This window comes from Phocoena phocoena, chromosome 1 (assembly GCF_963924675.1).
Source record: "Phocoena phocoena chromosome 1, mPhoPho1.1, whole genome shotgun sequence".
Classification (NCBI taxonomy): domain Eukaryota; kingdom Metazoa; phylum Chordata; class Mammalia; order Artiodactyla; family Phocoenidae; genus Phocoena; species Phocoena phocoena.
This window is the reverse complement of record NC_089219.1, coordinates 47825763-47969941: the sequence shown is the minus strand read 5'-3', so window position 1 is coordinate 47969941 and position 144179 is coordinate 47825763. Positions and strand designations below refer to the sequence as shown.

The 144179-nt window shown below is 39.9% G+C and overlaps 1 protein-coding gene across 1 annotated transcript; it reads left to right on the top strand.

Annotated features, from left to right (window-relative positions):
* The first annotated feature begins 42030 nt into the window (after window positions 1-42030).
* On the top strand, window positions 42031-132756 carry FYB2 (FYN binding protein 2). The gene is given in 20 exon segments (XM_065884147.1): window positions 42031-42778; window positions 46948-47109; window positions 48907-48940; window positions 54717-54725; window positions 75505-75605; window positions 83753-83787; window positions 85771-85938; window positions 86058-86089; window positions 90078-90180; window positions 93198-93357; window positions 102711-102830; window positions 102921-102959; window positions 111790-111850; window positions 112932-113030; window positions 117415-117443; window positions 119213-119273; window positions 127544-127629; window positions 129323-129417; window positions 132457-132613; window positions 132719-132756. Coding segments are annotated over 20 exon segments (2337 nt in total).
* Window positions 132757-144179: the final 11423 nt, after the last annotated feature.

Sequence of the window (144179 nt, the reverse complement as noted above, 5' to 3'; positions counted from 1 at the left end):
AAATCCCAAGAAGTAAATAGGGACCAGAAAGCCCCTGAATGCAGATGTACTTCATTCTGGAGGCCAAGGGAGCCACTGAGGGAACTGCACCTCCCAAATGGGACTAAACGTCCCCTGCAGTCTTCTCATGCTCTGATGTCCTGGAACTACAGGACTTTCTCAAGGTCTTATGTGGCTTATTTTTGAGAGCACTTAGTCTAGAACCTGGGTTCTAAATGCCTGTGAGACCACTTAACAAGCCCTCAAGAACAATTTCAGGGTTGTTTTTCCTGAATCCTCTGATTTTTAAAAAAAATGTATTGAAGTATAGTCAATTTATAATGTGTTAGTTTCTGCTGTACGGCAAAGTGATTCAGTTATACATATATCCACTTTTTTAAAGATTCTTTTCCCATATAGGCCATTACAGAGTATTGAGTAGAGTTCCCTGTGCTATACAGTAGGTCCTTATTAGTTATCTATTTTATATATAGTAATGCATGTATGTCAGTCCCAGTCTCCCAATTTATCCCTCCCCATGCCTTATCCCCTGGTAATCATAAGTTTTGTTTTCTACATCTATAACTCTATTTCTGTTTTGTAGATAAGTTCATTTGTACCCTTTTTTAAGATTCCACATATAAGTGATATCATATGATATTTGTCTTTCTCTGATCTTTAATAAATAGGTCATGAGACAGGGTAACATCTGAAAAAGGGGATGGGCTCGCTGAGAAGGATGTAGCCATAAGAATGTTTTGTTGTTAACGAGCTTGTTCTTGGGAGAGTGGAGTTCACTGGGGATTCAGGTCAGATCGTTGGGGTGAGCCTTCTTGGGAGTTCCAAGAGAATATCTGAGAAGGGGACAAGGAAAGATCACCCAATTATTCCCGATTCCTAAAGACTGGCCACCTCACCACTGTCTTTGCGGAGAAAATGTGCTGCAGGGGCCTCTTGAACTGTGTTGCTTTGTCCTTGACCATGAAACATCAAGTGGCCTGCACAGCTGCAGGGCTGATGTCCGGTCTTAACCAGCAGCTTGCACCCTGGATTTACCCAGTGTTACCTTGACATTGAGTCAAGCTTTCCCTTCCCCCAACTATGCACCTACATTTCTCCACCGGAGAGGTGGTTCTAATAGGCTAATCTGTTCATGTCACACCCCTGCTGAATCTCCTTCAGTTGTCCCCTGTTGCCTGTGCAGGTAGAACCCAAGCCCCTTCACCTGGCTGACAAGGCCAAGGTGCTCCCACCCCAGCCTCCTGGCTCTGCACCCCTGGTGCTCCAGCCTGTCCTACCCCATGCACACTCCTCTCTCCAGAATCCTGATTGTCATTTCATTAATACTCAGCTCGGGTATCACCTCCCTGAGAAGCCTTCCCTAGCCCCTGGGTCACAATTGGTCCTTCTCCACCTTGCAAGACCCCAGCCCTTTGAACAGCCCCAGGTTTGGACTGTGAGATCCAGCACTGTGAGTACAGCACAGCCTGGCACTTAAAAGCACAGACTCGGGCTTCCCTGGTGGCGCAGTGGTTGGGAGTCCGCCTGCCGATGCAGGGGACACGGGTTCGTGCCCCGGTCCGGGAAGATCCCACGTGCCACGGAGCGGCTGGGCCCGTGGGTCATGGCCGCTGAGCCTGCGCGACCCGAGCCTGTGCTCCGCAACGGGAGAGGCCACAACAGTGATAGGCCCGCGTACCGCAAAAAAAAAAAAAAAAAAAAAAAAAAAGCACAGACTCTGGGGCAGCCCAGCTGGTTTCAATTTCTGGCTCCACCATTTACTAGCTGTTCAGCTTTGAGCAAGTTACCTAACCTCTCTGTGCCCAGTTCTCATTTGTAAATGGGATAATAATAGCTACCTCTCAGCAGTCACCTGAGTTTTATATAAAGAGCTTAGGACAGCTCAATGAGCTCAAAGGGCAGGTAATTCTACAAACTAAAATAGCAATACGGTACAGTAATAATAAATGGACCATTATGGGTTGAACTGTGTCCCCTCCCCGCAAATCCATATGTTGAGGTCTTAACCCCCACTGCCTCAGAAGGTGACCTTATTTGGAAATAGGGTCTTTACAGAGGTCACGAAGTTAAAGTGAGGTCATTAGGGCAGGTCTAATCCAATATGACTGGTGTCCTCATAAAGAGGAGGGATGTGGACATGGAGATACACACAGAGGGAGGACAGCATGAAGATAAAAGGAGAACATCTTGTGAACATGAAGACGGCCATCTACAGGCCAGGGAGAAAGGCCTGGAACAGATCCTTCCCTCACAGCCCTCAGAAGGAACCAACCCTGATGACACCTTGATCTTGGACTTCCAACCTCCAGAACCGTTGTTTGAGTCACACAGTCTGGGGTACCTTTTTTATGGCAGGCCTCGCAAACCCTGACGTGGACCTGACCAGGAAATTAAGAGAATTTATGTGAATACCCAATACAGTGCCCCTCCTCCATCAACCTGGGAAGGATTTTGTGCCATGTTGTCATTTTGACTTCTCAAAAAAAGACAGCTGTGCTTAGCTCTTCAGAGAAGAAATCTGAGAAGTATTTATTAGTACCCCGCTTTGGAAATGGAGTGACATGCTCTCAGGGCCAGTGGTCAGTGTTCCTTTCTGATCACTGACTCTTGGGTTTGGTTTTCCTCGTCTGTGAAAGTAAAATAGCAAGCTCTTGGGGTGATTTTTAAAAATTAATACTAATATTTTGTTAGGACATGCTAAATACAGGCAAGTTACAGATAACATGCTTCAGCAATAATGAACAGTTTTGAATCATAATACTGGGAAAAGTTAAAGTTTTACTCCTTACTCTTCACTCTATTACTGTTTTCATCTTACCCATTTTGCAGATAAGGCAGACTCAGGACTCAAACTCAGACATATTTGACTCAGGGTCCCTATTCTTTTATTATTATTATTTTTTTTTTTTAAAAATATTTTTTGCGGTACGCGGACCTCTCACTGTTGTGACCTCTCCCGTTGTGGAGCACAGGCTCCGGACGCGCAGGCTCAGCGGCCATGGCTCACGGGCCCAGCCGCTCCACGGCATGTGGGATCTTCCCGGACTGGGGCACGAACCCGTTTCCCCTGCATTGGCAGGTGGACTCTCAACCACTGCACCACCAGGGAAGCCCCAGGGTCCCTATTCTTGATCCCTGGTTTGGTTCCTTTTTAGAATGATCACAGTGAGTGGTTTATTGGACAGAGGTGTTTAGAAATGTTTCAAACAGAACGCCTGAATTTGAGTCTAGGTCTGCCATCCCAGCCACTTGTTATGTGGCCTTGAACGAACCACTTGTGTCTAATGATACCTACTTGATAGTTTTTCCGTGAGGATTACATAGGATAATGTATCTGAAGGTACTGCTGTAAATAATAAAATTCCATACAAATATTCAGAATTGATATCATTACAATTCCCCAACCAAAATTTGAGCAGAGAAGACAGTAGAATTCAAAGCACTTTCCGAGCCCTGCACTCTCCACTTTCTGTGAGCCAGCCAAGAGCTCATCTCAGAGATCAGTGTGTGATCTCAGGTAAGAAAAAGGAAAGAAAAAGGAAATCGTAAGAAGGAAATCATACTTGGGAAAGGTGTTTAACCATTTGAAGTTGATATACAAAAACAAAGCAGCATCGTCATTTAAATGTTTAAAGGATCAGTACAGAAGTGCCATCTTCCACACCCTTAAAAGTATCACCCCAAAGTCTCCTGTGTTTTGTTTTTCACCCGGTGCTGTTCCCGAGTTCATGCTCTGGAGCTTTTCCCCAAGCTGTGGTACCCAGGAAAGGACACTGAATTGGGAGTCTGAGGACCGCTTTCTGAAGTTAGTCTCTGCCGCTCCTGCCTGTGTGCGCTGAGGCAAATGTTTCACCTCAGGGAGGCCTCAGTTTCCTCACTTACCAACAAGGATTAAAGGAATGAGGTGACATATCGCAAAAAAGCAGCTAGCATCAAATATATCCGTGCACTCTTAGTCTAACCTGCTAGTCCTTTTAAGCTGCGTGGTAAGACCTTAGGAAGAATTTAAGATGTTTCTGCCTCATTCTGATCTCCATGTCATGGGCAAGGGACCCTAATGCCTGGCTCTGTAACTGTCAGAAACAAATGAATTAACAGTCGATGTGCTCTAGCCAGCTCTGTGCTCTTAATTCCCCTTAGCGCCCACCCATGTGCCTTGCTTAGTGACTGTTGTGTTGAACTATATTGCAGGAAGGAAGGAAGACAGTATTGATGGAAGGAAGTCAGTATTGATGGAGGACCCACTCTGTGCCAATCCCTGCACGAAGTGCATTATTTCATTTAAGCTCACAAGTCACCTGAGAGAAATGTTATCCCCATTTTACAGACGAGGAAACAGAAGTTCTTTGGGGTTACGTGGTTTTGCTATTGTCATTATTAACAACAGCAGCTAACAGTGAGCACATCTGTACATCAGTCATGACTCTGAGCGATAGATATGTATTAACTCACAGCTACTCTAAGATAGGCACTGTCATTAGTGAGGTAGGCACTCCCTTTGAGAGACCCGGAGAGGTTGAATAGTTTGCTGAAGTTCACACAACCAGTTGGTGGTGGCACTGGGATTCAAACCCAGAAGCTGCAGTTTTAGAGAACATGTTCTGTAAGAGTTCCTCTCTCCCAGAAACTCTAGGATAGTGGTATCAGGCTGTCAAAAGTACAGAGCTAGCTGAAAAAGGGGAGGTGTCCCAGCACACCAATGCCATGAAACCCAAGGACACAAAGAGCTTCAGTCTCTGCTTGGAAACCCAAAAGCAGTTTTGACCATATACTACCCCCAGGGAAAATGGCATAGTCAAAACATTCTTACCCGTTCCTCAAGCCTCTCTTTCAGAAGACATCTCTTCATAGCGTGCATTCACAATGAAAAACAGTAAGAAATCTCCCAGCAGAAAAACAGAACCTGGTAAACGCCCTTCATCTGAAAAGTTGTTTCCAAATGTATCTGTAACTGTTTTGAGTACTTTCCAATTAACTCCTTCAACAGGCAAGGCATTCATCTTTGCCTCACGGGCTATAAATCTCCCATATCTTTACTAGTGCTGAAGAGAGATTTCTATTGACTTTTAGCTTCACAAGACTGATTTAGGAGAGAATATTCAACTTTCCGACTCACTGTTGGGACGTTTACTGTTTCCTCCTCCAACCCAGGAGTGCAGTGTGGACCTGGGGGCGGTAAGGGATGAGAAGGAATCCCATTATTGCCTTTCCATGCTACCAGCACTGATGGAGAGAGGGCCACGTCCACCCAGATGAGGCAGTGTGGTACAGGTTAGGAGCCTGGGCAGGGTTCCAGAGGCTGAAGGTTAAGCTGTACCCCTTGGGACATTAACTCCATGGACCTCAGTTTTTAAAATCTGAAATGTTGGAATAATATCTGAATCTATCTTATTAAAATGGTGCAAAGATTTACATGGAATGTCTTTCTCTGCTTCAATTCTCCCACCCAAAATGTTAAGAAAAGTGCTGTTTTGAGAAACAGTCTTGGCCTTGGCAGGAAATCTATGTGACTTTGGGCAAGTCTTCAGAATCTTCATCTATAAAACAACAGGTTGACTCAGAGTCTTCAGTTACCACTTTGAGTGCTGACATTCAAAGATTTTATACCTAACATCAAGGGAAAATTTCTGGTTCGTGGGGAGGTTAAGAGGGTTAGTGACAGTTACTTTATTCATTGGTAAACCCACTGTTTTACCAAGTAGAATGTGAAGCAACAACTCACACATTAACGTCTCCACATTTCTTTTTGCTTCTCTGGCTAATGATCTCCAAATGTAGGATCGGAGTCAATACTGAGCATCTAATAGCTTCAAGTCAAACATTTGGTTCAAATTTTAGCTCCATGACTTTCAAGCCATGTGTTGAGAGGGTGACATCACTAGATGGCAGGTCCCTCAGTGAGGATGAGGAGCAGAGTCGCTTCCAACTCATATCAGACATGTGTGTGTGTGTGTGTGTGTGTGTGTGTAGTGTGTCTGTGTGTAGTGTGTGTGTCGTGTGTGTGTGTCTGTGTGTGTAGTGTGTGTGTCTGTGTGTGTAGTGTGTGTGTGTCTGTGTGTGGGGTGTGTGTGTGTCTGTGTCTCTGTGTGTGTATGTGTAGTGTGTGTGTGGTGTGTGTGTAGTGTATGTATGTCTGTGTGTGTGTGTCTGTGTGTGTGTGTGTGTCTGTGTAGTGTGTGTGTCTATATGTCTGTGTGTGTAGTGTGTGTGTGTCTGTAGTGTGTGTGTCTCTCTGTGTGTGTAGTGTGTGTGTCTGTGTGTGGTGTGTGTGTGTATTGTGTGTGTGTCTGTATTGTGTGTGTGTCTGTGTGTATGTGTCTGTGTGTGGTGTGTGTGTGTCTGGGTGTGTGTGGTGTGTGTGTCTGTGTGTGTAGTGTGTGTGTGTCTGTGTGTGTGGTGTGTGTCTGTGTGTAGTGTATGTGTGTCTGTGTGTGTGTAGTGTGTGTGTGTGTAGTGTGTGTCTCTGTGTGTGGTATGTGTGTGTCTCTGTGTGTGTGTGTATGTGAGAGAAAGCGAGAGAGAGCGAGCGAGCCTGACCTTTAGGTTAAACCACTGAGATTGAGCAGTTGCTTGGTTACAGTAAAACCTCCCCTATCCTAACCACTATATGCCCCAAAGTTTTATTTCAGAGCATGTATACTAGTTTCCTATTGCTGCTCTAACAAATTACCATAAACTTGGTGGCTTAAAGTACCGCAAATTCATTCTCTTACCGTTCTGGAAGTCATAGGTTAAAATGGGTCTGCGGGGCTGCGTTTCTTCTGGAGGCTCTCGGGAAGAGTCTGTTTCCATGCCTTTTTCAGCCTAGAAACTACCCACATTTTGGTCTATGGGCCCTTCCTCCAGCTTCAGACTGGCAGCAGAGTATCTTCTCTATGGCCTCAGCTTCCGTCTTCATATCTTCTATGACTTTCCTCCCTTCCTCTTATAAAGGCCCCTATAATTATATTAAGCCCACCTGGATAATCCAGGATAATTTCCCCATCTCAAGATCTTTAACGCAATCACATTTCTAAATCCTCTTTTACCGTGTAAGATGACATATTCACAGGTTCTGAGGATTAGGGCATGGATATCTTTGGGAGGGGACATTATTCAGCCTACCACAGTCCTAGCCTATCCTGACCATATTCACCCCAAAGTTTTTGTGTTTTCTTTTTCAGAGCATGTGTCACAGCTTTTTTTTTTAAAGTGTAAATATCTATTTAATTTCTCCCATTCTAGATTGTAAATTCCATTAGGAAGAAGCAGTGCCTACTTCTTGTTCACTGTTCTCTCTCCCGATGGTTTAAATGATTAAATAACAACAATAATGACAATAGATAACATTTTGGAGTCTAAGCACTGTGTCTAGCTCTTCCTTTGAATAATATTATTTAATCTGCCCAGCGATCTGGCAAGGAGGAGTAACATTACTGTTCCTGTTTTCAGGTGGGGAGACTGAGCCTCAGTGAGTTTAAGTAGCTAGACCCCAAAGCCACACAACTGTTAAGTTGATCCAGGAGTTGAACCCAAATCTGTCCCAGAGATCTTTTATTTAACAGACAAGGTGCTGAGGGACCACAAAATCAAACACAATTTATACCTTCCTCAAATTGCTCAGCGTTTAATAGGGAAGATGTGTAAAAACAACAATTATCGTACAGTGTGACAGTTATAACAATGTGAACAATGACACTATGTTCAAGTAACTGAGGGAGCAGAGAGAAAGAATCTTTTAACTAGACCTGGGTAAGGTAGAAAAGGCTTTCCCAAGGGAGGTAATTTCTGATTTGGGTTTTAAAAGATGAAAAGCGTTCACCAGGCAATGGGGGATGGGAAAGGGAAAGGCATTCCAGGCATAGGGAATAGCATAGACGCAGGAACTGAGGCAGAAAATGACATGGCGTGTTTGGGTACAAAAGGACAGTGGCATGAGGAAAACTTGGGGACTTGTGTGCCTCTGCTGAGGACTGCATCCTCTACACAGCAATGGACAAGTACTAGGGTGAAGAGTGTGTGTGTGGGCTGACAGCAAGGACAGAACAGATTCTGAATTAACTAAGTCCTTTCCCCCTTCCTCAGTTGCTTATGAGCCAGCGGATATGTGGTTAGGGAACTGCTTAGTTTCAAAGTTTTAGATAGAGCTTCATAGAATCATTATATTGAGTCCTGCTTTAAGCCATTCTCCCTCTTTTTACCCCAGCCCCCCATGAGGTTTATTCATCTATTCATTAATTTAGTATGTATTTTTGAGTGTCTACCACGTGGTAGCTGCCTTGTTGAACACTGATATCCCAAACTAATTGCTTCTCCCCTTTGGTAAGCCAATTCCAAGGGTTAACTGCTCTTTCTATCTGAAAAATCCTTTTGTGTCAGATCTATGGCATTTATACATGTTTTAAGATAATGTCTTAAATCTGTGTTGCATTCCGTTTATCTTTCATTTTATTCAAAGTGTCCTCATAATTAATTGTATTTGATATTTATAAGGACTTTGTGAGGTACACAGGAGAAATACACTTATTTACATTTTAAGTATTACAAAAAAAGAATGAGATTTTATATCTTCAACTGGTCAAGTTGAAGAAGTTTTAGCTAACTTCTTCAAGCCATGGTAAGTGCTGTGAGAAATAATTTCTATATGGTTGAATAAGGTTGTGGTTGATAAAGTTCTTGTATGCATGTTTCTTTAGTCAGCATAAATTCATTAACTGTTTACTGTGTGATCAGCATCAAGTTAGACTCAAGGATTTCTAATCCTTACCACGAACTCTCAAAAGCAAGGTATCCTATTCTACAGAGAACAAATTGAGGCTCTGAGAAACTAAATGACTTCTCAAAGATCACAGAGTGACATAGATATTCACCCCTGGGCTGATTCCAATATTATTTCTATATTTAATTTGGCCTCAGTGAGTCAAAAGCTTACACATTCTTCACAAGGACCCAAGGAGATACACCTTAAAAATCAGCTAGATCACTTCTGTCCTAGTTCTCATATTTCTTCTCTCGAAGTTAGGCAGTTTTCAATGTTTTGTTTTTTTTTTTTTTTTTTTTTTTGCGGTACGCGGGCCTCTCACTGCTGTGGCCTCTCCCGTCGTGGAGCACAGGCTCCGGACGCGCAGGCTCAGCGGCCATGGCTCACGGGCCCAGCCGCTCCGCGGTATGTGGGATCCTCCCGGACCGGGGCACTAACCCGTGTCCCCTCCATCGGCAGGCGGACTCTCAACCACTGCGCCACCACGGAAGCCCTCAATGGTTATTTTTTGTTTGCCAGCATCATCTGTTATTAAAGCCTTATTATTTCCTCTGGTCACTTAACACAAAGAAAAATCTCAGTTAATGTACCACTAAGCCATACATTCTCCTCATTTTGCCCTTCAATTATTCTGCCTGTTTACCTCAAGCTAGTATCTCTGAGCTAAGTGACAAAGTCTGATCCAACACCCGTGAGATCTGTACAAGGCCATCTCTATCTAGTTGCCTTGTCATGTTTTTTTCTTGCTTGGGGCCCCTTTGGTATTTCTAGATTTCGCTTCCAATAAACAAGAGAAGCCTTCAGGAGGGAGTGCAAATGTAGATTGAGCCTAAGTAAAGCCAAACCGAACGTTTGAAAGGTGGGTCCCGTATTGCCGTCCATTATTCTGAACTAGCTTTGTTGGCTGGGTTGGGGCACAGGTGGGGAATGGAAAAGGATACAGAGATTTCACAAAATGAGTAGAACCAAGGGGTAAAATCCATGGATACTTCAGGTCAGTGAATGCAGAAGAAGAGGGGGGTCAAAATGGAAGCATTTCTGTTACTGGAAACCAAAGTGCCATCAATTAGAATGGATACAATTTTTCCATCTGAAATCATCAGGCCAATTAATTCTGTACATATTTCCTAAGCATGTGCTCTTTGACACAGATAATCATTTCATCACTGTCAAAATCACCATGATAATCATAATCGTCGACATCATGGTCCTCCTCCTGTCCATAATCATCATTCTTTTTATCTGTATTACAGCTCTTCTCATCAAAATGTCATTACTGGAGGCCTGCTTTGTGCCAGGCCCTGGGCCAGTGTTGATGGCCATGGCGGTTCTATGATGTGAATAGTGGAATCTCCAACTTACTAATCTGGAAATAGGGAACAGAGAACAGAAATAGTTTTTTCAAGGTGACAGAGCCAGAATTCATACAGATAGGGTTTTTTTTTGTTTTGTTTTTTGTTTTTTTTTTTTTTTTGCGGTATGCGGGCCTCTCACTATTGTGGCCTTTCCCGTTTCGGAGCACAGGCTCTGGACACACAGGCTCAGCGACCATGGCTCACGGGCCCAGCCGCTCCGCGGCATGTGGGATCTTCCCAGATGGGGGCACGAACCCGCGTCCCCTGCATCGGCAGGCGGACTCTCAACCACTGCGCCACCAGGGAAGCCCCCAGATAGGGTTTTAACCTAAGACTTTCAACTCCAAACAAAGCCCACATGCTTAATCCTATTGCTGCACTTACAGTAGTAGCTCTTAGTCTAGGAAGGAAGGAGAAATGTAAAAGATTACGATAACTATGTAATCAACGCTGCAGCTGAGAGAAGCACAGGGCTTCCGGGAGCAGAGAGGAGTCAGTACCTCTCGCTGCATCCTTGATGGACGGCTTCCTCAGGGAGTTACAACCGAGCCGAGTCAAGCAGTGCACACATTTCAGACAAGAAAAAAGGAGAAGAACATTCTAGGCAGAGGGTGAAGTGTGTGTGTAAGCATGGAGGCATTCATTCCTTCAGTAAATGTTTACTGTCTTCTCTGCTCCAGGCACTATGTTAGGAAACCCAAGGGTGAGTAAGAAAGATAGAAATATATCCAGTGCAATGGATGCCCTAGAGAAGATAAGTCTGGAAGCTTCAAGAACAATAAGAATTTAGAGGGGGAAATGAGAGGAAAACAAGCTGTTGATAATATCCTGTATTATGGTTTAGCGTTCCTTTTCACATGCCTAGAACACAACCTAGTACATAATAGGCATCTGACTAGTTAGTGAACGACTGAGTGAATTACCTCTCTTGACCTTTAACACAATCCTTTTGCTTATAATTAGTCCCACGAGGACAGAGAACATTTGTTCACCACGATCACCACTTGTATCTGCAGGGGAGCCACTGAGTTGCAGGTCTCCAGAGGACACTGTCTACAGGCTGGTCTATGTGAATGGTCTGTGTGGTCACAGTGTGACAACTGCCCCTGGGGATGTACAGCTTGGAAACTTGGGCTCACATCTGCTCCAGGGGATTCATATTTGTTGATTGAATAAGCTAACGAATGAAGAAGGCAGGAAGGAATGCTCAATAGGGATTAGTGTTATTCAGCCTCTTAGTCATGAAAGAGGCATTAGTTAACGCTCATGCTGTAAACCAGCATGTCTGTTTCACAGATGGGGAAGATATATAAAGGGCCTCCCACAAAACACACATCTAGGGAGAAGAGCCAAAAGAGGAACCCAGGCCTCCTCTAGTCAATGCTTTTCTGCTACAGTGTGCCGTTTCTCTGTAAATCCATCAGTTCATGGTTTCTTCCAAGGGGCCGAGGTTGCCTCTTTCCTAGGAAATGGCTGGGTTGCAGTTTGTCCCTGGTCCCACACAGCTGGCACCCTCCCAAGGTGAAGGAAATTGGGACCTGGTGCCGGGAGCCTGTGTCAGGGATCAGTGTGTAAGTAAAATTGCTGCTGCAAACCTCTCACAAGAGGCTTTGACTTCACTAGTTCCTTGAGTAAAGATCCCGAGGTTCAGTGAGTGGATCAGCGGGATATGTATTCAGAAAGTACAAAGATCGCTGAGCATCAGTTGTGGATGAAGAAATCTTGTCCCAGATAAAGAGCCTGGCAGACACTCTTCTGTTGCATTTCTTGACTGTTTTCAGACAAAAATTGAGGCTGCAGGAGTGTCTTAGAAAGAACTGGGGATGGTGGTCCCAAGGTCTGGGGTCAGCCATTTCTTAGCTCTTTGATCTTAGGCAAGTAACTAGGTCCCTCCAGTTTAGTCTCTTCACCTGTGAAAAGGAAGTGAACCACTTCTCCATGACAGCGTTGAGTAAACAAAACAGTGTATGAAAAGGGTCTCACCCAATGCAGTAGAATGAAAGAGCTTGAGTTTTGGAATCAGACTTGATTTTTAAATTCAAATTTACCTCTTAGTAATGATGCAAACTTCGACAACACCAGTAATAATAATAACAATAATGATAGCTAGAATTTATAGAAAGCATGCTATGCACCAGGCCCCATGCTAAACACTTAACAAGGATTGTCTAAATTAATAGGCAACAGTAGAGTAAACGCTATTATTGTTTCCCTTTTATTCATGAGAACTGAGGTGATAAAGGTAAAGCTGGACATCACCTTGCTGAGAGTGAAAGGACAGGATCCAAACACACGAAGTCCACAACATGTTTTTTTTAAATTGAAGTATAGTTGATTTACAGTATTATGTTAGTTTCAGGTATACAGCATAGTGATTCTTTTTTTTATGCAAATTATATTCCATGATAGGTTATTATAAGATATTGGGTATAATTCCCTGTGCTACACAGTAAATCCTTGTTGCTTGTATATTTTAAGTACAGTAGTTTGTATCTATTAATCCCATACTCCTAACTTATCTGTCACTCCTCTCTCTCCCCTTTGGTAATCATAAGTGTATTTTCTATGTCTGTGAGTTTGTTTATATTTTGAATATGGATTCATTTGTATTATTTTTTAGATCCCACAAATAAGTGATATACTATTTGTTGTTCTCTGTCTGACTTACTTCACTTAGTACGATAATCTCTAGGTCCATCCATGTTGCTGCAAATGGCAATATCTCATTCTTTTCTGTGGCTGAGTAATATTCTATTGTATATACATACCACATCTTCTTAAGCCAATCGTATGTTGATGGACACTTGGGTAGTTTCTATGTCTTGACCATTATAAATAGTGCTGCTATGAACATTGAGGTGCATGTATCTTTTCAAATTGGAGTTTTCATCTATTCCGCATATATGCCCAGGGGTGAGACTGCAGGATCATATGGCAACTCTATTTTTAGTTTCTTAAGGAAACTCCATACTGTTCTCCATAGTGGCTGCACCAATTTACTTTCCCACCAACAGTGTACGAGGGTTCCCTTTTCTTCACACACTCTCCAGCATTTATTTGTAGACTTTTTGATGATGGCCATTCTGACTGGTGTGAGGTGATACCTCACTGTGGTTTTGATTTGCCTCTCTCTAATAATTAGCGATCACAGCATGGTTTTTAATCTCCTAAGCTAAACTGTTCTCTCCAAACCTCAGTTTTCTTATCTTTAAAATGGGGATGATAACACCAGCCCAGCCTGGTTGGTAAGAGTTTATATCTGGAAAGCACCTGTGGCAGGGGTCCCCACAGCTTAGTGTGTGGTATGGTGGTGGGGCCATGGTGGTAGAGGTGGTGGAGGGGATGGTGATACCCATGGGGATTATTGGCACTGCAAATCTTCAAGGTGACTTCTATGGCTATTATTGGAGAGAGAAGATACTGAATAGACAGAAAAGGAGATAGGAGCTGCTTTCTCTTCTTTAGAAAACAAAAACAAAACAAAAACATCAAACACCTGTAAAATCTGTTCCCTGTTGCATTTAGAATGATGTCTTTGATTTACTGTTTCTTCATGCAGCTGGGGCTCTAATATGAAAAGCAAACCTAAGAAATTAAAATGGCCGCATTGGCTAAGGAGTTTATCTCACATGCCGTAGGGTCAAAGCAATAAAGTGGCTCAAAGAAGTTATTCAGCCCTTCTCTTTTCAGTGTTCAGTAAGTTGCGCTTTAAATAAAACTGTCACAAACCCAATGGACGCTGAATGACTGTTCTGTCTGGGGCACGAGAGGACGGTACGGAGAGCAGGAGCATTTTTAAATAAGGACGCTCTGTGGTCGATTTTTCCAACTTGCTGGCAGCCAGTCTAGGGAAATTTCCCTGTTCTAGCCCCAAGTTGCAGTGCCAAACAAGCAGGGAGAATGTAATGAGGAGGCTGATAATGGGGTAGTTTAAGGACTGGCTGCCGTTGGAGATCATAAATTTTGACTTCAGGCCGTTATCCCCAGACTATTAACTCAGTCATACGTGAGCCCCTCTGCTGGGAGCTGCAGATTGAATTAGGCATCTGAGGATGTAAGGCCCAATATTTCCTCTGAGACCTTCACCCCACCACAAAATGCCCGTAAAAAGCAACATTTTGGTATCTTAAAGCGATCTCTAGACCACTGCGGTTTTTCTGGTTTAGGTTGTTTTTTTGTTTTGTTTTGTTTTGGTTTTTTCTGATTTCCTAAAAGGCATCATAAACATCATTTGTTTGAAATGAATAGCTCTCTCCATTTTCTTCATCTTGAGGGTTTCTATATTGCCATGACTTGAATGAGGGTAAGTTGCAAAATATTGATTTCTAATTTACCATTTCCCTGTATAGCCTTGTGAGGGTATTTAGAACCATAAAAATGCAAACATGTGTTGAGAAGTTTGTTTTTAATGGCTTGCAGGGCCTTTCAGGTTGCAGCCTTGGCCCAATTTCTTACCTCTCCCCATCTCACATTTCAGCCACACTCTCCACTTTGGAAACCCACACATACCAGACTTAGGTCTTATAAATGTCTCAGGTCTTACAAATGTCTCTTCTACCTAGAATGTCCCCCACCCTTCTGATGGTCAAGCTCTGGTTTGTCCTTCACATCTGTTTTCTCCAGGAAGGACTTTGCACTCCCCAAACCTGGTTAGGTTTTCTCTCTGCTGCCTGGTCACAGTGACCATTGGGTGCTGTTTACTTGTCCGTCTTTTCCATAAGACTGTAAACACCATGAGGGCAAGGCCTGTGTGTGTTTTAATCGTTTATGTTACCCATAGTAGGAATGCAATACACAATTGCTGAATGAATTTGGGGAAAGACAAATGAAAGCCTGTCACAGAGAAAAGGCGTGCTATAGCATAGAGTTCATTTTAAAACATCACAGGCTTTAACTGTTTACAGTAGCCAGGACATGGACACAACTTAAATGTCTATTGACAGATGAATGGATAAAGAAGATATAGTATATATATACAATGGAATGTTACTCAGCCGTAAAAAAGAATGAAATAATGACATTTGCAGCAACATGGACGGACCCAGAGATTATCATACTTAGTGAAATAGGTCAGACAGAGAAACACAAATATTATATGATATCGCTTATATGTGGAATCTAAAATATGATACAAATGAACGTATCTATGAAACAGAAACAGACTCACAGACATAGAGAACAGACTTGTGGTTGCCAAGGCCAGGATGGGGGGGAGGGATGGAGTAGGAGTTTGGGGTTAGCAGATGCAAACTAGTATATATAGGATGGATAAACAAGGTCCTACTGTATAGCACAGGGAACTATATTCAGTATCCTGTGATAAACCATAATGGAAAAGAATATGAAAAAAATATGTATGTATGTATAACTGAATCACTTTGCTGTACAGCAGAAATTAACACAACATTGTAAATCAACTATACTTCAATAAAATTAAAAATAATAATAATAAAATATCACAGGCTTTAATGTCAGGACTGGGTTCTGCCCTTGGCTAGGCACTCATTAGCTATGTGACCTAAGCAAGGTACAGGAAACTTTGATCCTTAGTTTGTCCTCACCTTCAGGGGTACAGCTCAGAAGGATTAAAGTAACTGAGAGGAAATACATGTTGTGTGCACAGTGCCTGGAAGCCTAATAACATAGTAAGGATTCAATGCACCTTTCATATTCTTTTTTTTTTTTTTTTTTTTTTTTTTTTTGCGGTACACAGGCCTCTCACTGCCGTGGCCTAACCTGTTGCAGAGCACAGGCTCCGGACGTGCAGGCTCAGTGGCCATGGCTCATGGGCCCAGCCGCTCCGCGGCATGTGGGATCTTCCTGGACCGGGGCACAAACCCGTGTCCCCTGCATCGGCAGGCAGACTCTCAACCACTGCGCCACCAGGGAAGCCCTTTCATATTCTTTTATTTGGAATTATTCCTAACTTTCCCTCAGTTTCCTCCATCTATAAATACATCCAAATGCTTTCTGATCAGCTCAGTTCAATTCAAAAGTTCAGTGTGCCCAGGCATAGTGACAGAAGCACAAGTAGAAAAGAATATAGTCTGGTCCATGACCCTGAGGACCTCACAGTGTGAATGGGATGTGAGTAAGCAGACATAAATATAGAAGATTTTAATAAAATTAAACAAACGGGAAGGTAGAGGTAAGCCAAAGGTGCTACAAAATATGGATAGGTACTCCTAGCCCAACCTAAGAGCTGGAAGGTGCTTCTGGAGAGATTGATAACTCGGCTAAATCTCAAAAGATGAATACGTTTAGCCAAGTGAATAGGTATGGGAAAGGCATTCCAGGCAGAGGGAACAGCATGAACAAACGCACTGGGGCAAGTTCAGTTTTGCTGGAGGGGTGAGTTAGAGGCAGGAATTGGGAAACGAAGCTGGTGACAGAGGCAGGAAAATATCAGAGGTTCTTATATGTGTGGCTGAGGAAGGTATGATTTATCATCAGGGTAATGGGGAACCACTGAAGGGTTTTAACAGGGAGTGACATAATCAGAACTGCATTTTAGATGCAGCATTGGCATGAACTTGATTTGTAAGTCTCTAAGAAAGTCTTTTTAAAGAGCATCCTGGGACTTCCCTGGTGGTCCACTGGCTAAGGCTCCATGATCCCGATGCAGGAGACCCAGGTTCAATCCCTGGTCAAGGAACGAGATCCCACATGCCCCAAGTAAAAAGATCCTGCATACCACATGCCACAACTAATACCTGGCCCAGCCAAATAGAAAAAAAAAAAAAAGAGCATCCCCTCTAGGTCATTACCCCAGAAACCCATTTATTTGTTTCATTCAGTATTCATTTGGCAAATACTTATTGAGTACTTACTAGGAGCAAAGCATCATGCTTGAGCCTGTGGGCTCTACAGAGGTACATATTATTTTTCTACCTGCTGCCAAGGAGTTCACAGACTATTGGGGAAGATGAGGCATCTATTTGAGTAATAGTAGTAGGACATGAAAAGTGATAAGAGGCATGAGACCAAAAGAGATATGCAGATAAAATTCTATAGACATGTTTCTCAATCTATTCCTTGGACCAGATGCAGGCTACATAATAAGCCCTCAAGATGATTCATAATACATGGGCTGTCCAGAAATTCTGTTTTAGTGGGGCAGGTTTAGGAGTCCCCAGGACATTCCAGTGCACAGCCAGATTTGAGAACCATTGCCAGAGAGCTCTGAGGAAGGAGAGGTTACATTTTTAAAGGGGTGGGTGATAAAGGGCTTCATGGAGTAGGAAGCATTTGAGCTGTGTCTAGACAGATGAGTAGAATTTGGACAGCTGATGTCTGGCAAGGCCATTCCAGGTGGCAGGTGCATAGGCTATGATGGGATGCAGGAAAAGAAACCACACATTGGGAGAACCCCAAGAGTTGTACATGACTGTAACATAAAGAGGTGTAATGGTGGTTTGGGACCAGATCAAAGAAGCAAAGGAGTTGATACTTTAATTGCTAGATAATTATTAAACATCACTAATTTTTCAAAAAATGGAATGACATAACCAGAACTGTATTTTAGAGCCATTGGGTCACTGAAGAAACGTCTGAATGAGGCTAGATCACCTGTTAGAAAATGATTGAAAAAATCTTAGTGGAAGATGACCAGCTGAACAAGGGATAATTATAGTAACAGCTACCATTTACTATGCTTGGAGTTAAGATAATTGTTTTGCTTTATTCTTCTTCTTTAAGCCTTGAAAGAACCCTAGGAAATGAATAGGAACAAGTCCATGCTTTCTTACCCATAATTCCAAAATCCAATAAGCTCTAAAAACTACAAGTTTTTCATAAAAGGTAGGCTTTTTCAGAAGCCTACCTGAGCCAACATGAGCCATGTTATAGTCTTTATTTTTGCTACATTAGATGAACGTTAATACGTCTTACTACAGAAATAGTACCACATTTGATCACGGCATGCTGCCTTAGACCGCATATATAGAATTTGTAATCTGTAACCTTTCAAAAATTGAAAAATTTCTGAATTCCGAAGTACATCTGGCCCAAGGGTTTTGTAAAGGGATTATAGACGTAAATTAACATTGTTTTGTAAAGGCTGAAACTAAATCTTAGAGAACCCAAGTAATTTTCCAAGGAAAGAGGAAGAAATGGGGCCTGAGCTCCTATGAAGGGGGAGACATGGATGGAAGAGGCTTTACAGAGGTAGCGCTAACAGGATTTCACGTTGAATGCAAGGGAGGTGATTATGTATGTTGGTTTCAAAATACGATTGGGATTCTTGAATGAAAGTTCTAATGACTCTGTAGTTAGAGATGGGTGGGCAGAAAGGCCCTCATGAAGAGAAGGGCGTAGGTACATGTAGATAAGAAAATAGCAAAGTGATAGGATATTAAATCTTCCAAAAGGCTCTCTGCACCAAAACATCTTTTCTCTCTTATTGTCCATCAAAGGCAACTAAAATTTCTTATTACTTCTTTTTTAAAAAATATTTCTTACTACTTAAAAAAAAATCTTATTACTTCTTCTTTTTTTAATATAGTTGTGTAAGTCCAGAAAGTTTCTCTTATATTTTTTTTAAAAAAATTTAATTTATTTATTTATCTTGACTGCATTGGGTCTTTGCTGCTGCTCACGGGTTTTTCTTTAGTTGTGGTGAGCGGGGGCTACTCTTTGTTGAGGTGCCCGGGCTTCTCGTCGCAGTGGCTTCTCTTGTGGAGCACGGGCTCTAGGTGCGCGGGCTTCAGTAGTTGCGGCACGCAGGCTCAGTAGTTGTGGCTCGCGGGCTGTAGAGCACAGGCTCAGTAGTTGTGGTGAAGGGGCTTAGTTGCACCACAACATATGGGATCTTCCCAGACCAGGGCTCGAACCCGTGTCCCCTGCATTGGCCAGCGTATTCTTAACCACTGGTCTACCAGGGAAGTTCTCTTATTACTTCTTTGAGTGAAAGCTTCGAAGGCCCTAAGTGAGAAGGGCTTCAGGGAAGAATAATGCCTTTCTCCTTCCACCTCACTCACTCTGTCTACTCGCCTGAAAATACAGTGGACCCGCATGCCTCCTGCCTTTGCCTATGCTGTTCCTTCAGCCTCGAATTCAGAGCCCCTGCCTCTCTCCAATGAAAACCCACTTATCCTTCAATCTTACCTCCTTTGGGAAAGACTCCTTGAATGCGCCAGGCCAAACTAATTTTTCACCTCACTGTATTTTCATGGATCCCATACACAGACTTTGTTAGGTAATTGTTTACCTAAGTGCCTTCACTAAACAGGGATCAAAAGTTTTGAATTGGTCTGTTTAGCTAGCCTAGCAGTCAACTGAAGTTACAGTGATGGAATGACAACGTCTTTGCCCTGGAAAAAGATCCCACAGGTCAGTAAACCATTACGATAAGCTGGAGTGTGATAAGCACTGAGACAGAAGTCAGCAGAGGGAGGCACTTGGCCTAGAACTGAGAGAGGACAGGAGGTTTGGGAAACAATGCCTTGAATGAGACTTGAGTGTGTAGGGGTTACCTACTGTGTCTCTTTCCTGCTTACAATCTTTGGAGGCTTTCCAGTACCTACAGAATAACATCCTAAATCCTTAACTCAGACTCCAAGTTTCTGCATGCTCCTAACTCTAATAGAAAATTCCAGCTTTTTATATACTGCAAGGTAGGAGCTACCCTGGGTACACTACAGGTACAGATAAAGAGTAGGAAGAGAGTTTAAACAGGGATAGAATTATAGGCACATTTTACGCCTTCATCTAGGCATAAGTAATGTGAAGTGGGAGGGAGGCAAGAGAATTGATATACATGAGAGTGATTTCAGTGCCCATCCATGGGATCTAATCTGGGTATACGGAGAAATGAAGACAGCAGGGGAGACTAGACAGGGAAGAAGTATTGGGGCCTGAGGATTAATGTGATGGGGCCAAAAAATTGCTGGAGTTGAGGTACCAGAATAGGCAGGCTGAAATAGGAGGTGGTGATGCAGGAGTAAGATACTTGAAATTGACGTGTTGGAGATGGTCCAGTTATTGGTAAAGACAAAGTCTAAGGTGTATCCATGGAAACCAGTGGCTGAGGTCGGGGTGAAGACAAGGTCATCAGAAATGAAGCCAGGGTGTTGGAAGGATTATCTATATGGATTCTGAATTTACTTGTTGTTAGGGGTGTCGTAGGGAAGGGAGAGGAATGAGCCCGGTGCTAAAATCGTCATTAAAGAGGAGGATTGGCCAGGGATGTTGTAGATGACTTCCATAGGGAGCAGTGGGTTTAGTTTGGTATCCTGTTAGTAGCAGTTGGTATCTCTAAGGAAGAAGAAGTGATTTGGAAGCAACAGTGAAGAGCTAAGAGAACACTTTACCCACCTCCTGGTCCAGGAGTAGAGGAATGTGGCCGAAAAAAAGCCACACTTGGGAGAGCATCAGGGGAAGCTACGTCTTCAGGGGAGACAGCAGTTTGAGTTACAGTAAAGAGGCAGAGGGCGTGTTCATAAACGAGACTGAAGATCTGAGGAATTTTCCTGACCACTGACTGTGATTTCCAGATTGCTCAGTGGAAGGGTTGGGGAGGTGAGGGAAGGGTGAGAAATGGGATTCAACTGCAGATGTTGTAAAGGCCTGTGGGAGGTAAAGCCCTGTGCTAATGGGCTAGCTTGGCTTTCCAACAATGAACAAGGTAAACAGGGATATGAGGCATGATGGCCTGTTGCTTTAGGGGACGCTGAGTCATTGGCTAACTATTGCCCACTACAGCTTTCATGGTGATGCAGGGGATATTGTCGTGAGGGAGACACGGTAGTCTTATTAGGACCACGTGGGACTCTGTGGGCTGCTTTTAAAGGCAGCGGTGGGCAGTGTCATGGCTGGGGCAGGAGGGGTTTTACAAGTAGCATGGGGAGCTCTAGATGCCTCCTATTTAGCATGCAGCATATGTGGTTGAACCACATGAGGGGCAGTCTTACCAAGAGCACTGGCCTGGGGCTGGACGCTTACCAGGCTTTGTACCCATTTGACTGAAACCTTACAATAACTCCATGTCTCGGGCATTATTAGCCCCATTTTATACATGCAGAGAATTTAGTAGCTTACTCAGGATCACGCATCTGGCAGAGCTGGGCTTCTTGCCCATATCTAACGTGAAGGGTGAAAAGTACTGAATTGACTTGATGGGTAATGGAGAGATGGTATGTGCAGTTATTGGTTCTTGCACGTTTATGATGGAAGCCTTTAACCTTTCTATCCTAGGTCTGTTCAGAGGGCAGGTGGGAGGATTTTAAACAGCACTTCTATGCTCTGTTGTTCCTACCCCTTCCTTGGGGGCTTTGGAATCAATCACTGGTACCAAGAACACAGACCACTTTTCCCTTGTTACAGCTCTTGTAGTATTGAGGATTGAATCAAAGCCCTTTTATTCATAAAGGCTGACTCAGGTGCTAATATTAATCAACTTTTATTTCTTTACATCTTAGATAGGATTTGACAGCTCTTTTCTTGGACTTGTAATTTCTTGACTTCTACTGCCTTCCCCAAGCCTTGGATTTTGAGTCTGCATTCTCCTTAAGGGTCTTGCGTTTGCTTACCAGAAGAGTGTTCAACATTATAAACTGTTACCATTTGATGTTGGTCATTGTTTCTCCCTGTGGAAGGCACTATTCAGTGATTTGCAGAAATTCAGGAATGAGTTCACTTTTCTTTTTAAATCAGCATCAAAACAGTGTCTTCTCCTTTGGGAACTTATTTTATGTATATTTTGATGGCGACTTTCACTTCCCGAGGCACTGCGAATCCACTGAGCACCTGTAGTCCTCGTTCACTGTGCTGGGATATATGTCATTGTAGATATAAACTCAGGGAGCTGTGACGCAGGAACGGGTTTCCAAGCAGCCTGCCACAGCAGGGCAAACTCCAGAGAAGGTGGAGCAGCTCCCTGTACCATATTTTATAAACCAGAAGTCAGGACATGTGATTTGACACAGAATTTATTCTCATTTGCAGGTCTATTTTGAAAGGTTATAACAACACTAACTTGTATTTTGTTATCTGGTTCTGCATTTTTTTATCACCTTTTAAATTATGTTAAACCACTGCCTTGAAAATACAAGATACCTGGTCATGGTGTAATATAGTTAAGTGGTTTTAGTTTTTAAATTTTATTGAAATATAGTTGATTTACAATGTTGTGTTAATTTCTCCTGTACAGCAAAGTGACTCAGATATATATATATATATATATATATATATATATATATATATATATGTATGTGTGTGTGTGTGTGTGTGTGTGTGTGTGTATATACATATATATATATATTTTTCTTTTTCATATTCTTTTCCATTATGGTTGTCACAGGATATTGACTATAGTTCTCTGTGCTATGTATACAGTAGGACCTTATTATTTATCCATACTACATATAATAGTTTGCCTCTGCTAATCCCAATTCCCATTCCTTCCCTCCCCTACCTACCCTTCCCCTTGGCAACCGCAAGTCTGCTCTCTGTATCTGTGAGTCTGTTTTGTTTCATAGATATGTTGATTTGTATTGTATTTTAGATTCCACATATAAGTGATATCATATGGTATTTGTCTTTCTGACTTATTTCTCTTAGTATGATAATCTCTAAGTCCATCCATGTTGCTGCAAATGGCATTATTTCATTATTTTTTATGGCTAATATTCCATTGTATAAATATACCACATCTTTTTTATCCATTCATCTCTTGATGGACATAGGTTGTTTCCATATCTTGGCTATTGTGAATAGTGCTGCTGTCAAAATAGGGGTGCATATATCTTTTTGAATTATAGTTTTGTCTTGGTATAGCCCCAGCAGTGGGATTGCTGGATCATATGTCAGCACTCGATTTTTAGTTTTTTGAGGAACCTCCATATTGTTTTCCATAGTGGCTGTACCAGTTTACATTCCCACCAAAAGTGTATGAGGGTTCCCTTTTCTTCACACCCTCTCCAGTATTTGTTATTTGTAGACTTTTTAATGATGGCCCTTGTGACTGGTGTGAGGTGATACCTCATTGTAGTTTTGATTTGAATTTTTCTGATAATTAGTGATGTTGAGCATCTTTTCATGTGCCTATGGGCCATCTGTATGTCTTCTCTGGAGAAATGTCTATTTAAGTCTTCTGCCTATTTGTTGATTAGGTTGCTTTTTTGTTGTTTAGTTAAGTGTTTAAACAATGCCTGGCCCACAGTGATGTCATGTAAGGCATGTGTATGTCAAATAGGCATGTAATGCCTGTCTTGGTTATTATTATTATCATCATGATCATTCCTTAGATTCCTGAAAAAGAAATACTGAATGAGAGACGTCTGTTTGATGGAGTCTTTTCCCCCTAGTTTGACTATACATATTCATGTAGGTATAATAATACCACATTTAGAGAATGGGAGTTCAGACTTGTAACCTTCTCACACTGGTCTCCCTATTCTTCTAGAATAGCAATGTCTTTGTTTTTCTTGGCTGATTGCTACCTCTTTGGTTAATTTCCATATCAAAGAGATAAATCCCTTCTGTTAAGAGGACACCACTGTCTCTTATCTTAGGTTGTTCCTACGGTATCTGGAATTGTTTTGGTCTTTGCTTCCCTGATGGGGTATCTGAGTCTTGTTCCATCCAGATCAGAAACATGTAGATAACTTGTTTCTATGTGCATCCTAAGCTGTCCGTGGGAAAGAAAAGTTTTAAATTCTGTACAGCTACAGTGCATGCATTATATGAACCAGTTAATTTTTCTAAATGTTCATTCACTCATTAATTCATTCAACAAACATTTGGTGCTCCCCAGGGCTCTAGTACTGGGGGTACCAAAGTAAATGAGACACTATCCTTGTCTCGAAAGGATGTTGAAAGACTTGTAAATCAAGGATTCATTCATTCACCTCATTTTTACTGAGCACCTGCTATGGGCCAAAGATGCTTTTGGGCACTGGTGCTATAGTGGTGAACACATACTGACAAAGTACCTGTCCTCAAGGAGTTTACATTCTGATGGAGGGATATAGATGGTATATTGGGCATTGATAGATGCTATGAAGAAGTGTAAACTAAGATGTACTGGTCAATGGGTTTTGTTGTAGACAACCAAATGTGTAGTTGCCAGTTTGAGCAGAAAGGATTTTTACAGGTTATGTTAGGGACCTCCAGAAAGGCTGGGGATGAGCTTGTATGCTACAACTAACGGAAACGTCCAATGTGGGACCATTCCAGTGGGAACTCATTGATGCTACCGCCCAGTGCACAGCATGGGAACATCTGTCACAGCTGCTCCACAGGGGATCCCCTCTCCCCCTGAGTGGCTACACCCTCATGTGCTCATTTCCCACACCCCACAGACACCTGTGCTTGGCAGAATTCTAGCTGAAAGACTGCCTGGGAACTATAATTCTGAGCTTTCCATGATCTGTGTTAGGGGAAGGCTCACTGGGAAGAAAAACTAATTTAAAACCTTTGGTGGATGTTGAATCCCCTTCTAATTACTCCCCTCTCCTTCCTTTGCCATGCCAGCTTCCTAAAAGAAAAGTTACAGTCATTTTTTTAATCCCTCACCTCCCATTCACTCTGGAAGCCACTGCAGCTTTGTTTCTGCCATGACATTCTTCTGTAGTGTCCATGAAATGGTTTCCATCTTGACAGATTCCACCAGATGCTTTTCCATCTTTATTTTACAGAACTTCTTTGCTGTGCTTGCCACTGTGGGCACTCGTTCCTCATTAATAATTAATACTGCCCACTCCTCTTTCTCTCCTAAACTTATACCTCTCTGCTTCTTCTTAGACTTTCTTCTTGGCCTCTGCTATTGTCCTATAACTCTGATCTCACCGCACATTCCCTTCCATGATCCCATCCAGTCTCAAGGCCTCAACAACCACTTCTAATAATAACAGCAAGCATTAAAATTTAATGAGCACTTATTATGCCTTCTAAATGCTTTATGTGTACTTATTAATTTAATCCTCATAACAGATGTGTTAGTTTCCTAGTGAGGCCTTAACTAATTACCACCAGTTTAGTAGTTTACAATAGCATTAAAAAGTTATTATCTTACAGTTCTGGAGATCAGATGCCTAAAATCAAGGTGTTTGCCAATGGCATTCCTTCTGGAGGCTCTAGAGAAGAATGCCTCTCCTTACCTTTTCTAGCTTCTGGAGGCTACCTGCCTTCCCTGGCTCATGGACCCTTCCTCCATTTTTTTTTTTTTTTTTTTTTTCTTGCGGTACGCGGGCCTCTCACTGCTGTGGCTTCTGCCGTTGCGAAGCACAGGCTCCGGACGCGCAGGCTCAGCGGCCATGGCTCACGGGCCCAGCCGCTCCACGGCATGTGGGATCTTCCCGGACCGGGGCACGAACCCGTGTCCCCTGCATCGGCTCAACCACTGCGCCACCAGGGAAGCCCCCTTCCTCCATTTTTAAGGCCAGCACGTAGCATCTTCAGCCCCTACCTCCCTCATGTCTACTTGCATTGACACATCTCTTTTTCTGACTCTCCTGCTTCCCTCTTATAAGGACCCTTGTGATTACATTAGGCCCCTCCGGATAATAGAGGATACGCTTCCCATCTGAAGATCCTCACCTTAATCACACCTGCAAAGTCCTTTCTCCCGTGCAAGGTAGCATAGTCACAGGTTTCAGGGACTAGGATGTGGACATCTGTGAGGTGGCATTATCTTACTTATGACATCCACCCTTTGAGGAATGCAATTATTATCTCAGATAAGGCAACAAATACAGAATAGTTAAGTAATTTGCTCTGAGTCATAAAGCTAATAAATAGCAGAGCTGGCATTTAAACTTAGTTGGACTTCAGAGTCCATGCTCTTAAGCTCCATGCTAACCAGTAAACTAATACTGTAATGCCAAATCTAAATTTCTAACCCTTATAGGATTCACATGTATAACTACCTGTTAGATGGCTTCCCTAAACATGCAACCCATCACATTCCAAACTGGGCTCATCATCTTTCTCCAATATCTATATCTCCAGTCCTTAATGTTAGTTTCAGGTACTAACATTCATCTCTCACCCAATTTAGAAACCTGGGCATTGTCCTGGAGTCCTTCCTCCCCTTTCCTTCAGAACCAGTAAATCTCCATCCAGGTCCAGTCCATACCACTGTCTGCACATTTCTCTTATCTGTCCCCTTCTTCCATTCCCGCCCGCCAACATTGCCCAAGTCCAGCCTCCCATCATTTTTACTTGATCATTGTAGTGGCCTCTTAATTGGTTTCTGGTCTCTAATCAGCATGAAATAGATATCAAACCATGTCATATCCCCATGGAAAACTCATCAGTATCTCTCCATCCACTCTGAAAATTAAGCTCAGCTACTTTAAGGAGACTTGATCTGTACTTCCTTCTCCAGCCTTACACACTGAACACTGGGGCTCCAATAAGATGGAATTCCTATTCTTCCTATATGTGATCTGTTATTTCACATGCCATGCCTCCTTTGTTGATGCCCTTCTCTCATCTGAGCTGCCTTTCCTGCTGTTCTTTGCTTGACTGCCTGTTTTATCCGAGGAGTTATCTCTAGGAAGCCTTCTTTGTACCCTCCCCCCCATTGGCATCGTGATCTCTTCTGATGTCTATGTTCTCAGAACAGGCTTTGTGCCGTGTACCTAATAACTTTCTGTTTTATGCCAGAATGATCAATTTGCGTCTGCCTCCCTCATTCCACAAGCTTAGAAAGGTCAGGGACTGTTTTTCCTCTTTTTATTTTTTTATTGAAGTACAATTGACATAAAACATTATATTAGTTTTAGGTATATAACATAATGATCTGATAATTGTATACATTGAAAAATGATCACTACAATAAGTCTGCAAACATCCATCACCATATGCATAGTTACAATTGTTTTCTTGGGATGAGAACTTTTAAGATTTGCTCTCCTATAGCAACTTTCAAACATGCAACACAGTGTTATGAACTACAGTCACCATGCTGTACATTACATCCTCATGACTTACTTATTCTACAACTGGATGTTTCTACCTTTTGACCCTCTTTACCCATTTCTTCTACCTCCCACCCCCCACCTCTGGCAACCACCAGTCTGTTCCCTGTATCTATGAGCTTGATGGGGTTTTTGTTTTGTTTTTTTTTTAGATTACAAATATAAGTGAAATCATACAGTATTTTTCTTTCTCTGTCTGCCTTATTTTACTTAGCATAATGTCCTTAAGGTCCCTCCATATTGTCAAAAATGACAAGATTTCCTTCTTTTATGGCTGAATAATATTCCATTGTGTGTATGTGTATCATTTTCTTTTATCCATTCATCTGTCAATGGACATTTAAGTTGTCTCCATATATTGGCTATTGTAAATAATGCTGCAGTGAATATGGGGGTGCTTATGTGTTTTTGAGGTACTGTTTTCCTTTTCTTTAGAAAAATAACCAGAAGTGAAATTGCTGGAGATCATATGGTAGTTCTATTTTTTATTTTTTGAGGAATCTCCTTACTGTTTTCCACCAATTTAAGTGGCTGCACCAATTTACATTCCCACCAACAGTGCACAAGAGTTTCCTTTTCTCTACATCCATGCTACCACTTCTTAGTTCTTGTCTTTCTCATAATAGCTGTTCTAACAGCTGTGAGGTAATATATCATTGTGGTTTTGATTTGCATTTCCCTGCTTATTAATATATTATGTTGAGAAACTTTCATGTACCTGTTGGCCATCTGTATGTCTTCTTTGGAAAAAGATCTATTCAGATCTTCTGCCCATTTTAAAATTGGATTCTTTGTTTTATTACTATTGAGTTGTATGAGTTTTTAAATATACTTTAACCCCTTATCAAATATATGATTTGCAAATTTTTCTCCCATTCAGTACATTGCCTTTGCATGTTGTTGTTGGTTTCCTTTGATGTGCAGAAGCTTTTTAGTTTGATGTAGCCCCACTTGTTTATTTTTACTTTTGTTGCCTTGGCTTTTAGAGTCAGGTCCAAAAAGTCATCACCAAGACTGATGTCAAGGAGCCTACTACCTATGTTTTCTTATAGGAGTTTTATGGTTTCAGGTCTTATGTTCAAGTCTTTAATCCATTTTGAGTTAATTTTTGTGTATGGTGTAAGATAGTGGTCTGATTTCATTCTTTTGCATGTGGCTGTCCAGTCTTCTGAACACCATTAATGAAGAGACTGTTATCCCCATTGTATATTCTTGGCTCCTTTGTTGTAAAATAATTGACCATGTATGTGTGGATTTATTTCTGTGCTCTCTGTTCTATTCTGTTCATCTATGTGTATGTTCTCATACCAATACCATACTGCTTTGATTAATATAGCTTTGTAATAAAGTTTAAAATCAGGACATATGATACTCCAGCTTCGTTGTTATTTCTCAAGATTGCTTTTGCTATTTGAGATCTTTTGTGGTTCCATAAAATTTTCAGAATTGTTTGTTGGAATTTTGGAATTTAGATAGGGATTGCATTGAATTCGTAGATTTCTGTGGAATATCTTTCCATTTATTTGTATCTTCTTCAATTACTTTCATTAATGTCTTTTTTTCTAACTTGATTCTTTTTTAAAAAAACTTTATTGGAGTATAGTTGATTTACAATGTTGTTACTTTCTGCTGTGAATCAGTTATACATACATATATATATACGCTTCTTAAGATTCCTTTCCCATATAGGTCATTACAGAGTATTCAGTAGAGTTCCCTGTGCTATAGAGTAGGTCCTTATTAATTATGTGTATTATATATAGTAGTGTGTATATGTCAATCCCAAACTCCTAATTTATCCCAGCCCTCCCCCTCTTTTCCCTGCTGGCAACCATAAGATTTTTTTCTACACCTGTGACTCTATTTCTGTTTTGTAAATAAGTTCATTTGTACCATTTTTTAGATTCAACATAGAAGTGTTATCATACGATATTTGTCCTTCTCTGTCTGACTTACTTCACTCAGTATGACAATCTCTAGGTCCATCCATGTTGCTGTAAATGGCATTATTTCATTCTTTTTGATGGCTAAGTAATATTCCATTGTATATATGTGCCACATCTTTTTTTTTTTAACATCTTTATTGGAATGTAATTGTTTTACAGTGGTGTGTTAGTTTCTGCATTATAACAAAGTGAATCAGTTATACATACACATATGTTCCCATATCTCTTCCCTCTTTCATCTCCCTCCCTCCCGCCCTCCCTATCCCACCCCTCTAGGTGGTCACAAAGCACTGAGCTGATCTCCCTGTGCTATGCGGCTGCTTCCCACTAGCTATCTATTTTACGTTTGGTAATGTATATATGTCCATGCCACTCTCTCACTTTGTCACAGCTTACCCTTCCCCCTCCCCATATCCTCAAGTCCATTCTCTAGTAGGTCTGTGTCTTTACTCCCGTCTTGCCCCTAGATTCTTCGTAACAATTTTTTTTTTTACATTCCATATATATGTGTTAGCATACAGTATTTGTTTTTCTCTTTCTGAGTTACTTCACTCTGTATGAGAGACTCTAGGTCCATCCACCTCACTACAAATAACTCAATTTCTTTTCTTTTTATGGCTAATATTCCATTGTATATATGTGCCACATCTTCTTTTTCCATTCCTCTGTCAGTGGACATTTATGTTGCTTCCATGTCCTGGCTATTGTAAATAGTGCTGCAGTGAACATTGGGGCGCATGTATCTTTTCAAATTATGCTTTTCTCTAGGTATATGCCCAGGAGTGGGATTGCTGGATCATATGGTAGTTCTATTTTTAGTGTTTTAAGGAACCTCTATACTGTTCTTCATAGTGGCTGTACCAATTTACATTTCCACCAACAGTGTGGAAGGGTTCCCTTTTCTCCACACCCTCTCCAGCATTTATTGTTTGTAGATTTTTTGATGATGGCCATTCTGACCAGTGTGAGGTGATACCTCATTATAGTTTTGATTTGCATTTCTCTAATAATTGGAGAAATGATGTTGAGCATGTTTTCATGTGCTTTTTTGCCATCTGTATGTCTTCTTTGGAGAAATGTCTATTTAGATCTTCTGCCCATTTTTTGATTGGGTTGTTTGTTTTTTATTGAGCTGTATGTATAGTTTGGAGATTAATCCTTTATCCATTGCTTTGTTTGCAAATATTTTCTCCCATTCTGTGTGTTGTCTTTTCATTTTGTTTATACTTTCCTTTGCTGTGCAAAAGTTTTTAAGTTTAATTAGGTTCCATTTATTTACATTTTCTTAATTTAATTACTTTAGGAGATGGATCAAAAAAGATCTTGCTTTGATTTATGTCAGAGAGAGTCCTGCCTATGTTTTCCTCTAAGAGTTTTATAGTATATGGCCTTACATTTAGGTCTTTAATCCATTTTGAGTTTATTTTTGTGTATGGTGTTAGGAAGTGTACTAATTTCGTTAGTTTACATGTAGCTGTCCAGTTTTCCCAGCACCACTTATTGAACAGTATGTCTTTTCTCCATTGTATATTCTTGCCTCCTCTGTCATAGATTGGTTGACCATAGGTGTGTGGGTTTATCTCTGGACTTTCTGTTCCGTTGATCTATATTTCTGTATTTGTGCCAGTACCATACTCTTTTGATTACTGTAGCTTTGTAGTATAGTCTGATGTCAGGGAGCCTGATTCTTCCAGTTCCATTTTTATTTCTTGAGATTGCTTTGGCCATTTGGGGTCTTTTGTGTCTCCATACAAATTTTAAGATTTTTTTTCTAGTTCTGTAAAAACTGCCATTGGTAATTTGATAGGGATTGCATTGAATCTGTAGATTGCTTTGGGTAGTATAGTCATTTTGAAAATATTGATTCTTCCAATTCAAGAACATGGTATATCTCTCCATCTGTTTGTGTCACCTTTGATTTCTTTCATCAGTGTCTTATAGTTTTCTGAGTACAGGTCTTTTGTCTCCTTAGGTAGGTTTATTCCTATGTATTTTATTCTTTTAATGTGACAGTAAATGAGATTGTTTCCTTAATTTCTCTTTCTGATAATTTGTTGTTAGTGCATATGAATGCAAGAGATTTCTGTGTATTAATTTTGTATCCTGCAATTTTACCAGATTCATTGATGAGCTCTAGTAGTTTTCTGGTAGCATTTCTAGTATTTTCTATGTATAGTATCATGTCATCTGCAAACAGTGACAGTTTTACTTCTTCTTCTCCAATTTAGATTCCTTTTATTTCTTTTTGTTCTCTGATTATCATGGCTAGGACTTCCAAAACTATGTTGAATAAAAGTGGCAAGAGTGGACATCCTGATCTTAGAGGAAATGCTTTCAGTTTTCACCATTGAGAATGATGTTTGCTGGGGGCTTCTCATATATGGCCTTTATTATATTGAGATAGGTTCCCTCTATGCCCACTTTCTGGAGATTTTTTTATCATAAATGGGTGTTGAATTTTTTCAAAAGCTTTTTCTGCATCTATTAAGATGATCATATGATCATAACAAATTCTTCAATTTGTTAATATGGTGTATCATATTGATTTGCGTATATTGAAGAATCCTTGCATCCCTGGGATAAATCCCACTTGATCATGGTGTATGATCCTTTTAATGTGATGTTGGATTCAGTTTGCTAGAAATTTGTTGAGGAATTCTGCATTTATGTTCATCAGTGATATTGACCTGTAATTTTTTTCTTTCTTTTCTTTTTTTTTTTTTTTTTGTGGTATCTTTGTCTGGTTTCAGTATCAGGGTGATGGTGGCCTCATAAAATGAGCTTGGGAGTGGTCTTTCCTCTGCAATTTTTTGGAAGAGTTTGAGAAGGATGGGTGTTAGCTCTTCTCTAAATTTTTGATAGAATTTACCTGTGAAGCCATCTGGTCCTACAATTTTGTTTGTTGGAAGTTTTTTAATCACAGTTTCAATTTCATTACTTGTGATTTGTCTGTTCATAGTTTCTATTTCTTCCTGGTTCAGTCTTGGAAGGTACCTTTCTAAGAATTTGTCCATTTCTTCTAGGTTGTCCACTTTATTGGCATATAGTTGCTTGTAGTAGGCTCTTTTGATCCTTTGTGTTTCTGTGGTGTCAGTTGTAACTTCTCTTTTTTCATTTCTAATTTTATTGATTTTAGCCCTCTCCCTTTTTTCTTGATGAGTCCAGCTAATGGTTTATCAATTTTGTTTGTCTTGTCAAGGAACCAGCTTTTTGTTTTATTGATCTTTTCTACTGTTTTCTTCATCTCTATTTCATTTATTTCTGCTCTGATTTTTATAGTTTCTTTCCTTCTGCTGACTTTGGATTTTGTTTGTTCTTCTTTCTCTAGTTGCTTTAGTTGTAAGTTTAGGTCGTTTGTTTGAGATTTTTCTTATTTGCTGAGGTAAGATTGTATTGCTCTAAACTTTCCTCTTCGAACTGCTTTTGCTGCATGCCATAGGGGTTGGGTCATTGTGTTTTCATTGTCATTTGTCTCTAGGTGTTTTTTTATTTCCTCTTTGATTTCCTTGGTGATCTATTGGTTGTTTAGCAATATATTGTTTGGTCTCCACATGTTTGTGCTTTTTACGTGTTTTTTTTTCTTTTAGTTGATTTCTAATCTCATAGTGTTGTGGTTGGAAAAGATGCTTGATATGATTTCAATTTTCTTAAATTTACCAAGGCTTGATTTGTGGCCCAGTATGTGATCTATCCTGGAGAATGTTCCATGTGCACTTGAGAAGAAAGTGTATTCTTCTGCTTTTGGATGGAATGTTCTACAAATATCAGTTATGTCCATCAGTATCTAATGTGTCATTTAAGGCCTGTGTTTCCTAATTGGCTTTCAGTTTGGATGATCTGTCCATTGGTGTAAAGTGGGGTGTTAAAGTCCCCCACTGTTGTTGCGCTACTGTTGATTTCCCCGTTTATGGCTATTAGCATTTGGCTCATATATTGAGGTGCTCCCATGGTGGGTGCATATATGTTTACAATTGTTTTATCTTCTCCTTGGATTGATCCCTTATCATTATGTAGTGTCCTTCCTTGTCTCTTGTAACAGTCTTTATTTTAAAGTCCATTTTGTCTGATATGAGTATTGCAACTTTTGGTTTCTTTTGGTTTCCATTTGCATGGAATATCTTTTTTTCAATCCCCTCACTTTCAGTCTGTATGTGTCCCTAGATCTGAAGTGTGTCTCTTGTAGACAGCATATATATGGATTTTGGTTTTGTATCCATTCAGCCAGTCTGTGTCTTCTAGTTGGAGCATTTAAACCGTTTATATTTAAGGTAATTATATTGCCATTTTCTTAACTGTTCTGGATTTGTTTTCGTAGGTCCTCTTTCTTCCCTTCCTCTTTCATTCTCTTCTCTTGTGATCTGATGACTGTCTTTGGTATTGTGTTTGAGTTGCTTTTTCTTTTTTGTGTTTGTATCTATTGTAGTTTTTTGGCTTGCTGTTCCCATGAAGTTTTGATATAGCAGTCTATGTATGTAAAAGGTTGTTTTAAGTTGCTGCTCTCTTTCCCGCCTAAAGAAGTTCCTTTAGCATTTCTTGTAAGGCTGGTTTGGTGGTGCTGAATTCTCTTAGCTTTTGCTTGTCTGTAAAGCTTTTGATTTCTCCATTGAATCTGAATGAAAGCCTTGCTGGGTAGACTATTCTTGGTTGTAGGTTTTCCCCTTTCATCACTTTAAATATATTGTGCCATTCCGCTCTGGCCTGCAGAGTTTCTGCTAAAAAAGCAGCTGCTAACCTTATGGGGATTCCTTTGTATGTTATTAGTTGCTTTTTCCTTGTTGCTTTTAATATTTTTTCTTTGTCTTTAATTTTCGTCAATTTGATTAATATGTGTCTTGCCGAGTTCCTCCTTGGGTTCATGCTATATGGGACTCTCTGCACTTCCTGGACTTGAGTGTTTCCTTTCTCATATTAGGGAAGTTATCAGCTATAATATCTTCATATATTTTCTCAGGCCCTTTCTCTTTCTCTTCTCCTTCTGGGATCCCTATAATATAAATGTTGGTGCATTTAATGTTGTCCCAGATGTCTCTGAGACTGTCCTCATTTGTTTTCTCTCTTTTTTCTTTATTCTGTTCTTTGGCAGTGATTTCCACCACTCTGTCTTCCAGCTCACTTATTTGTTCTTCTGCTTCCATTATTCTGCTGTTGATTCCTTCTAGTGTATTTTTCATTTCAGTTATTTTATTATTCATCTCTGTTTGTTTGTTCTTTAAATCTTCTAGCTTCTTGTTAAACATTTCTTGTATCTTCTTGATCCGTGCCTCCATTCTCTTCCTGAGTTTTTGGATCATCTTTACTATCACTACTCTGAATTCTTTTTTAGGTAGATTGCCTATCTCCTCTTCATTTAGTTGTTCTGGTCAGTTTTTATCATGTTCCTTTGTTTGCGGCATTTCTTTTTCATCTCATTTTGTCTAACTTTCTGTGTTTGTGGTCTCAATTCCACAGGCTACAGGATTGTAGTTCCCCTTTCTTTTGGTGTCTGCCCCGTCGTGGATAAGGTTGGTCTAGGAGCTTGTGCAGGCTTCCTGGTGGGAGGGACTGGTGCCTGCCCTCTGATGGGTAGAGCTGGGTCTTGTCCCTCTGGTGGGCAGGGCTGTGTCAAGGAGCATGTTTTGAGGTAACTGTGAGCTCATTATGACTTAGGCAGCCTGTCTGCTGATGGGTGGGGCTGTGTTCCTACCTTTCTGGTTGTTTGGCCTGAGGAGTTCCAGCTTTGGAGACTGTAGGATCTTGGGTGGGGCCAGGTCTTGGTTCCCAGTTGGGGACCTCTGGGAGAGCTCACACTGAACAATATTCTCTGGGGCCTCTGCCACCAGTATCCTTGCCCACACAGTGAACTACAGCCAACCCCTGCCTCCCCAGGAGACCCTCCCAGACCCCTAGTTGTCTAACCCCAGTTCCTAAGTAAGTATCACTTTGTGCTGGGTCCCAGCACATGTGAGGTCTTGTGTGCACCCTCCAAGAGTGGAGTCTCTGTTTCTCCCAGCCCTCTGGAGCTCTTACATTAAGGCCCCACTAGCCTTCAAAGCCAAATGCACTGGGGGTTCTTCCTCCTGATGCCTGACCCTCAGACTGTCTTGGACGGCTATTTTTATGTGAGCACGTCCCTGTGTAGTCTGTGTGTGTTTAATATTTTTTGGTGCAAGCGCTGTTTTTAGTATGGATGACTGCCCCCTCTTTCCTCAGTGTATGCTGGCCATTAACCCCTTGATAGGCAGTGTGACTGATGTTGTGGTGAACTGAGCCTGCACTGGATATTCAGCAGGGCCTCCCCTCTGCTCTGTGGTTGTTACTGCACTGTCAGAGGCAGAGTCTGCTCCCTGGTTGCTGGAGTAGAGGCCCCCAGATCTGTTTCTGGGCTGTGTTTCTGATCTGCAGTGTGAGGTAGGTGGGATTGGAGCACTCCCACTGGGAGAGAAGCCACTGAGTTTTCCTTCTCTGGAGCTGTTCACCTGTGAGTGTACTCTTTTGTGTCACTTTTCACCCATTGTGCTGGCTCACAAATTACACTATTGTTGGAAGTGCTCTCAGCCCCACCTTAACTGTGGGTATGCCAGCAATTGGCCCTAGTGTCTCTCAGGAGTTGTTTTCACCAGGCCACCAACACGGATCCACCAAAGTCAGGTCCCAAGACTGTAGTAATCATGTACCTGGATCTCCTGTGGGAGCTATGCAGACAGCTCAGATTCTGGCCTGGTCCAATCCCTGCATGTACGTGCCTACTAAAGCTAGACCAGTCTCAGCTGCGGGATCACTCATCCATTCAGATGTTCCGCAGGTGCTGGGTTTACAAAGCCAGCAGCGGGAGTGTAAGTCCACGGTTCCTGCAGCCGTGAGGAGAGAATTCAGCTCTTCTTTCTTAGCTGCATGGCCCCTGGGGCTCAGCTGTGGTTTCAGCCCCACCTCTGCATGTATTCCTCCCACCGGTGTCTGCTCCCCAGGCTGCCCAAGATCACATGCACCTGCCCAGGCAGGCAGGGATGGAGACAGAGACAGGCGGGACATGCGAGCCCACTGAGGGCTGGCAGAGCTGGAGGAGGCATTGGTGGGAGGGTGAGCAAGACTGCTCAGGCGGGTGACCCTCCTAGTGCCCATGGAGGCAGGGGCTGGCACAAGGAAAAGGGCAGCCCAGCTCCTTGTGTGCCACTCAACAATGGCGCCCGGCTACTATGGTGGCCCAGGCTTCTTCCAAAAACGTTCCCGGTTGTGGAGCTTCTTACACCTGCTCCTTAGGCTGTCTCTTCGCAGCCAACAGCTGTCCTCTCCCTGGGTCTGCTCTCCAAACCCCATGTTGCAGCACCCAGCCCCACTCCGTGCCAGCAGACATGACTCAGGCTGGGCCATGCAGGGCTGCAGCATGGACCATCCATGTAGGTCTTACTCAGTCCTACCTGCCACAGACTGGTTATTGTGCTCTCCTCCAAGCTTCTGAAGCTCCCTCTCTGTCCCAGCTGATCTCCCCACCTGTTAGGGGGCTTCTCTGAGTGCAGAAACCTCTCCTCTCCTGCAGCTGCCCCTGCAGGGGTGCAGGTTCCATCCCGTTTCCTCTTTTCTCTTTTTTTCTTTCTTTTGTCCTACCTGGTTTGGAAAGGATTCTTCTTGTCCTTTTAGCATCCAAGGTCCTCTGCTAGTGTTCAGCAGGTTCTCTGTGAGAATTGTTCCATTTTAAAATGTATTCTTGATGTACTTGTGGGGAGAGGCAAACTCCACGTCTTCCTATTCCTCCGTCTTGACTCCTCATCTCATTAATGTCTTATAGTTTCAGTGTACAAGTCTTTCACCTCCTTGGTTAAATTTATTTCTAGGTATTTTATTCTTTTTGATGCAATTGGGGATGGTTTCTTAATTTCCCTTTCTGATAGTTCCTTATTAGTGCATAGAAATGTGACAGAATTTTGTATATTGATTTTGTACCCTGCAACTTTACTGAATTTGTTTATTAGTTCTGTTGACAATAATTTAATTACTATCAAGCTAAGAAGAAAGAAGGGAATTTTATTTGAGCCAAACTGCAGATTATAACCCAGAAAGCAGATTCTCAGAAAGCTCTGAAAACTGTTCCACCTTTTAGAAGTCAAAGGCTTAGTCATATACATATTTGAGATAAAGGATCATACATCAAAATGACATACTGATATTTTACAGAAAGGTCACCACGGATACATAGTCCAGGTAAGCATGTACAAAGTAAGTAGCAAGTCACCATGACCCCTTACAGAGCTGGCTAAGAACACTGTTCTTTTAAGAAGTTACACTGCTTGCGTCAGAAGAAAGAAAAAATGATCTTTATGGTTAAGCAGACACTCCCATCTTTGAGGAGCTTTGGTTAATGTGTAATGCAGATGCACACTGCATATTAGGGAGGGAGAAGGCCCAAACAAACACACAGAGAGAATTTTATGTTTGATTTTTTTCTTGTTCTGCCTTAAAATATAAATTTTATTTCATCAGTTTTTTGTGAAGTCTTTAGGGTTTTGTATATATAGTATCATGTCATCTGCAAATAGTGATAGTTTTACTTCTTCCTTGCCAATTTGGATCCCTTTTATTTCTTTTTCTTGCCTAATTGCTCTGGCTAGGACTTCTAGTTCTATGGTGTGTAAAAGTGGTGAGAGTGAGCATCCTTATCTTATTCCTGATCTCAGAGGAAAAGCTTTTAGTTTTTCATCATTCAGCTTGATGTTAACTGTGGGCTTATCATATATATGGCCTTTATTATGTTGAGGCATGTCACCTCTATACCTACTTTGTTGAGAGTTTTTTTCTTATCATAAATAGATGATGAATTTTGTCAAATGCTTTTCCTGCATCTATTGAGATAATATGTTTTGTTGTCTTCCTTTTGTTAATGTGGTGTATCACATTGATGGATTTGCCGATGTTTGACCATCCTTGCACCTCTGGAATAAATCCCACTTTGATCATGGTGTATGATACTTTTAATGGACTGTTAAAATTGGTTTGCTAGTATTTTGTTGAGGATTTTTGCATCTATATTCATCAGTATTGACCTGCAATTTTCTTTTCTTGTGCCATCCTTGTATGGTTTTGATATCAGGGTTCAGGAAATGTCTTATTCATCTTTGTAACCCTATTGTCTAGCACATAATAGGGAACCAATGAATATTTTGAGGTGTGACAAGTTGAATTTTGAACAAGTAGGAATTTTCTAATTCAAGAAATTGGGTGAAAGGTGGGCATTCCAGGCAGAGAAAATGGCATATTCAGAGGTATAGAGACATGAAAGAGCAAAATAAGTTTGGGAAAATGTAAGTAATTCAGTGAAGTCAGAAGGGAGAAAGCATGTCAGGGAGGGGGCCAATATGATGTCAGAAAATTAACAGAGTTGGGATTTGGGGGTCCTTAGGTAGTAAGCAAGAGTTTAAGCTATATTGGAAAGCTTTGAAGAAGCCAAATTGAAGGATTTTAAACTGGGATGTACATGATCAGATTCATGTTTTCAGTCAGATTTGTCTAACAGCTGGGTAAATGGTAGATTAGAGGGGCCTAGAGTGGAGGCAGGGGGGCCAGAAAGAAGTCATTTTAAGCAAAAAGTAAGGAAGACTCAAAGGCAGTGGCAATGGCATGAAGAAGGGGCAGGCTCATGGGCTTTTAAGAATTAAGGTAGGGGCTTCCCTGGTGGCGCAGTGGTTGAGAGTCTGCCTGCTGATGCAGGGGACACGGGTTCGTGCCCCGGTCCGGGAAGAGGCACAACAGTGAGAGGCCCGTGTACCACAAAAAAAAGAATTAAGGTAAGCAGGATGTGATGACTGACTAGTTGTGGGCCCAGAAAAGTGGGGCATGCTTTTAACCAGAATGTCCCCTTGGCCACCTCCCAACCCATCCTCATTCAACTTGCTTCATACCCTCAACCCTGACCTCCCACCAATGGATGATGTATGATAGATGACAGTATGTGTAACTTTTATTTCCCATAGCAAGAAAAATAAAATCCAAATGTTAGTGATAGAAGGGGACTTGGAGATCACCCAGGCAATTCCTTGAGTAGATAAATGATTGAACTCAGAAGGGAATGACTTTCCTACGGTACCTCTGAAAATCAGTGATAGGCACCCGGTCACTCTTTATCGAATCATCTATTTAATTCCCCACATAGAACTTATCTCTAATATTTTCAGGTGTATTTGCTTATTTTTTGTCTCTCCCTGACATTAGAATGTGATATATAAAAGCAGAGCCCTTGACTGTTTAAAAGAGTGTTTTGCCCATATAGTAAATACTTAATGAGCATTTGCTGAAAGAGGGATGAGCTAGGTATAATCAGGTTTAGTTCCTCCTGAACCAGCGATCTTTACCCAGGACCTTGGTTTGAAGGTTATCGATCCTTAATTCTGTTTCCTGCTGGGGTTTTTCCTAATCATTCCTATGGAGACTAAAATCTATCACAGTAACATTGTAGTTCACGTGGCTTCATACAGTGAAGAGCTAAAAATTATCATTATTGTATTCCTTCAAAAATATTAACCACTGCTTACCTTGCACCTATTAGGATGGTTACTATAAAAAAAAAACAACAAGAAAATAACAAGTATTGCAAAGATGTGGGAAAATTAGAACTCATGTGCCAATTAGGAATGTAAAATGGTGCAGCTACTGTGGAAAACAGTATGGTGATTCCTCAAAAAATTAAAAATAGCTTTACCATATGATCCAGCAACTTCATTCCTGGGCATATAATCAAAAGAATTGAAAGCAGGGTTTCAAAGAGATATTTGGACACCTATGTTCATAGCAGCATTATTCACAGTAACTCAAAGGCAGAAGCAACCCAAATGTTCATTGACGAATGAATAGATAAACAAAATGTGTTATATACATGCAATAGAATATTATTTGACCTTATAAAGGAAGAAAATGTTGCAGTATGCTATAGCATGTGTGAACCTTAAGGACAATATGCTAAGTGAAATAAGTCAGTCACAACAAGACAAGTACCTATGATTCCATTTACATGAGGTACCTGGGGTAGTCAAGTTCGTAGACACAGAAAGCAGAATGATGGTTGCCAGGGTCTGGAGGGAGGGGGAATGGGTAGCTGTCGTTTAATGAACATAGTGCTTCAGTTTTGCAAGATGAAAGAGTCCTGGACATTCACAGCAATGTGGGTGTACTTAACACTACTATACTGTGCGCTTAAAAATGGCTATGGTGGTGCGTTTAAAGTTAGGTGTATTTTACCACAATTTAAAAAATATTAACCACTGAGGTATGTACATCTGTCATCTCATGTGACCCTTGCAATGACCCTGAACTGTTAGTGTAGCATTGTCCCATTTTATAGTGAGGAACATAAGGCTCAGAGAAGCAAAGGGAACTGTCCAAGACATGTGACTAGAAAATGGCAAAGCTGAGCCTCACACTTAGATCTCCAAGTTCCATGTCCAGTGCTGGCTTCTACCACATCAGGGGAAAGGAAGGTCAATGGAATCAACTTGACTGCTGGTTGAAATGTTAGAAATTAACCCTGGGCAATTTGTGAGGAAAGCTATAAATGTGTGTATGGTGTGTGTGTATGTGTGTGTGTGTGTGTGTGTGTGTGTGTGTGTGTGTATGTGAGAGAGAGAGAGAGAGAGAGGAGGAAAGAGGGAAGAGCATGCACGCAAGCTCCCAGACACCTGCTTCATATTTCCTGTTCAACTTTTCTCCCTTCCTGAATCTTCAGAGGGCAGTGTGAGTCAACTAATCTACAGTGTGAGTCAACTGTAAGCACAGTGAGAAAACGTCACCCAACAGTCATTCCTTCAGCAGGCAAAATCAGAAGTCACTAGCATGGAGGTTGTCTGTATACATGAAATTAAGACCTTTAAGATGATCAAGAGAAGATGGTGGCTCTTACTTTGGAAATGGCTCTATTAGATGTCCTCCCGCGCTCTATCTCCTCCCCCTCCAACCTCCTCTGAAGACAGAAAATGACAACGCACTTACAAAAGTAAATTAAATCTCGTGAGAGAAAGGGGGAAACTGGGAAGAGCACAGAGCAGGAGTCAAGCCTAATCCTACCTATGTAGTAGACCACCAACTCACCGTATAATCCCAGGCATGTCCCTTCCTCTGCCCAAAGGGCTGCGCTTCTATTACTACCCCCATTTTCATATACTGAATTTGAGCTGAATTTAGAAAGTGGAACACAGTCTCCCAAGGGGAGTCAAAAATACAAGAGCATCATCTCGTCTCTTATGAGTAAATTTTATTTACTATGTGTCAGGCACTGTGATGGACACTTTACATATGGCACCCCTCATCCTTCTGCCACTTGCAAGTTATTTCTATGATGAGACTGCACTGATGATACCAAGTTTCCCAAAGTATTTTTCTAGATGATAAAAGAGCAGAGTCTGAATTTGAACACAGACCTGTCTAGTTCCAAAGATTGCTCTTTTTTCCACCCTATGGTGTTAAGTTCAACAGCCAAGTTATGAGGAGCTGTGGAAGCAATGTGGAGTCAGGGAGGAGTTAGCTCTACGTGTCAGCCACAGGGGGAATGTTGATGGAGAAGGTGGGCGTTACTGTTGGAAGAAAGCAGTTGACAAGTATACGGGGGATGCACTTGGGGGAAGCAAGAACACATGAGAGAAGTCAGGGTGGTGGGGAGTATAAAGTTACAGGAAAACTGTAAATTATCCTGTTTGGTTTAAGTGTGATTATGTTGACCTATGGCTGGAGATCATAATTCTGCCCTCTTTAAGATCATAATTCCACAACTTTTGCCAATGTTCTTGAATATCATGAGAGGGGTTTATTTGCATAGGCAGCAGAGAGCCACCAAAAGTTTATATCAAGGGATTTATCAGTAATTGTTGGTACTATCTCTTTTACAAGCGTTCTTTATATGTTGTGAAGAAATTAAACATACCTGAAGTGTTTCAGAGAGCACACAATTGTTTTCACTCTGCCTCACATAGACAATAGCATTACTGGCTGGTATGACTCAATAGATAAGTGATGGCATTACATCAGCACCTACAGCCTCTTAGCAGGCACAGTGAAGTCAGCTAATCATGCTGCTTTCTTCCTAGAGTAACAAGACATTACGGTTTTCTTTTATGCTCTAGGAAGTGTTAAGAAACTTCAAGGAAATTCGAGCCAAATTTCAAAAGCTTGATGCGCCATCTCTTCCAGGACCTGTTAAATTCTCAGAAGGTGTTTCTCAAAAGGGTGACACTGGAAGCAGACAGTCCACAAAGACTTTGGCCAGTGGGAAACACCCCTCTTCCAACCACAATGAGCCCCTACCCAATTGTGCCAGTGGTGACTCCCAGACTCTTAAACCCCAGAAAGTGAAGTTGGCTCAGAAGAGCGAGACTCAGAAATGTTCTAATTCCCTGGAACCTCCTGAGAATTCTTCTGGTTCTTCAGTAAATTCACAGAAGGCTTCTCTGCTGTTAGATGTGAATCAGTCAAATGCTGAGATAACCAGTAAGAAGAAAGTAATGGTGAACAACAGCTTCAGAAACAAACTCTGGAACTGGGAGGTTTTATCTCAGAAAAGTAAGATGTCATCAGTCTTTATCTCTGATGTGGATAGCAGGGCCTTTCATCTGGAAGAGCAGAAAAGCATGGGGCTTACTCCAGAGGAGCCCAGGAAAAAGATGGAAAGAAAAGGAGCCCAGACCCTTCCTTCCCAGAGGCACTTGATGGCCCAAAGAAGATTGTGTGCCACCTCTGAAGATCCCACTGTTGGACTTTCTCAACATAGCAGGAGGAGCCCAGCAAACCCCAGTCCTGAGAAGAGCCTGGCAGGGAGCACCTGCCACCCTGTCTATGATGGTGAGCTCACCAGCCAGGCCCCAGGTGAGAAATCGAATCCCCACAGGCCTGGGGGGAAGGAGCACTGTGTTTCTAATTTAGAGCTTGCTGGCTTGGGATGGTCACATACGTGAGCTAGGCAGTGTTTGCTTCAAACTCCAGCACAGGTATTCTAGGACCATTTGCTAGGTTATAATTTCAGGTTTGGGTAAAGTGATTAATCTCCTGGAATTATACAGAGACACAGTTGGGGCAAACTTGGATTTGAATCTTAGCTCTACTTCTTACAAGATGCATGAAATTGGACAATCTGCTTAACTTCATAAAGCCTGGTCTGCTCTCCTATCAATCGATCCATCACCAATCTTCCTTGTCTTGGTAAATAGCCTGGTTGCTCAGGCCAAAAATCTAGGAGTCATGCTCTATTCCTGTCTCCCCGTCATTCTTTGCAACTAATCCATCAGCAAGCTCTTGGTTCTATCATCAAACTATGTTCTGAATCCCTCTACTTGCTTCCATTTCTGCCTTCTGCCCATGTCTACACCACCATGGACCATCTCTTGCCTGGATCTGCTTTCACACTCTTGCCCTCTTATACTGTACTCTCCTCCTCGCAGGCACAGTGATCCTCTAAAGCATAAATCCAATCATGTCACTCCCCAGCTCATTTCAACCACAGCCATATTACAGTGGCTTATATGATTTGCTCCTTGACTACCTCTCTTACCCTCTCCTCTCTCACCACATTGGCCTTCTTGCTATGCCTTAGATACACCAAACTATTTCTACCCCAGGACCTTTTCACCTGCAGATCCCTCTTCTGGAACATGTTTCCCCTAGGACTTTGATGTCTCACTCCCTCACTTCATCAACGTCTCAGCTCAATGTCACCTGCTCTGAGTGGAACTTGTAGATCGCTCTATCTAAAATAGCCACCCCACCACCAGCATTCTTTATCTTCCTACATTGCTTTGGTTTTCTTCGTATCACTTATCCCTATCTGGTATGTTATTATGTATTTGTTTGTTTATCTGAGTAAAATATAAGTTAAATGAGGATAAAAACTGTCTTCTTTACCACTGTATCCCCAGAACCTAGGAGAACAAGGCCAGTTTCAGTGGCTCCTCAAGAAAGTATTTTCTGAATGATTGAATGCACGGATGGATGGATGGATGGATGGATCTCCTGCTTATAATCTTATATGGTTTCTCTTTGCACTCAGAATAGCATCTAAACTACTTACTGACTTCATAGCTCTGCTTCTTTTGGTCCCTGCTTATGTCTCTGACTTACCTCCTGCTCTCTTCCCTGGTTCACTAGCCCACAGATAGCACCCTGAATTTCTTGCTGTTCCTTAAACAGACTTTGTTATGACTCAAGACCTTTGCAATTGCTGTTCCCTCTTCCTAGACAACTCTTTTCTTTGATCTTTGTATAATTGCCTTTAGATCTAAGTTCAAATGACACTTTCCCAGATAAGCCTTCTCTAGCCAGAGATCTCCATCTAAAGACCACTACCTCACCACCAAGAGTTCACATTCTTTCATATCATCATTATTTCCTTTATAGAACTAATAGATTGCTATGATTTTCTTTTTTGGGTTTTTTTTATTGAAGTAGAGTTGATTTACAATGTTGTATTAGTTCCAGGTGTACAGCAGAATGATTCAGTTATACATATATATGTGTTTCTATTCTTTTTTAGATTCTTTTCCCTTATAGCTTATTACAAAATATTGAGTAGAGTTCCCTGTGCTATACAGTAGGTCCTTGTTGGTTATCTATTTTATGTGGTGTGTATCTATGAATCCCAAACTCCTAATTTGTCCCCCCGCTTCCCACCGCCCGTCTGTGATTTTCTTACCTGTTTATTTGTTTGCATGTTTATCATCAGCCTCCTCCTATTAGAATGAAAATTCCTGAGGGCAGAACTCTATATGTTCTTGCTCTTAACTCTAGCCGCAGCCCCTAGAACAATGCTTGGAATGTAGTAAATAGTTATTGATGAAGGGATGGAAACGAAGAGAGGATGAATGAGAGGAAGGAGAGATGGGAGGAAAGAAAGGGCTAGATAACCTACCTGATGGAGCTGTTGGGAGGATTAAGTGAGAAAACCTATGTTAACTGCTTAACACAGTGCCTGGTAAAAATTAGGAGCTCAGTTAGTAAGTGATCATTCACTTTCACTGTCTTCTCCCTAAGTTGATAAAGACTAAAATCTCTGACATTGCGGCTTATAATTCAAGCCTTAGAAGGATGCAACTCTGGCCCTGACTATGGAACCCCTGCTGGTAGGGCTAGAAGGAAGCCCCGCTCCCGCCTGCAAAAGATAGCAGGGCTTTGAGGAGGTTGCACTGAGGTACTTGTGAAACACTAGGCAACTTCTCTAGTTTTGCCATGTAGTCAACCACTGTATTATGTAAACCAGAAAAATCAAGGTTTGAATAATGAATAATATAAGAATAATATTATTCTTGAATAATATTGAGAATATAAAGAATCTTGAAGAATACAAGATTTGGGGCTATTTTCAGTGTAAGAGGCAGATACAGTGTTTATATATAATGTTGAAATTTCTGTTGGTTGGCTTATCAGTGCAGAAAGACAAAATACGTGAAATTGGGACTGTCCTGGAAAATTCTAGGACACAAAATCCACAGGTGCCCAGGTACCACAAAGCCAGCCTTGAAGCCTGTTCTAGGCATTGAGCCCCGGAAATCATTGACGAATTGTAACTCCGCTTCACGGCTCCCGTGTTAGTTGCCCGTCATCAGTGCTTGAAGAATCCTTTCAGGGAGTAATCATTGTCCATTTCCCCTGATGCTGGCCCTGTGCTTGGTGCTGGGGGGAGGTCACTGGGGCCTAGTCCCTCCCCTCGAGGAGCCTACATTCAGTGGGAAGATAGACCAGCTCTTTTAATATGCCACCACACTGATGGAGAAGTGGTAACAATGTGCTAGGGGATACAGAAAAAAGAGTGGTTGATTCTGAGTTTGTTTTCTGGTAGAAATCAAGAAACACCTCCTAAAGGAGGTGTCATTGGAGAAGGGCCTTAAAGAATGAGTCAGAGTTCGCCAAGGGAGAAGTGAGGGAACAGCATTCCAGAACCAGGAGGAATGGCATGAACAAAATCTTGGATATATGAGAGCTATTTAAGGCTTTTAAAGTTAAATCTGGAATGCTGTTCCAGATATATATATATATATATATATATATATATATATATATATATATATATATATATATATATATGTGTGTGTGTGTGTGTGTATATATATGGCTCATTTTGCTGTACAAACACAACTTTGTAAATCAACTGTACTTCAATTTAAAAAGTAAATTAAAAAAAATAGACACTATAAAAAAAATCAAATCTGGAAAACGGAGAAGCCAGTGGTTGTGAGTGAAAGATGTTAGGGCTTAAGGTTGGGGAAGGAGGGTGGAGAAGCCAGTGGTTGTGAGTGAAAGATGTTAGGGCTTAAGGTTGGGGAAGGAGGGTGGTAAAGTGTGATAAGAAAAGAAATGTAGATTGAGGCTGTGTGGTGTTTAAATGCCAGAGTATGGAGTGAGTGGACGGCAGCTGAGGAAACTGGGCTTCATCCTCTGGGCAGCTGGATGGTGGCAAGATCGGGTTTGAACAGGGAACCCTATCTAAAAAAAAAAAAAAAAAAAGTGACTATATGTGTATGTATAACTGATTCATTTTGCTGTACACTTGAAACTAACACAACATCGATTGTAAATCAACTACAAGAAAAATTGTGTATTTATTTTCTTTATTTTGGGGGCTGTATCAGGTCTTCGTTGCGGTGTGTGGGCTTCTGTCTAGTCGTGGTGCGCAGGGTTTTTCTCTCTCTAGTTGTGGCACGTGGGCTCTGTAGTTGGCGGCACGCTGGCTGTCTCGTTGGGGCGCGCAAGCTCAGTAGTTGTGACGCGTGGGCCTAGCTGCCACGCAGCGTGTGGGATCTTAGTTCCCCGACCAGGGATTGAACCTGCGTCCCCTGCATTGTAAGGCGGACTCTTCACCACTGGACCACCAGGATGTCCCTTCAATAAAAATTTAAAAAACAAAAAACAAAAACAAAAAAAGATCAGGTTTGCATTTTGATCAGGACACTCTGTCTGCTGGGTGGAGAATAGATGGGAGGGGAGTGAGGCTGAGGCCAGCCATGAAATGGAAGTATTAACCTACATTTTGGACTGTTTATGCTCAGAGGACCAGCCAGATGTCAGTCATCCACAACTTCCCAACACCAAGCCACTGCCTTCCGTCAAGTCCCTGGGTCCTCCTCCCGCAAAGCCACCGAGGCCCCCGGTCGTGAACCTCCGGGCCTTCCAGAGGCAGGCAGCTGCTCTTCCCAAGACCCACAGGGAAGGTAAGGAAATGCGCAGGGCCCCGTGCACAGCCAGCCAACAGAAGTCATGGCTCCCGTGGCCAGATCCCCGTCACCTCCCCCTCTGCATCGACTCCCAGGGGACAGTGCCAGACTGCTTTTCTGTGGGGCTGGACATCCATCACTGCTTATTCTCACGTAGAGGCTGTGGCAGCTCGCCTGTGAAATGACAAATCTGTGGGAATTGGCCCCTTATCGCTCCTGGGCCAGCCTGCTTCCCCTGAGAGCACTGCATTTGATCACTGGGACTCTGTCCAAGAGGAAGAAAACAAAAAGTAGCTGAGGAGGGAGGCAGGGAGTCTTTGTTTTCCTACAAAGCCCATGTTGTCAACACAACCAGGTGCAGTAGGAGAGGGGGAAGAAGTGAGGAGAGGAAAGTCAGTGTGAACTTGACCTGGGATCATGCTGAGAGTCCCTTGGGCCTCTGTGATCTGCCTTCAGGAATGAATTGAAGGGCCCCTACCCCTGCCCCCATTAGTCCTTTCCGGGACCTGCAGCATCCTTGGCAGCCATCCTTCTGTGCTCTTGTGTGTTTTCCTCTACTATGTGAAGGGAACCACCCTCTCACCCCTCTTTTCCCCCCACTGCAGCCTGATCCTGTTGACACTGGAAACACCTTCGCTTACATTTGCTCTAGTGAAACACAAGGTGAACATACACTTTGGGGTGATGCGTAGTGCTGTGCTAGCATTTGTCTTACTGTGGCCACGAGTGCCTGTGGATGGTACACTAAAAGAGCTAATTCTTCGTTCATTTATTCTTAGTTTGTTGTCTGTTCATTAGACTGCTTTGGGCAAACTTTGGGTGAAATTTCTTTAACTCAGTGATTCTCAAACTTCAGCATGCATCAGAGTTAGCTAGAGGACTTGTTAAAACACAGCTTACTGGGCCCAACCCCGGAGTTCTGATTCAGTTGGTCTTGGTTTGGGGCCTGAGAATTTACCTTTTGAACAAGTTCACGGCGAGATGCTGATGTTGCTGGTCCAGGGACCACACTTTGAGAACCACTGCTATGAGTCATCTGAAGTCTTATCCTAAAAGAAAATCCTATAGCGAGAAATCAAGCTCTGCTAAGTATACTTTGATAATATGGTCACCTCCATATCAAAGAAGGCTCAGTATGACTTTTATAAACATTAAATAATTCAGGCCTCAAACCGTCTCTCTGAAAGAGAAGGAGGTTGTCAGAGAACAGAGAACATAAGACTAAGATTTTGGGAATAAAATGGGCTTTGTCAATCCCAGCTCTCCCCTCGCTAGCTATATAAGTCTGGGCACAGTACTCACTGAGCCTCACTGTCATTATCTATAAAATGGGGATGATAATAACACTCGATGATTGTGAGGAGAAATGAGATGAGGCCTGGGGAGACTTTGAACAGTGCTTGGCACACCAGTAATGCTCAATGAAGGCACTGTTATCCTTAACTCAAACACACACTGAGCAGCTATACTCTCTTTGCCAGGCTCCATGATAGAAACAAGAGATTAAGAGGTAAACCCCACAGGGGCTTACTGGAGGTAAGCCCCTCCAGGGCTCAATACAGGAGATTGCACTCATAAATAAGCACCATAAAGTGTAGGTGAACACTGCATGCAGGACTGATGGTCCCCGGATGCCAGGGGGAGGGGCGGCTTGGGGCACAGTTAAGCTGCCCTTCTACATTTTGTCTCTGGGTGGGGGGAGGAGGTGGCGGGGTGTGGTCATTGCACCAACAATTCACTTAAACAGGCTGCCACTGAAACCCCTCTTTTTCACCCTGCCTCTTGCTCTTACAGCAGCTGGGGAGGAAGGCGACCTGCCTCCAGAGAGGTGAGTACCTGTTTTTCAATTTTGTAGGAGCGTAGCCCATCAAGGAGGCTGCTTGGCCTGCCCAAAAGCAGGCAGTAAGCACACGCCAGGTGTCTGTATTTCTCAGAAGAGTTGCAGGAAGAGCAGATTTATAAGCACCAAACTGCAACTTTGGATTAAATGAGAGATTAAATAAACTGCATTTAAAAACCAGGCTGGCGTTAAGTTGCAAAGATGGTCATCTGAGGTCCTTTTTCTTATGATACAGTTGGGTTCAGTAAATTGAAACATCAGCCTCTGTAGTAATAAATCAGATTAGAGGCCACAGAGTGCTGTGGGCAGCCAGTGTGATGTTAGGAATCGGTAATGGGACAAAGGACCTTCTGGTTTTGGTGCACTCATTGTAAGACTTTGGCCATGAAGTGTCAGTCCATTAATCACTCAGCCATATACTATCTGTTGAGCCCTCTGATGTGTCACGCATCAAGCTGGCTACTGTATACAGATGTTCTCACTTCCTCTTCTCAAGAACGCTGTGAAGTTGCTGCCCCTGTCCTCATTTTTTTTTTTACAGCTAAAGATAGTTGGCCTCAGAGAGTTTGTCACTTGCAGAGGCATGATTCCAACCCAGGTGTGCCCAAACTATTTTTTTAACTGAGATATAATTGATATATAACACTGTATAAGTTTGAGGTGTACAGTGTATTGGTTCAAGACACTTATATATTACAACATTGTTACTACGGTAGTATTAGCTAACACCTTTATCACCTTGCATAATTATTTCTTTTTTGTGCTGCAAGCAGTTAAAAATCTAGTCTCTCAACAGCTTTGAGTTTATAATATAGCATTATTTTTTTACTATAATCCCTATGTTGTACATTGAATCTCCAGAACCTATTTATCTACAGGTTGCAAGTTTGTACTCTTAAACAACATCTCCAATTTCTCCATTCCCCAGCCCTTGGTAACCACCATTCTATTTTCTGCTTTTACAAGTTCTGTTTTTTTTTTAAGATTCCACATATAAGTGATATCATGTAGTATTTGTCTTTCTCTGTCTGACTTATCTTACTTAGCATAATGCTTTCAGGGTTCATCCATGTCTTTGCAGATGGCAAGGTGGCCTTCTTTTTCAAGGTTGAATAATATTCCATATATAAATGTGTGCATATATTTATATATCTCACATTTATAATATTACATTCATATATCTATAATATCTATTGCATTTACACATTTATATATATAATATATGGATTATATATATATGTATATATCTCATATCTTCTCTACCTATTCATCTGTGGACACTTAGGTGTCCATCCATATCTTGGCTATTGTGACTAATGCCACAATGAACGTGGGAGCTCAGGTATTTCTTTGAGATCCTATTTTTGTTTCCTTCAGGTGTATACCAAGGTATAGGCTTTCTGGACCATATGGCAGTTCAATTTTTAAGTTTTCAAGGAAGCACCATACTGTTTTCCATAGTGGCTGTACTAACTGGTATGCCCAAACTACTTTGACTATACAAACTCCTTCACAAAGATGCTCCTGTTCTCAAGAAGGTCAGTCTTAGAAGGAGAACTAAACATAAAAATAAATAATCATACTACTTATTCATTCATTAAATGTTTATAATAGTAGAATGTGTTACATTTTGTAATAGAGAAAGGTATAAGTTTCAGAGGTTGCAAAGATGCAGAGGGATCATTTTTCCTTGGGAGGGTCAGGCAAGTCTTTATAGAAAACATATGAGTTGTCTATTGCTACAGTAATACTGCATAATACCAACAGAACATCAACAGTATACAAAGTGACTGTGGGTTCGGCTGATCTGGGCTGGGCTCAGCTGGTGTGGCTCACATGTTGAAGACTATCTAGACAGTTTTGCTGATACTGAGTCAGAGTGGAAGGGCATTGAAGCTTTACATGGCAGTGGGCAGGGATCCATGGAGGGGTGAAGAATAGGGGCATTAACTCAATCAACCTAACAGTGAAGAGGAAACATTTGAAATAAGTATTGAGGATAAACATCTGTTGGAAAACGTGGGAAGGTACACTATAGGCAGAGGCAGGAAGTGTGGAGTAACAAGTCTTCTTTTGGAAACTAGAACTACTTGAGTTAGAGTATAGAAAGTATAGTAAGGAATGGAAAGAAATGGGAGGGAGACAGGAACCAAATCATGGAGGATCTTGTACACTAAGGACTTGATACGATGTTCTTGTTCAACAAGGAACAGACCGAACGATGCTAGAAAAGATTCATGTGCTCTAGGAACTCCTGGTTCAGTTGTCTGTTTGAAAGAGTTCAAGGATGGCATGAGGTAGGTCAGTGGAACCGCCTTCTATGTGCATTTATATGAAAGAGGGAAAAAAATTAGGAAGGCTTGGGAGATGATTTGCACTATTTTACTCAATGAACATGGGCTTCAGTATCACAGTTTGAGGGGACAGTGTAATTCTGCTGTGCTCTGAGTCAGTCTTAATTCCCTCTTGCCTCAGATACTGTGAGCACCTCAGTATGGTTATGAGTGTGATTTGGCACGCTCGTAAGCTAGTGTTCAGCTAGGTATGCATTTTCCCTATAGCTTGGCTCTAAACTAAGCTGACTCCTTCTCTGGCACTTTAATCATCCATTTCAACATGGGGGGCAAACTTGCTGTGATAGGCAAGTATTGGGAAACTGTAGTCAGCCTCTAACGTGACACCCTCTTCCTAAGGGATTTACAAGGACAGTTTCACTATTCTGTCCTTTCACACTGACTTTAGAACCCTTACCTCATCTAAAATGAGACTCACTATACTTCGGTTATGATATGGGCCGTACTGCTATAAGAGTGAAAGACAAGAGATGAAGAGGCACCAGAATACTTAGGCGTGGCTTCGTAGAAGGCAAAACACCTTGAGATGTATCCTGTGTGATAGGTCAGGATTAGGTAGGCTTACTTATTTGTTCCCTTTTGTGTGACTGTAAGATAGGTGAGGGCAGGGTTTTGTCCCCAGAAATAACCACATTCTTGACTGGTAGTTGGTAGATGGATGGATGGATGGACAGATGGATGGACTAAAGGACAGAGCAATGGATGGTCAGTATAGAGCTAGAACATGATTGAAAGCAAGGTGGTAGTAATAAAAAAGAGGATATAAACAGACAAAAGAAGTATGCTGATGTGGAAGAGTAAGAGATGACATTAGATCCTGAAATACATTAAGTGCCATGCTAAGGATTTTGAATTTTATCTTGTCAATGATAAGAAATTAGTTTGAACAAGTAAATGCCATGATGCTAAGCAGCCTTAGGTACAACTTCTATGGAAATTGGCGCTGGTTTGGGAAGAACATCTTCCATGTTCATGGTATTAATTTTCAATAAAGATATTAGATTAGAAATAGAATATGTCAGATCTTATTACTGGAAGGAGACATGGCAATTATCTAATGCAGCCAGGCCATTACAGCATAATGTTAACAAAAATCTGGGCTTTTCATCTAAGCCTTACCATTTAACACCTATGTAGTACTGGACAAATGCCTTAACCTCTGCAAACCTCAGTTTCTACTTATGTAAAATGGGATATTGATAGATCCTAACTCATGCAATTGTGGTGTTGGTTAAATGAAGTAATGATTGTAAAGTGTTTAGCACATTACCTAGCATCTAGAGAGTGCTCAATACCGTTTACTTGGCTGTTATACAACCTCCCACCAAAGGCAAGAATTCATGCTCAGAACCTTAGTCTCTTCAAAAATCCTTTGATGGTGAGCTCATTGCCTGGAGAGTTCAGTGTCTTTCTTTGTTGGGCCAGATTTTATCCACTGAACATATATTTATTGAGCATCTGCTATATGCCAAGCCCTCTTATATACATTGAGAATACAGCAGTGTATAAAATATCTTACATGTACCCACACACACATTTGTTTGTTTGTTTATTCAAAAGTCCTTCAAGTGGGGCTGGAAAAAGAAATGACATCCTTACTCTAGATTCCCAACCATCCCTCCAAGATCTATTCATTGGTATAATAGATGTTGTCTTTACTTCTTCTTTACATGACAGTTTTTAAAACATCTAAGGACTACTTTCTTCTCTAATCTCAAACTCATTGTTTTCAACTATTATTCATAAAACGGGAGTCTTTGTGTTTTCACTGTATTTCTATGGATATATTTTGTAATCCTCTTGTTAGGAACTCAGTGCATTTAGAATAGCCATTTTTACTTCTGAGCCTCTCTATATTGTGTATTAAATATAAACAGCATTGTGTAAAGGGGCAAGTACAGGTCTAGAGTCAGGTTAGCATGGGTTCAACCACTCACTCTATTTTACACAAGTCATTCAACAGCTCAGAGTTTTGACATGCGCGTCTGTAAAGTGAACATAGTAATATTTACTTCATTGATAGTCACAAAGACTAAATGAGATAAATTATATAAAGCATGGAGTACACAGAAGATGATCAATGAGTCTTTGTTTCTTCAACTCTTGGCCTCTCCATTTCTTCTTATCTCTGGAATATTAATATTGCATTAATGAATTGACTGTGGAGTTTATCCTTTGTCATCACTCTTTCGTGCAAACCAAGCTGGTTGGCATGCCTCTTGAATAAGCAGCTCCTATTTGTGTTTGTGAGCAAAGCAGGGTAGTCCCAGGGCAGCAAGCAGCCCTGGGTCTATGTCAGTACTTAGCAGAGTTGGCTAATATTTTATTCATTAGCTATCAATATGGGTTTTCTCCTATTAAGAAGAGTCAGAGGGTAGTCCTGAGTCAGGAAATCTCTGACTTAGACACTAAGGCAGGGAGAGGCTATTTATTTCAGGAGTAGAAAAGATGCAGACAGTACACTGTTTCTTGCGCGAGGGTCTGTGTGTGGATCTCAGGATTCCACCATATTCTCTTCTGGACTTTTAATTTTGTATTTTCATTTTGATGATCATCTTTAAAAGATAATATAAGCCTATTTTCAATCTTCTGGATGGCCTCCTTCAACCTAATACTTTGGGACATACTTTTGTGTTTGGTTTTTGATATTTCTTCCCCATGCAGCGTGGGAAACACAAGCATCTTCTAGGGCTGAGCAGATTATGTGACTATGTCGAGAACCTGTATTAGACAACTGGGAAGAATAGAACCTGGGGAATAAATGCCTTTACTAAAGCATTCAAGTAAAATAATGATGATAACAGAGAAATGACATGGTGGCCAAATAAGATGAAGCTGTAGTCCTTATTTGAATAGTGGTAAGTGCTATAAAGAAAAAAATTTTTATACAAGTTTTAAAGGTTACACTCCACTTACAGTTATTACAAAATATTGACTATATTCCCTTTTTTGTACAACACATTCTTGTAGCTTATCTTACACCCGATAGTTTGTACCTCCCACTTCCCCACCCATATGTTGCCCCCCCCCAATGGTAACCACTAGTTTGTTTTCTATCTCTGTGAGTCTGCTTCTATAAAGAAAAATATTTAAAGCATATTAGGATAATAACAGGGGGTTGGGAGTGAAATAAAGGAGGTGTAGGATGATCAAGAAAAGCCTCCCTGAGGTAGTGACTTTTGGGCTGAGACCTGAATGATGAGGACTCAGTTATGGAAGGTCTAGAAGATGTTCCAGGAGAGGGAACAGCTGGGGCGAATTCTCAAGAACCGCCCTCTACACATTTCAAGAACCGGAACGGCAGGGAGCACAGCTAAAACACAGTGCTCTAGGGGAATGGCGGTGGTGGTTCTTGGGAGCCGTGGAATGAGTTTGGATTTTGCTCTAAATGCATTGGGAAGCCAGAGGAGAGTTTTTAAGCCAGGCAGTGACATGAGCTGACATTTATTTTGTAAAGATCAATCTGGATGCTGTCTAAATACTAAATTTAGTGGAGAAGCAGGTGGAAATAGGCAGACAGCCTAGGAAGCCATTGTGACAATGAAACAATGACAATAACATTAAAAATAACAATCAACACTGATATGGCGTCTGTTCTAAGTATATAAATGATTCCATTTGTGACAATCTTTAAGAAGTAGATGAAGCTATTATATATTTTATAGATGAGAAAACTGAGTCACAGAGAGGTTAAATAACTTGACACAGACAAGGGGGTAGAAATGGAGATAAAGAAATGAATGGATTCAAGTTATGTTTTAAAGGAAAGCCAGCAATTGCTGGATCAGCTGTGGGGAGTGAGATGGGAGGGAAAGAGAGGAATCTAGAACCTGTAGGTGATGTGTTGTTTCCATCCCTGTTGATATTTAACAATGTGCTCGGCACATCATCAGTGCCCAGCACAAGATGGAACTTTCCTAAAAGCTATTGGGGATTGGTTTCTATTTAACAAAACAAGCATGTCTTTGTACTGTATGCATGTAACGCTAGAACTTCCGAAGGCTACTTTTTAAATCGTTTGTAACTACAGGGCTGTGTCATGAATGGCTGCATTTTAGGTGGTTAATACCAGTATAGATCTGCTCCCAATGACCAACAGCAAAGTAGGCTCCTCATAATGGTATCTGGAATGTGAAAGTTGGCCCCAAGATCCCAGTGTGTTAAACGGAGTCACTTTGGGGCAAAAATAAAGAGAAGGACTTTTTTTTTTTTTTTTTAAGCCTGTGCCTTTATTAATTTTTAGATCCAGAACACTCAGGTGGCTTCAGCTCAAGCCACTTCAGTAACTTCTTATTATCCCTTTTTAATTGGACTTTAGGGACATACCAAGGCCACTGTTCAGTCTGCCTTTCACAAGGGCAAGGGTGGTGGGAACAGTGGATTTATTTAGGCTCTCTCTCTTCTTTCATGTTTTTAAGTTTTCCTCCTTTAAAAAAAAAATCACCTAAAGATTCTACTTATTCAGCACTTTTTATAGACAAAGCCTTGTGCCCTATGTTTATGTCCCACTTTCATTTTAAAACTCCCAACTGCCACCACCCCACGAAATAAGTGGTTAGTGGACTCTCTAACCATAGAGTCAGGTTAAGTAATCCAGGAAGATGCAACTGGATCAGCAGTGCCGGGGTCTGACCAGGTCAGCCCGACTCCAGAGCACAGCCTCCCAGGCGCCTTACCGGATTCGCATGGGACTCTTACCTGTGACAAAAGGGGGCAAGGTTTAAGAGACTCCTGGCCTCCTTGTTTTTTGTTTGGTAATTGACAGATATTTACAGCATCTCATGTGTGGCATAGCTGTGGATTCACCCCTCACGCTGTCCTCATTGCCTATTGTCCAGTTCTTTCTAATTAAAAATGAGTTTGTGAATAAAATGGAAATAAAGTTATATATAAAAGAAACAGACTTGTGGCCTTAGGATTTCACTTTCTCTTTGCAGAAAGATCTGTGTGAGGGAGGCTGGCTACAGTGGAAAGTGTTTAGAGTCAAGTGGTGCCTTCTCTCTTTGATAGCATTCAGTTGATAAGGAAAAGGTCATGATTTAGGAAGAAATCAGACAATCACGGGTTGTAGACTTGGAGCCTTTTTTTGTACATAGGTATATTCAGAAAACTTGAGTGAAAACTAATCTTTGGTTACTGGGCACGTCCTGGGCATTGCTCAGCCCTTTATGTATACCTGTTAGACTCATTTGAACCCCATAACCATTTTAAGAGGGCAAAACTAACATTCCCATCTTGTAGAGGAGAAACCACGGGCTCAGAGACATTTCATGACTTGACCTAAAGTATAAGATAATACAGAGCTTATCCAGGTTGTGAACTCAGAACTGTGTGTTTATAAATATTTTCAACCACAGTGTCCTGTGTCAAAAGTTTTTCAACATGAGGGATCTGGGGACATTTCTGTTAGACTGTAAACTCAGTGAGGCAATGGATCATGTCTTTTTCACCTTTGTTTCCCCGGGAAGTAGACATGCAAGTAATAATTATGTATAACTAAGTAGGTGATGGACCAATGGAGTGACAGATAAACAGACTGATGGGGAGAAGGATAGACAGATAGAATGAATTACCCTCTATGGACTTTGGTATAACTAAACATTCCAAGACTCTATCTGCATATTTTGCATTGATCGTACATGCAATATCATATCCTAATTTAAACAAAGCCGAATGATGAGGATGATCTGACCTCTTCATTTGCCCTTGTGCATCATGTAAGGGTTCCTGCCGTATGAAGATGTGGATTTACATGAAATCCTCTCTTTTCTCTTCTCCTTTTTAGTCTAGCATCCAGCAAGTGACACTCCGCCAACAAGCTTGTCCTTATTATTTTAGCCCTCTTTCCTCTCTTCCCTCTCTTCTGCGGACCCATTACACTCTGAATTAACTATTTTTTTTTTAAACATCTTTATTGGGGTATAATTGCTTTACAATGGTGTGTTAGTTTCTGCTTTATAACAAAGTGAATCAGCTATACATATACATATGTTCCCATATGTCTTCCCTCTTGCGTCTCCCTCCCTCCCACTCTCCCCATCCCACCCTTCCAGGCTGTCACAAAGCACCGAGCTAATATCCCTGTGCCTTGCGGCGGCTCCCCCCCAGCTATATACCTTACTACGTTTGTTAGTGTGTATATGTCCATGACTCTCTCTCGCCCTGTCAAAACTCACCCTTCCCCTCCCCATATCCTCAAGTCCGTTCTCCAGTAGGTCTGCGTCTTTATTCCTGTCTTACCCCTAGGTTCTTCATGACATTTTTTCCCCTTAAATTCCATATATATGTGTTAGCATACAGTATTTGTCTTTTTCTTTCTGACTTACTTCACTCTGTATGACAGACTCTAGGTCTATCCATCTCATTACAAATAGCTCAATTTCATTTCTTTTTAAGGCTGAGTAATATTCCATTGTGTATATGTGCCACATCTTCTTTATCCATTCATCCGATGATGGGCGCTTAGGTTGTTTCCATCTCCGGGCTATTGTAAATAGAGCTGCAATGAACATTTTGGTACATGACTCTTTTTGAATTTTGGTTTTCTCAGGGTATATGCCCAGTAGTGGGATTGCTGGGTCATATGGTAATTCTATTTGTAGTTTTTTAAGGAACCTCCATACTGTTCTCCATAGTGGCTGAACCATTTCACATTCCCACCAGCAGTGCAAGAGTGTCCCCTTTTCTCCACATCCTCTCCAGCATTTATTGTTTATAGATTTTTTGATGATGGCCATTCTGACTGGTGTGAGATGATATCTCATTGTAGTTTTGATTTGCATTTCTCTAATGATTAATGATGTTGAGCATTCTTTCATGTGTTTGTTGGCATTCTGTATATCTTCTTTGGAGAAATGTCTATTTAGGTCTTCTGCCCATTTTTGGATGGGGTTGTTTGTTTTTTTGTTATTGAGCTGCATGAGCTGCTTGTAAATTTTGGAGATAATCCTTTGTCAGTTGCTTCATTTGCAAATGTTTTCTCCCATTCTGAGGGTTGTCTTTTGGTCTTGGTTATGGTTTCCTTTGCTGTGCAAAAGCTTTGAAGTTTCATTAGGTCCCATTTGTTTATTTTTGTTTTTATTTCCATTACTCTAGGAGGTGGGTCAGAAAGGATCTTGCTGTGATTTATGTCATAGAGTGTTCTTCCTATGTTTTCTTCTAAGTGTTTGATAGTTTCTGGCCTTACATTTAGGTCTTTAATCCATTTTGAGCTTATTTTTGTGTATGGTGTTAGGGAGTGATCTAATCTCATACTTTTACATGTACCTGTCCAGTTTTCCCAGCACCATTTATTGAAGAGGCTGTCCTTTCTCCACTGTACATTCCTGCCTCCTTTATCAAAGATAAGGTGTCCATATGTGCGTGGGTTTATCTCTGGGCTTTCTATCCTGTTCCACTGATCTATCTTTCTGTTCTTGTGCCAGTACCATACTGTCTTGATTACTGTTGCTTTGTAATATAGTCCGAAGTCAGGGAGCCTGATTCCTCCAGCTCCTTTTTTCGTTCTCAAGATTGCTTTGGCTATTCGGGGTCTTTTGTGTTTCCATACAAATTGCGAAATTTTTTGTTCTAGTTCTGTGAAAAATGCCAGTGGTAGTTTGATAGGGATTGCATTGAATCTGTAGATTGCTTTGGGTAGTAGAGTCATTTTCACACTGTTGATTCTTCCCATCCAAGAACATGGTATATCTCTCCATCTATTTGTATCATCTTTAATTTCTTTCATCAGTGTCTTATAATTTTCTGCATACAGGTCTTTCGTCTCCTTAGGTAGGTTTATTCCTAGATATTTTATTCTTTTTGTTGCAATGGTAAATGGAAGTGTTTTCTTGATTTCACTTTCAGATTTTTCATCATTAGTATATAGGAATGCCAGAGATTTCTGTGCATTAATTTTGTATCCTGCTACTTTACCAAATTCATTGATTAGCTCTAGTAGTTTTCTGGTAGCATCTTTAGGATTCTCTATGTATAGTATCATGTCATCTGCAAACAGTGACAGCTTTACTTCTTCTTTTCCGATGTGGATTCCTTTTATTTCCTTTTCTTCTCTGATTGCTGTGGCTAAAACTTCCAAAACTATGTTGAATAAGAGTGGTGAGAGTGGGCAACCTTGTCTTGTTCCTGATCTTAGTGGAAATGCTTTCAGTTTTTCACCATTGAGGATGATGTTTGCTGTGGGCTTGTCATATATGGCCTTTATTATGTTGAGGACAGTTCCCTCTATGCCTACTTTCTGCAGGGTTTTTATCATAAATGGGTGTTGAATTTTGTCGAAAGCTTTCTCTGCATCTATTGAGATGATCATATGGTTTTTCTCCTTCAATTTGTTAATATGGTTTATCACATTGATAGATTTGCATATATTGAAGAATCCTTGCATTCCTGGAATAAACCCCACTTGATCATGGTGTATGATCCTTTTAATGTGCTGTTGGATTCTGTTTGCTAGTATTTTGTTGAGGATTTTTGCATCTATGTTCATCAGTGATATTGGCCTGTAGTTTTCTTTCTTTGTGACATCCTTGTCTGGTTTTGGTATCAAGGTGATGGTGGCCTCGTAGAAGGAATTTGGGAGTGTTCCTCCCTCTGCTATATTTTGGAAGAGTTCGAGAAGGATAGGTGTTAGCTCTTCTCTAAACGTTTGATAGAATTCACCTGTGAAGCCATCTGGTCCTGGGCTTTTGTTTGTTGGAAGGTTTTTAATCACAGTTTCAATTTCAGTGCTTGTGATTGGCCTGTTCATATTTTCCTATTTCTTCCTGATTCAGTCTTGGCAGGTTGTGCATTTCTAAGAATTTGTCCATTTCTTCCAGATTGTCCATTTTATTGGCATAGAGTTGCTTGTAGTAATCTCTCATGATTTTTTTTATTTCTGCAGTGTCAGTTGTTACTTCTCCTTTTTCATTTCTAATTCTATTGATTTGAGTCTTCTCCCTTTTTTTCTTGATGAGTCTGGCTAACAGTTTATCTATTTTGTTTATCTTCTCAAAGAACCAGCTTTTAGTTTTATTGATCTTTGCTATCATCTCCTTCATTTCTTTTTCATTTATTTCTGATCTGATTTTTATGATTTCTTTCCTTCTGCTAGCTTTGGGGTTTTTTTGTTCTTCTTTCTCTAATTGCTTGAGGTGCAAGGTTAGGTTGTTTATTCGAGATGTTTCCTGCTTCTTAAGGTGGGCTTGTATTGCTATAAACTTCCCCCTTAGAACTGCTTTTGCTGCATCCCATAGGTTTTGGGTCGTTGTGTCTCTATTGTCATTTGTTTCTAGGTATTCTTTTATTTCCTCTTTGATTTCTTCAGTGATCACTTCATTATTAAGTAGTGTATTGTTTAACCTCCATGTGTTTGTATTTTTTACAGATCTTTTCCTATAATTGATATCTAGTCTCATGGCGTTGTGGTCAGAAAAGATACTTGATACAATTTCAGTTTTCTTAAATTTACCAAGGCTTGATTTGTGACCCAAGATATGATCTATCCTGGAGAATGTTCCATGAGCACTTGAGAAAAATGTGTATTCTGTTGTTTTTGGATGGAGTGTCCTATAAATATCAATTAAGTCCATCTTGTTTAATGTATCATTTAAAGCTTGTGTTTCCTTATTTATTTTCATTTTGGATAATCTGTCCATGGGTGAAAGTGGGGTGTTAAAGTCCCCTACTATGAATGTGTTACTGTTGATCTCCCCTTTTATGGTTGTTAGTATTTGCCTTATGTATTGAGGTGCTCCTATGTTGGGTGCATAAATATTTACAATTGTTATATCTTCTTCTTGGATCGATCCCTTGATTATTATGTAGTGTCCTTCTTTGTCCCTTTTAATAGTCCTTATTTTAAAGTCTATTTTGTCTGATATGAGAATTGCTACTCCAGCTTTCTTTTGGTTTCCATTTGCATGGAATATCTTTTTCCATCCCCTTACTTTCAGTCTGTATGTGTCTCTAGGTCTGAAGTGGGTCTCTTGTAGACAGCATATATAAAGGTCTTGTTTTTGTATCCATTCAGCCAATCTGTGTCTTTTGGTGGGAGCATTTAGTCCATTTACATTTAAGGTAATTATCGATATGTATGTTCCTATTTCCATTTTCTATATTGTTTTGGGTTCGCTACTATAGGTCGTTTCCTTCTCTTGTGTTTCGTGTCTAGAGAAGTTCCTTTAGCATTTGTTGTAAAGCTGGTTTGGTGGTGCTGAACTCTCTCAGCTTTTGCTTGTCTGTAAAGGTTTTAATTTCTCCATCAAATGTGAATGAGATCCTTGCTGGGTAGAGTAGTCTTGGTTGCAGGCTTTTCTCCTTCATCATTTTCAGTATGTCCTGCCACTCCCTTCTGGCTTGTAGGGTTTCTGCTGAGAGATCAGCTGTTAACCTTATTGGGATTCCCTTGTGTGTTATTTGTTGAATTAACTATTGATATTTATTTAATCAAACTAATCATTTAGAACGTCACCTCCATTTTACATTTAGAATAAAATTTAAAAATCCCAAACTCTTTACAAGGGCCAAGAAGGTCCCGTCATTCTGGCTGCTCTTTACTCCTCTCCTAACCTCCTCTTTCCCTTGTTCACTGTCTTCAGCCCACTGGCCTTTTGGCTTCTCTGCAGATACAACAAGCATGTTCTTCCCAGGCAGAAATACTTGCTTCTTCCTTTGTATAGAGTGGTTTTTTCCTAGATCTTCACCTGATGACTCCTTCTGATCATGCAGGATTTGTTCGATTGTTCATTCATTCAATTAATCTTTTTTGCACCCCAAGTATGTACCAGACATCAGTTAGATGCTGGTAATCCAACAGAAAACAAAAAAAGTCTCTGCCCTCATGACACATACATTTTGGCTGGGGAGAAAAATAAATATGCAAATGATGGTATAACGTAAGGTAATGATAAATGCTGAAATGTCAGCCTCCCTGACTATAGCTCATGTTTCCTCCCCCAAGATACTATCTATTCCATATATAAGGCTGCTTTATTCTTCTGTTAGTATTTATTAATGCTTCCAATGATAATGTTTATTCTAGTTATTTATTTTCTGTGTTATTTGAGACCATGAGAGTCTTGAGTTCAAGGACCTTGTCTCTCATTTGCCTTTATATTCTAAAACAGTGCCTGGCACAGAGGAGCTCAATGAAAAAATTAATGATATGACATCATCTACCTGTCCATCTAGTAGGAGTTTTCAGTATTTCTGTGAGCATCAGAGGAGGACCCAGATCACTGGAGCCTGTAGTGTTAGTCACTGGGGACCCAGCAGTGAGTGATACAGTATAAGACCCCAGAGTAAAAGAGACAGAATTAAACTCATAAAAGTAATGAAATAATTTACAGATTTATGACAACTATTAAGAACGGTATAAACCGAAGAATTATGGTAGACGGAAACAGGTGGGGAAGAGGGCTCTCGGGAAAAGGTAGCAGGATAAGGACTTTCTTGAAGGTGATGTCTGTCGACTGAAAAAAAAAAAAAAGCACAACCTAAAAGCTGAGAATTGTGTTTTATTTGGTGGACTTGTTGAGGACTGAAGCCAGGGTGACAGCCTCTCAGATAGCTCTGAGAGACTGTTCCAAAGAGGTAATGGAAGAGCCAGGGTATAGAAGAGTTTTGCAAACATCAGGTAGTTGAACATCAAAATATTTCTACTAATTAAAGGAAAAACAAAAATCTCAAGTGAATGAATTTAGCACTTTTCTGTATGGGAAGGTGCAAGAGCCTGGGTTCATTGAAATTGTTCCTTTGATATGCACCTTAACTTACCTAAGCCCAGAATCCTGTTTTCTCCATCTTTAATCCCCTCAGGGTGCACAGTCAGGAAGTGGTGGGGGGGGAGGCGGGGTGCAGTGGCCTGATGGCCGCAACATCCTTTTTTTACTGATACGGCAGGTGACTTTCTTCGTCCACACATCTAAGGTGAGACCACATGGTTGAGAGGCAGCTGGCCATACAGGAGCATTCCAGGAAAGGAACAGTATTTGCAAAGTCCTTGAGGTAGGAGAGAGGATAGTGTCCTTGCAAAACAGAAAGGAGGCCAGTGTGCTTAGAGTGTAATGAGGGAGGGAGAGGGTGGCAGGACAGGGGTTTGGAGAGGTTACTAAGAATGAGATCGTAAAGGTGAAGCGTTTGATGGTTTTGTTGTTGTTGTTTTTGTTACATGGGCCACTCATTGTTGTGGCCTCTCCCGTTGCGGAGCACAGGCTCTGGACACGCAGGCTCAGCGGCCATGGCTCACGGGCCCAGCCGCTCCGCGGCATGTGGGATCCTCCCGGACCGGGGCATGAACCCTTGTCCCCTGCATCGGCAGGCAGACTCTCAACCACTGCGCCACCAGGGAAGCCCTGTTGTTGTTTTTAATTAAGAGTCGCAAGCAGAATTGTGACAAGGTCTGTTATCTTTTAAAAAAAATTTTTTTAAACATCTTTATTGGAGTATAATTGCTTTACAATGGTGTGTTAGTTTCTGCTTTATAAGAAAGTGAATCAGCCATACGTATACATACATCCCCATATCCCCTCTTGTGTCTCCCTCCCACCCTCCCTATCCCACCCCTCTAGGTGGTCACAAAGCACCAAGCTGCTCTCCCTGTGCTATGTGGCTGCTTTCCACTAGCTATCTATTTTACACTTGGTAATGTATATATGTCCATGCCACTCTCTCACTTTGTCCCAGCTTACCCTTCCCCCTCCCAGTATTCTCAAGTCCATTTTCTACATCTGCATCTTTATTCCTGTCCTGCCCCTAGGTTCATCAGAACCATTTATTTTTTTTAGATTCCATATATATGTGTTAGCATATGGTATTTATTTTTCTCTTTCTGACTTACTTCACTCTGTATGACAGACTCTAGGTCCATCCACTACAAGTAACTCAATTTCGTTCCTTTTTATGGCTGTGTAATATTCCATTGTATATATTTGCCACATCTTCTTTATCCATTCATGTGTCGATGTAAGTTATCTTTTTAAAAGATCATCCTGGCTGCTGTGTGGAGAATAGACTGTAGAAAGACCAGAGAAAATAACACTCAGTGCTTTAAAGAACAAGTGGGAGTTTGTGAAAAGGACATTGGAGGTTAGGACATTACAAGCAGGGGAACCACACATACAAAAGCACAGAGGCAGGAAACCTCCTGGTGTGTCCAGGAATCACAGGTAATTTGACATAATTGGAATGTATAGTGGTAGCGTGTATACAAGGCAGTGTAGCATGTAATAACAGTTCAACAAATGCTGGCTGAATCATAGAATGGACTTAGATGGTTCTTAGCTTGCGACTCTATTATATTCAGTCTGTTTTTTGTTAGTTTCCGATCTTTGGGTGTAGTTCACCTCCCTGTCTAAATTATAAATTCTTTGAAAGCAGAGGGAGAATCGAATACTTCTTTCTTACCAACTACATAAAATTTGTTTAAATCGAATGACATAGCAATACTTGAAAACGAGAAGATCCAGGGAGTGTGTTATAAGGGGTTAAGAGCATAGAATTTGGTGTCAAGTCAGATAGCCTTGGGTTTATATTTTGAGCACCATAGTCTCTGTGTGATCTTAGGAGAGTTATTTAATATCTCTGGGCCTCCTATTTCTTCACATGGGAAAATGGAGAAATCAATAAATCCTACCTTTTAGGGTTGCTGTGAGGATTGAGATAAATATCTATAATTCTACAAAGTACCCAGCAATGTTGTAAACACTTGATAAATGGTAGCGATTTGTCGTGTGTTTCAAGTAGCAGGGTTTGTCTGTAACAAGGTGTAGGGCTACAAGAAGCAGCTGGGAGTCAGGAGGCTGGTCTGACTTTCCTAGGAAAGTCTGCCAGCGGCTCAGAGGGTGACCTTGCCTTCTCCTTCTTAAAACAAATGCTCTCAGATATGATGGCACACTTCAAAGCAGACACCCTGAAATTTGAAATTCAGATATTTTAAAGCTTGAGCTTAACAATGAAAATGAGGGCTTGAGGTCATCTTTTGTTCATGCTGTGGAAGTTGCCGCTGGATTATTGAGAAATTGCTTTCATGGTTGCATTAGTAGAAGTCAGGATGCTTTTAAAGAGTCATTCCTAAGTTCAGCAGTGATTTCATAGATTCTGCCTTAACCTCAAAATACAGGTTAAGTAATACTGTTCTATTATAGATGATAATGTCAGGCATAGGGAAGTATAGTAACTTCCCTCTCACATGTTCCCAATATAAGTGACTATTTTATAGAGGAATTGATCTGTGAAACCATTGGATCAGCCTAATGATATTTTGAAAAATATCATCCCAAACTCACTTGTTAGCTCCTTTCACCATCAACCTGGGCTTCATCATTTTCATTGTAGTTTCTCCTTGGTTCTAGAGTGACTAGTAGTTTAGAGGAAAAGAGCATGGACTAGGAATTAGAAGGCCTGGTTTCTGGACCCACAATGGTGCTACCTTGGGCAAGTACTGAATATCTCCAAGCCTTAGTTTCCACATGTGTAAAATGCCTTATAGTGCTACTGAGAGGATTCAGGGAGAGAACATACATAACGTTAGCATGAATAGAGTTTGGTCAAAGGGGGAATGAGGGCGTGTGAGTTAATGACTGGAAATCTCAGATCTCCTGTACTTTCCCATCTTCAGCACATGTGATTGTTTCTCATCATGGCTTTGCTTCATAGTTTGTTTTGTCGTCTGGGGGCCTCTCTGCTGTGTGTGTGCCAATGACCTCCTCCTGTGATGACTTCCATTGCAGTGGAGCTGCTCCTGCTCTGTTTGTCTTCAGCTGGCACTTCCCTTTTTCCGAGACGGGCTCCAGCAGAGTGGTTAGGACCCCAGATTCTGGACTCAGATATCTGGCTTCTAATCTCTGCTCTGCCGCTTACTACTCTGTGACCGTGGACTGTGCCTCAGTTTTCTCATCTGAACGTGGAAAGAATGACAGTATCTTCATAGGTGCAAATGAGAATCAAACAAATTGATACGTATACTTGAAACAGTGCCTGGCACTAGTAAGTGTGTAATAATTATTAGCTATCATTATTGTTGACATGCCCTTCTTTTGAATGAGTTTGACAAAGTAGCTTCAGAGTTAGTAATACTCCCGAAACTGGGATCACTTTAATAACATTTACTTGGCCATTGTATTAGTCAGGGTTCTCCAGAGAAATAGAACCAGTAGTAGCACATATATTTTATATACTTATATATTACATATTATATTGTATATATTACATATATAATATTTAATCATTAAATATGAGGAATTAGGGACTTCTCTGGTGGCACAGTGGTTAAGAATCTGCATGCCAATGCAGGGGACACGGGTTCGAGCCCTGGTCCAGGAAGATCCCACATGCCACGGAGCAACTAAGCCCGTGCACCACAACTACTGAACCCGCGTGCCACAACTACTGAAGCTGCGTGCCACAACTACTGAAGCCCACACGCCTAGAGCCTGTGCTCCGCAACAAGAGAAGCCACCACAATGAGAAGCCCGCGCACTGTGGCGAAGAGTAGCCCCCGCTCACCGCAACTAGAGAAAGCCCATGTGCAGCAATGAAGACCCAATACAGCCAAGAAATAAATAAATAAGTTAAAAAAAAAAAAAAAAAGAAGGATGAGGAAATGGCTTACACAGTTATTGAGGCTAAGAAGTCCCATGATCTGCCATCTGTAAGCAGGAAAGCCAGTGGTGTAATTCCAAGTCCAACAGCCTGAGAACCAGGGGAGCCAATGGTGTAAATCCTAGTCCAAGGCAGGAGAAGATGAGTTGACATGTCCCAGCTCAATAAGTGAGGCAGGAAAAATTGAGCGAATTCTTTGCTTCTGCCTTTGTTCTATTCAGACCCTCAGTGGACTGCATGATGCCTACTCACATTAGGGAGGGCAATCTGCTCTGCTGAGCCCACTGATGCAAATGCTGACTTCCTCCAGAAACACCCTCCAGACACATCAGAAGTAATATTTATCAGGACACTCTGTGGCCACATAAAATTAACCATCCCAGTCATCATACTTTTATGGCTCTTTATAGAAAGAATTGGGTTATCCGTTCATGAATCGGAAACAACGAAATACATACTTCCCAGGGCTGTATGACATTGGAGGCCTTGTATATGTTGTTTGTTGTTGCTGTTGGTTGTAGACGTCATAGTAGAATCCGTAAGGTTATGAAACATGCAATAGTAGAATTAGGCCTGCATACAAACACGTGTATACATGTGTATATGCATAAGCATATATATGATTCATAAAATATAGGCATGATATACAAAGATGTGTATGCAGAGGTGTGTGTGTGTTCTGTAAAAATGGTAGAAGTGGGAGAACTGGTGGTAGAGGTGGTAGAAGTTGAAGTCCAAGTGGTCGATGTGTGTAGAGGTGGAAGTGGTAGTAAACGTAGTAGTGCAAGTGGAAGTAGTGAACTCTTTGTGCCAAGCACTGCACTAAGCACAGCATAATGTACGTCACCTCATCCTCATAAAAAAGAGGATTAAAGGAAGAAGTGACTTGGGTCCAATTACCAATCCAGGATCACAGCCAAGTAAAGCTGAGATTCAACCCCACACCTCTCTTTCCATAGCCTGTGTCTCCTTATAAGCATTCTGCTCAACGGCTTCGTCTTTTTTTTTTTTTTTTTTTTGCGATACGCGGGCCTCTCACTGCTGTGGCCTCTCGCATTGTGGAGCACAGGCTCCGGACGCGCAGGCTCAGGGGCCATGGCTCACGGGCCCAGCCGCTGCCATGGCATGTGGGATCTTCCCGGACTGGGGCACGAACCCATGTCCCCTGCATCGGCAGGCGGACTCTCAACCACTGCGCCACCAGGGAAGCCCCGGCTTCGTCTTTAACAACTATCTTATATGTAGAAGACAGAGGTTGGAATAGCTTATGAGAAAAAAAAATCCTTTAAAATTTCTCGTGCATTTTTGTGAACCTGACATGAATGCATTTTGAGATCGATTTTAGATAGAATGGATGCCATTTTTTAAAGTCTAATTATCAGTTATTTGATTCAAGAGTTAATTCTTTTTTTTTTTTTTTTTTTTTTTTTTTTTTGTGGTATGTGGGCCTCTCACTGTTGTGGCCTCTCCCGCTGCGGAGCACAGGCTCCGGTCGCGCAGGCTCAGCAGCCATGGCTCACGGGCCTAGTCACTCCGCGGCATGTGGGATCTTCCCAGACCGGGGCACGAACCCGTGTCCTCTGCATCGGCAGGCAGACTCTCAACCACTGCACCACCAGGGAAGCCCAAGAGTTAATTCTTTCATTCAAGAATTTCTTAAGTGAAAAGCCTATGGGGAGAGTAGTCTTACAAGAAGTATTTGTTGGAAACAGGAACTTTCCCAGTTTGGGACTTTGAGTAATTGAGAAATCGGATGGTCTCATCCTTCCTTGTCACCAGGAACCTGTGGAATATCACAGAGAACAGCTGCTGGCTAAGCTACAAGTGTTCTTCCTGTTTCCAGAACATGTGGGCCATTGACATAAGTGGAAGAAGCTGGATTTTTCAACTTAGGTCCACACCCCTAATAAAACAAATGCAAAAGCCTCACTGGTTTTGCTGTTCGAGTCTCAATCGTTCTACTTTAATGCAAGCTCTTTAGATTTTCCAGAACTGTCGCATTGAAACTTTTCAACTCACCCTCATGCAGTATGGCACAGGAGAAGATGAGAAAGGAAACGTACCCGTCAGGCATTTTCACATGTTAACTCAGTTATTCGCCCATCAAACTGCCAATGACCCTATGAAGAAATGAAGACTCAGAGGAGCTAACTGTTCGAGGCCACACGACCAATGAGAGGTGGATGGGATGAATCTAGGTACAGTGCCCAACACGTGGTAAACCCTCAACAAATAGCACCTAATCCTGTCATGAACAATTTCTCTGTTTGACCAAATGAGCAGATGTTTGAATGAGCTGCGTGAGCTGCTTCCCTAGCATGTACAGTCTGATACAGAGGTTGATGAATTATTTTCTCCAAAGGAAGGCGGTAGCCCAGGGGTGGACATGGCAAGTGGAAACAACCACAAGGGGAGGTCACAAGTCTGTGTTTTAGCCAGAGAGACCCCTAGTTTTTCAAAAATCTATTTTGAAGATAGGTTTCCAAGCGTCCAAACACAATTAGAAAATACCCGCTTTTGTAAATCATCTGTAACATTTCCATTGCATTTATGGAGCTCTTGTTTCTCCAGGAACATGGATATTGTTGAAGATATCATTAAGAAACATTCATGTTTTATTATGTAATATTTAAATTACTAGAGGTTTTCTATAAGAAAGTCAGAAAAGATAGAAACTGATGCTATGCCAGTAATAAAAGGAACTTTCCAAAATGCAAACCTCAACACTTCTTTTATAAAATACTGTAATTTTTATAATATAATAAAATTACTAGCCCAATTTTGGTGAGATGCCTATATACAGAGGGCAAATATTTCATTCAATATCTATAATGTACCTTTAAAGTAGATTTTATTATTACTGTTGTATAGAGTAGGAAACTGGGGATTTAAGGTATTTACTCAATACTTTAAAACTAGAAAATGGAAGAGATAGGACTCAAATTCATAAGTCTGACCCCAAGCTCCGAGTTTGTCCGTAATTCTGTGTTACCTCCCAATAACGTCTGAAGTCCTGGAGACATGAATGTTTTAATAAATGTGGAAACAATGAAATTGAAGCATAGATGTATTTAAATTATAGAGTTATTTCTTCCCAGCAATCCAAGTTCATTATATTGACCCATGTTGTATTAAGTCAAGGTAGATCTCAGATCTGTTTTTTTTGTTTTTTTTTTTGCGGTATGCGGGCCTCTCACTGTTGTGGCCTCTCCCATTGCGGAGCACAGGCTCCGGAGGCACAGGCTCAGAGGCCATGGCTCACGGGCCTAGCTGCTCCACAGCATGTGGGATCCTCCCGGACCAGGGCACGAACCCATGTCCCCTGCATCGGCAGGCGGACTCTCAACCACTGCGCCACCAGGGAAGCCCCTCAGATCTCGTTTTAATGGACCAGGAAAAAGATAAAAGACATCCTCAGGTAACAAAAAGGGAAGTTTAAATACACGTACAATATCTTTTTTCCCTTTCAACATTAATCCTGGGACTGCGTCTCTACAAAGACAGTTGATCTAAAAGATGACTTTTTTTTTACATTCTCTTGAAATTCTTTCAGATCATCTGAAGTCAGATATTTATTCATTTCTGACAAAAATAGTCCCAGAAATTGATTACACATCTTCTTTCAATATTTCCGCAAATTGTTTCTTATTAATAAAGTTAATTTACCGTAGACACGTTGAGATTGTTAGGCCATTGGAGCATAAGGTATATGGCATAGTCTATAATTTAAGAACGTTTCTCTGGATTATTTCATGGAGGGGGAGGGGAACAAAATGATGAGGGGAGAAATTACTGGTGCATCAGAGTTCATATTTTTCCTCTTCAGCAAAATGAACTACTCATATACGTCTTTTAAAATATTACAGAGATTGTGAAAAAAAAAACCTGAAATATTCAAAGTGGTCAAACATAGATGGGAAAACAGTTGGTGGAATATGCTTATAAAATAAATAGAGGGAAAAAAGTAAAGCAAACTCCAACCTTTTCATTGTCTATAACAACTATAAGAATATGGGGAAAATCAAGAAGAATACCAAAATGCAAAGAGCTTACTAGTGTGAAGGTGGGAGAATTATGGGTGATTTTTTTTTTCTCTCTCTCTCCTATCCACAGTTGGGGTGAAGAAGTGATTTTTCATTTGCTGTGGATACAGTTGAAGTCCCCTTTGTTTCATTCCCTAGTCCCATTTCTCATTCTTTCTTCCCAGTTGGAGGCAACTCCAACTGTGAATGTTGGAGTGAATCCATTTAGGGTATTTCTTATTCTTCAGCTACAAACTCAGATATCTGTTAAAGATACAGGATTTTATAGTTTTGTATAAACAGCATCTCATTTTATCCTTCTGAAACTTGAATTTTTTCAAAGCTGTTTTCATATTCTATGATGATGCACGTATGTCTAGTTTATTCATTATAATTGCATATTGTATATGTTTCATCATATGAATGTATCACAATTTGTGTATTTTCTTACTGAGGGACATTTAGATTGTTTTATATTTTCACCTTTTCCAATGGTACTGCAATCCTCATGTATTTCCAGGTGAATATAAGCAAGTTTCACTAGGTTATTTACCTAAAGTAGAATTGCTAAACAATAGTAAATAAGGAACTTCAGTTTTACTAGATATTGAAAAATTGTCTCCCAAAATGGCTGTGTCAATTCATACTCTCATACCCGTGTAAAGAGTTTCTGTTTCTCCATGTTCTTGCCAAATGTGATGTTATTTTCCAATTTGGGGATTCTTGCTGAATTGTTGGATATGAACCAAATTCTCATTGTCTTCACTCCATTTCCCTGTTGACTATAAGGTTGCATATTTACTTCTATAAACTATTCCTTTTTTCTCTTCTGCGATGTCTATCATATCCTTTTGTCCAATTTTCTATGGATTTGTTTTTTTTCCTATTTCAGGAGTTCCCAACAGAGTTTACATATCAGCTGAAGTTTATTACACTTTGCCATTAAGTGTGCTATTTGTTAGTATTTAATCTAGTTAAGAGAGTTATCTATGTGAAATGCTTTTTTGCATCTATTAAAATAATCTGGGTTTTTCTCCTCTCTTACTGTTTCAATGTGATTAATTGCAATAATTTGCATCAGATAGATTTTCTGATGTTGAGCCATCATGGAAGTCTTGGAATAAATTTTAGTCATTCTTGAGTTAATTTTAATACTGACTAATTCATTTATTTAGTATTTAGTGAGTTTGGGCTAAAATTTCTTAAGTAAAATTGAGCTTTATTGTTTGGTCATTTTGTGGTTTTCATATCAAAATTACACTATCCTCTGAAAATGAGCAGGGTAGCTTTTCTGTTTTTCTATCCCCTGAAACTTTGCTAAAAGTTTCCCATAAAACTACTTAGCAGACGAAAAGGAGAGAGGTGACCCGAGTGTGGAGGTGGGTGTGTGTACTATTGATTCAAGCCCTTTGATGGTTTATTGGCCTATCTGTCTTTCTAGTTCTTCTTCAGTCACTGTGGTAATTTTATATTTCCCTATTAATTTGCCAAATTTCCCTAAATTTTCAAATTTATTGGCAGAGAGCTGATCTCAACATTTTCTTAGATTTCTGAAAATCTAAAACTAACTTTAGTTTTGTCCCCTTTTGTATCTGTGATTTACGTATGTGTGTGTGTGCATGCCCGTTTGTGTAACTTCTCTCATTTTCTTGATGAGTCATGCTAAAGTATGGTCTAATATTAATATACCTACTTAAGCTTTCTTTTGGATAGTTTGTTTTGCATCTCTTTCTCCATACATTGATATGGGAGCTTTGGTTTGCCTGGTGGTTTTGAGCTGCGTTAGCAAGATTTTTACAACGTCCTGTCAGATACTCTCCATTTTTATTGGAGTAGACTAATCTATGTACATTTATTGTGATTCTTGATCGATTTGGACTTTTTCCCATTATATTTTATGTTTTAAATTTACTATGCAATTCCCTTACATGCATTTTTTTCCTTTTCTGCCTTCTTATTTAATATTTAAGCTTTCTCATTGAATATTTTCCTTCTACCAGTTGAGAAGTTAAATATTCTATTTCTGTTCCTTTTAGTAATTACAATTAAAGGCATCCATAATTAACCAAGTCTAATGATAATCAAAATCTCTATCCTGCTCCTAAATAATACCTGAGAATAACTCCCATAGCCCTCTTTCACAATCTTCCATATTATTATTTAGTATTTTAAGTCTATTTTATTCTTAAACTTCTACAAATTAGTTTTTTTTTTTTTTTTTTTTTTTTGTGCTGTACGCGGGCCTCTCACTGTTGTGGCCTCTCCCGTTGTGGAGCACAGGCTCCGGACGCACAGGCTCAGCGGCCATGGCTCACGGGCCTAGCCGCTCCGCGGCATGTGGGATCTTCCCAGACCGGGGCACGAACCCGCGTCCCCTGCATCGGCAGGCGGACTCTCAACCACTGCGCCACCAGGGAAGCCCAATTAGTTATTTTTTACAGTCAGTATTTATTTAGATTTACCAATAGCTTTATTAATTTCTTTGATCACCATTGTTTCTTATATGATATTTCATTACTAGTTCAGTTTCATTCGATGTTTTCAGCAAGGATCTGCGAGCAGTAAGTACACGTATCTGTACTCTGAAAATGTCTTTGTTTCTCTCTTGCCCTTGAATGATAGTACATCTGGAGAGGATTTTACATTGACAGCTATCTTAACTCATTGCCTTAAGATATCCACAATCCCCAGCATCTGTTGTTGCTAATGAGAAGTCCATTGCCAGTCTGACTGCCATTCCTTTGTAGATAATCTGTCTTTTCTCTCACACAACTTTTACATTTTTTTTCTTTCACTTGTTCTGATTTATTAAAAACTGTATACCTGTGGATTTATTATTAAAGCTGCTTCAATAGATAGATTTATTTCCCTTTTCAATATTAATATCTTAGCTATTATCGTTTGAATATTGGCTCCCTTTCATCATCTTCTTTCTTTTTTGCTCTTAGAATCCCTTGTATATATAGATCGGACTTTCTCATTCTATCCTCCCTACTGTGAGCTCTCTTTTAATACTTTCCATCTCTTAATCTCTCTGTGCTACATGCTAGGTGACTTCCTCAGGTCTAACTAATTCACCAGTTCTCTCTTCTGCTGTGTCTAGTCTACTTTTCAACTTCTACATTTTTATTTCAAAAACTATATTTAATGAAATATTGCCATTTGCAATAACATGGATGGACTTGGAGGGTATGATGCTAAGTGAAATAAGCTAGGCAGAGAAAGACAAATACTGTATGTAATCACTTAAATGTGGAATCTAAAAAATAAAACTAGTGAATATAACAAAAAAGAAGTAAATTCACAGATATAGAGAACAAAATAGTGGTCACCAGTGGAGAGAGAGAAGTGGAAAGGAGCAAGATAGGGGTAGGGGATTAAGAGATACAAACTACTGTGTATAAAATAAATAAGCTATGAGGATATATAGTACAACACGGAATATAGCCAATATTTTATCATAACTATAAATGGAATATAACCTTTAAAAATTGTGAATCACTGTGCTGTACACCTGAAACTTATGTAATATTGTACATCAGTTATACCTCAATTTAAAAATTAATTTAAAAAAAACTATATTTATGATTTCCATAACTCCTATCCTGCCCCCAAATCTATATTTTTTTCACACTCTATTGTTTTTCCTAATGGCTTTTATTCCTCACGTTATTTCTTTGAAACTTAAAACATGCTTATTTTAATGTCACTTTCATATCATTCTAATATTTAATTCTCCCATTCGTTACATCTACTGAAAAGAACCATCTATGGTGGTTCATCTCCTTGTGTGATTTGCACTTTTTCATTATACACTTGTTTTGAGTGGGAGTTGTTTCCTTTGGAAACCATAGGTGCCATGGGTGTGGGAGCATGTTTACAGAACGATTTCAGACTTCCTTTACAAGGCAGTTTGGGGGTGGATTCCAAGTAGCAGTTTTGGCTTTGTGTCTCAGAAATACACAGATTGTATGCATCTAGAACACCTACTCGGTGCTGGGTTGTAGAGTTTCTGCCTTCTCGTGGGTGACTCTTTGAGCTCCAGTGGCCCTGGTCAGATAGTAAACTTCCCTGTTTGCTCCCCGGGAGAGGGCACAGTTATTTTTTAGAATTAATTTTAGAGATGGGATGGCATTTTGTGACCCTGGACCTTATTCTTTTAGCTCAGTTCCAGCTTCCCTTTCAGATGAGGCCTGTGGCTCACACTGAACTTAAATCCCCAGCCATCAAATCCCCAGCCACCCAATCAGTGAGATCTTTCTTTGATCCCAATTTCCCATGGAGTACCTTGGCTGCAATTCTCACTGATATCTTTAATTGTAAGTTTCCTCTTTATGTCTGGCACCTGGGGAATTTTACCTTATTGATTTCTAGGTTAGTTATGGGTTCTTGTTATAATTCTTTGCATCGTTATACTTCATCCAGAATTCCTCTGTATTTAAAGTGGGGGTGGAATGCCTTCCATGTCTGTTTAGGTCACCATATGGACCAGACTTACTTATATTACTTCTCTAATGAGGAAAAAAATACCCAAAGTTTGAAAATATGTTTTAAAAATGTTTTGCTTTAAGTAACTTTTTTCCTCCACACTTCTCAGTGCTGAATTTGAAGAACCACATAATTCTGAGGCAACAATTTCCTGTCTGAGACACTCCAGCAACTCCATTAACCTGTGCACCACAAAAGAGATGGCTGATTGTAAGTCTGCTAAGCCAATTAATATTGTAACCCTGTATGGAATGAAAATGTGTCCAAAATGGTATTTTCCCCCCAGCTAACTCTAAGTTTAAAAATTCACAGCCATGTTGCTTTACTATCACATTTCCTTTTATTTTTTCCTTGTCTAGTCTCTTAAAAATATAAATAAACCCAGTTGGGCATCAAGGCTATCTCCCAGCCCTAGTGCTGCCTTCTCTCTACCCTCTTCTATTCTCTCCTTCACCAATCTGCTTAGATGCTTTGCCTTTTGTAGATACGTGGGAGGGCAAATCAAGATATGGCGATTCATTTTTTCTTCCTTCTCCTCCCATGGAAACGTCATCTCTTTTCTCGTGGTGTCTGACTTGAAGTCCCCTGGTAACTCAGTGTGTGGAGAGGGAGATAAGAGACTGTGGGAATGAGGTCCTTTTGTTTAGCCTGAATAGAAGCAGAGGATTCGTTAAAAGGATCTGACCACTCGTTCAGAGTTAAGTCTTCCGACAAAGCTCAGAACTTTCAGTGAAAAAAGAGACCCCCTCAGCCAAGATGATGAAGAAGCAGGGACTGACAGCATTTCTACAGGTTTCTATGTCTTTGTTCTGCCTATAGGACCAGCCAATTTTCTACAAAAAGCATAAATATTAGTGCTGGAATAAACACTAGTATTTATGGAGCCTGTACTATGGGCCACAGTTCTGTGTCATGACCTCTGTGTACATCCCTTTTGATCTAGAGGTTGTATTAACCCACTTTTAGAGACAGAAAACTGAAGATCAGAGAGATTGAGTTGCATAAGGTCACACAAGTAATACACGGTAGGGCTGTAATGTGCAACGGTTCAGACTGCCTCTAAGATCCATGCTCTTTCCACAATTTTATGCTGCTTCTCAGTCAAAATGTTGACTTCCCTGAAAGGAGAGTTAGAGAGAGATCCTCTGCTACAACCTCTTTATTGTATAGACAAGAAGCCCAGGGCTCTGGGAGAGGAAGTCATTTGCCTGGGATCACACGCTTAGGAAGTTCACCGGTAACAGTTAGAACCCATTGAAATTTCCCTCCCCTCTCCTGGGAAATAAGGGGTTGAAGAACTCCTGGAAAAATTCTCTCCTAGACTGGGCAAACTCTAGGTTCTCCCATTTGGCTTGTAAAGTACTAGACATAAGAAGCAGGACTCCTGTCCCCATCAACCCAGAAGGCAGTGCTGCTCCATACTTGGGGTGTCCAGGCCCTTGCCTTAAGGGCATGGCTTCTCAAATTATAATGTTTGCATGAATCACCTGGGGATCTTGTTAAAACATCGATTCTGGTTCAGTAGCTCTGGGTTGGGCCTGAGATTCTTCTTTTCTAACAAGTGCCCTAGTGATCCTGATGCTGCTGGTCCACAGACCACACTTTGAATAGAAGGGCTGTGGGCTCTGTTGGGACTACATTCCAAAGCTAAGAGCTCACAGGGCCAAGGGGACTCTCCAGTCAGAGCCTGTACCTTCTCTCTGGATTACAGGAGACCCCCAGAATGCCCTCCCACAAGTGGCTTTCTAAGATCCTGCTTGGGCCTCTTCCCTAGGTCCTTCCTCCTCAGGACACATTGGGCTGCAGAGACATCTGTTCATGGAGGGCAGGAGAGGATGGGGTTGACATATGCAAGGCCCCTCATGTGTAGGGTGAAGCTGAGGATTGAAAAGAAGGAAGGAAGGAAGCTGGACCAGAGGCCTGCATTTGTCCTCTCCAGGCCACAGATGTCCAAGGTGGGCCTGTGGGGGACATCATTTGAGATACCCAAATAAGGAACCACTAACCCAGGCCTCTCTTCAGTCTTCAACTGAGGAATTCTTTGTGTCCCTCCATGCTGCTAAGGAAGCAAGCGTTTATGACTGAAAAGAGAAAGGGCTCAGAAAATAACCCACTGATGCAACTGAGAGGTAACCGAGCAGAGGGCAATAGGAAGGCGGTAGGGTGAGAGAAGGGTGAGGGTGGGGAGAGCTTCCCAGACCAGAATGGCATCTTGTGGGAGTTAGGAAGATGGCTGCCAGGGCTGAAGAAGCTGGGGAACTGCAGCCTGGGATCAAAAAGATTGTTATATCCCCCACTCCTTTCTCTGTCCCTCTCTAAAGAGTCAAGATACAATTACCCTACAGGAGAAAAAGGGAAGGAAGTGGACTATTTGACCCCCACTTGTCCCTGTTCATTTGACTGTTCCCATGTATTTCATCCTCTTTACACTTACTGGTTGAATGATATATGAACCTCAGTTTCTTCATCTACCAAATTGGTATAATGTCTCCTTTGTGTAATTGTTCTGTATGTTTGAGAAGGTAATACATTTAAAGTCAAGCGAACTCTGCTCTGAGATGATGGCGCAGATGTACTTTTCCCTGGTCCCCCTGCTAAGTACAACTAAAACCCCTGGATATTCTATATAAAAGTTTTATATATATATATAGTATATACATATATATACACTATATATACACACTATATATATGTGTGTGTGTGTGTATGTGTATATATATACATATATATACATATATATATGTATATATATATAGTATTTTTTATATTCAAACATAAGAAAACTAGAACACTCTGAAAAGGTAGAAAGAAGAAGGTAGATCAGCTAGGGACCTCTGGACCCAACAAGGATAAGTTGTGAGATCCTTGGGTTTTCTTCTTGCTTCTTATATCCCAGACTTGGAGCTGAAGTAGCTGCCAACCCAGAAACACCAATGGGCACAGACAAAACAGCTCCAACAGAAGCCTGCTCTTTCTGACCAAAGGACCAGGAAAAGGGGAGCCTAGAAAGGCAGAAAGCCTCTAGACAACAACTGTTCTCCCCCAGCTGAATGTAACACAAAACAAAACAAAACTGGCCCCACCACCACCAGCCAATGCTGAGTGGGGAGTCTGGACATCCACCCTCATCAAGCTACAATGATGCACCCCAGCCCCTCCACTGAGGTGTTTTCAGAGAAGGCCAAGTAGAGAGCTGGGACTTTTATCCCTGCCAGGGTAACAAAACTCTACTTACAGTGATAGCCAGTGAAGACCATATGGGGAGCATGGACTCCAGCCCTCCACCCAGAAATAACAAGGCATCCCTTCCCCTCCCTGTTGGGTTGGTGTCAGAGCAGACCTCGTGGAGAGTCAGGACTTTCACAAACACCCAGTAGTAAAGGCAACCATCCTCTCCCTGTGGTATCAGCAAAGGCTGTGTTGGGAGCAATAACAAGACTTAGCAATCCTAAATGTATACACATGAAATTCCAGAGCTGCTAAATATGTGAAGCAAAAACTGAAAAAAGAAATAGACAAATAGATTATTATAGTTTGAGACTTTAATATTCCTCTCTCCACAATTGACAAAACAGCTAGACAAATAATCAGTAAGAATACAGTAGAATTCAACAACACTATCAACCAGTAGGATCTAATTGACATCAATAGAACACACAAGAGCAGAATACACATACTTTTCAAGAGACCATAAACATATTCCAAGATAGACCATATTCTGGGCCATGAAACAAAGCTTAAAAAATTTAAAAGAATTGAAATTATGCAGAGTATGCTTTCAGACCACAATATAATCAAACTAGAAATCAAGAACTGAAAGGTAACAGAAAATTCTCCAAACACTCAGAAACAAAACAACACTTCTAAACGTGGATCAAAAAGTAAGTCTCAAGGGAAATCAAAACATACATTTGAACTAAATGAAAATGAAAATACAACATACCCAAAATCGTGGAACACAGCTAAAGCAATGCTGAGAGGGAAATTTTAGCCCTAAATTCTTATATGAAAAATAGGAAAAGCCTCAAATCTAAAATCCTACCTCAATAACATAGTAAAAGAGGAGCAAAATAAATCCAAAGCAAGTATAAAGGAAGAAGCAATAAAGAAACTAAAATAAACTTGAAAACAGAAAAACAATAGAGAAAATCAATGAAATCAAAAGTGTGTTCTTTGGAAAGAGCAATACAATTAACAAACCTCTAGTAAGACTGACAAAGAAACAAAGAAGACACAAATTAACAATATTAAGAGCAAAACAGAGATATCATTACAAACCCTGCAGATGTCAAAAGGATAAGTGAATATTATGCACAACTGTATACATGTAAATTTTGACAACTTAGATAAATACTGAACAATTCCCCAAAAAACACAACTCACCCAATATAAATCATTTGAATAGCCCTGTAATTATTTTAAAAATTGAATGCATAATTTAAAAACATAAAAAAGTGATCTCAGTCTAGGTAATTTTGGTGGAGAATTCTACCAAATGTTTAAAGAAAAATTAATACCAATTCTACACAATCTCTTCTGAAAAATAGAAGTAGAAGCTAGCATTAACCTGATACCAAACCCAGATATCAGTACAAAAGAAGAAAACTGCAGATCAATATCCTTCATGAGTATAGTCATAAAAATCCTTAACAAAATGTTAGCAAATAGATTTCATCAAGATAGAAAAATAATTATATACCACGACTAAGTGTGGTTTATTCATTGTAAAGTTGGTTCAGTACTCAAAAATCAATCAATTAAATCTGCCATATTGACAAGCTAAAGAAGAAAAAAAATCACACAAACACGTCAATCAATGCAGGAAAAGTGTTTGACAAATTCAACACCAATTCATGATAAAAAAACTCTCAGAAAAATAAGAATAGAGGGGAACTTCCTAAACTAGATAAGAACATTTACAAAATGTCTGCATGATACTTAATGATACAACTCTGAATACTTTACCCCTAAGATTGGGAACCAGGCAAGGATGTCCACTTTCACCACTCCTATTCAATGTAGTGCTGGAAGTTCTAGTGAGTGCAATAAGGCAAGAAAAGGAAATAAAGGAATACAGATCAAAAAGAAAGGAACAGTCATTATTTGCAGATGACATGATTGTCTAAGTAGGGTATCTCAAGGAATTTACAAAAAAAAAAAAGGAAAACCTTCTAGAACTGATAAATGAATTCAGCAAGGTCACAGTATACAAAATAAACATTAAAAAATCAATTGTGTTTCTATACACTACCATTGAACACTAAAAATGAAAAAAATGTAATACCATTTACAATCACTCAAAAAAGATAAATGCTTAGACTAAAACCTAACAAAACATGTATAAGAGTTAAATGTTAAAAACTACAAAATGCTGATGAAATCAAAGAAAATCTAAATAAATGGAGAAACATTTACGCTACATTTATGTATTGGCAGACTGAATATAGTAAAAATATTAATTCTCCCCAAGTTGATATACAGGTCTAATGCAATTTCTAGTAAAATCCCAGCAAGATTCTTTTATAGATATAGACAATATTATCCTAAAATGTGCATGGAAAGACAAAGAAACTAGAATAGCTTAAAACAGTTTTGGAGAAGAAAAAGTGGGGGAGGTATCAGACTACCTAATTTTAAGAATTATAGCTTCTGTAACCAAAACTGTGTGGTATTGGCGGAGAGAAACACATAGAACCATAGAACAAAATTGAGAACCCAGAATTAAGACCTACACAAATATGCCCAACTGATTTTGGTTTTTTACAAAATTGTAAAGCAGTTCAATGGAGGAAAGATAGCCTTTTATCAAATGATGTTGGAGCAATTGGATATCCATAGGTAAAAACATTAAATAAACCTCAATGTAAGTCTCACATCTTATAAAAAAAATTAGCTTAAAATGGGTTTCTTCCTTCCTCTGCCTGCAAATGGTGAGGAATCTAAATACTACCTTTCTGGGACAAAGAGAATGAGGGGGAAAGGAAGGGAAGGAGAAAGAGGCTTTGACATCACTTTTGGGTGAGTCTGTCCCTTAAACAATGCCCAGAAATCAGAAGGCCATCACCTCAGAGGTGCATGGCTCGGCATAGATGCCTTTCTGAAGCTTCACCTTTTCGTACAGAACTTGGTGACGTGTAAGCAGATTTTAGGCTTGTCTGGAAGCTCTGCAGAATTGTCCTCAGAGCTCATCTAGACCAGTGCCTTTCAGACTGTGCTTCCTAGGACCAAAGGCTGTCCTAAGGGGTCCTGGAGACCCTCGGGGATAACTTCCAGAGAAGTTCTGTTTATGCTCCTGTAATATTGCGTTTAAATGAATGATTCCATGGCTAGAAGAAAGTTTGAAAGCCATTTCCTATTGAGCGAAGCTGGGCAAGTTGCTTCCTTTCTCTGGTGTCTATTCCTCATTGGTAAATCAGAATCTTAGTAGTGATTTTTATAAAAATAGTTAGCTATTTTTTATTATTGTCTTTATAATATTAGTAATAATTGTCTCACCTCCTGGTATAAAACAGGTGAAGGGACTTTTCCAAAGTCACACAGAGAGTTAGTAAATGGAAAAAGAGCTGAGGCCTGGAGGACATGAACATGATAGGATACTGCAGTTGGAGGTTTGCTGAGGACCATCTTCTGATATTTGTCCTTTTTCTCCCAGCTGGGACAAAGATATTCAGTGGAAAGAGTTATATAACTCCCTGTGGAAAGTAAGTGAGGGCTCTAACGCTTTGGGTTACATCCTCCTCTTATATTATAATTCCTAGTCCTTTCCTGACCCCCTGGGATGTGATATTTGTACTTTATATTCCTACGTTGGGAGCAGGTTTTGATGGCAATACTTACTATTGGGAGAACGTCCACTTTGCTAAAAAACAGTATCAAATTATGAATGCATTATTAATTGTGTGTGGATTATCTTTGTTTATTAGCCTTAGTAAGTATTGAACAAGTCCTCTCTGAGCCTTGGTTTTCCCATTTCTAGGACAGAATAGTATCTCCCTCCCCACCAGGTAGCAGGTAGAAGCAAAGAGTTCATGATTTGTTAATTCTTTCAAAAACACAGAACAGTAAATAAGTAGGGGGAGGGAGAGAGAAGGAGATTATCATTTTTAAAATTGGAAAATAAATTTATGCTTGAAAAGGATGAGGCAGACTGCATTATAAACAGGTATTCTTAAATGTTTTTAAAGCACGTAATAGCAGAATAAAATGTGTTGATTCAGAAACTGGTGAAAATAAAGAGTGTACAGTTACCGAAGCTGAAGTACATGTTATTAATCCTCCACACAGAATTTTAGGTCCCTGTGTCAACAATTACATGCACATAGTCCCTAAAGAAAAACTGTGATTTCATTTACTTTATTAATGGATTTTATGTGTAGAATAATAATGGCTAAGAAATGCATGTTACTCTTTGGTCAGTTCTGTAAACTAAAGCTTTAGGACTCTAGCAGCAAGAAAGAGAAAAGGAACTAGGGAAGTCCTGTTTATTATGCATGCATATTCATTAACAGTAGGGGGAAAACTTTTATAGATGAGTTATAAGCAAAGAAAAATTAAATTAGCAATTTTATCAAAAAACATGTCACTTTCTATACAACGTCTGGTGTTCTGCCAGTTATACGTGACCTACATCATTTCCTTTAATCTCCCCATGAACTCTGGGAGGCAGGTTCCAGTTGTCCCCATTTCACAGATGAGCAATCTGAGGTTCGAAGAAATGAAGTAATTTGTCTGCACTTCCACAGGTAGGAAGTGGCAGGACTAGTCTGTGAACCCAAGTTCTTGCTACTACTTGTATTTGTTAATGGTTAAATTTGGCTTCGTCATTAAATAAAATCCATGAAACCTTTGAAAAAATCAAAAGGTATTCAAGCCTTAGTTGGTGGTCAGTCTCCTCTTTCCAAGCTGTACTAAGGAAACAAAACGCTCAGGGAGCCAAACACTTTTAGGCGTGCTGTGGAGTTTATCTTGTTGAAGTGGGATTTGGACTTTTGTTGGCCTTTTTCCTTTCCCTTTCCTTTCAAGTTTGCCTTCTGATTGCTACCACTAAATTGTAGTACTTTCTCTTCATCGTAGAGTATGAATCTGCTTAACAAAAAGGAAACTGAAAATTGTTTCAAATGTTTTTGAAACAAATTCACTGTACATTCCATCCTAGAAATCCCCCCAGACATGATACCGTGATCGATGACCTGAGAATTTCCCAAACCACGTGGACAAGTCTCCCATAGGCAGATTGTTCTGAAGGTTGAGAAAACTGAACTCTGCCACCTTCTATAATTGCTTTAATCCTGCATATTGTATAAGAAATGGGTACTATAAGGAACTGCCTTGAAATAATTTTTTCATGTTTATTTTAGCAACTTATGAAGTCAGAATTGAAGAACTCCAAAAGGTATTGTTTCTTCTCTTATCAGCTTCATAACTAAAGCAAGTGTGCAGAGTTGATTCTGAAGTAGTTTCTTTCATGAGGGAGGGATGGTCTTTGTTTTGGGTTTTCCCCTGATTTGGGGGGATTTTCCAGACTCTAGCTGCTAAGATTCTGAAGCCTGAGGCCCTATAAGATCAGAGACAGAAAATGTGTTAGGATGGGAGAAGGTGGTCCTAATCCATTCCTGGCCCCTTATCTAGGGTGGCCAGCACCAACTGGCCTGTAATAACTGTCCCTTCAGAGAGAAGAGCTCCTGTGCTTTCACACGAATGACCAGACTCCTGAAGGCATATTTTCTGGGCTTCTGGTGGGAACAGTGCTAGCAACTTGATTTAGGGCCCAAGCAGAATCATGGGCTTTGATCCCGGCTCCTGTCTGTGTGACCCTGAACCTCCCTTTCCTCATGTGTAAAATAGTGGTCATAGAAGCATCCCCACCAGAAGTTATTGTGAGAATGAAAAGAGGTAAATTCAGGTAAACAGTTTAATAGGAAGTGCTGGAATCTATCCCAGGCATTTTACCTCTCTGAGCTACAGCTGTCTTCTCTAAAACGGTGCGTTCCCCATGAGGGCAGGAAGTATATGCCTTGTAGTTACCTAATCTGCAGTAGTAGAGGCTCAATAAATGAGGGACCAATACTTGTTTCACTGAATTGCTGAGAGAACTAAGCCAGACAAAGTAGATGAGCACCTAGTACAGCACATGGTACACAGTAGGCACTTACCTAATGTTTTAACTGGGACAGTTAAGGTACTACTCCTTGATCACTGGGTACATTTAGTTGCGGTCCTTCATCTTTCTGCTTCATGGTTCTAATGCTTACTGGAAAGGATTGTTCATTTGTGATACACTTTATAGATAGGAAACTATAAATGATTATTATTCCTATTAACGAAAGCAGAAACAGTCCATTAAGATGCTTCACTTAGCTGGCAGTATCAGCAAATAATAAACTTCTCTGCACAAGGGAACTTTCCAAATGACCAAATTTTATCTCATTCAAAATAAAAAGCATGAAAGTATTTTTTTTTTAATCTTTCAGCCTTCAGATATGCATTACGTTCATCTCGGTGTTTTTGAGCTCCGTGGCTGGAATCTGATTTCACCCTTTCTTTATGACTTGGAGTCCCCTGGAACATAAGGGGCTGAAAGGGCACTGTTCATGCTTTTCTTGTGAGATGCTCTTGGGCCCTCAGAGGTGTTCAGAGCCAGTTGCCCTCACACCAAACCACCACGGTCTGTTTGCTGTAGTTGTTTTCTTATCTCTATCAATTATTATTTCCTTCTCCTGTCAGCCTCTTGTGTCCAGCAGTGAGTCTTTCATGTGGTCGAGCACACACCGAGTCCCTGTTTGGGGACAAGCACTTGTGCCTGTGTGTGTGTGTCCCAGTCACCCTGTGAGCTGGTATCCCTGCTTGCATTTTACAGACGAGAACTCAAGGCTCAGAGAGGTTAAATAACCTATAAATAATATAGCAAAGATACAAAGCAAGGTCTGTCTGACTTGTCTTTCTACCAGTGCTGTCATCCAATCTGCTAGGATTATATGGAAAATGAGAGCCAGTCATCCCTGAATGAAAGCTGTGAGGCTCTCCTCAAAGGAGGGTATATGAGCTCTTGGGCCTGGACTTTGTGGCAGCATTTTGGATGCTTTGATATTTTCTGTTCTCTTCAGGTGCTTGGCTAGAATCCAGATAGGGAATGGCATCAGATATGTGACAACTGACTAAATGAGGAGCTATGTTATGGTCATTGGGACATAATTTTAATGGCACCAAGTCTAGATAACGTGAGAGCTGAATTATGATCAGGTGGTACGTGATCAGGAACGGGGAATTCCCAGCATGGCTTGCACACTTGCCTGTACCGATTTTGCCCACTGGAACATTGTGCAAATATCGCACATTCCTGTTTGCTCATAAGATTTAAAAGTTCTTTATTCTACAGATGCATTCCTGGAAAGGTGTGCAGAGAACAGTTTATTTTTCTAAGTCAAATTACACGTTCCCGCTGGCACGCGCCGTAACTACAGAAACGCCTGTTTTCTTTTCGATTGATCTTCAGTTACACTGGCAGTTCATGGAATGTTCTGTTGTCAGTGTCTACCTTTGCTCTGTACTGAGACCTCACTGGCCGGTCAGGTCTCTAATGATCTGTAACCAAACAACAGAGGCCTGGTTGGGGTTTGACTTGGGTAGGTTTCTGAAAATGACCGTTTTCCTCTTTACTTTCAGCCTTGGAAGAGTTTTCTCCATCAAGGACTTAGGTGAGTTTTATCGTCCAAAGGAAAAGCATGAATCAGCTGCTGACACTCTGCACTGCACTGGTTTTCCTTAATGGGCCAGCTGTTTCCAGTGCCTGACCTGGTTCAACACCCCTAGCACCTTTCAAGGTGCCTGGTGCAGAAACGGTGCTCAGAGGTCCTGCCTGGCCTTTCAGGTTCATCTCGTTCCAGCACACTGCGCTCACTCAGCAGAGGCTTGCTGAGTCCCCAACGTGCTGGCCATCTGCTAACCACTAGGGCTGGAGCAGTGACAGAGACCTAGCCACTACCCTCAGGGGTTCCCCGGCGGGAGAGACACAGTCAAACAGGCATATAGCAATCACATGGATCCCAAAGAATTTACAGTTTCCAAAATGCACCATGCTGCTTCAGGCCTCTTTGCCTTTGCTCTTTTAATTCATTCACCCCAACTTAATGATCTGGCAGACTTCTACTAACCATCAGATGTCCCCTCCTGTAAGAAGCCTTCCTAATTCCCCTCCTCAGAGAGAAGTAGTCAGTCCCTGCCCTGCAGTACTGCTGTAAGGCACACACACGTTTGCACTAATGTCACGTATATCGTTTGTTTGCTAAGATTCCAGTTCATCCTCACTCTCCCCTCCCCTTCTTGTCTGTGTGCTCCTTGTGGGCAGGGCCCATTTTTCTCATTCTTGGTCCAGATCAGGGCCTTGGCACATAACAGTGCTTTTACCTGACTCTTCAGAGTCCGCCTCTCTCTCTCTCTCTCTCTCTCTCTCTCTCTCTCTCTCTCTCTCCCTGGAGGTTTTTTTTTTTTTAATTTTGTTTTAGCATCTTTATTGGAGTATAATTACTTTACAATGTTGTGTTAGTTTCTGCTGTATAACAAAGTGAATAAGTTATACATATACATATGTTTCCATATCCCCTCCCTCTTGCGTCTCCCTCCCACTCTCCCTATCCCACCCCTCTAGGTGGTCACAAAGCACCGAGCTGATCTCCCTGTGCTATGCAGCTGCTTCCCACTAGCTATCTGATTTACATTTGGTAGTGTATATATGTCCATGCTACTCTCTCACTTCGTCCCAGCCTCCCCTTCCCCCTCCCTGTGACCTCAAGTCCATTCTCTATGTCTGCATCTTTTTAATGCATTAAAATAAACATGGTCCATGAGCTCTGGTGGAGCAAGTATCAACATTTCCTGGCTGAGGCTAAAAACACACGAGCTGAATCATGGGGGGAAACCCTGCTTCATCTCTCTCCTTGAGTTCTTGCCTGACCCTAAATTCATGACCCCTGCGATTACCTTGTAGCACCTGGCATGGTGCTGGGCTCATAGGAGAAACGTGTCAGATGATTACCTATTTAGTTCAATATTTATTGAGCTTTTTCTCCGTTCAGACACTGCTAGACTCTGAGGTTCAGAAATGAATAGAATATGTCTCTAATGCTTAGTGCAAGATGAGAGTGGAGACCAGAGTGGTTGGGATGAGGGGGTCCGTTGGAGGGAAGATGACCACGTAAGTAGGAAATTACAATATCATATAATCACCGCTAAGGCAGTTGTGAAAACACAGAGGTGAGGCACCAGGCATGCTTCCTTCAAGAGTGACAACTGAGCTGAATCATGAAAACATGTAGGGACTGGCCAGGTGAAAATGGCAGAAGGCATGCCCCAGGTAAAGGACAAGTGGGAACAAAGACATAGTGTTGAACCGTGAGGCCAGTACAGGGATCCACAAAGAGCTGGATGATGCTTGAGCACAAAGTGCGGTGTGGGAACAGCAGGAATGAGGCCGGGGTCATATGCAGAGCTGGATCCAGGAGGGCCTGGGCTCCCTAATTAAATTCAGAGCAACCCTGTCCAATAGAAATGTAATGCAAACCACATATGTCACTTAATTTTTTTCTAGTAGCCATCTTTAAAAAGCAAAAAAAAAAAGTGAAATGAATTTTAATAATGTATTTTATTTTAGATCCCAAACATTATCATTTCAACATGTAATCAACACAAAAGTTACTAATGAAATATTTTAGATCCTTTTTTTCATACCAAGTCTTCAGGATCCAGATATGTTTTATACTTACAGCTCAATTTTTTTTTTAATGAATTTATTTTTGGCTGCTTTGGGTCTTCGTTGCTGTGCACGGGCTTTCTCTAGCTGCGTTGATCGGGGGCTACTCTTTGTTGCAGTGCGTGAGCTTCTCATTGCGGTGGCTTCTCTTGTTGCGGAGCACGGGATCTAGGTGCGCATGCTTCGGTAGTTGTGGCTTGTGGGCTCTAGAGCTCAGGCTCAGTAGTTGTGGCCCACAGGCTGAGTTGCTCTGCAGCATGTGGGATCTTCCCAGAGCAGGGCTCAAACCCGTGTCCCCTGCATTGGCAGGCAGATTCTTAACCACTGCGCTACAGGGAAGTCCCGCTTACAGCTCAGTTTGGACCAGACACATTTCAAGTGTTCAATAGCCACATGTGGACAGTGGCCACTGTCTTGATGGCACAGATTTAGACCTTATCCTATAGGTCGGTGGAAACCACGAAAGCGTTTTAAAGCAGAAGTAATGTACTCCTCTCCCCTAGCATTCCTAGGAGTCACAATATTAAATGTAATTTGACAGTTTATATATATATATATATATATATATATATATATATATCCATTCTGCAAAAATTTGATTTTTAGAAAAGTTCATCTTAGGCTTTTGGAAAGAGACAGAGTGGGGGCTGGAACCCAGCCCTGCCTACAAAGCCCCTGTTCTAATATATGTTCTAGAACTAGTGGCCTTAATGGTGGATAAGAGTCATCAGTCATTGGATGAATGGATGAGTGAAACTCCTTAAAACTCTTCCCGTTGTCTTTGGGAACAGCACTCTCTCCTGGTGTTTCTCCTTCCTTCACGACCACCTCTTCTGGTTTTCTTTTTTTTTTTTTTTTTTTGCGGTATGCGGGCCTCTCACTGTTGTGGCCTCTCCCGTTGTGGAGCACAGGCTCCGGACGCTCAGGCTCAGCGGCCATGGCTCACGGGCCCAGCCGCTCCGCGGCATGTGGGATCTTCCTGGACCGGGGCACGAACCCGTGTCCCCTGCGTCGGCAGGCGGACTCTCAACCACTGCGCCACCAGGGAAGCCCTCTGGTTTTCTTTGAGGGCTCTTCTGTCTCTGCTTTCCATGTGAATGTGGTTGTAGGACTGTCTACTTCACTCTGATGCCAGAAACAGAAGTTCTCACGTGGAGGCTGATGCTCCTCAGTGTTCTGTCCCAGCTTCCAGCTTTTTCACTAAACTCTCCACCTCGACTCCCTCCTCTGCTCTTCCACTGTGGCTGGTGTCCATATTACTGGTGCATGGCAGTCATGCCTCTTATGAAGGAATACTGGCTGGGGATCACTTTGCTACCACAAGTTACACAGCATTAGTGCTGGGGATACAGATAAATAACAGAGCTCTGATTTTTAGTTAGTTGACAAGGGAAAGTGGAGGAACTGGAAACAGATCCATAGACACTACAGTTTAATACAAGATAGAGGGACAGCGTGTTAGGGGAACAGATTAAAGGGTATGGCTGCTTGGGAGAATCAAGCAAAGCTTCTCAGAGGTAAGCTGATTTAGACAGATTGGAAAGGGTACTGTGTTTCTCAGCAGTGTAAAGTGTGGAAGGCATGACTGACAAGGGAAATAGCAAATACGAAGGGAGAGTTGCTCAAAATGGGGTGGAAGGATTGGGGTATTAGGAGAGTGTAGACTAGAATAAACGTGGATAGAAGGTGCAGACGGAGACGGGGTTGGAAAGAAAGGTGGGGGCTGATATTTTATCCATCAGGCAATGGAAGTTATTAAGAGATTTTAAGCAGGAATTCACTCTGGCATTGATTGGAGCAGGCAGAAACTCAGGGAAATGTTCTATGTTTGACTTGATTCTGGTCCCCTCATCTTTAAAAAAAAAAAGGGTTAGGGGCACGCTATCATCAAAATACTCTCGCCTTCACTTTTACCCTGGTATCTCTTCACATTTCAGCCTGAAACATGAAGACGAAGATAAAAAAATGAAGGAAAAAGAACCATGCAAATTGGAACCACGAAAAACAGAAAAGGATCTATGTTCAGACTATGTTTCCAAGGTATCTGTGTTCTAGGGTTCCAGACCAAACAGTCCTCATCAGCCATGTAATAGGATCAGTTCATGGGGTGACTTTTTAGAGGCTGAGCCATGTAACTCTCCAGAGAGACAGTCCGAAGATGCAGTGGGTGTTGGGTGTTTTATCAAAGAAATCGACAGGACACTAACACTGAACTCTAGCCTTGGACTTATTAGCCAGGAAGCAGGCCTCATAAGCAGGGCTGAGATGGGTATGAATTCAGCAAGGTACCCAGAGGGCAAAATACAAAGACACAGTCACTCAGGTGCCCGCCCTGCTCTTGCAGAACCTGGAGGGAGGGCTCCTTAAGTTCTGTGCTCTGAGGCCCTGCTGAGAACAGGAAGTTAGTCTCTGGGCTCAGGCGTCTCATGTGTAAAGTGAGAATAAATAATCCACACCTGATTATACCATCCCCACGCCCATCCTGATTCTACCTCATTTGTGATGGGAAAATGAAATGAAATAATGTAGATGAAGGTGTTTTGTAAGCCACAAGCTACCACTAAAATGAAATATATTGTTGTTAATAAATTAATGGATTAATTAACATTGTTAATGGTAAACACTGTATATGTGTGTATCCATATCCAATGGACACTATCCCCTTCAAAACCAGAGGCTTAAACAGCAGATACCACTGGGGCTACTACCAGGGCTCAAAACATTCGAGATGCCTGTTTGAGACGTGCCTATCTCAACCTACCAAATTGTTCCAGTTCCACCCAGGGCTTGGGTAAATCAAGCACCTTGGTGGTGGTGTGGGCCTGAACTGGGGTGTAGGCCCAGAGGCTGGGCTGGACCAGGTTGGGAGTTTACAGAGGGTCACAAAACGGCATAATTCAAAGAAGTAAGTCATTAATCACAAACGACAGGGACCAGAGCCAGTGCGACAGCATGGTGTCTCAAGGACAGAGGGCAGGAGCAAGGCCATAATGGGTGATGAGGCCAGAGGTCAGGAAGGGGGTCATCAGGACCGTGTGAGAAAGGGAGCAGAGGGACATGATTAAAGACACTGGCCATGAGGGACTTCCCTGGCGGTCCAGTGGTTAAGACTTCACCTTCCAATGCAGGGGGTGCGGGTTCGATCCCTGGTTGGGGAGCTAAGATTCCACATGCCTCGCAGCCATAAAACCAAAACATAAAACATAACAGAAGCAATATTGTAACACATTCAATAAAGACTTTAACAATGGTCCACATCCAAAAAAAAAAAAAAAAAGAAAGAAAGAAAAAGGGATACTGACCATGAAAGGGCAAAAGCAGGGATATGCCCTTTTTCAGTGCTGATCAAGTGCTGGCCAAGAGCCAGAGATGGGGTCAGGTTACCACCAAAGGGACATAGTCCTACTTTCATGGAGTGGATTTGAGTTTGGGAAATTGTTAAGTTATTTGGAATGTGTTAGGTAAATGTGGTGGGTGGTCTAGCTGGGCAGTGCTCTTTGGGGTCAAATGTAGATGGTACATCAGTAGGAATACGATCCATTGTGATTCAAACTGACTCTGTAGGAACCATTCCCCAGGACAGCCCTCAGAGAATCCATGCACTGCTGCAGTAGGGGCTCTGCTGAAGGTCGGTGGTCACTATATTTGCGTGAAACACCATATTTGTGTCATTTGTGGAAGGATATCATTACTTTGCTGTCATTTTTCCCCATTTAAAAATTTCATTCTTGGCTGTGTGACTTAAAAGAATGCCCCTCCTCTTCTTTTCCTCTTCGTTTGCCCAGATCCCACCAAGAACTCAGGAAACTCCACGCCTTGTATCTATTCATTATTTTACCTTTTTGCAAATACTTTCAGATGATTGTCACAGTGAACCCTGTGTCCACTTGTAGTCGAAAGGACAGTAATCTCCTCTCCCATCGTCATCTCGTAATTATGAAATACTTGGATGGCCAGAACTGCCCCAATTCACCTCTGCCTCCAGTGTCTCTTCCTGCCAATCTATCCAGATCTTTCTGAAATGCAAATCTGATCAGTTTCTCCCCTGCCTAGCTCCCTAAGACTAGGAGATAAAGCCCACACTTTTTGCCTCATGTGCAAGACCCTTCATAACTCAACTCCATTCTAGCTGACATTTTCAGCCTCACCTCCAGTCTTCCCTCCTCTGTCCCCTTCACTGTTCCTTCATCAATAGCCTCTGTCCCACCCTTATGAGGACACTAACACTTCTGTCCCTTTGCCTGTGTTGATTTATCTACCAGGTATTCCTTATCCCTTCAACCAGTCTCTTACTTAAATTTTAAAATAGTTTCATAAAACCTGCTTCTGAAGTCTTCCCCACCCTGTCTCCTAGCCACAAGAACTGACCTGCCCCTCCTACTTCCACCTCAGTGAGCAATCCTGCTGTAAATGATATTCACCGCAATATACCTTAATTGTTTGCATGTATCGCTCCACGACCAGCGTGGAAGCCACTATGCCCATCGCATCTCTCTCTTTCTCCAGGGCTTAGCATGTTATTTCCTTCAGTAAGTGTGTGACAGATGCTGGAGGGAGGAAGTGTGGAAAGAAGCGGGGGGAAACAGAAGAATGGAGGGTGGGAAGATGAAATGTCAGGTAAAAGGAACACAGCATCCTTTTGTAGGTAAGAGCACAGGGCTTTGGGGTCCAGGCCTGCCTGGGCAGATGACTAGCTATGAGACCAGAAGTCAGTTATTTAACCTTTCTAAATTCTTTATCAAGAAGAATCATGATGTTTCCTCATGCAGAGTAAGTGAGATAAAATATATCAAGAGCCTATGCTGCGGTCAGAGCTCCATTATATCCTGACTGTGTCCTGTGGGCCTGCCTCTGTGCCAGGCATTCACTGGCTGTTCAGAGGGCAACAAAAGACATTATATGTGCTCCTGTGAAACTTAGAGAGATAAGACTCTGTTAAATAAAGGACTAAACAGTGGCTACCTGGGAGGAATGAATGAATACAGAACAGCATGAGTAAGCAAAAACCAACAGATGAACCAAAGCCCCGCCAGACTGTCCCTGTTGCATGTGTTTAGGTGGGTACCTATGAAGACACACCTGGAAAAACCCAGATGGTGAAAGTCCACAGGGGTAGGAGGAGCACACTGGCCAGGAAGCAGGACGCTGAGATTGACGTCATCCAGACAGAGGCCTGCCCCAAGGACCCCAAGCTGGCCAGACACTCCGATGGCCACTGTGAGTTGTGTTTCTTTCTGGTTCTCTTCACCATTATCGAATTATTTTAAAGCTGTGCGTGACCAAAATTTTAATTTCTTTTATAAATATTTACTGAGCATCTATTATATACAAAGTCACTTGCCTGAGTGAGGCAGCTGTGCAAGAGTGAACAATCACTGGATTTAGAAGTAGAAGGCCTACGTTCAAATCTAGGCTCTGATACTTATTAGCTATGTTACATAGTAACTCTATATTCCTTCATATTCCTCAGTTTCCTCATTTATAAAAAGGGATCATAAAAAAAGGGGGATCATAATATAGATCAAACTGGGGTTTGGTGAGGACCAAATCTGACATATGTTACGTAATAGGTACTCAGCAAATGTTGCTGATTTCTTTTTATATGTACCGGCTCCTGTTGTTCTTTGTAGACCCAAGACATTGACACACTGATGACATAGTATGATATTATTCTTTGACTTTATTCAAGTCGCATTTTACTTTCATGTGAGTCCAGACTCTTGATTGCAAGTAATCAAATCATAGTGTGTTAAGCAAAAGAGGGAAAGGAGGCTCACCTAGCAGAAGGTTTGGGCATGGCTGGACCCAGGGACACAAACAGTATCACAAGGACTCAGTATGACTTTTTCTACTCCTGGCTTTTCTCCCCTCCCTCTTGTCTCCATTTTCAAGCAGACTGTACCCTTGTGGAGGCAAGATGGCATCTAGCAGTGACAGGCTTACGCACTACCTGTCCTCTTAGGAGCCCCAGAAGAAAACTAGAAGTGGTTATCCTCTCAACAGCTTCAAGAAAAGGCCCAGATTTGAGTCTTGTTGGCTTGATTGTGTCACATGCCAACCCCTATCCAGTTATCATGAATGTGGGATAGGATGCTCTGATTGACCCCGCCAGTGTCATAAATTCACATCTGGAGCTGAAGGTAGAATTAGTTCTACCCAAACGGTATCATTTCAGATGGAAGGATTTCCCAAGGAAAATTAGAAAGCTGTTATCATGAAAAAACAGTAGACACTGGGTAGGCAAAACAGATGTCTACTCCAGCCCAATAAGCCATGGCAAACATTTCATAATGTGCTATAATCAGAGTGATGAGAATACATTGCAATCATAAGATGGACTCAGGCCCTATAAAGTCTGCCTCCAGGCTAGATGGCTGCATCCCTGCCACCCACCTCCTTCCCAATATACTCTTTATTCTAAGTTAACTGACTGTGTCATGTGCTTTAGTGCCCCTATAACTTCGCTTGACCTCTTTCCTCTGTCTGAGATGGTTTTATGCCCATTCTTTACCTGCTGATGTCCTGGTCATCTTTCAAGATCTATCTTAGAAGTCACTTCTTCCGAGGCCTTCCTTACCTCCATCCTCCTCTTTCCCACTCTCCAGAGACCATAATCGCTCACTCTTAACAGCAACCAAATGACCACTTTTCCATATTAGGTTTTAGAGTCAAGCATTTCTGGGACCCAGAATTACTATGCATTAAACCTACATCCTTGGGAAATTTACTTTTATGTACACATGGGGGTAGTACTATTTATTTCCCAGGGCTCTTTGTCAATGCATATAAAGTACGTGGTTCATTGCTACATAACTGTCAGTTCTCTTTATTTCCTTTTTTTTAAAAAAAAATTACAGTATGCCTTACATTATAATTCATGGTGTACATGTTTGTTTCCCACGGTACACAGTGAGCACCATGGGATCAGAGACCATTTGATATTTTTCTCTGTATCTCTGCAACCTGGCACAGTGGATATACCCAACAAAACTTTGTTAAAGGGAGGAATGAAAGAATAAATCAAACTTCAGTGAGAGAGTATGGTAGATTTGACAATCTGAATGATTCTCCTGACTAAAACAAGTAAAGAATAATTTTTTTTGGAAAATTCATAAAAGTATAACAGAACTGATTTAAAAGGAAGCATCCACATACCTGCAGTAACCAGGAACCCTGGGCAATGAGTGAGTGCCAAAGCTACTCTGGCCCTGAGGGTTTTCACTGAGCTCTAAATCCCTTGAGCTCTGGTTTTGACTGCATGGTGTACAGAGGACAGGAGCTATAACCCAGGGCTTGTCCAAAGTGAGTTTATAACAGGGACCTCAAAGAATTATGTCCACACAGAATGAATAGGACTGTGCCTATTCTTAACAGTACTATACGGTGTACTTATAAATTTATTATAAAAGTGGACCTCAAGTGTTCTTAACACAATAAAATTTAGAAAAAACAAAGAAATGGGACAAATAAAAATAGACATTTCTAATGAGATAAATGACACATGAAAAGCACAGAGGTGGTGTTGAATCTAAAACCACGCCTTAAGATGAGAAGTGGATAGACTAATTTGGAGTGTAGAAAAAAATGGAAGGGGGGAAAACAAGCTGAAGTGAATAAAAGAGTTAAAGGAGAGGCCTAAATATGGGGCTGAAAACCATTTTCAAGCAATTAAGTACTGTCCATGAAGAGTCACTATAGATTTGGGAATTACACTATGGTGAGAACAGTCTGAAGGAGATTCTTCTAAGTAATCTGTCCATACTGTTAAAGTACAAAGGGAGTTTGTGCTAAACCCATTTAACAGTTCTCTGCAATAGTTCCCCACTCTCTTATGATGAGAAGCACAAAATGTTTAGTCAAGGAAAGTGGGTGTGAAAACAGAGAGGAAAGTTTTGAGGAAAAAAAATACAATTGAGTGTCTTTCTATACTCCTTCTATACAAATGGGCCTCTTTTGAAAAAAATTAAAATAATTACTTCCTTCCATTAAAAGAAAAGAAGAATTAATAAGACAAACCCCAGGGAGCAGAAGGAAATTTGCCCATTTTGCCCCTGGTGCTGGGTAAAGGGAAAAAAATCTGTTACCATAGCTGATCCTCATGCACACATTGGGAAAATTCACTGATCTATACTCTTATGATTTGTGCCCTTTCCTGTATGTTATGCTGTAATTATAATTTTAACTTTACTAAGGTAACTGTCAAAAGATAGACACAGCATGCAAACTTTCCAAATAAATAAAAAAGAAAAACAGAATGAAGAAAAGAGAAGAAACCTCAGTCAATCAAGCACAAGGAAAATGAGGGAAAAATAGAACAAATAAAAAGTAGGTAATAAAATACTAGATATAAATTTCAAAATATCAGCAAACCTTATAAACATGAAACTCTCTAATTAGAGGACATATGCATTCAAATCATTCAATATTAAACAATATTTGCGTAGCTTTTACGTCCCCAGCATTGTTCTAGGTGCTGGGGATATAGCAGTAAATAAACCAGACAAAAATTCCTGTCCTCATGGAGATTACATTCTGATCTGAGGAGACGGATGATAAATATATACACAATAAAATATTCACTATGTGGAGCGGTAGTAAATACTATAGAAAAAAATAATAAAGCAAAGAAAGAGAATTAGGGGTCTTCCCTGGTGGTGCAGTGGTTAAGAATCCACCTGCCAATGCAGGGAACACAGGTTCAAGCCCTGGTCCTGGAAGATCCCACATGCTGCAGAGAAACCAAGCCCATGCGCCACAACTACTGAGCCTGTGCTCTAGAACCTGCGAGCCACAACTACTGAGCCTGAGTGCCGCAACTACTGAAGCCTAGAGCCCATGCTCTGCAACAAGAGAAACCACCACAGTGAGAAGCCCCCGCTCGCCAGAACTAGAGAAAGCCTGCATGCAGCAACGAAGACCCAATGCAGCCAAAAACAAAATAAATACATTTTTAAAAAAAAAAAAAAATAAAGAGAATTAGGGAGGCAGGTGGAGGAAGTGGAAGTTGCAATTTTAAAGTGCGCATAGATGACCTCAAAGATGTAAAGTAGGTGAGGAATAGAGCCATGGCTATCCAGAATGTTCTAGGGAGAGAGGAAAAGGAGTGCAAATATCCCAGGGCAGGAGTCTACTAGATGTGTTGGTAGAATAGCAAGGAGGCCAGTGTAGCTGGAGCAGGACTGAAGGAGACTGTAGGAGGAGATAAGGTCAGAGAGATAACAAGGGGCCAGATAATATAGGGGCTTCTGTAGACCATTGCAAGAACTTTGGCATTTATTATGAGATATATATATATTTTTAATAACATTGAAAGGTTTTGAGCACAAGAATAGAATGATCTGACTTGTATTTTAAATAATCATATCTTGGCTGCTGTCTTGAAAGAAGAATGTAGAAGAACCTGGGACCTGTTAGGAGTTTGTTGCAGGAATTTAACTGAGAGACGATGGTAGCTTGGAGGAGGGTACTGCAGTCGAGTTGTTGAGATATGCTTGGATTCAGGATTTAGATCGAAAATCAAGCTGACAGATGGCTGTGGATTGGAGGTGGGATGTGAGAGAGAAAGGAGTCAAGGATGTCTTCAAGGTTTGGACCTGAGCAACTGAAAGGTTGGGGTTGCTACTCTTTGTTGATGTGGGGCAGACTTCAGGAAGAGCACATTCACAGAGAGAAAGCAAGAGGTTGGTTTGGAATGTAATGTGTTGAGACAACCAAATGGAATTGGTGTGAAGGTTGAACTCACGAGAGATGTCTAAGTTAGGGATGTAACTTGGGAGTTGTCTGTGTTTTTAAAATGAAGACATAAACATTTTTCAATACATCTGCCTCAAAAAGGAAGGAGTAAGAAAGAAAAAAAGTGTCCTGAAGTAAGAATTAAACAACTGTGTGTTCAGCATCTTTTCTCTGTGCTGGAGAAACATACCGATAACTCCGTAGGAAAAAGTAGGGCCTTTATGCCTCTGGGAGCTGACATTCATTGAGACGGTTTGGGGCCTATATGCTAACTGACTTCTTGTCAGAGGATAAAATCTTGTTGCTTGGTGCCTTTAATTAATAGACAAAAGTCAGGGATTCCCTGGTGGTGCAGTGGTTGAGAGTCCACCTGCTGATGTAGGGGACACGGGTTTGTGTCCCGGTCTGGGAAGAACCCACATGCCGTGGAGTGGCTAGGCCCATGAGCCATGGCCGCTGAGCCTGCGCATCCAGAGCCTGTGCTCCATACCGGGAGAGGCCACAACAGTGAGAGGCCCGCGTACTGCAAAAAGAAAAAAATAGACAAAAGTCAGAGAGTCCCATACAGGATAAATCCAAGGAGAAACATGCCAAGACACATATTAATCAAACTATCAAAAATTAAATACAAAGAAAAAATATTAAAAGCAGTGAGGGAAAAACAACAAATAACATAACCTTATGTTAACATAACATAAGGTTAACAGCTGATCTTTCAGCAGAAACTCTGAAAGCCAGAAGGGAGTGACAGGACATATTTAAGGTGATGAAAGGGAAAAACCTACAACCAAGATTACTCTACCCAGCAAGGATCTCATTCAGTTTCAACGGAGAAATTAAAATCTTTACAGACAGGCAAAAGCTAAAAGAATTCAGCACTACCAAACCAGCATTACAACAAATGTTAAAGGAACTTCTCTAGGCAGAAAACACAAGAAAAGGAAAAGACTTAACAATAACAAACCAAAAACAATTAAGAAAATGGTAATAGGAACATACATGTTGATAATTACCTTAAATGTAAATGGATTAAATGCTCCAACCAAAAGACATAGACTGGCTGAATGGATACAAAAACAAGACCCGTATATATGCTGTATACAAGAGACACACTTCAGGCCTAGGGACACATACAGACTGAAAGTTAGGGGATGGAAAAAGATATTCCATGCAAGTGGAAATCAAAAGAAAGCTGGAGTAGCAATTTTCATAACAGACAAAATAGACTTTAAAATAAAGACAATTACAAGAGACGAAGAAGGACACTACATAATGATCAATTATGAAGGGATCAATCCAAGAAGAAGATATAACAATTATAAATACTTATGTACCCAACACAGGAGCACCTCAATACATAAGGCAAATGCTAACAGCCATAAAAGGAGAAGGCAACAGAAACACAGTCATAGTAGGGGACTTGAACATCCCACTTTCACCAATGGACAGATCATCCAAAGTGAAAACAAATAAGGAAGCACAAGCGTTAAATGATACATTAAACAACATGGACTTAATTGATATTTATAGGACATTCCATCCAAAAACAGCAGATTACAATTTCTTCTCAAGTGCTCTTGGAACATTCTCCAGGATAGATCATGTCTTGGGTCACAAATCAAGCCTTGGTAAATTTAAGAAAATTGAAATCATATCCAATATCTTTTCCAACCACAACACTATAAGACTAGAAATCAATTACAGGGAATAATCTGTAAAAAATACAAACACATGGATGCTGAACAATAGACTACTAAATAACCAAGAGATCACTGAAGAAATCAAAGAGGAAATCAAAAAATACCTAGAGACAAATGACAATGAAAACACGACAACCCAAAACCTATGGGATGCAGCAAAAACAGTTTAAGAGGAAAGTTTATAGCAATAAAATCCTACCTCAAGAAACAAGAAACATCTCAAATAAAAAACCTAACCTTACACCTAAAGCAATTAGAGAAAGAAGAACAAAAAACCCCCAAAGTTAGTAGAAGGCAAGAAAGCATAAAGATCAGATCAGAAATAAATGAAAAAGAAATGAAGGAAACAACAGCAAAGATCAATAAAACTGAAAGTTCTTTGAGAAGATAAACAAAATTGATAAACCATTAGCCAGACTCATCAAGAAAAAAAGGGAGAAGACTCAAATCAATAGAATTAGAAATGAAAAAGGAGAAGTAACAACTGACACTGCAGAAATACAAAGGATCATGAGAGATTACTACAGGAAACTATATGCCAATAAAATGGATAGCCTGGAAGAAATGGACAAATTCTTAGAAAAGCACAACCTTCCGAGACTGAACCAGTAAACAATAGAAAATATAAACAGACCAATCACAAGCACTTAAATTGAAACTGTGATCAAGACAGTATGGTACTGGCACAAAAACAGAAATATAGACCAATGGAACAGGATAGAAAGCCCAGAGATAAACCCACGCACCTATGGTAGTTGATTAGTTAATCTATGAATAAGGAAGCAAGGATATACAATGGAGAAAAACAATCTCTTCAATAAGTTGTGCTGGGAAAACTGGACAGCTACATGTAAAAGAATGAAATTAGAACACTCCCTAACACCATACACAAAAATAAACTCAAAATGGATTAAAGACCTAAATATAAGGCCAGACACTATAAAACTCTTAGAGGAAAACATAGGCAGAACACTCTGACATAAATCACAGTAAGGTCCTTTTTGATCCACCTCCTAGAGAAATGGAAATAAAAACAAAAATAAACAAATACGACCTAATGAAACTTTAAAACCTTTGCACAGCAAAGGAAACCATAAACGAGACAAAAAGACAACCCTCAGAATGGGAGAAAATATTTGCAAATGAAGCAACTGACAAAGGATTAATCTGCAAAATATACAAGCAGCTCATGCAGCTCAATATCAAAAAAACAACCCATACAAAAATGGGCAGAAGACCTAAATTGACATTTCTCCAAAGAAGATATACAGATTGCTAATAAACACATGAAAGGATGCTCAGTATAACTAATCATTAGAGAAATGCAAATCAAAAGTACAATGAGGTATCATCCAAAAATCTACAAACAGGGCTTCCCTGGTGGCGCAGTGGTTGAGAATCCGCCTGCCGATGCAGGGGACATGGGTTCGTGTCCTGGTCTGGAAAGATCCCACATGCTGCGGAGCGCCTGGGCCCGTGAGCCATGGCCGCTGAGCCTGCGCGTCCGGAGCCTGTGCTCCACAACGGGAGAGGCTACAACAGTGAGAGGCCCGTGTACCGCAAAAAAAAAAAAAAAAAAAAAAAAAAAATCTACAAACAATAAATGCTGGAGAGGGTGTGGAGAAAAGGGAGCCCTCTTGCACTGTTATTGGGAATGTAAATTGATACAAACACTACGGGAACAGTATGGAGGTTCCTCAGAAGTCTAAAATTAGAACTACCATATGACCCAGCAATATAACTACTGGGCATATACCCTGAGAAAACCATAATTCAAAAAGAGTCAGGTATCACAATGTTCATTGCAGCTCTATTTACAATAGCCAGGACACGGAAGCAACCTAAGTGTCCATCGACAGATGAATGGATAAAGATGTGGCACATATGTACAGTGGAATACTACTCAGCCATAAAAAGAAATGAAATTGAGTTATTTGTAGTGAGGTGGATGGGCCTAGAGACTGTCATACAGAGTGAAGTAAGTCAGAAAGAGAAAAACAAATACCATATGCTAACACATATGCGTGGAATCTAAAAAACAAAAATGGTTCTGAAGAACCTAGGGGCAGGACAGGAATAAAGACACAGACGTAGAGAATGGACTTGAGGACACGGGGAGGGGGAAGGTTAAGCTGGGATGGAGTGAGAGAGTGGCATGGACATATATACACTACCAAATGTAAAATAGATAGCTTGTGGGAAGCAGCCACATAGCACAGGGAGATCAGCTCCGTGCTTTGTGACCAGCTAGAGGGGTGGGATAGGGAAGGAGGGAGGGAGACGCAAGAGGGAGGAGATATGGGGATATATATATATATGTATAGCTGATTCACTTTGTTATAAAGCAGACACTAACACACCATTGTAAAGCAATTATACTCCAATAAAGATGTAGAAAAAAAAGATAAAAGTCAATGTGCTTATTGTTATTTCTCAGATATATTTCTTATTTCTGATTAATAGTTCATGTCTGCAAATGGTTCTGAATCACCCATACTGTAAATATTAACCTAGGCCAACTGATAAAAAGGTGACAGTTTTAGGGTTATGACAAGTTTACAGCTCTGTGAAATAAACCAGCTTCTGCATGTAACAGGCTAGCTACTTGTGCAAAGAATCCCTAGCCATTTTTTAACCTGGCACACTATCTGGCTGAATCCATTACTAATGCATAATAAATGTTGGCATGTGCTCAATCAACTTGTCTAAGAAATTTTACTTTAAGAAAAAATGCCACAAAGTGGATAAAGTCATCTAAATGTAGGGATTGAAGCCCCAGGGCTGCACCTTGGTAGACTTCAACATTTGAGGTCAGGGATTAGAGGAAGAAACATCCAAGAAGAGGGAGGAATCACTGGTTTACTGGGTAATTAGCACCCTTCATAAATATGTATTAATCCTTGCCACAATCATCCAAGAGGGGTTACTATCATTATCCCAACTTGAGAGAATCATAACTGAGGCTTAGCAAGGTGAAGTGGTTTGCCAAAGGATCATACATGTCAAGGTTATAATCCAGTGTTACCATATTTAATCTGCCTTTTCCTATTATTGTCTCCATTGCCAGTGACCTGTGTGAATGCATTTATGAGAGCAGTTGATGAGATGTTCTCAGGGTGTTCTCTGTTTTCCTTACAGGGGGGTATGTGAAGGCCTTGGAGATGACTAAAGAAACCCTAGGCCAAGGAGCCTTTAAGCCAAATTCCATTTCCGAGACGTATGATGATGTTGAGTACCCTGGGAGAGAGGGGTAAATACGTGCCAGCCCTTCAGTGAGATGAATGTGATGAGACTTTAAAAGTACAATACAACAGGTCAATGGTCTTTGTATCTTTTCTCCCCACAGAGCAAAGTCAGATTTCTCTAACTCATTTGTCTCAGATAATGGTAAGTTTAAGAAAACATTTGAAACTGTCAATAGGAATTGCTAAGAGTTTCTGTGGCAGATTAGTAGTAAGGTATCTTTTATTTACATATTTTTATTAATGCCATTTGGGTGGGGTGATGATAAGCTAATAGAAGTGGTTCAAGGTATGTGTGAATAAATGCATTTAGAATCATGAAGGTGAAGATGCTGGTAATGGGTCTTTTGTGGCAAGAAAGCAACTTTGATGTGAAATTGCTTTCTTCCTGATCTCTTCACAATCCAAGTCTGAAGATAGGAATGTGTTTTACTTAAAACACTTGTATGGATTCTCAATACTTTTTCAAAATATTGAAGTATAGTTTACTTACACATTAGTTTCAGATGTACAACATAATGATTTTATAGATTATAGTCCACTTAAAGTTATTATAAAATATTGGTCATAGTCCCTGTGCTGTACATCATATCTTTGTATCTTATTTATTTTATAGCTAGTAGTCTGTATCTCTTAATCCCCTTCCACATCTTGCCCATACCCTACCTTGCCCTTTCCTCCACCCTTCTTCCCACTGGTAACAATTGGTTCTCTATATCTGTGAGTCTGTTTTGTTATATTCATTTATATTTCTTTTTCTTTTTTAGATTCCACATGTAAGTGAAAACATACGGTTTTTGTCTTTCTATGTCTGGCTTATTTACCAAGCATAACACTCTCCAAGTTCATCCATGTTGTTGCAAATGGCAAAATTTCATTCTTTTTTATGGCTGAGTAGTATTCCTGTGTGTGTGTGTGTGTGTGTACACTACATCTTCTTTATCCATTCATCTGTTAATGGACACTGAGGTTGCTACCGTATCTTGGCCATTGTAAATAATGCTAATATGAACATTAGGGTGCATCTTTTTTGAATTAGTGTTTGCATTTTTTTCAGATAGACACCAGGAGTGGAATTGCTGGATCATATGGCAGTTCTATTTTTAATTATTTGAGGAACCTCCATACTGTTTCCCATAGTGGTTGCACCAATTTACATTCCCACCAACAGTGTAGGAGGGTTCCCTTTCCTCCAAATCCTCACCAACATCTTTTGTCATATTTTTTTTTACCATCTTTATTGGAGTATAATTGCTTAACAATGGTGTGTTAGTTTGTGCTTTATAACAAAGCGAATCAGCTATACATATACATATATCCCCATATCTCCTCCCTCTTGCATCTCCCTCCCACCCTCCCTATCCCACCCCTCTAGGTGGAAACAAAGCACTGAGCTGATCTCCCTGTGCCATGCAGCTGCTTCCCACTAGCTGTTTGTTTTACATTTGGTAGTGTATATAAGTCTATGCCACTATCTCACTTCGCCCCAGCTTACCCTTCCCACTCCCTGTGTCCTCAAGTCCATTCTCTATGTGTCTTTATTCCTGTCCTGCCCCTAAGTTCTTCAGAACCACTTTTTTTTTTTTTTAGATTCCATATATATGTATTAGCATATGGTATTTGTTTTTCTCTCACTTACTTCACTCTGTATGATACCCTCTAGGTCCATCCATCTCACTACAAATAACTCAATTTCATTTCTTTTTATGGCTGAGTAATATTCCATTCTATATATATGCCACATCTTCCTTATCCATGCATCTGTCAATGGACACTTAGGTTGCTTCCATGTCCTGGCTGTTGTAAATAGAGCTGCAATGAACATTGTAGTACATGACTCTTTTTGAATTATGGTTTTCTCAGGGTATATGCCCAGTAGTGGGATTGCTGGGTCGTATGGTAGTTCTAATTTTAGACTTCTGAGGAACCTCCATACTGTTCTCCATAGTGTTTGTATCAATTTACATTCCCACCAACAGTGTGGGAAGGTTCCCTTTTCTCCACACCCTCTCTGGCGTTTATTGTTTGTAGATTTTTTGATGATGGCTATTCTGACCAGTGTGAGGTGGTACCACACTAGTTTTTGTTTGTTTGTTTGTTTTGCGGTATGCGGGCCTCTCACTGTTGTGGCCTCTCCCGCTGCGGAGCACAGGCTCCAGACACGCAGGCTCAGCGGCCATGGCCCACGGGCCTAGCTGCTCTGCGGCATGTGGGATCTTCCCGGACGGAGCACGAACCCGTGTCCCCTGCATTGGCAGGCAGACTCTCAACCACTGCGCCACCAGGGAAGCCCTACACTGTAGTTTTGATTTTCATTTCTCTAATGATTAGTAATGTTGAGCATTTTTTCATGTGTTTGTTGCCAATCTGTAAATCTTCTTTGGAGAAATGTCTGTTTAGGTCTTCTACCCATTTTTGGATTGGGTTTTTTTTTCTTTGATATTGAGCTGCATGAGCTGCTTGTATATTTTGCAGATTAATCCTTTGTCAGTTGCTTCATTTGAAAATATTTTCTCCCATTCTGAGGGTTGTCTTTTTGTCTTGTTTGTGGTTTCCTTTGCTGTGCAAAAGCTTTTAAATTTCATTAGGTCGTATTTGTTTATTTTTGTTTTTATTTCCATTTCTCTAGTAGGGAGGTCAAAAAGGATCTCACTGTGATTTATGTCATAGAGTGTTCTGCCTATATTTTCCTCTAAGAGTTTTATAGTGTCTGGCCTTACATTTAGGTCTTTAATCCATTTTGAGTTTATTTTTGTGTATGGTGTTAGGGAGTGTTGTAATTTCATTTTTTTAATATGTAGCTGTCCAGTTTTCCCAGCACCACTTATGGAAGAGGCTGTCTTTTCTCCATTGTATATTCTTGCCTCCTTTATCGAAAGTAAGGTGACTATATGAGCATGAGTTTATCTCTGGGCTTTCTATCCTGTTCCATTGATCTATATTTCTGTTTTTGTGCCAGGACCATACTGTCTTGATTACCATAGCTTTGTAGTTTAGTCTGAAGTCAAGGAGCCTGATTCCTCCAGCTCCATTTTTCTTTCTCAAGATTGCTTTGGCTATTTGGGGTCTTTTGTGTTTCCATACAAATTGTGAAATTTTTTGTTCTAGTTCTGTGGAAAATGCCAGTGGTAGTTTGATAGGGATTGCATTGAATCTGTAGTTGCTTTGGGTAGTATAGTCATATTCACAATGTTGATTCTTCCAGTCCAAGGACATGGTATATCTCTCCCTCTGTATCATCTATAATTTCTTTCATCAGTGTCTTATAGTTTTCTGCATACAGGTCTTTTATCTCTTCAGGTAGGTTTATTCCTAGGTATTTTATTCTTTTTGTTGCAATGGTTAATGGTAGTGTTTCCTTAGTTTCTCTTTCAGATTTTTCATCATTAGTGTATAGGAATGCAAGAGATTTCTGTGCATTAATTTTGTATCCTGCTACTTTAACAGATTCATTGATTAGTTCTAGTAGTTTTCTGGTAGCATCTTTAGGATTCTCTATGTATAGTATCATGTCATCTGCAAACAGTGACAGTTTTACTTCTTTTCCGATTTGGATTCATTTTATTTCTTTTTCGTCTCTGATTGCTGTGGCTAAAATTCCAAAACTATGTTGAATAATAGTGTTGAGAGTGGGCAACCTTGTCTTGTTCCTGATCTTAGAGGAAATGGTTTCAGGTTTTCACCATTGAGAATGATGTTTGCTGTGGGTTTGTCATATATGGCCTTTATTATGTTGAGGTAGGTTCCCTCTATGCCTACTTTCTGGAGGGTTTTTATCATAAGTGGGTGTTGAATTTTGTCAAAAGCTTTTTCTGCATCTATTGAGATGATCATATGGTTTTTCTCCTTCAATTTGTTAATATGGCTTGTCACATTTATTTGCGTATTTGAAAAATCCTTTCATTCCTGGAATAAACCCCACTTGATCATGGTGTATGATCCTTTTAATGTGCTGTTGGATTCTGTTTGCTAGTATTTTGTTGAGGATTTTTGCATCTATATTCATCAGTGATATTGGCCTGTAGTTTTCTTTTTTTGTGGCATCTTTGTCTGATTTTGGTATTAGGCTGATGGTGGCCTTGTGGAACGAGTTTGGGAGTGTTCCTCCCTCTGTTATATTTTGGAAGAGTTTGAGAAGGATAGATGTTAGCTCTTCTCCCAGTGTTTGTTAGAATTCGCCTGTGAAGCCATCAGGTTCTGGGCTTTTGTTTGTTGGAAGATTTTTAATCACTGTCTCAATTTCAGTGCTTGTGATTGGTCCATTTATATTTTCTATTGCTTACTGGTTCAGTCTCGGAAGGTTGTGCTTTTCTAAGAATTTGTCCATTTCTTCCAGATTGTCCATTTTATTGGCATATAGTTTCCTGTAGTAATCTCTCATGATCCTTTGTATTTCTGCGGTATCAGTTGTTACTTCTCCTTTTTCATTTCTAATTCTATTGATTTGAGTCTTCTCCCTTTTTTTCTTGATGAGTCTGGCTAATGGTTTATCAATTTTGTTTATCTTCTCAAAGAACCAGCTTTTAGTTTTATTGATCTTTACTATCGTTTCCTTCATTTCTTTCTCATTTATTTCTGATGTGATCATTATGATTTCTTCTGCTAACTTGGGTTTTTTTTTTTCCTTCTTTCTCTAATTGCTTTGGGTGTAAAGTTAGGTTGTTTATGTTTCTTGTTTCTTGAGGTAGGATTTTATTGCTATAAACTTCCCTCTTAGAACTGCTTTTGCTGCATCTCATTTGTTTTGGGTCATCCAGTTTTCATTCTCATTTGTCTCTAGGTATTTTTTGATTTCCTCTTTGACTTCTTCAATGATCTCTTGGTTGTTTAGTACCATATTGTTTAGCCTCCATGTGTTTGTATTTTTTACAGATTTTTTTCCTGTAATTGATATCTAGTCTAATAGCATTGTGGTCAGAAAAGATACTTGATACAATTTCAATTTTCTTAAATTTACCAAAGCTTGATTTGTGTCCCACAATATGTTCTATCCTGGAGAATGCTCCGTGAGCACTTGAGAAGAAAGTGTCATCTGCTGTTTGGATGGAATGTCCAATAAATATCAATTAAGTTCGTCTTGTTCAGTGTATCATTTAAAGTTTGTGTTTCCTTATTTATTTTCATTTTGGATGATCTGTCCATTGGTGAAAGTGGGGTGTTAAAACCCCGTATTATGATTGTGTTACTGTCGATTTCCCCTTTTATGGCTGTTAGCATTTGCCTTATGTACTGAGGTGCTCCTATGTTGGGTGCATAAATATTTATAATTGTTGTATCCTCTTATTGGATTGATCCCTTGATCATTATGTAGTGTCCTTTTTTGTCTCTTGTAGTAGTCTATATTTTAAAGTCTATTTTGTCTGATATGAGAATTGCTATTGCAGCTTTCTTTTGATTTCTGTTTGCATGGAATATCTTTTTCCATCCCCTCACTTTCAGTCTGTATGTGACCCTAGGCCTGAAGTGGGTCTCTTGTAGATAGCATATATATGGGTCTTGTTTTTTATCCATTCAGCCAGTCTATGTATTTTGGTTGGAGCATTTAATCCATTTACATTTAAGGTAATTATCAATATGTGTGTTCCTATTAACATTTTCTTAATTGTTTTGGGTTTGTTATTGTAAGTCTTTTCCTTCTCTTGTGTTTCCTGCCTAGAGAAGTTCCTTTAGCATTTGTTGTAGAGTTTGTTTGGTGGTGCTGAATTCTCTTAGCTTTTGCTTGTCTGTAAAGGTTTTAATTTCTCCACTGAATCTGAATGAGATCCTTGCTTGGTAGAGTAATCTTGGTTGTAGGTTTTTCCCTTTCATCACCTTAAATATGTTCTGCCACTCCCTTCTGGCTTGCAGAGCTTCTGCTGAAAGATCAGTTGTTAAGGTTATGGGGATTCCCTTGTTTGTTAATTCTTGCTTCCCTTGCTGCTTTTAATATTTTTTCTTTGTATTTAATTTTTGATAATTTGATTAATATGTGTCTTGGCGTGTTTCTCCTTGGATTTATCCTGTGTAGAACTCTCTGTGCTTCCTGGGCTTGATTGACTATTTCCATTCTCATGTTAGGGAAATTTTCAGCTAAAATCTCTTCAAATATTTTCTCAGCCTCTTTTTTTTGCCTCTTCTTCCTCTGGGACCCCTGTAATTTGAATGTTGTTGTGTTTAATGTTGTCCCAGAGGTCTCTGAGATTGTCCTCAATTCTTTTATTTCTTTTTTCTTTATTCTGCTCTGTGGTAGTTATTTCCACTATTTTATCTTCCACATCATTTATCCATTCTTCTGTCCCAGTTATTCAGCTATTGATTCCTTCTAGAGAATTTTTTATTTCATTTATTGTGTTGCTCATTATTGTTTGTTTGCTCTTTAGTTCTCTAGGTCCTTGTTAACGGTCCATTCTATTTCCAAAATTTTGGATCATCTTTACTATCATTACTCTGAATTCTTTTTCTGATAGACTGCCTATTTCCTCTTCATTTGTTTGGCCAAGTGGGTTTTTACCTTGCTCCTTCATCTGCTGTGTGTTTCTCTGTCTTCTCATTTTGCTTAACTTACTGTGTTTGGCGTCTCCTTTTCACAGGCTGCAGGTTCATTTTTGGTGTCTATTCCTAGTGGGTAAGGTTGGTTCAGTGGGTTGTGTAAGCTTCCTGGGGGAGGGGAATGATGCCTGTGTTGTGCTGGATGAGGCTGGATCTTGTCTTTCTGGTGGGCAGGACCACGTCCCGTGGTGTGTTTTGGGGTGCCTGTGAATTTGTTTTGATTTTAGGCAGACTCTGTGCTAATGGGTCGAGTTGTATTCCTGTCTTGCTTGTTGTTTGGCATAGTGTGTCCAGCACTGTAGATTGCTGGTCGTTGAGTGGAGCTGGGTCTTAGCATTGAGATGGAGATCTCTGGGAGAGCTTTCACCATTTGATATTACATGGGGCTGGGAAGTCTCTGGTGGACCAATGTCCTGAACTTGGCTCTCCCACCTCAGAGGCTCAGGCCTGACACCCAGATAGAGCACCAAGACCCTGTCAGCCACACGGCCCAGTATGTGGGAAGTTTCTTGCCTTTTGGGAAGTCTGAGGTCTTCTGCCAACATTCAGTAGGTGTTCTGTAGGAGTTGTTCCACATGTAGATGTAGTTTTGATCTATTTGTGGGGAGGAACGTGATCTACACATTTTACTCCTCCACCAACTTGAAGGTGCCCCTTTTGTCCTCTTTTTGATGATAGCCATTCTGACTGATGTGAAGTGATATCTCATTGTGCTTTTGATTTGCATTTCCCTGATGATTAGTGTTGCTGAACATCTTTTCTTGTGCCTGTTTGCCATCTGCAGGTCTTTTTTGAAAAGATGTCTATTCAGACCTTTGCCCATTTTTAAAATCAGGTTGCTTGTTTTTTTGATATTGAGTTGTATGAGCTTGTTATATGTTTGAATATTAACCCCTTTTCAGACATATCATTTGCAAATATCTTCTCCCATTCAGTAGGTTGTCTTTTTGTTTTGTTAATTTTTTCCTTTGCTGTGCAAGAGCTTCTAAGTTTGATTAGGTCCCATTTGTTTATTTTTGCTTTTGTTTCCTTGCCTGAGGAGACAGATCCAAAAACAAATATTGCTAAAACTTATGTCAAAGCATGTTCTGCCTATGTTTTCTTCTAGGAGTTTTCCCAGCACCACTTATAGAAGAGACTGTCTTTTCTCCATGTATATTCTTGCCTCCTTTGTCATAGATTAACCATAAGTGTGTGTGTTTGTTTCTGGGCTTTTTTTCTGTTCCATTGATTTATGTCTGTTTTTGTGCCAGTACCATACTGTTTTGACTACTATAACTTTGTAGTATATTCCCAATACTTTTAAGATTGACGTTAACATGGTATAGAGGACTTGAATGCCCTTACCTACCCCTCCATCCTCTTTTCATACATACTCAGTCTTCATCTTTGAGATCCAGTCATGCTGACCTGTTAGCTTCTCTGACTTTCTAGGCTCCCACTGCAGGGTGTTTGCATATTCTACTCCCTCTTCCTGGCATGTTCTTTCCTCCCCTGTGCCCCTTTGTCTAAGTGACTCGTAATCTTTCTTCTGATCTCAGCTCAATCCTTATTCCCCAGGGAATATTCTCTTAGGTATACAGTCTTATAGTACCATGACCCTCTTTTTCATAGCACTTGCCACAGTTGTAATCCTATATTTATGTGGTTCTTTGATTAATAATTCTCTTCCCTCCTAGATGATTTCCTTCTCTATGCTCACCATTTTCCCTAGCCCCTATCATAATGCCAGGCACATGTTACATATTCAAAAAATATTTGTTGAATGAATGAAAAGTTAATGGAGGAGGGATAATCAAATGCTACTCTGGTTGTTTTTGTCCTTCTTAGAATATTAGAATTTTAGATGGAGAAACAATCTTAGAGATCATTAAACATGGTACCCTCATTTTAAAAAAAGGAAACTGAGGCACAGAGAAGTTAAGTGACTGTCCTAAACTCATTGTGAATCAAGTTCTGAACTTGAAAATCCTCCATTGCCAGGGTAGATTCAAAGTATAACTGTGTATTTTAAGCTTATGTGTTGGACTAGGTGAAAGCCATGCTATGATGGGGGAAGATTTTTCAAGATGTGTCTGGTTGTCTCCATTATTTCCCCAGCATTCAGCACAATGTCTGCTGTTTAGTAGACTGATTGTTGTATGTAAAATATGCCAAGGGGGAGGGTTGAAGGCGGGAATCTGTTAATAAATTAACTTTCTTTGACTAAATCAGACAGACTTGAAAACAGGGTAGAAGCAAAAATTAATTTTTGTTTGTATGTACTTTTATAGAGGTTACTTATTTTTACCACGTGCTTGTAAAAACGTGCATATGTTTCAATAAAATCTACTTCACAAACAAAAGATTAGAGTACCTAGCACGTGGTAGGTATCCAATAATTTTGTGTCAAATATGAATCTGAATTATTGCCATTATAATGAATAATTTTTTTTTAATTTCAAAAGAAAATAGTGAAGAAATGTATGAAGAGGTCTACAGAACAAAGAGCAACTACCCAAAGATAGAGTGAGTTTCTCTTTTTCTTGGCTTCATAGCTAAGGGTATTTCCTGTTAGTCTAGGAAAACCAAAGTTTAACAAATGACCTCCATCCCTACCCACCCCATCTTTAGGGAAGATATGCATAGAGAATGGAGATAAGCTGTTGTAATACAACATTGTGATCAATAGGGTGCTTGTAATTGTGTACAATCATATCTAATCATTTTGATCACATTGCTTCCTCTTTTGAGAAAATGTCCATCTCCCAGAGTAGAGGACTTTGATACTGTGTTAGGGAATAAGTGAGAAAAGAGAAGTAAATATCAATAAAATGCTTCAATTCTGTAGTTGCTTTTCCAGGAAGAAATCAATGGTTATGATTTACCTGTATCTTTGAAAGTTAATGAGGCTATCTCTGGGATTGGGGCTTAATTTATTATCTAATAATTCAGTGTTATCAAGGACAGTATTTGTTCAAATGGGCATTATTAATCAAATTCAGTTATTAGGCACACATTGTGGAAAGGAAAACAGCAGTAGTCAAAAGCAAGAAGTTTGAGGGTTGAAGGGAAAAGAGGGCATTTGTGCTGGGTGGGATGATATGAGTGTATCATTCCCTCTCCCTACGCTCCCCACCCCCCAATCAAGAGCATATTTGGAAAAATTTTAATCATCAACCAGGCAGTCATTGTACCATCATTGTTATATTATCATTCCATAAATTAAAGATTAGTGATGTGAATTTCAGAAGCTAGGAATTTCTATAATGTATTTCTAGTATAGTTTGTAAACTATGGGTCCCTGAGTCATCGTCTCTAAAAGGAAGACTTTGCTCCATAAAGTCTTTAAAATAGAAACCATTTGGAGTAGATGAAAGTTTGTATTGAAATATAGTAATTCCATCCATAGCTGATATGTGCTACTTCCTATCAGTATCTAAAGAAAGAAGAAGAGCATAGAAGCTGACAAGGCATTTTCCTGCTCTTCCTTGAGTGGGGTGTGTTGAAGAAATGAGACTGAAGTCTCTGATCCTTTTTACTACAGCAGGTTTCCATCCCCAGTACTCTCTCAAACATGGTATTATTTATATCCTCTGATTCCTCTTAGTTTAGATGGAAAAGAAGCACTTAAAAGACTGCAGAGGTTCTTCAAGAAAGAAAAGGATAGATTTAAAATGAAGAAAACCAAGTCGAAAGAAAATATAAGGTAAAAGTTCCCTTTTTATTTCTCTTTCCCAGAGAGTATTAGCAGTGCTGGTCTGGTTAGTTACACAGCTGATGGTCTCTATTCTGTTCTTCTAGTGAAGCGGTACCAGAAACTAAAACCAAAGGCCCTGGTTATCACCTACCACTTCCTTGCCAATATTTGAGTGAACTACACCCACAGATGCTAATGAGAAAGTGACAATGTCCCTTTTGAAAAAATGGATGAGAAAAGGCTGTGAACAAGGGTAGAGGGAAAGTCTTAATCAAACAAAGTCCAGGAAAGAAACTTTCCTCATCATCCTTGGCATAGATTCCTGTTGTTGTTACTGAGCATTATGTTATTAATTACATCCTATTATGCTGTCTCAGCCCTACAAGTTCCAGTGGTTTTATTTGTCTACACTTCCAAATTCTAATTTGCCTCTCTTGAGAGAGGCAGTGTGTGGAAAGGGAAGATGAATTTCTCAAAGTCTTAGACCTGGAAGGGACCCTCCAAGATCACCCTAGCTAATTACCAGTGGGAATTGGGAAGGTTAGAAATTCATGAGTAGGAGAAACAAACAAGAGGCCTAGGTTCTGGATTCTAGTTTCAGCTTCTCTGTTTATTCAGTGTGCAACCATGGGCAAATCACTTCCATTTTGCATTCATAGGGATCAAGTTTCTTCTTGCGTATAATAGGAGGGAGGAGGGAGACTGGGTGGTCTCTGGAGGCACTTCTCTCATATATGTGTGTGTGTGTGTGTGTGTGTATGAGAGACACACACACAAAAAAAAACATAGACATAGATCTGTATTTTATGAGGGCAGAGGATGGTAAAATAATTTGACCCAGGTTATTACATATATTGACACGGAATTATGTTATTCTACCTTGAAGTTCTTTTCAATTATAAAACCTCAGAGTAACATGACTTTAAGTCTAATTTTCTGTTGGATGTAGATCTACCAAGAGATTTATATAGAATATGGGGTTTACAAATTGTAGTCCTGACCATGGAAGAAGAGGGAGTCTAGCTCCAGTGGCCAATGAGACCTAAAGGCAGACCCCGACCTTAGCAGGTTAGATGTTTCTGACAAAAATTATTAGTGTGATACCTGCAGTCCCTTAAACATTTGATCCAGGTGAGAATGCTGATGCGTGTTATTTTTTTAAATAATATTTATTTATTTATTTTGGCTGCACAGGGTTTTAGTTGCAGCACGCAGGATCTTAGTTGCGGTAGGCGTGAGGGATCTAGTTCCCCCGACCAGGGATTGAACCCGGGCCCACTGCATTGGGAGCGTGGAGTCTTACCCACTGGACCACCAGGGAAGTCCCAATGCTGATGTTTTTAAAATTCAAATGTTATTTCCTTTTTCTTAGAGTTATTCTTAGAATTGTAAGTGACTGCTTATGACTTTTAGAACAAATATCCAATCCCTTTTCATTGCAAGTCAATACTTTTATGGCAGCCCCTTCCTACTTGTCCAGCTCCATCTCTCGCTCAGATTTACTCTCATCACCAGCCCATTAACACATTCCCTCTTTGTATATGAGGGCCCTGGCGTTTCATGCCTCCTTGCTTTTGACCACGGCATTCCGTTGGTATGGAATGTACCTGCCCTTCTCCAACTTCCTTTGATTATCAAAGTTCTAGCCTTCCCTTAAAGTTTGGTCAAATATTATCCTTTCTGGGACGCATTCCATGAACCTTTCTACCCAAACCTGTATTACCGGTTTCTCTTCTATGTTTCTGTAACATCCCGTGCACATCTTGTAACATCTATTAATACTACTGAGAAACCCTTTTTCTTAGAGTCAGAGAATCAGGGTAAGAAGAGAAATCCATATACCTAATCCAACCCACTACACAAGCTTCTCTGCAGATTTCCTAAGAAGCCAAATCTCTATGCCTGCACACCTCTATAAAGAGAAATTCACTATGTGCAGGGGGAAATCTGCCATTTGTAGGAAGGTCTAAAAAGCCTTTTTTTCCCCTTAAATTTTGCCAAAATCTGCCTCTCTACCTTAATTTTTCAATTAATAGCATGAAGACATACCAAGGTAGCAACAGAATTTTATTTATTTGTTTCTTTGTTTACCTTTTGTTGAGCCTTTTGATTGAGGGCTCCTCTCTGGAACATCAACTCTTAGTTTGTTGCGTTTTCTTCAGAAGGAGGTTGCAACCATGAAAATGTGACCTTTAAAAAGAGTTGGGGGCTTCCTTGGTGGCGCAGTGGTTGAGAGTCCGCCTGCCAATGCAGGGCACACGGGTTCGTGCCCCGGTCCGGGAAGATCCCACATGCCGTGAAGCAGCTAGGCCCGTGAGCCATGGCCGCGGAGCCTGCGCGTCCGGAGCCTGTGCTCTGCAACGGGAGAGGCCACAACAGTGAGAGGCACGCGTACCGCAAAAAAAAAAAAAAAGAATTGGGGCTTTCAATCTTCTCTCTCTCTCACACATACACACACGCACAAACACACGCACACACTGCCTGTTAGGATTGTCATTATTAAATGGCTTGATTTAGGCATAAATAAACCAAGAATTAAATGCCACGGGTCTTAGCTATGCTATGAGTTTTACATGGGAATTAAATGTTAAGCCTCTTCTCACTCCCTCTGTTCCAAATGTTCTGACTTCTTCTTTCAACAGGCCAAGCACTCCTCAGCCTGAGGGTCTCTTTGCTGTTTCCTCCCCTAGGAATGCTCTTACCCCAGATATCTAGCTGGCCTATTCTCTCACTATCTTCAGGCCTCTGCTTCAAAATCACCTTATCAGTGAAGCCTTCCCTGAGCGTCCTCTGAAAAATGGCAAACCAGCGTTCACCTCCAGTCCCCCTCCCCCCTTACCCTGCTCTATTTTTCTTAATTGCACTTATCTCCATAAATTTCCTTACATGATAGATCATAAATTTCCTTGTTTGTTTTCTGTCTGTCTCACTCTACTAGACTCCATGAGGGCAGGGATTTTGACTGTTTTGTCCACTGCAGTATCTCCAACATAAAGTACAGTACCTGGAAGGAAAAAAAAAAAAAAAAAAAAAACAGTGCCTGGGATATAATAGGCACTCAATAAATATCTGTTGAATGAATAAATGACCTAAAGGAAGGAAATATCATTATAGATTTTTTTTTTTGTGTGGCCTTGGTTTCTGTGTTTAAATAGGAGCTACCAGCACCCTGACCTAATTAAAATGGAGGAAGGGAATGGGTGTTAAGAAAGGCTCCCTTAAGCAAGGGACCGCTTGCTTAAGCCAAGGCCCCAAGGATATGTGCTCACTAGATGTTGAGGGCAGGAGGTGCACTAAGGCTTGACATGTGTTCTCTCTAATCCTCACAATAACCCATGAGTTAGAAACTTGTTCCTCCATTTTACAGATGAAAAACTAAGGCTTTGAAAAGTTAAGTGACTTTCCCAGGGTAAGTGGCTAAGTGGCGGAAGTGAGAGTTGTATCAGCTCTGACTCTAGTGACCATGTATTTCTCCTACTGCACCCTGCACATCACAGTCCTGGTCTCATAGACACCAACGGAAGGGATCACTGAGTATCAGCCCTGTCCCAGGCACATTCACTTAGGACAGCTCATCCCGTACAAAGGGAACTTCTACAAGATAGGTGCTGGTATTCATTTTGGAAATGGAGAACTAAAGCTTCCATAAAGGTTAGTGCTGTTCCTTTGGTCAGCCCTTTATTATGTTCTAATCACAGAGTGTTATATTAACTTAATTTTGGTGCCCCTCACTAAACCGTGAGCTACTGCAGGACAGAAACTGTGTCTAATCATTTTGTATACCCAGCACATGGGCCTGGCCCGTGATGAGTGTCCCCAGCATACCTGTAGGACTGAAATTAAATTAATTGCTTAAAATACATGGATTTTTTTCCTACTACATCATGCTTCCTTTCATGTAATCTTAACTGTGAGATTTGAGGAAAACCAGATGATCTACCTAATCAATGTCCTCTCCTACTTAGCACATTTACCATCTTCCATTTCCACCTAGCCTGGAATTCTCCCCTCAAGTCACCTCTTTGGTTAAACATAAACATAGTCAGGGTCCAGCATCTCCAGATGGTTCTCTCTCACCATACTTAACCCCACATTGAATTGGCATCGTGGAAGGTAGAAGGCAGAAACAGAATCCTGTGGCAGGGCTAAGGGACAGCCTGAGATTGTCTCGTTAGGAAAGGGGGTGTGGGTGGTCACTGGGGATAAATAAGCTCATTTACAAGAGAGGGGAGGTGATCAGAACAGAGCTGCAGGAAAGGTTTGCTTCGTATCTTTCCCCCAAAGCATCTGTATCAAGAAACCTAGTCATCAATATGTTATTTGAGATGTATCAGCTAATATTTCTGAACATGGCTTTTTCCCTTAACCCTTTGTGTCTTTTGTCAATTAACAGTGCATTTTCCATTTCGCTGCCTGATTTAGGTAAGTGACATTCGCTTATTTGCTGGAACAAAATTATTCAGAACTGACATATTCACAGTCTGAGAAAGAGAAGTAGTAATCCTTCCTGCATTCCATGTTTAATGAAAAATTGATACATCAAAATCAAAGACATTTTACACAATAGTAGTACTTACACTGGGGAAGAGGAGTAACATTTCTCAAGTGCCTCCTTTTCACCAGGCCTCTTAAAATCTGAGAAATAGATGCATTATCCCTTTTTAGGAAGGCTCTAGGACTCATATCCATACTTTAGTGACCTAGGATTTGTACTCAAGTCTCTGAATACGAAGCTCGTGCATTTTACATTATACCCCATAACCTTCTGAAGGATTTAACAGCCAGCTCACCGGAATTAAGACATAGTGATTTGAACATGACCACTTTGCAATACACATACTAACTGAATCAAGGATGGGTCATTGGAATACTTTTTGCTTTGCTATAAAAACAACAGTGCACAAATTAATACAGGGCCTGACATCTAGTGTGCTTGCTCTCAATCACGTTCAGTAAGTTGAATCTATCGATGAGAAAGGGCCATGTGTTTTATTGTTTGTCAGGTTTAGTTTATAGGCTGTAGCGATGGTGGCTACTTTGATTTTACTCTGACTTGACAATTCAAATGTATATTATATTCCACAAATATAAGTTTGCTGCACTAAATAACAAATAGTTACATAAACCTGGTATAATAACAGCTCTCCCAGGCTTCCCTGGTGGCGCAGTGCTTAAGAGTCTGCCTGCCAATGCAGGGGACATGGGTTCGAGCCCTGGTCCGGGAAGTTCCCACGTGCTGCGGAGCAACTAAGCCCGTGAGCCACAACTACTGAGCTTGCGTGCCACAACTAACTGAAGCCCGTGTGCCTAGAGCCTGTGCTCTGCAACGAGAAGGCACCGCAATGAGAAATCTGCACACTGCAATGAAGAGTAGCCCCCCCCCGCCGCAACTAGAGAAAGCCTGTGTGCAACAATGAAGTCCCAACGCAGCCAAAAATAAAAATAAATAAAATAAAAAAATAACAGCTTTCCCAAAATATCCTCGGTCTATGTAAAAAAAAAAAAAAAAAGTCAGAATAGGCACACATTATACCCCATCCAAATATATGAATAACTGAATTATGAATTGTGAATAATTATGCCAAAAGGTTTCTAACTAGTTCAAGTGGTGAGTCACTTGAATATTATGGAATTCTATGTAGAGCACCAAGGAATGTGAATATCCTAAACTGAAAACGTCTAATTATGATTATGTACTAAGTCAGATTCAATTTTATGCAAGCTTATTATAAAGAAGCAGTTGTCAGTGTTTTGAAATAAAAATCAGGGAAGAAAAATCAACATTAATGTTCTATTAAGTTGTTTCTTTTCCCCTAGGAATTAAGCCCTCTCACTGCTCTAGCATTATAACATCTTTGTCCAGTTCCAGAATGATGGGAACCTAGTCTAAACATGATCCTTTCAGCAACTCATATTTTCTGGAAATCTACATGAAATCAAATTGATATAAATATTTATGCATGTGTTTGAGATACTAGGACATCTCACTATTTTGTATTCCTCAGTTGAACTTTTTCCCAAATGGATACTTGTTTTGTTCTTTGATCCTTTCTATATCCTATGATCAGATTTTGATTAAAAAGGCATGGGGATGCACCTAGATAATTAAGTAATTGTGTATAATTTGGAAAGCTGGGGATTGTATAAACCATACCTAATAATAGACTATTTTGATCCTATCTTGACCCTAGAACTTAGGTCTCAGGAAGTTATTATCTATGATGATGTGGACATAAAAGAAAAAAAGTCAAAGTAAGTCAATTTACCGCATTGGTCATCCCTACTGATATTTAACCCATTTCCTGATGCTTTGTTAAATACGGTCAGAGGGCCATCCCTTCAGATCCTTGGTTACTGGGTGAAAAGTCAAGTTGTGATATATTGCCCCCACTGGGAAAGGAAAATAATGAGTAATGTAGAAGACCTAACAGTGGTAGGTGGTTCAAAACTCACTGGAGCTTTGTTTCTTTTTTTTTTGTGGTATGTGGGCCTCTCACTGTTGCGCCCTCTCCTGTTGCAGAGCACAGGCTCCGGATGCGCAGGCTCAACGGCCATGGCTCACGGGCCCAGCCGCTCTGCGGCATCTGGGATCTTCCCGGACCGGGGCACGAACCCACGTCCCCTGCATCGGCAGGCGGACTCTCAACCACTGCGCCACCAGGGAAGCCCCTGGAGCTTTGTTTCTTACCTTTGAATCTATAGACTTGAAACTCATTTCAACATAACAAATACTTATTTAAATGCCTCCTGTGGAGGATGGCAAGCACTACCTGACAGAAGCTCTGTTCTCAAGGTCTAAATAACTAAAATCTATCAAAAAAGAGAAACCATCCTGAAACTCAATACCCTTATCTCTAGCTACTTATTATTTGTCCTTTCCCTCTCAACTAAATGGTTGAAAATAAAGGTCTCCTCTGCTCATCTTGGACCCATCTTTCCAAGCTCATTGCAACTGGGGTTCTGTTCCACCCTGACAGTGGACTTGTTTTTGGTAAGGTCACTAATTTCTTTGTTAAATCCAGTGGATACATGTAAGTCCTTATTATACTTGGCTTCTCTGTAATGTCTTAAATTGTTGATCATGCCATCCTTCAAAGGAAAAAAATACTAACTTTCCCCCAGGTTTCTATGTTATTATTTCTTATTCCTCATCTTTGGCTGTTGCCCCTCCTGTTTGATTGGTTCATTTTGGTTTTGTGTGCATGTATGTGTTCTAATTCATTTCTTTAAAAATGATGTGTTTCTCAGATTTCCTGTATCAGTTCTCTTCCCTTCTTCCTTTATATGTTCTTGAATGGTCTCATCTACATCTAGGGCTTTAATTACAATCACTATAGTAAAGATACCAAAATTTACAATTTTGAGGTCAGATTTCTCTCTTCCACTTTAATAAGCCTGCTAGATAACTCTGTTTGAAACTCAGAATTCCATAATAACTCATAATCTCAACTGTCCCCATCCAAATATGATCCCTTTCTTCTAATCTCTATGTTTGTGATTGTTTCAATAAACACACAGTTGCTCAAACCAAAACCCTAAGCATTCATTGTCCTTGACTCATTCTCCTCTTGTGCCCTGCACCCTCTTCTGTTTAAATAACTCTCAAAATGTTCCTGCTTCCCCATCCCCACTGCACAGCCACACGAAGGCACTCATTACTTCTCAGCTGGATTATTGCAATGACTTCCTGAATGGCCACCTCACCTCCACTTCAGTTTATTTTCCAAACCTTCTAAAGTACAAATAGGATCATGTCACAAAACCACCATTCACCAGCTTAAAAATGGTTAGTGGTTGTCCATTGCTCTCAAAATGAAATCCAAACTGCTTAAGAAGGCATAAAATTCATTATTGATCCAGCTCCTGGCAAACTCTCAGCCTCAACTGTACTTCTCACTCACTCACCATTCCTATGTTCCAACCATACTGTACATTTGGGTGTTCCTTAAACTCTTCAAGCTTTCCAGCATTTCTAAACCTTCACATTTGTTTCCAACTTCTTCAATTCATTCAACAAATATTTACTGAGCATGTACTATATGCCAGACACTATGCTAAGTGTTGGTATAAAGCAGTGAGTGAAATAGATGTAATTCCTATTCCTTTCTGATTGGAGAGGCAGATAAATAAATTAATTTTAAAAATCTATAGGGCTTCCCTGGTGGTGCAGTGGTTGAGAGTCCGCCTGCCGATGCAGGGGACACGGGTTCGTGCCCCGGTCCGGGAAGATCCCATATGCCGTGGGGCGGCTGGGCCCGTGAGCCATGGCCGCTGAGCCTGCGCGTCCAGAGCCTGCGCTCCGCAATGGAAGAGACCACAACAGTGAGAGGCCCGCGTACCGAAAAAAAAAAAAATCTATAATTAAACATAGGGATTTGATTGCTTTGGATATTTTGAAAGAGAGTGGACATATGGTGTGTGTGTTGGAAGGAGATTGATAGTCATTTTAAAGTAGATATCTGGGGAAGGCCTTTCCAAGGAGGTGAGAATTTAAGAACAAAAGAATTGTTCTGTCTGTAATACACTTTGCCATGCTTTTTGCTTGGTTGACTATTTTATCCTTCATTATTTAAAACTGAATTCATATTTTGCTTTCCCCAGGAAGTCCTCTCTGAGTTTATCTATTTGGGTTAGGTCCCCCTTTTTATCAGAACATTCTTTTCATAGTTGTATTGTCTTATTTCTTGCCTGTCTCCTCCTCTAGATGGGAACTCCCTGAGGTAGGGGCTGTGGCTTTCTGATCTCTATCATGTGGCATCATACCATAACATAGTTTGTTAAATCAGATAACAAAGAAGGACCTGCCTCCAAAAAATGTGCAAAATAATTTGGAAACTCAGAATAGGTAGACATTTCCATTATTTAGGGGATCAGAAAAGTCTCTGTGCCAAGTTAAAGAAGCAAGGATAGGAAACATTTTGACAGTTGGAGATTGGGGTTGAGAGAGAGAGAGAGAGAGAGAGAGAAGTGGGGAAGGTTTGCTGGAGGGAGAGGGGTGGACAGCTGTGTAAATGGAAAACAAGTGTGTTTGGGAAGTTTCATTGGACCATAAGGCATGTGATCAAGAAAGTGGGTGTTACGAGCAGGAAATGCAATTTGGCAGGAGATGGAGAGGAGAGCCCTGGAATATAAAATTAGAGTTAAGAATGAATTCTTTCTTAAAAATAAATTATATATTTGTAAAAATGAAAATAAGAAACATGTAAGTTTAAAGCAAGATAAAACAAATTTCCCTCAACCCATACATAACTCAACGTCAGAACTAGAACATATCCAGTGCCTTGATTTCTCTACCTTGTGCACATCCCTTGGTCTATCTCATTGCCTTCCCCCAAGGTAAACACTCTCCTACATTTCCTGTCTTTCACTTCCTGTTCAAAACCAAAATACTGTTATCAAGCACAGGTGATAAAAATATATTGTTTCATTAGGGATTTTAACATTGTAAAAACGGTATGTTGTATATAGAATTCTGCAACTTCTTTTTTACTCAAAATCCATCCTTTGTTAAGCCACTATTAATTTATTCATTTTTACTGTTCTACAATATTCTATTTTATGTACATACCACAATTTATCCATTTTCTTGTGAGTACTGGGGTAGTTCCATATTTTTTGCACTTTTGAACAATACTGCTACAAATATTCTTATATGTATCCTTAGAAGGGAAAATAATGCAAATTTTACAGGGAATGCAAATTCATAAGAAAATGCCAACTTGTTTTCCAAAGGAAAGTAGGCAGAAGATATGAACAGGTCTTCTATAGAAAGACATGAGGGGTGAATAAACATATTAAAAGAGGTTCAACATTGTTAGTAATGAAGGTAGTGCAAATCAATACCACAATGAGATAGTATCTTATACCCAATAAATTGGCAAAAATTAAGAATTCTTTCTGTGTTGGTGAGAATGTGGATCAGTATTCCCTTTAAATACTGCTGAGAAGAGTGTAAATTGGTACAACCACTTTGGAAAACAAGTTGGCATTTTCTTATGAATTCGCATTCCCTGTAAAATTTGCATTTATTGTATTTTCCCTTCTAAGTATGCACGTGATTTATGATTGTTGCTTTCTATATCTTTAAAGAAATCTTTATCCCAAGATCATATGATATTCTCCCATATTTTCTTCTAAAACTGTTTAACTTTTTGGCTTTTACACATAAGCCTTAGATCTACCTGGAACTGATTTTGGCATTTTTAGTGAAGTAGAGATCCAGTTAAATTTTCCTCCATGTGGGTAAATGTTCTAGCATGATTAATTGCATAGCCCCTATTTTCCCCATTTCTACAATGCCATCTTTGTCATACTAAGTTTCCAAAAATCTGAAGATCTGTTTCCATGCTCTGTGTTCTGTCATTTTTTTTTAAACATCTTTATTGGAGTATAATTGCTTTACAATGTTGTGTTCGTTTCTGCTGTATAACAAAATGAATCAGCTATACGTATACATATATCCCCATATCCCCTCCCTCTTGCATCTCCCTCCCACCCTCCCTATCCCACCCCTCTAGGTGGTCACAAAGCACTGAGCTGATCTCCCTGTGCTATGCAGCTGCTTCCCACTAGCTATCTATTTTACATTTGGTAGTGTATATATGTCAGTGACACTCTCTCACTTCATCCCAGCTCACCCTTCCCCCTCCCCGTGTGTCATTTCTATCTTAATTGAATTGTGATCTGGAAGAGTAGTTGATATAGTATTAGTACACTGAGGAAGTAGCTGGTATCAGTACTTTGACATATTCTGTGACATGATTCATGCCTAGTATATGGTCAATTTTATAAATGTTCCATGTGTACTTTAGAAAAATATGACTTCTCTAATTGTTTGATACAAGGATCAACTTATGTCCTCTAAATCAAATACTTGGCTTGGCCAAAAAGTTCGTTCAGGTTTTTCTATTGTTATGGAAAAACCCAAACGACTTTTTTGGCCAACACAATATGTGTTAATTCTCTTAACAAAATCGTTTATAGATTTATGGATTTTTAGATGCTTGATCCATTAATATATGAAAGAAGTGGGTTGAAATCTCACAGAAAGATGGTAGATTTGTCAGTTTCTTCCAAAAGTCTATCATTGTTTTCTTTATATATTTTTTTCTTTTTTCTGTATTTTATATATATATTTTTTCTTTATATCTTTATATATATTCTAAGGCTCTTTTATTAGTTGCATACAAAATTTTAAATATCTTCTGGTGAATTAAATGTTTCTTTTTAGGTTGTAGCCATCTCCATTCCCCCTAATATCAACACTATTAATAACAAAAATAATACTTATGTAGGTCTTACTGTGAGTTAGTCACTGTTTTTAGATTTAACATGTATTAACTCATTCAATCTTCACAACAATTGTGAAGTAAATACTATTATTATACAAATTTTGTAGAAGAGAGGTTGAGACACAGAGGTGAAGTTATTTGCCCAAGCTCATAGCGCCAGTAAGTGGTAGAACCAGGATTCAAACCCCAGCAACTAGACTCCCAAACCATTCTCTTTACTACAACACTAAGCTAATTTCCTAGTGATGCTTTGTCTTAAAGCCTAATTTGCCCAGTCTTATACCTACCTGACCTTTCTTTTAGTTAGTATTTCCCTAGTATACATTTTTCATCCTTTTTCTGATTTCTATATTCTTGTTCAATATGTCTTATATAAATAGCATAGAGCTGAACTGCCTTTTAAAAATATCTAACATGATGATACGTCTTAACTCCTACCTTGCCCTAATGTAAAGTTTAATCTTCTGAAATATCGTGGTGCTGATAGCATTTTCCTCAGGACAGACTTGTCTTCTGTGCTTGCATACTGCTTACTGCTCTGTCTGGTTTCAGTTTATTTGCTGGGGGCTATTAAGGTATAACGTACAGGACTTAATCTAAGTGTAAAGTGTGGCAATTTGTTAAAACAAACCAAAAAAAACCTTTATCCAGGATCTAGCAGTTTGGTACTGGAAGGGCCCTATCAGAAAATTCTTTTGCCCTACTGCCAAATAAGGAAGTCCAGAACTGTGGGCAAGAGGACAATGTAATCAGAGCCACACTTCAGGAAGAGTAACTAGACCTAGACCCTCTGCAGAGTGCTTTGGAGGGAAGGTCGGAAGTAGAACATTTGTTAGAATATTGTTAAAGGCGCTCAGATGAAAGATGATCACAATGTGTTTTGGGGTGGTGAAAAAAATGAAGAAGATATTTTAAGATTAAATGATATTTACCAAGTCACTTAACCCTATCAAAATCTGACCAATTTCTTTTTCATGTGATAGAGTAAATCTTCTGTAGTTTGGCCTCAGAGAAATCAATTATTAAAGACATTTGTAGCAGATGGAACACTGATGGAAAATAGCAGAACTGGGGATAGGAAGGGAGATGGAAGATGATATCTGAGTTCTTGTCAGCTTGGCTAGTTTGCATGTCATGTGCTGGTACGTATTGGGTTGAAGAGATGCCTAAACAACTCTGGATTCAATTGTTGCTAGACAATCCGGACCTCTGATTTTCATTTCCTTTTGTTCGTTAGAATTTCCCCTACAGAGTCAGCAAGGGAAGGAAAAAGAGGGGAATCTTGAAAAAGACACTAGAACAGCTTCTACAACCTGGTCCCAGTGGGCCCTATGGCATGTCATGTTACTTCTCTGGATCTTCGTTTCTTAACCTGTGATATGGCAAAAGAAAAACAATCCTCATCCTGCCAAATTAATTAAGCTCTCTAACTAGATCCCTATAAAAGCTAAAATAAGTTGACAAAGAATGGACTGTCATGGTCACATGGTTAGCATGGGTAAAAATTAGTATGCCTTTTCTGAAAATAATATGTTGTTTTATAATCATGAAAGAAAATAAGCTGTTAAGCAGGCATTTGCTTTGCCTGTTCCCTGCCCTCACAGCTATGGCTCCTAAGAAGTCCATGCACCAGTTCTCATTAAACACTTGCTCTGTGCCTAGCGCTGTGCTGAGCTTGTGGTAGGTATATCTGGAATGTGTGTGTCTGGATCCCATCTTTAGGGAACCTAAAGTGAAGAGATAAAATGAGTGAACATCAGACACTTAGAAAAGAAGTAACTGCTGAGCTCCTTGTTATAGACTCCAAAGGCAACAGACATTGAGAAAAGAGAGTGATCGGAGATCCCTAGACGAGTCCTGGAAGTCTTCTTAAAAGCTTTCCCTAAGCTGCATCTTTCTTTTTTATTGAAGTACAGTTGATTTACAATATTGTGTTAGTTTCAGGTGTACAACACACTGATCCAGTTATTTTTTCTGATTACATTCCATTATGTTATTATAATAATGAATATAATTTCTTGTGCTATACAGTAAATCCTTGCTGCTTATCTATTTTATGTATAGTAGTTTGTATCTGTTAAACCCATATTCCTAGGCCTTATCTTTAATGCTGGTCAGATGCTGAGTCCCTGATATTCTGTTGGACCTTGTGACCATAATCTGAAGGGAATTGTGACACAATGTCACTGAAAAAATTTGAAAATCCTCTGACGTAATACTCTTGTGGTTATAATTTACCCAGTGAAAAGCTGTGTTCTGATGTGCAGACACCATAGACATACAGATGGTTGATAGAGGAGGGGCCAGTTTTGCTCACGTCAATGATGAACATATTGGTTACTTTGTCATAGCAGCAAAGTAAAGTTTTAAAGCAGCAGGCGTGATGAAAGACCACAGACTTTGGAGTCAAACACACTTGGATTCAAAGCCACTGGGTTCAAAGCCACTATTTCTGTGACCATAATAAGTTACCTAGATCATCTCTTTCCCCCTTTGTAAAACTTTATGAAAGACTACTTTAAAGGACTGTTGTAATACTTCCTGTAAAAAAACACATTAGTTAACATATGTAAAATGCCTAGCATAAGACTTGACACATAGGGGCTCAAACCATATTGGTTCCTTCTATAATACCCTCTCTCCTCTCTGCATCCTTTTCTGCTAATGCTAAGTACTAGTTGGATTAGTCTTGTCCCACAGTGTAAGTCCATTTTATCATTCACGTTTTAGAGGTGAAGAAACTGAGGCTCGGAAAGGAGAGGAAGTGTGATTATAAGCAGGTTGATTTCTTGCTTCTGGCTTCAAATTTTTTTTTAAATTTAAGTTTTATATTGGAGTATAGTTGATTTACAATGTTGTATTAGTTTCAGGTGTACAGCAAAGTGATTCAGTTATACATATACATACATCCATTCTTTTTCAGATTCTGGCTTCAAATTTGGATTGCCACAGACCAGGCGTTGGCAAGCTATGGCCTGGGGCCCAAATATGGCCGGCCACTTGTTATTGTAAATACAGTCGCAATAGCAGAGTTGAGTAGTTACCATAGAGATGGCATGGCTTGCAAAGGCTAAAATATTTACGCTCTGGCCTTGCCACAGATTATCAAAATATACTTCTAGATGACTTTTTAATTTTTTGGTAAAACACAGTTGCCCAGAAAGTATTGATTGTTCCGTAAGGGTTTTAGTTCAATCTTAATTTACTTGCTCAAAATATTTTTCTTCTCAGTGATGAAGATAAACTAAAGACTTGGAAGCCCAAGTTTTTGATATCAAAGGGAAAAAAAGGGAAAAATGGTGCTAAAGAATCAGAAAGGTAAGCACAAAAGTACACTTAAATTACAGCTTATCTGCTGCGATTTATACCCCTTACTAGCTGTGTGGCCTTGGGCAGGTCATTAAATTTGACTTTCAGGTTCCTCATCTACAGAATGAGAATATTAACACCTACATTATAGTACAACTGAGAGGATTAAAAGAGAAAAAGAATATGAAAGTGTAAAGTGTCACACACATTTATCTTTATCATTCCTGCTTTTGGTGGACAGGGAGCAAGAGAAGAATTCTAGGCACTCCTTATCAAATGATGAAAAATTTCCAGTCTTCCTTTGGGCAGTAGGAACTTCTCCCCGGTAAGACAGAACTTAAATAATACACCGATTAGGACTTAAATGATGCTTTGAGAAGAGAAACTAGGTATCATATAGTAAGACGGATCTCCCTAAAATACAATATAATTCTAGTTATCACTACATTAGTGTTAGAAATAAAAAAGAATGTTTTATTGATTCAAGATCTCACCTTTATTCATGTGATTCAAATTCCCAGTTGGCTTGGTGGGGCGGTGATGTTTTTTATTATCTCTGATGGTCACTTAGTGCTCTGTGCTTCAGTCTTCTCAGTTGCTGGGATATGGGGCAGGAGCTGAGGCACTTTGTTTAACAGGTGTCTTGGGGAAATCCTTGTCTAAATGGTCATTGAGCTGGGAACACTGCATGGTCTGTCTGCTCTGAGAAATCTGTCTAGAAAAGTCCTACACGGGCACCCCAAAAGAAATCAGACATCAGTCTATACCAAATTTAAACTCAGAGGATGGCATAGGATGGCCCTTCCCTTAAGTTTGTTTTAAGTTTAGACTGGATGTAATTTATTTTTCCCAAGTTGGAAAGGTGTATTCATTAGATGAGAAGAACATCCTTCTACCTTAAACTTCACACTTTTACTTTTGCTTAGCATAACGAAACAGAATTCCAAGAGATGAAATAACAGTGAAATTGTTTACCTTCCCCACCCCAAAAAAAGCTTTTTAGTATTTTAATGTCTATACCTAAGTCTTTTTAGGAAACAATCTTCTCGTGCTTTTTTATTTCTTACAACAAACTGATATAATGGTTTACTTTTTTTCTCAACTGAGTAAATTTGAAAATGCAATATTGAGTCTATTATTATTCCTGTAAATTGATGTATGTTTTCTATGTGTTCTTTTTAAATGGTTTCTACCATAACTTACTCTACCAATAAGAATTACTTCCTATATTAGTGCAACCCTTTTATTATCCCTTTATTAATCAAAGATGATGACCAGTTTTTAGAGAAGTCTGGGGAAGGGTATCCCTGGTATAAAGGCATAGAAATTACAGCCCACCTTCCAAGATGTTCCATGTAGACTTTGAATGTATATGGAAAAAGGCAGCTGGAAAGGTAGGTTGGGGCCAGATTATAAAATGCCCTGTGTACCACACTAAGGAATTTGACTTTATCTTATAGGCAGTAGAGACAGATTGAAAGGTTTTAAGCAAGAGAGTAACATGATCAATTAAATTTTAGAAAGATGACTCTGGAGGAAGGTATGCAGATAGATTTGAGGAAGGAGAGGCAACGGGAAGATGGTATAAAATTAAACACATAAAATTATATCTGAATTTATCCTGAAACAGAATGAGTTTATGGCTTTGGAAGCTTAGAGTTTTATTATAATACACTTCACTCTACCTGCATATTTCTGCCCGCTTATCTCCCAGGAATTTCTTCAAAACCAAGAAGCAAAACTTAGAAAAGAACAGAATGGAAAGAGAAGAAAAACGTTTTAGAGAAAGATTCGAGGTACGTTCTCCTCTGAAAGTAAAAATTAACAGTAAGAGGAATTTCTTTTTTTAAAGATTCTATAAGTGTGTTGCACGTCTGCCTTACTCGGGTTGACATGATCTTTCATTAAACATCTGATATGTTAATTTTTTCCTGATACATTTCTGTATTATCATGCCTTCGTACATGCTATTTCCTCTGCCTGGAAAAACTGCTAAGTCATTCTTTAAGGCTCTGTTCAAATGTCACCCACACTTCCCCAACTCAACCAGACAAAGTTACTCCCTCAGCACATTTCATACATCTATTACACAGTATCCGTTATAACACTGATCAGGGATATTACTGTGTGTGTGTGTGTGTGTGTCTGTGTGTGTGTGTGTGTATTCTGAACTAAAGTCTTGGGTCCCTTCTGAAGAAGAGATTTTTGTCTTGTTCAAGTTTTCCCTCCAGCTCCCAACATAAAAATGGTCACACTAAATGATTAAAAACTTCTTTCATTTAGAGTCCATAGAGCATTTTTCTATAATTGCAAGGTTCAAACACTCCTCGCTTTTGATTTCATATACTGTCACAGTGAGAATTTATTAATTTTAAGAAACATACATTGAACACCTTCCATGTACCAGACATTGGATTGAGAGAAAGTATGCATCCCACTCATGGAATCTGTCCAAATTACTACTTAGCCTAAAATCTTTCAAAAGTTCCCCATTGCCAAATAGATAAAGATCAGGTTTTCTTAACATGAGATATAAAGCTCTTCATGTCATGACTCTTGCTTGTCTTTCTGGTTTTATTTCCTGCCATTCTTCACCTTGCGCTTTGTGCCTTGGCCACAAATTGTTCATAGTTCTGTTTCCTGAATGAACGTACACCTTTATCCTTGCCCTGCTATTTCCTTCCTCTAGGCATTTATCTGGTCTGTTCCAACTGTCTGGTGTACCCTTGCTACTCTTCTCCATCTGACTAGCTCCTGTTCAGTTATGATGACCTAATCGAGGCATCTCCTCTAGGAACCCACACTTCCTGATTAAAGAAACTACATACCTATATACCTGAGCAAACCTCTAGCTTATCACAAAACATTAGCATTATTGCAATTACATGTTCATCAATTAAACTATGAGCTCCTGGAGGACAAGGGTATATTATCTATCCTTATATCCATACACAGAGCAGAACAGGAGTACCTAATACTGTGTAAATATCCAAAAACGTTTTTGGACTGAACTAACATAGGAACATAAACAAACCCCTCATAATCATTAATAAATTCTGCTTGGACCAAAACTGATTAGGGTAACTATATCTAGGAATTGTGATATGAAATTATTTACTGCAAACTGTGATGTTATTTGATTAGCTGAAAAACAAGTGTGTAACAATTACTTGTTGAAAGGACCCTACGTTCCATCTAGTGCCCCCTACTGTAGCTGGGACACTCTGTGACACTCTCATATGGGACAGAAATCCCCATTCTCATATGTACGTGAGTCTCTTCTTCCTAATCACCTGTGGTGAGTTTCCTTGATATATCTTTAGAAAAACTATACAGTTTCAATAATTTTTATTCAGCTCAAATCACAAAATATCGGGTGCCCCATTTGTACCAGGCATTGAGGGTACAAGGATGGATAAAACTGTTTTCCATTTTCAACTTATGAGACAATATGTTAATCAGAATCCATAATAGGGGTATATACAAAGTGCAGTTAAAACAGTGAATTATACATGAAAGTCTTCACAAAAGGTACCTAAGAAAGAAGAGTATTTCAGGCAGAGGAAACAGTAGGAGCAATGGCATGGACATATGTAAGGTACACGGCACATTCAGGCTTATCACATAGCTTGATGTGGCTTCAATAAAGGGGACAGAAACGGGGGGACGGGGAATGATGGTAGGCAAAGGACTCTGAATGTCAAACTAAGAAATGTGGATCTTACCCTGAATGAAGAGTTTCTAGGACTTTATAAAAAAAGAAGGTGACCACCTGATCAGATTTACATTTTAAGAAATCACTGTGCATTCACAGTGAACAATGGCCTGGAAAGGGTAAGATCACTCTGTTAGGCAAAAGAAAAATCTTGCGGATTAGATCTCATTTGGTATAGGTTAATCATAATTTATCATCCAAATTCAGGACACTTCTGAGAGTGGAAGGAGGCACACTTAATCACAGTAAGTATTTATAAATAGAGACATTAACTATAAGTAGAGACTATCCCAAGCAAAGGAAGATGTTTGGCCACCCTAATTTGGTGAAGCGGACATCTGTAAATATAAGCTACATATTCTGGAACTATTATTTTCCAGTCAATGGAGTTCAGTACATTAGAAGGTGGTGTACCTGTTGATGTATGGGTTGGCTAGTTTACCACACAGAAAAAAACTCCCCTGAGGTCAGAAATCAAATTCCTCAGTTTTTTTCCACAAATGCTCGTCTTTAACCACCAAGGGAGAGTGGGAATTGCCCCACACATCTTTAAAATGTGTGTGCTACAGCTGTATGTATATAAGAATATATGAGCCCACCAGAGAGGAAGGGTAGAAAGAACAGCTAGAAATGCTGTGTGTAAGAAAGAATTATAAACTCTAAAGCACGACACAAAGAAAGAGGTTTCTCTCTTTCCCTCTTTTTTTTTTCTTTTTTAACTTGTCCTTTCCCAGGTTTGGTGGTGACTTTATTACTGCAACAGTGAACGTACCATTCATGGTACTTAATTTATACCAATGTTAACACCTGCTCACCCACCAGAATTCATTCTAGTACAATTAGATAATGGGTGTGAAAACACTTTGAAAATATGATCGTAACAAACAAATGTAAGAAAGATTGTGATAATAATAAATGTACCATTATTTCCTTAAATAACTTTTCTTTCCCTGAATATCTTCCTATTATTTTCTGTCCCTTAGTCATTAGTTAACTAATTAATATCTAGCATCTTGAGTTTATTTTGAGGTTAGTATAGTATGTCTTCCGTTAATTTTATTACAATGAAAAAGAATGAAAACTATGCAAGCACATTCCGATTAGGAATTTCTCCTTTCAGTATGACAAAGAAATTACTGTCATGAACACAGCAGTGGCATGTTCCAATAATTCAAGAAATGGAATATTCGACTTGCCAATAACCCCTGGAGAAGAACTGGAAGTCATTGATATCACTGAAGAAAATCTAGTGATATGTCGCAATTCTAAAGGCAAATGTAAGTTACTGGCTTATTGCCCATAAGATTTCAATCACTGTTTTTTAAAAAAATCTCAAAGCATTATAACTTTCAGATTAGTAATAGTGATTTTTATTTCTACAGATGGATATGTGCTAATTGAACATCTAGATTTCAAGTAAGTGGTTTGATTTTATACTTTAAATAATAAATTCTAAATACATAATACATTATTATGTCTATAAGTCTCAAGGAAAGACTATTTCATATATTTAAATTCAAGAAAAGTTTTTCAATATGCAATGCCCTATTCTATAAGGATTACTTGGAAGAGACTACTTTTGTGTCTGCCGCTCCTGAGGTTATCAAACTTCTCTACGGAGCATATTTATAAACATTTTAAAGGAGCATAAAAAAATTAAACTGGGGTCTTCCCTGGTGGCGCAGTGGTTGAGAGTCTGCCTGCCGATGAAGGGGATGCGGGTTCATACCCCGGTCTGGGAGGATCCCACATGCCACGGAGCGGCTGGGTCCGTGAGCCATGGCCGCTGGGCCTGCGCATCCGGAGCCTGTGCTTCGCGGCGGGAGAGGCCACAACAGTGAGAGGCCTGCGTACCGAAAAAAATAAAAAATTAAACTGGATAAAAAATTCCCCTGAAATCTCCTACTCACTATTCCATGGACCTGTATTTCAAAATGTTTGTCTATTTTTCTTTTTTCTCAGGCATGAAGTTTAGTCACCTTAGGAAGATCAAGATCAAATGGTACAGTCTGCACAAGTGAGAACTCGTTCTAAGGTCTCAGTCCTGCCTCACATCAGTTTACGTGTCAGCATGAGATGGTGGAATCTGTGGAAACTTTCATCAGGAATTTAGAGGAGAAAAACAAACCCTCCACATTTAGATGTTGATTTTGCTCCTAAGCAGTTATCTTTCAATGTCTATTTCAGTATCTATTTCACTGCTGGCTCAAGAGACTGTGAAACAGTGTGTGTTGGCATTCCAGCACTTGTTTAATGAGCCATGTCCAAAGTTAGAAATCACGCCTTATGGCACCTAGTCAGTTGTGCAGATGGTTAGTTTGCTTCTAATGCTTCTAATGTTATTACACGAGTGTTTATAATTTCTAGACGATGTTGTGCGTTTAAATTGGGTGTAATTTAATTCTGAAAAGTAAATAGTATAACCAACATCTTTTAAATATTCCAATTTAAGGTATAATCTCAAAGCAGAAGGACATTTATATACCAATTTTGTCACAAAACTAAAATCAGACAAATGCGGCCCAAAATTGGTTTCTTTGGGAATAGTATGCTAAAAGGTAGTTTTTTCCTAAATTCACCCAACATTTTGAGAATTGCCTAAATATATTTAATAAAATTTAAATAATATATATGCTGTATCAGTTTAAAATAACCATTTTACTTATTTTAAACAACAGAATATTATTTTGTTTATGCCCAAATTATCTATTAAAATAATTCATAGGTATTTTTACTTACAGAAAGTAAAGAAACATAAGTAATCTGAGCCGTAAATAACATTCTATTTTTCAGATGATGTACACTGCCTGTTAGGGTGATTCTGCCCTTCAAGGGTATGAAACGTGGCTTCATCCTTTATACTGTGAGACTATTTTTTAAGCTTCTATATTCTTTTATCTTCTTTTTCTTGTTTCAAATGGCACGTGCCAATAAAGGCCAAGCTTATTCTAGAAGACAGGGATCAAAAGTATTCATAAAGTTTAGAGAGGAAGATAGGTACAGAGATTATTACAAATAACAATTATAACACACAACATACAGGTGACACTGAAGCTTGGCCTTTAAACATATGTTTGTTAGACAAGACACAGAGATGGAAAAATCCATGCTCTGCCTGGTGACCAGGAAGAAATTCAAGGTAAAAGGACTATAGTGTATCTGATAGGAAATGGCAAGTGCTAGAATGGGGTAAGTCAGGGCTAGAATGTGACAGAGTTCACTTGGACTTTTTTTCCTTTAGAGCGTAGGAACCATTCAAAGGTCTTAAGCAGGAAGACAATGCCAGGTGTCCGGAGAAAAAAGGAAAAAAAAATCATGGCAATATGGGTGAAAGATTATGGATGACAGATTAGAACGAGAGGAGACTAGTTAATTTTGCAATATTTGAGGCGTTAAGACCACTAGACCTTAAGACAGCAGCAACAGCAATATATAGTTTCAGGAGCCCCATTAGAGGTAGAAGTGAGAGAGAAAAGGAATTAGGAAGTGACACTGAGATTTCTTTTCTGGGAGATGACATTAAGGCTGGCACCAAAGAAAGACTTAGAATATATTTCTGCTTGGGCCCCCCCCCCGGATTGAATTTACTTCTCAGTGAGAGGCAGGGCAACCAGGCAACAGCAGCCCTCTCCCACACTGTGGGCACGGGAGAAGAGGAGGACATGGGACAGGTATGGCCCATGGGCAAAGCCAGAGGGAGTACCGGGCTCTGTTGAGCAGACACCATTCCTGCAATAACCCTGTACAAAAGAGGATCAAAACCCACATAGCACACTTGCCACCGCACCAAAACATGAAGTATCTTAAATCCTGAGGTGGCAGGGGGACTACATTTTACCTGACATAGGTTTGTCCCATTCCATCTCATCACATGGCCTCTTATTCTAATTCCATGACTCAGCTCTGAGTCTCCATTTCCTCATCAGTAAAGCAGGGCTAATAACAAACACTCACCTTGTCTACTTCTCAGGGTTGTTGTCAGGCTGTAATGTAATAATATAAATAAAAGTGTCCTAAAATCCTTAATACAAAATACTAAGTGTTGTTATTTTTAGTACCTGGCCTTTTCCGAAGTTGGAAGATGCTGATCACAAAAACAGGTTTTTGAAATTCAAAGGTTAAGACTTGAAAGAATGGCTAGGATGTAATAATTTTACATAGATATACTTAACAGGCTTTTGAAACTGAACACTTTTCTATGTTTTCTGAAGTATAAACCATTTGGTCTAACATAAACTAGTACCTAATTACTATTTATTGATAGGGAATACATTTTTAGGAAGAACATTCCATCCACATCGAAGTAGTTGTTTCTGTTTCACCATCAGCCACATTTCTTTCATTCTTTAAATCACGGCACTGACACTAAACTTCATACACTATTAATCGACAAGGTTCTTTAATGTAAACATTATAACTAAAGAAGTTTCAGTAATGTCTCAAGCAAATGTCATCTGTCTCCTAGAAACCCTCATCTAGCAGAACATTTCAATGGAAAAACGAGTGTCTATTTTACTGTTTAATTTTTGCATAAAAAGAAATCATTAAAGATGAGAACACTCTGTTGGCTAAAAGACAGCTTACAAAGGGACTTGACCCTAACAGAGGCTTCCACTGGGCCTCTCATTCATTTATAGGCCGGGCCACCAGCAACCTGTTAACATGCACCACCAAAGCTGTCCCTTCCTCCTTCTGAGTACCTCTGACACACTTGGTCTTCCAAGTCGACATAGCTTTCTCTTGAGCAGGGCCTCTCCCGTACATGTTCAGAACTTTTAAAACATAGATTCTGAGGGGAAGAAGAGGAAGGGCAAAAAGTCAATATATAATGACAAATTCCTAAGAAGTGGTTGTTTCTGGGTAACAGAGTTTGGATGATTTTTTTCAGCTTCTTCAAACTTCCTGTACTCAGATTGCCTACGATAAGCATGTATTACCCATACAATTTAGGAAATAAAGGAAAAAAAGTATTCACTAATAAAAACAAATCTGTTCTTCTAAGTTTGGATAAAGCAAATTGAAATCTTATATAGCTTGACTTTGATGTGTTTGTTTTTAATGAGAGCTAGCATCTATTTTTCAAAAAGTTGCTTTTAGATAGATATATAAATATGGGAGGTGACCATCATAAGCACATAGGACCACATCTACATTGCTTGTTCTCTATTCTCAGCAGCCTTCAGTGTAAAATTTTGTTGTAAACCTGAGGTCTTCTAGGGTGAGCGGAATTTTGGCCTCCGTGATCTCCATGTCCTGGTTTTAATACCTGTAAATATGTTAATGTGACTTGGAAAAAAGGGACTTTTTATAGATGAAATTGTTTGCTACCCAGCTGGCCTTAAATAGGAAGGTTATCGAAGTGAGCCCTATTTAATAGCACGGGCCCTTACAATCAGAAGAGGCAGGCAGAAGAGTCAGCCAGTTAGAGATGTAGTGAAGAAGAGGCAGGCGACATTTGAAGCATAAGCCCCCTGTCACTGGCTTTGAAGGTGAAGGGAGCCATGGACCAGAGAATGATGCTGGTCTCTAGAAGCTACAAGTGATCCCTAGCCAAAACCCAGAAAGGAAATGGGACTGCAATCCCACAGCAGCACAGAACTAAATTCACCACCAACAACTTGAATGAGCTTTGAAACAGACTCTGCCCCAGAACCATGCCCTACCAATGCTTTGGTTTTTCAGCCTGTGTAACTTGATGCGGAAACACCAGCTAAGCCCACCAAACTTCTGACTTACAGAACTGTAAGACAATAAATTTGTGTTGTTTAAGTCACTAAGTTTGTAGTAACTTCTTATGGCAGCAATAGGAAACTAATACAATGGCTGAAGTTAGAAACTACAGTGTACAACAAGGAAGACAAACGTGGGCAAAGATGGTATGGAATCTCCAAGGAATCACAGGAAGCAAAGTTCTACAATGGCTTTGTCTGTAACTATTAATTGAGTTGCAGAATATTAGCTTAATGACTGAACAGAAACAAAACAGCTTTCAAATTAACCAGAGACTTTAATTTGATTTTTGTGAAAAAAGCTTATAAGTAATCAGATGATAGGCTGCTTTTCTCTTTTGTGTTTGTTACCTATGAGTTTGTACAGTGCAAGTATTAACTAGGGAGAACCTATAACTATGAAATGCTGTGTAATTCAAGAAGACACCTTTACCACAGTTGCTGGAAGACATTCTTCCCACTGATCATTTAACACTCACAAAAAATACATAACAAACAAAACTGAACTTTGAATCGATGGTTATTAAAACACAAAAGCACTAAGAGTCTGGTCTTTTTTTTCTCTTCCTGAAATGAATTATAGAAAATGATCCCAATTTCAACAGTTAAAAAAATTATTTTAATAGATATGTAATCAAGTGCTTCGGTGGGTAAATGCATCAGCCTATGGGATTTTTTTTTTTACAAAGATGGGCTAAGAAAGAATGAATGCAAAGCGTTCTTGAAAATTTTCTGAACAATTAATATCCAATCTTACATTTTCTTATGATTGTCATGGACACAACCTAATGGCTGTCAACTTTCAGTTTTGTTTGTTGCACTCAAAAAGTCACTGTATGATATTTAAGCATACATGGTACAGAACACATTCTTCCTAAAACAACATTAAGATTACTATGCTTAGAGCTCACAGTTCTCTAACAATTTTTTACATTAAACACTCAAAACAGCATACAACCATAGATATTTGTGAATAGTCTGGAGAGAAAGCTGTATTTTGGTACATTAAGGCATCTTCAGCCAACAGTTTAAGAAGTTCTGAATATCTGCTGCAACAAAAGACAAATTTGATATTTGGATGTTCGATACTTTCAAGAAATTTTTAAAGTCCCTTAATATAAGAACACCATAATTTGTGAAACTGTGGTCTTAAACATTTTTACCCCTATATTCTTACCACATAAGACTTACCTAAAATCAAGATACTCATCCTATCAATCAGTATCAAAGATCTATTAAAAAAAAGGAAGGGATTTACATTAAATATGATGATAAACCCTGTATTTTAAGCAAGGGCCTTCAGTTTCTCACACACATCTGTGAGGTAGGTTATTATCCACATTTTGTAGATTAAAAAAACTAAATGAGGTTAAATGACTTGCTGCTGTCGAGCAGCCAAACTGAGAATCAGATTCAAAATGAGACTTTGTTCTTTGCTCCGCATTATTTCTTTCCTTTACAAACTTTTTAAAGGGTTGAAATATAAAGATTGCTATTCACTGCATTCATTTTAAAAACATGAAAAGGCAGCCATACTTTTGCCAAGGTGACTTAAAAAGTGAAGCAACATAAAACAAACAGAAAAACACATTTAGTGAACAATTTCTGACAATGATAGTGAGGTCTGGCCAAAGGAACCTGAAAACAAACAGGCAAAAGCAAACAATGTGACTGTTTGTGGAGGACAGATTTAAGGAAAAATAAGAAGAATTAGGGAAAAAACACAGTTTAAACAAGTTTTTGACTAATTATTAGCCCTACAACTCAAGAGAAAAGGCACAATTAATTAAGGTGTTTTTGTTTTTTTAGTGGATCTGTTTTTTCCATCTTAGGAAAATGTTATCCATATAGAAAAATGGACTTTCTTTGTAACAAAACTTAAAAAGGACTTTTAGCTGTGAAAAATGCATGCTTAAATTAGCAGCAAAAATTAAATACGCAGTTCTCCTTGGCTAGAATGTTCCTATTCCTTCCTTGAAATTTTTTTTTCTTCAGTCTTTTTTTTAATACATCTTTATTGGAGTATAATTGTTTCACAATACTGTGTTAGCTTCTGTTGCCCAACAAAGCGAATCAGCCATTTGCACACACATGTCCCCACACCCCCTCCCTCTTGAACCTCCCTCCCATCCTTCCTTGAAGTTTTAAATCGATACAAAGTAGCAAACCGCGAATTAAAAAATTCCCACTGTATGAACCTTGTCAACATTCTCTGTATGTTCAAAAGAGCTGTCATGCTAGGATATTCTATAAGCACTTCACTTTTTTCCTGGAAAGAGCATTCTGCTCTCGGATTTCCTTAATTGCACTTTTTCAAATGTAACTTGAATTTACTTACCCTGCTTTGTCCAAATAACCATGAGCTACTTCCGTAACATCTGAGCCGCTTGACATATAAACGGTAGTTACCAAAAGTCACATACACAATCACGGCTGCAAACTGGCATTGCTATGCAGGCTGGCAGTAAACATTAACATTGGCTCATGAAATTAATACAGCCCCGCAGTCTAACTTCTAGACCCAGCCTGCTTCTTATCAGGTTATGACTGAAAAAGTTTAATTAAAACTCAACATAGTCTAGACTGTGGGTCCTGTTCTTCATGTTATTACTGTTCAGTGGCATCAAGTGCATTATAATTATATAGGGAAAGGCTGGTAAGGATGCCAGCAACTTGCTTAAATAAGATCCACTTTTAAAAGCTCAAACATAAATTACATTTCAAATTTTTAGAAGGTTTAAAAGACTCCATATCAAGCCAATAATAATTAGGTAGTCTGTGAATAGAAATATACTCTACGAAAATAGCATCTTATCATCTAATATGCATATAAAATGAAAAATTATCAATCTGCGTATGAAATTTAGATAAGCCTAATTAAGATTAATAGTCAAAAACTATGATAACTTAAGATAGGCGTTGGGGCTAGTTTTACTTTCTAAAAAAATCTTTGCTATGAGAATCATATAAATAAAGTTAAAGGAAGAATCATGTCCTAAAAAGTTTCTTCAGTATTTTTTAAGCACCCTCAATAACTTAGAAGTACTTAACAAAAATCAATATGCTAATCATAAATACTTACGATAATTACATCTAGTTAGTACAATCGACTGGTTCAAATAATTAAACTAAAAAATATTCAGTTAAGACTACTTCATGTCACTCTAAGACTTGAAAGCAATACATCTTTATTTTTATTACTCAACTATGCAGATATTTCAGTGATTCAGACTGTTTTCCCCCAGAGGAAGGGGGCATATAAAGAGCAGTGATCATCACTGAACACTTGTATGGCATTAAAGCCTTGTGAAGAGCTTTCTGGTCCTGCTTTCTCATCTGGAAAATTGTTAACTCACAAGGTTACTCTAACGTATTAAATAAGTTAATAGACGATATGGAGGGTCTCTGGATCTAAAAATCACTATTAAAATGTATGGAACACTTCCATCACTCCAAATTAGTAATCTTTTGCTTTACGGCAAGTACACGTGACATTTGAACATGTTTGGTTTTCTGGATGATTTTTACCATTTGTATTCCAGGGAGGCAGCTGTATTTAGAAAAATATTTTAGTATATACCTTCAAAACACCTCGCCAAACAAATACAGACCATTCACACTAGTATAAAATCTCTAAATGTGTAAAAAGTGAGCAGTAATACACATCATATGAAAAGGCAGAGAAGACCGAACTTTAAAGCTGAAAGGTAACTCGGAAGTCTTTTAATCTATCCCTCCCACTTTAGAGGTTACAAAAATCAGGCCCAACACAGGATGTGACTTACAAACAGATTGCACAGATCCCTCGTCCAGAATTTTAGAGTTTCTGAGAACTATTATTAAAATAAAGTACATTCCCTATTTTAAAAGTCACAGAGTGACAGAATGATCAGGTAAAGAAGTGCCAAATTGAAACGTGGAGGTCTTTAAAAAGAAATAAAAACAGACAAAACTGTGAACGTGTCTAGCATTTAGATATTGAGATTTCACAGCCATTAACAGGATTTAAATTATTAACCAGTGAATAGACAAACATGCAGTGTCTATGGTAGGCACATTCCAAGATCTTATATTTTATAAATGGAAGGTGCATTGCTTATATTAACTCAATATACTGTACATTTACAGATAAATCCAAATAGTCAAAAAATCTGTAACAGTTGTCTATGATTATCTTCTCAATTACGTCTCATCTAATAAAAAAATCAATCTGTATTCCCTGAGTACAAACTGGCTAGGGAATAAGAGAAAGCAAGCCCAGGATTCTGTAACTGTCCCAGGAAACCTATTTGCAGAAAGGGGAGAATTGTCTGTACTACATATAGCCAATTCCCTGACATGGAATACTGTTATTTCTGAATAATTTAGGCTCTTGGATTCTCTTTATAGCTGGCAAGTATCAAGGAATGCAAACACTAGTGGTTACAAAAGTGTCTCAAAAATTTGTTGATGAAAACAAAAGCCCAACTTATAATAGTCTGCCTCCCTCCGTCCCAACGTATCTAATTTGGGATGTTGTTTGTTCCTTCATTAAAGAATAACAGGAATTAGATCTAAATATTGTGTTCTATATATAAAAGTATTTAGAAAATGTTCACTGACTATACTTTCTGAAAGTAAGAATCAATGTTATTGACTCATTACCCATAGAGCCATAAGCATTAGTTACTAGTCTCTTAGACAACTTTTAGAAGTAACCTTGTTTAAGGTTTTTCAGTTCTCCATTCAACACAAAAAAGAATAAATTTTGCTCTCCACAAAATACCACAACCTGATTAAGAAAATCAAGGTGCTATGAAACAAGTTGTAGACATATAAAATTCTACTAATCCAGCATTCGCTCAAGATGAATATGTCTGCAGGCTAAAATGAAATTATTCTGATTTTGAACCAGATTCTCTCCAATAACTGATAAAGGAAAAGGAAATCTTATTCTTATCTACCCATTATGGCAACCTGGTACAATAATTTTCTCAAAATAGTATTTTTCAAATATGTTTTTTCCCAGGGGACGGTAAGTTTAAAACCATGTTTACACTAATCTGGGCAAAGCAGGATTAAACAAAGTTAAACGGTTTTCTTTTTTTCACAGAAGGACTGGTCAAAGGCTTTATGCCCACATCCTCTGTCATCTTCAAGCAGGAGAGTAACATGCATCATTTTCCAAGCTTTGCTCAATGAAACCCCTTTTCTACAGAGCATCTGACAGAATGCAGTTTGGGAAATGCTGTTCTAGAACCAGTGTGGACTCCATTTCCATGATATAGCTAAGACTTTATCTGTAGCCTAATAATAGAAGCTCTCCTCCAGAATCTTAACATGAAGAAACTGTTCCTACCCCAGGTCTGTCTACCACATACCATATCCACAATTACCCAGTTGACAAGACTGAAATGTGGGAATTTAGCAACTGATTTCTTTCCCTCTCCCTGCTCATTAGCAACAAAGAGTCTCCTATGAAAATGTTCCAGCCCTGTTATGCTGGGCTGAGCCTCCTGTAATCTTCTCTCTACAAACAAAGTACTACGCCATCTACATTCACAGAAGAGCTGTGCTCTAAAACCTTAAGGACACAAGAACCCAAACTGTGACCCTTGGTCCTCCTAAAATTCAACAGATGGCTATCAAAATGTAGATATTCATAAATACTGGCCAAGAGTGAGAAAATAGTAAATAACTTCTTAACTCTTAAAAAACATGACAGTCATCCATTTAAAGCAATTTTGATATAAGTTTCTAACATTTGATTCATTAGACTAAAGAAGCTAAAATGCCACTGGATTCCTTCCTACCGTTTCTCTGTCTTCAAAGTTGTTAGGGATTTTGTCATTGGGAATAAGGAATCAGATTAATTCCTTATTTTGAAGGTCACCCCGTTCATAGGCAAGTATTACGAGGTGGCCCTGTTTTTCCCTAAAGAAGTATTTACACATTTGTTGAGGCCAAAATTATGCCATACCTATATGCAGCAGGACTGCTTTTCCCTATAAAAATATTCACAAAAAAGTATCCTTCGATGCCACTAGGTGGCAATCTTTCAAAGGTTTAAACTTAACACATCTTAACTGCCTGCAACCCCACCCTCTTTCCCAAATTGGCTAATAAGGATTCCCTATATTTTGATATTAAGAAGTCAGGCTTAAAAGTTATATAACACCATTTTTAAAAAGTTCTGCAAAACAGTATGATGTGACACACTGCAAACTCCTGACTCAAAGCTCTTTAAAGACAGACATACTTGTCTTTCATAAACACAAGAGAAATCTGGTCTAACATTCTCATTTGCTTCTTGGTAGAAAACACATTATTTTTGGCAAAGAGAAACCTGTCAAGGCAATGTCACTTTTTGTTTTCAAGAGCTTAATCTTTTATAGGGTAAGTCAGGTGAATGAGATTGTTAATCATAACATATTAAACAAGACAAATGAATAAATACAAATTCGATAAATTATACATAATTTTAAAATTAAATATTTTTACTAAAACAAAATATAATCAATGGGCTATTATCTACCCTGCTGTATATAGGTTTTTTGTTTTTTTTAAAGCCTTAAAAAAACCTGCACAAAGCCAAAAAAAAAAAATGTTTGGTTTTTTCATTTAAAAGCACTGGTGCGAATACATATATGTATATATGTAAACAACACATATATTTACTCAAGAGAGAATTTTTTGAATGTTTAAGGCTTCCCTGCCCTACCAGGTTCAACAGTGAAAGTCAGAGCCTACCAAACTTTGGAAGTACACAAAAGCCCTTAGGGCCAGAACAGTGTTTCAAACTGGATGGCTAGCAACCAAGATATAGAAGAAAGAAAGAGAACCAGAAAAGATTTCAAAGCTGAGTCAATTAGCCACTAAGGATCAAACAATAAACAAAGACAAAGGTGACTAGGGAAGGTGAGGGAGGGGGGTAAATACAGTAACAAACTTCTGATGAATAATTAGCATTATGGGATGCAACAGGATACACACATACACACAGCTCCACACCACCACACACAATAAGAGATCAAAGATGAGAGTTCTCTTTAAGAGACTGTTGACATTTTGCTTTGCTTCATTTAACTGTCTATTTTATCATGCTTGGTGAAGTACAAAAATAAATAGAGTGAAA